Source organism: Pagrus pagrus (genome assembly GCF_965226575.1).
Source record: "Pagrus pagrus genome assembly, chromosome: 14".
NCBI classification, from domain to species: domain Eukaryota; kingdom Metazoa; phylum Chordata; class Actinopteri; order Spariformes; family Sparidae; genus Pagrus; species Pagrus pagrus.
Genome location: NC_140198.1, coordinates 1953990 through 2075885, shown reverse-complemented (window position 1 = coordinate 2075885; position 121896 = coordinate 1953990). Strand labels below are relative to the sequence as shown.

Sequence of the window (121896 nt, the reverse complement as noted above, 5' to 3'; positions counted from 1 at the left end):
AGATTTCTGCATTGAAAATGGCTTAAAAAAGACTGAATGTACGGTGCTTTTCATTTGGTTGCCTGACGCTATAACTTCGGGGAGAAAGTCAGATAGCGAGGAAGGAAGTCGGAGAACGAGACGAAACATAACTTGAAGAAAACTTTAAACCTCGTCTGTGAACCTGAAGTACCTTCTACTGGAGGAAACAATGTGAACGTTTGACACCTCTGCCAGGGTGTTTGAATTCAGGTCAACTCTAACTAAACTCAGCACTCACCAGAGACTCTGATTCTCTCTCATCTAGTTCCCCTCTGCCCTCTGTAACGATAACGTAACCGTATAATCCAAACTTTAACCCCAAAAGTTAAATAGTGATCTCTTAGCTCTCCTCACGTCGGTTAACGGCTCCGGATCAGCACAATCTGATGTGACTCCAGGTTTTTTCTCCTCCAGAAGTTCTGGATCTGCACCGACTCTCTCCTCCAGAGCTGACCATGACCCTCTGCTCCGCCCGCCAAACATCTCTCGTTTTGATGGAGTGAACAGGGAAATAAAGACTTTAAACTCAGAATCATCCAATATGAAGGTTTTTCCAAGAGAAACTGTGCTGGACAGCACGACACTGACAAAAACAAACAAATCTGATGACACAAAAATGAGACATGTTTCGTTTCATTGTCGCGTTTATTTGGTTTGAACAAATGACAATATTTGACTTCTTATAAAAACAGCCCTTTGAGAAACTCGTCAGTGTGTCTGTGTGCCGGTCAGATTAATAATGTTTCAACATGAAAAGTAAAGAATCAAATTAAATCAAATATCCTCACAAATATCTGCCACCACAAACACCTGAATCCCTCCTAGGACCTGCTAAGAGTGTGTGTGTGTGTGTGTGTGTGTGTGTGTGTGTGTGTGTGTGTGTGTGTGCGTGTGTCTGTGTCTGTGCGTGTGTGTGTGTGAGTGTGTTACATTGTCAGGGTCTTGGGGTTGACCACCCTGCCGATGAAGAGCAGAGCCCCCGACACTTCGTCTCGGACCAGGTAGAGGAAGGGGCGGTCCACCCTATAGGTCAGGTGGCTCTGGGTCGAGGTGGCGCCGGGGTATTGGTTCCCCTCGGGCGCCGTCTCCATGACGACCTTGTGATGGACTTTACTGAGCTTGGCGGGTACAGCCGAGATCTTCTCCAGGTCGTTGTTGGCGAGCCACTCGGAGAGACCTGCAGGGAGGAAAGGAAGATGGAGGACAGAAAAAAGGAGCAATAGTACAAGAAGAAGAAAGAGGAGGGCGATAGAGGAGATGGAGGAAGAAGAAAATAAATTACATCACTTCCTGTTTTAAAGAGGTATCAAAGTAAGCAAGTGTTGCATCAAATATACTCAAGTTTGCTGATGATACTTTATTTTATTTCAAAGATTGTTGAAAATGAATTGGCTATTTTAATTCTAAATATTTATTTAAATAAATGTTTTCTTATTTTCCTGCTTTTCAAATTTGAAGGTTTGTTGCTGAACACAAAACTGTTATCTGTTTGCTGGGACTCACCCAGGTCGCTGAGCAGAGGCTGCAGGTCCGTGGAGTAGCTGAACTTCAGTGCAGGCAGCGTCAGGGACACCTGGGCAGGAAGCAGCGTCATGGAGAGGTCCTGAACGAACTCGGCGGTCAGACTCTCCTCCAGCAGCGTCATGTTGGAGGTGACGTCATCCGGCAGGAAGATGAACATGCTGACGTCGTTCTGCATCTGGATCTGGGCGATCTGGAGGAGAAACGTTCATTCTTGGGAATGAAGTTTAACATTCTGAAGACATGTTTCAAAGAAACACTCACCATGCAGCTCAAATCTGAGTCAGCACCCATCTTCACAGGGTAGTTGTCCTGTTGCATCATGGGAACACGGACTGAAGCTCCACCATCCACTTGGAAGTTCTCCGTCGCTCCACTCTGACCGAAGCGAGTCACCCACTTCCCTGTTCAGACACAAAACTGAGTCGTTACTGACGTCATGACTTTTTATTCTAAATCAACATCAGTCGAAATGAGCTTTTAGTTTCTGATTCGCTTCGATGAGTTTCTACAAATTCTCACAAGGACGGAAATTCTGACGGCGTTGGAGATGTTTGGGTTTATTTTCTTTTTCAGAGATCCTTTATTGTTTTCTTTGAGAAGAGGTGTCGCTCACAGAGGAAAAACTAAACTGAACTATATAAACTGATAACATTGCCAAAGATCCTTTATTGATTTGTTTGTGAAGAGGGTTCACTCTGGACAGATTTGAGAGACTTAACTTTGTAACAAACTGAATTTCTCTTTTGTTGCTTATTGCTGAATCACTGAAGGCTTTTATTGTTGTTTTACTTTTGCTGAATATTATTTGAACTTGTCATAAAGCCTCCAGGATAGAGTTGAGCTGTTGTTAATATCTCCTTACTTTTTACAGAAGAGAAAACAGAAAACACATGATCTGTTGATCTTTACTAATCCAGCTGCCAGTGTGGAAAAAAATGTTTAAATCGAATCAAATTATGGAGAATTGATGTAATTGACTGTGGAATAAAAGTCCAGTTTTAATCTGAAAAGCGACATCAAACTGTCCAAAACAAACAGGCGGCACTGTGGGATTCAAACCAGCCACCAGCTTGTGAGCTTCCCTGTCAAACTGTTTTATCGCAAAGATTATAAGAAACCTGACATACCTTTAAAGTAGGCAGCGCTCACGGTGTTCACTCCAAAGTTTCGGGGGAAGGACGAAGTCAGGAAGCTCTGAACCTTCCCGCCCGTCTGCTGAGACACCCAGCTGTTGACTTCATTCATGTCTCTGGCGACTCCCTGCAGACCCTTAGGACGAACTCCATACTGCTGCTCCACAAGCGTGAGGAAGTCCTGCTTCAGACGAAGTCCTGAGAGAAATAATAATAATTATAACACGTTAGTGAAAAGAGACATGATTATACGTATGATTATACATGATTATATGAATCCCTGATGTCTATACCCTGTGGCTAAAACCCCTCCATGAACTCACGTCGGTCCAGGTAGATGCGTGCCGCGGTGCTCAGGCCTTTGCCGGGCGCCTTGACGGCGGTCAGCAGGTCCTTCAGGGTGTTGTGGAGCTGCGGGTCCTGCAGGGTGTGGTACCTCAGAGCCCTGAACAGCTGCCTCTGAGCTTGCTCAGACCCTCCTGAGGGATAATTTAAAAAATGTAAAGTGAGTTCACACATTTCAGATTCAGGCTTCTTCAGTGCTTATTTCCTTGTTCAATGTTTAAGATGTTTTCCCGGAGCTTAATTCTAACCTCCAGCATGTTTTTAAACTGTGCTGGATTTAGTTTGTTGTGTGTTTGTCACCCATGGAGAGCTGCGTCAGCGCCGCCGACACGCTGATGGGGGCCAGGAAGACGTTGGTCGTAGCGTCGCGGCTCGCCAGAGCGCGGAACAGGTTGTAGCCAAAGTCCGAGGTGGCGGCGCCCATCTTGGTCTGAGGGGTGGTGAAGAGCTCCACATGTTCCTCCTCTCCACCCGCCTCCTCGCCTCCTGTGTCCGTCTGGAACAGATCAAGACAGACATGAATCCAGGAAAATTGTGTTTCTTGTATTTTGTAAAAAACAGACTAAAACATTTTTGTTCTGAGGCTGCACATGAGATTTGTTGATGATGATGAGACTCATCTAAAGTTAAACCATACTCAAAACATCATGACATTTGAGCAGGTGATGTGGATACCTGAGCCTCACAGAAGCTCAGCACGACTCCAAACACCAGCAGGAAAGCTGTTTGCTTCATCCTGGAAGAGAAAAAACAAGAGAACAGAGTTTAATACATTTCTTACATGAGACAGACGATAGACGAAGCTTCAAGACCTCCTCCAGACTCAGAAATGTCTTCAGGAGAAACATCGGATCATTCTGATGTTTAGTGAGCAGATACCAAAAATATAATATGTTTAGGAATACAAACATGTTTTACCTTTTTTCATTTAACAAAATATGCTAAATTGCTCGATGCATCTGTTCTGTAAAAACCACTGTTGTCCACTTGTTTTGAACACACCCATCAGTTATAGAGTCGTGTTTGCGGCGCCTGATGAACGTAAAACCAATATTCGCTCTCTTTTTTCTCTGATTTTGGTCTCCACCACCTCCTGTGTTCACCAGCTCGTCTCTGTGTCTGTCTGACGGTAAACAAAGACCTTCAGCTCATTATAAAGCTCTGCAAAACGAGAGGCGCTGCAGATACGGCTGATAATGCTCTGGAGGTTCATCTCCATCAAAGACACATTGTTATTATAAAAATATACATTTCAAAGCTTCTAATGAAGTTTGTCTTAATCTAAAAATAAAACAGAAACTATCTGATCACAGGATGTTTGATATTTACTTCCAGTACTTTACAGTATTTGTTACGGCCACATTTTAGTCATTAGGGTCAATACCCAGGCCTGGTGGTACCAAATAATAAAATATATGATTAAATAAACCTGCTATAATTGCTCCTTAAGTGACAAAGACAACCTGAGCCCGATCTCAAATGTGTGACAGAAACAGGAGTCACAGTGCAAGAGAAACTTCAGAGGAACAAAAGAAGAGAAGTGGATCAAACCGCCGCTGACGGTGAAGAAAGACGTGAAATTATCCACAACAGTCGCGTCAAGAGAGAAAAGTCGTCCTCCGTTTAAAGACAATGACGATGTTTGGAGCCACATCGTCCACATTCATAACAGTGTTTTGTACAATTGCAGGGAAACGCCACATAATGATCGTCCTGTCTCCTGTCTCTGACTTTTTCATAATTACGCCGCAGTCAAAACTAAATCACTGCAGGATTACGCAACATTTCCAGGGTTCAGGTCGGGACTCCAGTCTGCGGTTCAGGGAACAAAAGAACTTATAGAAAGTTCGTTGATAAAAATCTCATGTTTAAAGTCTCTGCTGACTTTTTCTGAATTAAAACAGACCATGAACTTTAAAGTCCTGCAGGCCTGAACGTTACCAACGTTTCACTGACATGTTCATGTGACTTCAGGTGTGTTAACTTCATCAACATCATTTCTGGGACTCAACCAGCGACCAGTTTCCACTTGGGGTAAATACAGCAAGCATTTATTTCCTCCGCATTTTATTCAGTTCTGCAAAGAAAACTAAATTATTATTATTATTATTATTATTTAGATTATTATTTAAGATATATAATCAGACAGGATGAGAGAAGAGTGGAGACCTGAGCACGAGCCTCATCCTGCGTCAGAAACAAAGCTAAAAACACCAAAGAGCTAAAAGACCATTGGCCGAGCATCAGAGAGAAGGAAACTCTGAATGTGTCAAGAAAAATAAGCCTATGAAGTTTTTATGATCGCAAAAAACAGGAAAAAAAAATTCATCCAAATAACTTCCTGCAGTTGTTGTGTTCATTATTCATAACTGCAGTTTATCAGTTGTTCTGTGACGTTCTTGCATGAATATAATATCAAATATCTATAAAATAGAAAAGAAGGAGACAGACTGTAAACCAGTGTCTGAGGAGACTGAGCCGAGATTATACAACCAGTGGAAACCTCACAAACTGATGACGCTGTGAGGAGCCTGGAGACAGAGTAGTCCGGACTCAACGCACCAAACTTCACTGTACCGACTCACCAAAACAACAGTTCTCTTAAAAACTGGTTTTATGTAATTATGTGACGAAACTATCATCTCATAAACACCGAGCGGCTCCACAGGAGCTCTGCAGATGAGACGGTTTATACTTTCATGAAGACTTTGGAGCAGCTGCACACACACACACACACACACACACACACAATGTCTCTTTTGTTCCTCTGAACACATCTGGACCTGGTTGTCGTGGTTTCACAAAAAACAAAAGTCTGTCCTCCGAACCTCAGACCACACACACACACTCACGCACGCACGCACGCACACACACACACACACACACACACACACACACACACACACACACACACGCACGCACGCACGCACACACACACACACACACACACACACACTCACGCACACACACACACCATACATGATGGGAAATCCAGACGGTGTCAATAACTCAATAAGCTCTCAGTTACATTCGCAGCCGTCTGTGAAGATTCAGTCGAACCAAACTAACTTCGGTTTGTTCAGATCTCATAAAAATCACATCTTTTTATATCATTTCTAACATAAAGTGAGTTGTAGGAGTTTCGGGACCTTCAGGTGGATTTTTCCATCATGTCAGCAACTTTCAGACGGATCAGGACTTGTGGAGGATCATTAAAGATTCAGTTTGTATAATCTGAACTGTTTCCTCTGTGAGTCTGAACAGGTCTGATGGAGACCTGCAGAGTCCTGAACCGCTGACACAGCAGACACGCAGTCTGAATGTTTTCTCATTGGCTGATCATCAACTCTCTGATATCTCAGCAGGGATTTTTTTTTTTAAAGTTGAGGTCACGACCCTGAGATGATTCCAGTTAACTGGCACAGAAAGTCTTTCCAACCTGAAATAACCTGACGTGTCTTCATGAAGGACAAAGTTTGATATGTTTCATAACACATTTAATGTGTTCTTATGTTTGTTTCATGATTTCAAAAGCAATAAAAATGTAAAGATTAAAGTTTAATTCGAGTGAACCCGAGCTGACACCGAGGACGTTGAAATCAGAACGATTATATAACCTGATCGATGGAAAATCGACTGATATGATTGTGTTTCTTGGCACAGAGACGCTGCAGAAAGTTCACGTTCATGCTTCGAGTTAAAATCTTTAACAGTCTTTATGCCTCAGCATGAGTCTCTATTCATCTGTTACATCTCTTATAACCTTCAACTCACAGCTGACAGAACAGGTTGTTGCTCCACAATCATTAGATTCAGAACAGAATCAGCTAAAATGTCATTTTGTGACTCCTCAAACTGAAATAATCTGCAAAAGGCCTTAAACTTAAACTCTTTCCTGTCACTGTGGAGGCTCACAGCCCTCATCGCCTGTTTTATTTGGTTGTAAATGCTTTTAATCATCAGCTGCTGTGAATGTTTCTGTTCTTCAATTTTGTATTTATTCATTTTTATGTTTTATTGTGTCTGTTTTGTATCTCGACACTGTAAATAGAAACGTGCTCAAAGGTATTTCGAGGTTAAATAAATGAAAGTAAGCTGTGAGGAGCTGTGAGGGTTTTATTTTCTCAACGCCCAAAACTTTACACGAATCTGGATCTGAATTCTCTGCAGCTTCATCAAACAAGTATTTGAGCTTCATTTCAGTCTCTTTCTGTCTCAAACATCATGCAGCTGAATTAACTGTTCGTTAATTATCTTTTCACAAACCTGCTGCGGTCACATCACAACAACAAACGTCTACATTTGGTGCGTAAAAGCGCATGAAGGGCGTCCTCACCTCTCCTCTGTCCGGTCGGTCCACGTCGTTCAGTCTCCGTCCAGCTGCAGGATGAGACGCAGCGTCGCTGTGCTGAGCCTCTTGGATCAGCGAGGCGCGTCCCCGCGGCTGCCAGCAGAGCGCCGGGAGCGCGCGCCACAGACAGACAGAAGATGAACCAGGAGCCAAAGAGACTGGAGCGTGTTTGTCTTCACAGGATGGTGTCTGTTTACTTCCCCTGAGCGGCTCAACGCTGAACCAGAGGACATTTTACTGTATTTACTGACAACATGTGAAGTTCATGGCTCACTTAGGATCAAACAGTTCAGAATTTCGCTGGATTAAACATCTGGATCATATTAAGTCTCAGCCAGATGTTTTATTTTGCTCTCCGTCTCATTTTCCAGCCGTCAGGATTCAGACAGGTCGGATCGATTTAAAGCGTTTTTCAGAAACGTTTTCAGTTCTGGTGCAATATTAGTGAAGTGTGAAGTGTTTATTGTTGTTTTTTTAACAACCCATCCACACCAACATGACCATATTAATGTAGGCTCTGTGTGTTTAATACAGCCGAGCCTGTAAGTCCTTTGTTCCATGCATTCCTGATAATAAGATGAAATAAAAAAGGGAAAAGAGAGTTTGTCTTGTCGTGTCATTATAGGTTTCATAATAGAAGTTATATGTCTGTTGTGTTTCATATGACTGAGGCTACAATTACATGTTTTTATTCCTATTTCATAATATATCAGACTGATCCTCTGCTCATCACTGTGTCCAAGAACATTCATTTATTCGAAAAGATCTCGGCTCTTTAATTGTTCTATGGACGTTGTTTGGGCATTTTGTTGAAAGTAACTAAAAAGTAGTGTAATAAGTAATATATTACTCAACACCGACAGCGATATTATAACAATATATTACTTAAAAATGAAGGTAACTAGTGATATGTAATATATTGCATTTTGAAAGTAACTCGGCCAACACTGTCGGTTAATCATTAATAATATAGTAAATATGTTGGACATTCTTGCATTAGAAGACTGTTTGTAGACTTCAGTCAGATTTAAAAGAACAGATCAATTAAACACTGAGTTACGAAGTAACACAAAATAATGACTTCCTTTTAATTAATCATCTCTAGCTGTTCAACAACTGGAACAACACAATCCAAACCATGCTGAGGCTAAAATGTAATAATCTCAGCTTGTATCGAAGGTCTTTTTTAAATTGAATTTTTAAAATTACAAACTGCTTGCGTGTAAATTAAATACAATTTCTCATACCAGTAATCATATTTATCAAGACAACGACTATGAAGAACAGAAACCTGATGCATTGTTTCACTGGTTTATTTCAGTTGGAAAAAGCTCAAGTTTTGGGAAATGTTGGAATTTTTTTTCCTCCAAGTGAATTCAAACTAATCCAAAGTTAAAAAAAAAGCTCTTTCCCACATCACAAATACACTTTTTGTCAATGACTTTTAACATCGTAATGCACAATTTGTTGGAAAAAATATGATTTTATTTGTTAGTATGAAGCAGTCTCCTGTAAAAACTGTCTTTAAATGCATTGCCAAGCCTGATAAGTGTATTTGAAAGTCATTGAGCACTGTATTTTAACATTTTCATCACATAAGACACGTAAAAAGTTTGATTAAACGTAATCTATCTGCTAAACCTGTGAAGTGAGTTTACCGTGTACAAATAATCTGTTTTTAGTACTTCAAATTGATGATTCTTTCTTATAAAACTCAATAGTGATCACTGAAATCACAGTTTATTTGTATTTTTCCATGTTGAACTACATTGCCTTTTGAACAACACAACACAGTTCCTCCTCTGATGCACCTCTGAATCTACTTTTAATGAAAAAGTTTGACATTTTGGGAAATATGCTTATTCGCTTTCTTGCAGAGTTACTGACAAAGATAGATACCACTGTCATGTCTGCAAAACAGATTAAACAAACAAGACATATAGTGTAACTGGTGAGCTTTAAGAGGCGCTGGAAGGCAGAACCAAGCTAGCTGTTTCCCCCCTTTCCAGTCTTAATGCTAAGCTAACAAACTGCTGGATGTAGCTTCATATTTTCCTGACAGACATGAGAGTGGTATCCATGTTCTCATCTAACTCTTGGCAACAAAGCCAACATGGTATCTCCAAACATGTCAAACTATTCCTTTGAGAAGTACGATCCGAAGCAGCTTCAGAGTCGTCTGGAGCCGGTCTCGTCTCTGTTAGTTCTTCCCGTCGCTGCCCTCCAGTCCATTTACACTCTGCAGCTGCTCCCTCTCACCGGCAGGGATGCTACATGTCTGCACGCTGCTGCCCTCTGCTCCTGCCTCGCTGCACGACCTGTTGCTGTCTTCGCTATTCTCCATCACAGGCTGGTCACTCATGGTGCTGTTGCCATGGGGATCGTCATTGAGCATGCTGTCGTTGTCGGGGGCCGGGTTTGTGACGATGCCCATGAAGAGGGGAGCCAGAGAGGCGTCATCGACAAGGGCGAAAATAAAGGGAGAATTCACAGAGAAGAGGGAGATGGAGCGCATGGAGGTTATAACAGTGGTGGCGGACGCCTCCACGCCTTCTTCACTGAGTTCTACGGTGCTGGCGTGGCGGACGCCGGTAACCTTTAGAGGAAGGTCGGAAATCCCAGAAAGATCAGGACCTGAAAAGAGAGAGCCGAGGCCTGATAGAGAAAGAAAGGGCACAGTTACAGACTGAAGGGCTAGGTATGCAGCAATGTGTATGGCAAGAAGTCCACATGGACAGAACATGAACATGGACAACATCAAAATTCATTCTACAAGACGCTGGCAGCTGTGCAGACACAAGTGTCATTTACACTTAAGCACAAACAAGGAAGGAAAAGGAAAATTTTCCCTTTTTCTTTTGGAAAGGACAGCAGACAAAGGCAGTATTGATGCTTGTTAAATAACCATGTTTTCAAAGGTAAGCCTTTACAACGGTGGTGTCAATAGATGTCTCATCAGTGGTTGATCAGGTTAAAACACTGTCCTGTTTCCAAGTACCAGCATGTCCGGTGCATTGATGGTATTCATTTAATCACATTCAGGCTACTGAAAAATGACTTTTTGTGTTCTGTCCAGTTTGTTCTAGAGTCGTCAAATATGTGACAGTACACAACATGACCATTGAGTTGCTTTTAAGCTGTTTGGAAGTGACATCACCACCACATCTATGTTGTTTCTTGCAGACATCCGTTCTGTCTCAAGTCTTACCCATGTTGGTCAGCGCTTCCTCGAGCTCCTGGCGGTACTGTAGCTTCACCTTGGGTAAGTTGACCTGCATTGTTTTCTCCTGAGGTAGACGTCTGTAAAGGTCGGAGATGTTCAGTTTGCCAAGCACAGATGACACGTTTCCTCGGCCGGGCAAAGGCACGACAACTAAGAAGCTGGTGTTTCCTTTGAAGGCAAAACTGGCAACCTGGACGAAAGAGAATGATGCTCTTTGTATTTCATTCATTTCATGTGAAATAACTCCTAACAGATAGACAATAGACCTCAGTTACATATGTAACCCTCCTGTTACCTGTGCGTCGAGTTCTGGATCATGCAGAAAGCGGAGAGGATACTGGGCAGACTTCATCATGTCCACCGACACTGTGTTCTGGTTGTCCAGGTAGAACGCTCCCTTAGTCGTCCCTTGGGGGTCAAAGCGTGTCTGCCATTCACCTGGAAAACACAGACGGGAGCAAGAAGGAATCATGAGCAAGTCAAGAAAAAATCTTCTCTTTGACAAAATAAACTCATGAGCCACCTGGATGCGACTTCGCATTTTCAGAGTTAAAGGAGCACTCCATTATCAGCACAAGGTGAGGAGATATCAGCTCTCCAGTTTGTAATGTCCATGAGCTGGGTACTAAGGATCCACCCTGGTCTGAATAGTGTTTGGTCTCGTGATATTAGGGCGACATGTATACTGTTTGCTGATGATGTTGTCCTTTTGTCTGGGATAATGATCACATTTACAATGAGGCAGTACCAAATGGACAGTTTGATTATCGACAGGGAACTCTTGGTGTATTTCATAACTGTTTCTCTCTCCATGTTCTGTGTCTCCCTACAAAATGGCTGTCAAATAAAGGCAAAATGCCAAAAAGCAATCCTAGAAGAAGAAGATCAATATTCCCAGTCTCCCCCGAGAAATGGCAGATTGCTCCATCCAGCCGATGGGCAGCAACTCCCTCATGTGGATGACTTCAGGAATCTTGTTCTCGAGTGGTGATTTAAAGGGTTGTAAGACTCATAAAAAGCTTCAGTAAAAGGGTCTTTGGAGACTGACATTGACAGAAGGCATGCGTACATAGATCAAAGTAATCGCCATGAGGTTACTCTCCAGGTCAGCTGGCTGTGCTCTACAAGAGACAAACAGGAGGTCAGTGCTTCAAGAAGACCTTGTTATCAAGCAGCTGCTTTACAACTGGAGTGATGAAGTCGTTCAGGATGCTCCGATGATGCCTCCTTCTGGAGGCTCTAGATGGACAGAACAGATTTCATAGTCCAATTTGCCAGGGGGCACTTATAGACCCTCTTATTTGTATAAACAGATACCTGCATATAAATGCAGAATCTGTATGCAAGGGGGGATGATTGGATGAGGTCTGAGGTAAATTTTTCGAAAGCGTTCTGGTTTCTGTTTATGGTCTGTTTGTAGAATAGAATTGACAAATCATGTTTGTGTTGGCTTGGTTGCATGCAGGTAAACAGTCCATGTGGAGGGCAAAAGAGGTGGAATGCATTCGCAGAAATGCAATCTTGGTACCAATAAACTTTGTCTGACAGTGATTTAGCTTTATATCACCTCTTCTTTATCTATTTGGATTCAGATGCACATAAGTTTAGAGTAATCTTTCAACTCCAACTCCATTCTTGCATCTTAAGTTGCTCTTTTGACTGTAAACAGAGACCAGCACACAGGAGAGGAAGTCTTGGATGGAAAGCCGTTATCCAGACATCCGCAGGGTATACCAGATGTACAAAACATTGGCCAAGAAGAGTTTGGGGTTTTTTTGCGTCACTCTGCATGTAAGTGGCACAACTATCAGCAAAACAAGTAGCCCGATCTATTCTTCAATACAGAGATGAAGTCAGCTAATTGACTGAGGAGGTAAGACAGTTGAGATTTCATTCAAATGAACTGATCTATCATCACTTTTTTTTATTCTGGGCACTTATTGCTCATAATATTGATCATCTCCTCATAATGCAATGTTCTATTGGGAAACGTTGGGTCCTGACATTCAGATGGATGCCACTTGACATTCACCACCCATCCAAACACTGTTGCAGACAAGATACAGTGCCTTGTGTAAACGCCCTGATGCCCTCTGCAGCAGGACAATGTGCCCTATGACACTGCAAAATCTGCTCAGGAATGGCCTGAGGAATATGGCAAAGGGCTCATGTCTTTTGCCTGGGCACCAGATTCCCCAGATCCCAATCAAAATGAGCATCCTTTAGAGATGCTGAACGAGTCCGATTCATGGGGGCTCTACCATGAATTGGACTTGGCTGTGACCCGTTGAGGCTTGAACACAGGACCTTGGTCGCAGATCTTTTGAGTCCTGTAGCTTGCAAGTGGGGCCTCCTTGGATTTGCCTTGTTCTGGCGCATCCCATGGGAATATTCAGGCCAGATCAACACCTTGAGCTCTTTGTCATGTTCTCTAGGTCATTCCAGAGCAGTTGGGGTGTTTGAGGGCACATTGTCCTGCTGGTGAGGGCCACTGCTGTCAGGGAGTGCCTTTGGGATGTACTTAATCTGCATGATCTGGGTTTTGGTGGGTGTTGCAGGTCAAGTGGCATCCACATGAATGTCAGGACCAAAGACTTCTCAGCAGAACACTGTATCTTAATGATAAATGTGATTCACGTCTTCATTAGTCCCCTTAATGTTGTGGCTGATCGGTGTAAATCACAACACTGTGTGGCCTTGGGCGGAATGGTTCACCTTTGAAGTACACAGCGTTCATGAGCATGAGCACCACGTCATGTGGAATACTTTCCAGAAAGTTGGGGATGTGACCGTTGGTGGCATTCTCCACCCATTGGTTGACCTCTTCCACAGAGACCAGAGGGACGGGCTGTGATTGGTACCTGCAGAGGAAAAAAACCAGCAAAGTAATCTATGAGTTGCTATAGATTGTAGAAGTATACACATGCTACCATCGTGTTGTTTAAGTATCATTGCCATCAATGTTTGATAGATTCTAGTTCCATTGTCATGATTGTTGATGTTTTCTCCTCAAACCTCCAGCCTCAGTCATTTTTGGCCATTTCCACATATACTACAGTACCTGTCCAGTCTTTTCACACCATGCCTTTCCCCACATGTCCAGCAGATGCCACTAGAGACCATCACTTAACCACCTAATCCCCACCGCTGTTGCAAATTTACTAATTAGCTCCCACATACAGTATATATAGCCAACATTCATTGCTCCTCAATGGCCAGTTTGTCAGTGCTTACCAGTCTTGAATATACCTGCCTGTTTTGCCAACATTTTGAGTTATGCAAACTCTGCAAAGACTCAATCAATTATCTGAATGGATGTTGGTCTTTAATGACAGGAAACTGATTCAAACCAGTGTGCGTATATAATGGCCTGTGTGTAGTTGATACCTGGCCAGTGACTCCTCAACAAAAGACAACTTCACTTCAAATCCTGAGGGATAAAAGAAGAGAGAGAAAATGGAAAATATAGATTAGACGAGTGCTACACCAAACTTTTTAAAAACCATGACCAGTTTAACACTCATCACAACATACCTGGCCTCAGGTACATGCGAGTTGCCACCTCCAACGATGTGTTTCTGAAATGAGGTAGAAGTCCTCCCAGTATGTGATGGTAACACGGCAGACTGTGGGCATGAAGGCTTTTCCGTAGCAGCTTCTCCGTCTCATTATGAGCACCTTCAAGAAAAAAATGTAATCTGAACAAAACAGGGAAACCAACACAATACGAACAATCCCTTCAACATGTGGTAGCAACTAAACATCTGTAGCAATGCTAGCGTTTCCAGAACCAAAAAAATGATTGAGGGTAATGCATGAGGAAAGGTTGTGTATACGTCAGAATTTTTATTTTATCTTCTGCACAGCCATTTAGGACATCTTAGACTCAGTGTGTCAGGTTCAGCACTATATTCAAGTTAGCCTATTAAATTTGGTGACGCTGTACAAATTTTGTAATATTAAGAGACATTAGAGAGAAACTTTGCAATCTTTAAGCTTCATTTGAAGACAACTAAATAACGAATAGTAGGTTTGATGCCGATAACTGTTTCTTCATGTTGCTTGTTGTGTGTTGATACTGCAGCTCACCTAACATTAACATTTTTGTTATACGAAGCCCGTTTCCTCCTGGATCCTCACCGGTATGTGTGTGTGTTGCTGTTGTGTGTAATGTACTCTTCAGGAATTTGTTTGCTTTGCAACTGAGTGTAACTTTGATTAGCACCCAGCCGTAAGCTTGCTAACACCGACCATTACAAAGCTGTAAAGTTAAGGACCTAGGCAGTGAGGCTGAGACTAATACGTAAATATATTCCTTGTGTAACGTGCAGTGGTGATGATTTTGGTTCAGAATCGGTTCTTCATGGTAGAAGTGCAGCTAACTGGGAGTTAGCATCACTTTCAGAAAACCAGAAACATGGTAAGCTGTGTCTGTGAAGCATGAAAAACAAAATTAAACTGACTGACCTAAGGTAAGATGAGCAAGGGCAAAGGCCAGGCTGAGAGGTGATAGGACAACGTTTGGCTGCTGTGGACTAATAGGAAGATTTTCCAGGAGCTGTAAACCCAGTCGCTCTATGGCGCCCCCAATCCTCCTGCGTTCCTCAGGACTGAACGTTTGCTTTCCCCCACAGCTTTGAACCTCCTCTGTCTCCTCATCTTCATTGACAGGACCAGAGTCATGAGGGGTTCCTGGACTGGGCTCCTCCTGAAAACAAGAAGACAGACAGCGTTCACTTATAAAGAGAATGATTGCTGAGAAACAGCCAATAAATAATTTCCCTTTAGTCGTTAGCAAGGTAGTTTTTTAGAATAAGGTTCTTACTGTCAGTCCCAGACAGCAAAGACAAAGCAAGAAAAGAAGAAGACACAGCTTCATTTCAACCTGCCTGAAACAGAAAGAGACATCATCAAAATTGCTGTAGACGATTACCATAACACATAACATGCAGCGACCGTGCTCCTCCAAAATAGTGTTGGGAGGAACGCAGCGAGGCGAGCCCTCACATTAACATGGCTAAAGGCCTTTGCACCCAAGTGCGTTTGTTTTGTATGTATTAAATCCATCATTCGATTAAAAAAAACATTGTGCACAGAAACCTTGCACACTGAATCCCATGTGTTAATTATTCAATTTGCCGTGTAAATTCACAATATGAGAGAAGATAGTCATCAAACAGTGAAGATGATTTTGTGGTCCTGACTTCTTGAGAAAAGGAAAAGACAATAGCCTACTGGGTCCATCCAATCCTGAAAACAAGACAAACCAGGCAGGGGCAAGGGGCAATGGCAGGCTTATACCAACAGTCCACATCAAGTGAGTCAGACTAAATTCAGTCCAACAAAGGCTACATTTCTGCTCTTAGCATGTATGTTAGCATGGTAGCATGGTATGTTTGTAGTAATCTCAGTTCAACAGAAGTTCAAATAACCCTGACAGAAATGGTCTGTATATTGGTATTAAATCTTGTCTGCTGGTGTTGCTGGAGGAAAAATCTGGGGATTAGTTATTAGGGTTCATCCTCAAGGGACTAGGAATGTCTTTACCAAATTTCAGGACAATCAGTTCAATTATTGCCAAAATATTTCAGTCTGGACCAAAGTGTTTGAGCGACTTACTTCTTTAGAGCTGTACTTCTAACGGCAAAAGCTGCCAGGTTATTAAATTGTTGATAATGTTTTTCACTGTCATGTTATCTTTCAGCGCATCTGTCTATCTCCCTAGTAGGTTTAGAGTCAGTTGAGGTTTCAGATACGGCGGCTGTGTTTACCAGTGGACTAAAGGTTACTGTTTCAGAACCTTTTTTTGGCTGAGCTGCAATACACTGAATACACAACACTGAATACACTGAACTACATGAAATATATGAGTCTATAGTACCAACACTATACGTGATCATATACGCTCACATTCGCTCAAATACAGTCTGTATCTATAGATCTGTGGTGTCACATCTCCTGTGGGTGCATGTCAAAACCCTATTTATGCTTCATTAAGTTTGTAAGAGTATTTTAGCAGCACTGAAACTGAACAGCAAATGTATCTCCAGACGCATTATCAAAAAAGGTGAACTCAAAGACAGTCTGAACTCACCTGACCTGTGTGTGATGAGGAGGCAGACGAGGTAAAAGATGAGATGAATAAAATAAGAGTGAAGACAGATATGGTCAACCTTCTCCGGGCTGGACAGCGCAGTGGCTGGACTCAAACAGTGCTGCCCCCCTATTGGCGGGTTAATAATCAACCCGGGACGGATCATGACTATATCTTTGGTCACAACGAGATGCAAAAATATAGAGACAGAAAGTCAGATTGTTGTAAAATTCTTTGCAGTAATTAGATTTCTTCCAGTAATTTGAACATTTTGCTGTGAATCCATGAGCCATTATGATTATTATATTATTATGGCACACCTTTGAATTTGTTCATCACTTAACTAAACAGACCTAAACCAAAACAAACTAAACAACGATAAACTTAACTAAACTTAAATAAAAACAAGCCTAAACTTAACTAATCTAAAACAAACAAAAGTAAACAAACCCAACCAAATCTAAAGTTAACTAAACTAAAGAAAAAATAACCAAATTGAGCTAAAGAAATCTAAACTAAACTAAAAATCGAAACTAACCTAAACTATCATTAGCATTAGCACTGTTTTATCGGTGAATTAAAGTGCGTGTCAGTGTTTCAGATTGAAACTGTTGTTCACTGAGTCGTCCTTCAGCTTCGGGCCGTCATGGCGCTCTACACATACATTCAGCAGAAAGAGTGGGCGTGTATTTGTCTTCTTCTGACTGCCTGGTTCCAGCTCAACGCCCCCACAATGCAGCTGTGTGACAAACAGAGTTCACCTTGATCCTCATAGTCACTGAGGCTCTCTGTGAATTGTGTCACTGAGGTTTGTTTCAGAGTACGTCAACGTATTGTCCTCAACATAACTGAAGAATCTGTTTAACTTCATGTTTATTTTCGTGGATGATGTCCTCGTTTAAATGAACATAATGACACTCATCCTGACGTTTGGGATTTCTGTTTTTGAAATGCAACCGAGATTTTCCATGCAGGACAAACAAGACTGAAGTGAACTGAACACACTCAAACAGCTGAGACTTCAAGTTTAAGTTAAAGACCACTAGACTAAACAGTGATCAACTTATGGTTGGAAAGATTTTCACGCCGGATGATGATAGACTAAGTTTAGAAAAACAGGCGTTACTTCAGGTTTCAACATCTGGTGGACAGTTTAAAACCAGGAGAGAGAACAATATATCATAAATGTGCTATTAAAGGTCATGTTTTCAATACAACACTAGTTTCAGTGATGTTTGATATTAATGTTAAACTCAAAGTCAACTACTTAACACAGTATCTCCCTGAAAGAGGCCTCACACATAATACAAATGTGTCACACTGGTTTTGAGAACAGTACATGTTGCTAAAGTAAAAATTTAGACTGTGCTCAGTATTATATATATTATATTATATATTACAGTATATCCATACAAATGCAACACCAGTGATTTGCCACTAGATGTCACCATTTTGACTGTGTGAATACCTCCCAGAGCTGCTGCTTACGTCTGAAGGCCTTTACAAAAACACTGCACTTTCATTTGGGGGTTAAAGTGCCATGTGCCAGTGTTTCAGAGGGGGGTTGCATCTCAACTGTGTGTGGCTCTCACCCCCATCCTGATTAAGTGCTTTTAGAAACTGGTTCCCTACCAAAGTCGACATCCCAGCCAGCCTGCGCCCTCATCAGTATGCTTTCAGTACCAACGGATCCACAGAGGGTGCCATATCCACTGCCCTCCACTCAGTCTTCACACAGCTGGAGAATGAGAACAGCAACAACAGGATGCTGTTTGTTGACTTCAGCTCAGCATTCAACACAATCTCATGAAGCTGATTGGAAAACTAAACACTCTGGGCTTGAGTACAAAGCTCGGCAACTGGATATTGGACATGGGCCTCTCAAGCAGACCTAAACTAATCTAATCTAATCTAATCTAATCTAAAATAAAAAAATGAACTAAACTAATCAAACAAAACTCATCTAATCAAAACTCATCTAATCAAAACTAATCTAACAAAACTAAACTAATAAAACTAATCAAACTAAACTGAACAAATCTAATATGATCTAAACTAAACTAATTAAACTAAACTAGTCTAATCTAATCTAAAGGAAGGCTCTACAGCGGATGATTAAACCACCAGAACATCACTGGTACCATGTAGAGAGCATCGGTCACATCAGTGAAGTGAGACACAGATACTAAAGACAACACCCACCCAGCCACAGTCTGTTCACCTGCTGCCATCTGACAACAGATACAGAAGTATCTGCTGCTGGACCACCAGACGACACAGCAGCTTCACTCCTCAGGCTGAGAGACTCCTCAACTCATCCCCAACAATACACACTGTGAAACTGAGTTTTTTGTTTGTGGCTTTTTAAATCTTATGTAGCAAAAAGGGACTTAAACTCAGTTTTGTTTTACAACCTTTGTGTTATAACGGAAATTGGACTGATTTTTGACCTTTTATAATCAGTCGAGTGAAGTCGGACTAATAGAAATGAAGTGGTTACCAGCAGCAGTCAGCAAGAGAGTTCGCTTATCTAGCTCCACTATTCTATGTTACAGCTGAGGCTGCACTGACTTGAACTTGTCAAGTCCTTATAAATAAAGAAATTATAAATGAAATGCATGTCCACGTGTGTCCACTGGGCGACAGCAGAGGATAAACTCAAGTCTCACTTCATTCGACTGTAAGTGAAGTAGCAGCACATCTGTCTTTAAGGATATTTCAGGGTTTAAAGATTCAAACTACTCTGATCACTGCACGGTCAACTAAAGAAATAATTTACTTTCCTCTTAGAGTCAGAGAGGAGGACAGCTGAATTAAAGATGACGTGGTTTTTGGTATGAAAATAGACAAAAACAAACAGTATGTGAGTATTTCGAACTGATTTTAGTTTGTCTCTCCTGCTTTTTTCATTTCAGTTCATTGAAGCGTTACCTGCATGAAGTTTTGATAAAGAAAATCATGTTGCCGAATAAATTAAATAATACTGACAATGAAAAGGAAGAAATGAGAGAATATTAAACTTTGGATTGTTACAATGATTATCACTATGCACAATTATGAAGACCTCAAACTCAGTCCACTGTTATTGTGAGATTATTCCTTCATACAGTTCATACTGAGGGGTGTAAGTGACATGTTGGGAAAATAAGTTCAATAAACAGTTCATCAGCTAAAAGCTCTTAATGATGTGTTTCTTCACTGGCTGCATGTCGCCCATTAGCTTGCACCTCCCTTTCTCCTCTTTGCTTAACTCTTTACTCTGATGAAGGGACATATTTCTATTGTTTCGTGGAGTTTACTAATTTTCAGATTCTGAACGTTTATTTCCGAGGTAGCAGAGTAGTGTAGCGATGACGTATTTCTGTAGGCTAACTTAAGTTAGCCTCGCCCTGGTTCCCTCCACAAAAAGATTTTTTAATTGCATTTTGGTTTATCTGTGTCAAACACAAGTTGGATACTTACAGGTTTTGTTCATCAAGATAATTGATGGATGAACACCACTTTTGTGATTTTCAAAGCGTAAATCTAAATCTAAATATCTTCAGCCTATAGTAACCACACAGTTTATTTCAGACATTTAACAGAAAACCACTGTAAAAAAAACTTTGGGACGATGGAACTGGATTCACTGATTTCAGGGTTTTAGGACAGAGGACAACAACACTATTAGAGAGATATTTCAGATGAAAACTAAAAAGGACTCCGGTGTTTTCTTCTTATCACTTGAAAATGCGCCTTGTGCTGCTAGATGAAATAATCTGTGTTACTCACATTTACTTTTTGATTAACATTATTTTGTTGTTGTTGTTGTTGTTGTTCTTCTTCTTTTACTGACCTGGCAGAGCGTAGATGAATCACTCATACAGGTGTGTTATTGTCATTAGTTTTATAACCGAATGTTAAGTTTGATGAAGAGAACAGGACTTAAATGTCTTCAAACTGTGGGACTACAGTTGCAGTTTGTAATATTCATGATCATCATCTGACAGCAGACGTCTCCACTTCAGTTCAAACTGTGAACTTTAACTGATTTGTTGTTGAATTTGTGCAGGAAGATAAAAGGAGAGTTCAGTCTGACGTCTGTGCAGCAGGTCTGATTTCCTCCTCAGTGTTTACTCTGCTGAGAGCTGAGATAAAGTCTGCAGACACTGTGTGTGTGTGTGTGTGTGTGCGTGTGTGTGTGTGTGTGTGTGTGTCTGTGTGTGTGTAGCAACATCAAGTTAATATTTATTTTGTGGACTGTGAAATGCATCACAAAAGTGTCAGGGAGAGAGAGAGAGAGAGAGAGAGGCTCAGTCAGTGTGAGCAGCAGAGAGAGGGAAGAGTCTCGTCGACACAGTTGTTCTCTGACCGTCACTTAGTCTCACGCTTCTTCATCTTCTTCATCGTCTTCATCTTCATCCATGTCGGTTCTTCCTCTGTGGGTGAAAATGTTGCGGCAGGTCTGGAGGTTGAAGGGCATCATCGTCCTCGTCTGCAGTCCGTTCATCCTGCTGCCGCTCGCTGTCAGCACCACGGTGAGACCAGTTCACTGACCAGTTTAATTAACCATTCACTGACCAGTTTAATTAACCAGTTCACTGACCAGTTTAATTAACCAGTTTAAGTAACCAGTTTAAATAACCATTTCAATGAAAAGTTTAATTAACCAGTTTGATTAACCAGTTCACTGACCAGTTTAAGTAACTAGTTAACTGAGAAATGACCACCTCGACTTGCCTGCTTATTGAATTCTGACCAGTTCGACCAGTTTACTGAGCAGTTACCAGTCTGAACAACCAGCTTATTTAAGTGACCATTTAATTTTGAAGTTAACAGGTTTTTTTTTTCAAAAAGACCAGTTTACTAAATAATAACCAGTTACCAGTTAACTAAGCACTCAGCAGTCTAAAACCTCATGTTCACTCAACACTGACCAGTTTAAATTGTAGTTTACTGAATAACAGATGCATGTTGCCAGTTTAAAGAGCTGTAGCCAGAGTAAATAACCAGTTTACTGAGCAACAACCAGTTCAAGTTATCAGTTTAACCAGCACAGACCAATTTAAGTTACCAGTTAAAGAGCAAACCAGTTAAAATAACCACATCATCCAAGATGAACCAGTTTAAATACAAGTTAAAAAATGTAATTCAAGTACCAAACATTAAAGTTCTTATTATTCACAGTGACCTGTTTCAGAATAATGAATATTACTGGAATAAAATTATTGATGTTTCCATCACTTTAATGTTGCAGCTGGTAAAAGTGGAGTTAATGTTAATAACTTGATATAATGCTTTAATCACTATAACACATTATAATACTATTAGTTGGTTATATGAATTATGTTAATGTGCAGTAACCAGTTACTTGGAAAATGGAAATACTCAAGTGAAGAACAACGGCCTCAAAATTGTTCAACACTTATACAACACTTAGTTTCACTTGGCGAACTGGATATGATGCTAGATTAACCAGTTTACCGTTAACTGGTTCATTTAACTTTTAAAAATGAAGGAGTTCGGTGTTTTCGATCCTCTGGTTCGTGATCTCCCTCCAGCTGCTCGGACACTCAGCAGGCTGCGTTCACAACTGTCTGTCACTGATTGACAAACAGATCCCAGTCGGTGTAAAAGTTCACTGTCATAAGTTACTGACAGGAAAACATCACAACACCGAACACTTCACTTCCCGACACAGTGACGGAAGGAGTGTATAAATACTCTGTTACAGTCCTGCATTTAAAACTTAAGTTAAAGTATCTTAAACATCTACAGCAGCACAATGCATCATACACACGAGTGCAGCAGGAATATTAATCCAGAAACATCAGATATAATAAAAACACCAGTACTTTTACTGTCATACTAAAAAGTACATTTGCATCCTTTTTTCTTAAGTGAGGTTTTGAACGCAGGACTTTTACTTGCAGTAGAGTATTTTTATACTTTAGTAAAGGATCTGAATACTTCATCCATCACTGGGAAAAGATGCTGGTCTTGTGTTCCCGCCTCTCCACGACCTCTCTGTAGTATAAGAACTTAATACTTCCTGACATCATCATCCAGGTGCCAACTACGCTTCCTACAAAGTATTTTGTTGTATCTAAAGTTTTGTGTGGAGAACACGTGTGAAGCCGTGTGAGGGAACACAGAGAGGTCTGAATAACAACGAGGTGAAATGAGCCATGACACAGGTTTTTCTTTCTCTGAGGCTGCGGAGCTGATGACTCTGTCCAAACACACCGACTGTGTTTGTCTTAACTTTCATTCAAATAAAGACACACACACACCCACACACACACACACACACACATATACACACACACACACCTGCTGTGAGGTGTTGATTTCTGGGAAAAGTTACCTGAGCCTTTTAGAAACAGAAGCTGAAGCAGGAGATTGTCCTCTATTTGTTATTTCATAGCTATAAAGCAGTGGTGGGATGTAACTGAGTATATTTACTCAAGTGATGGACTTAAGCAGTGTTGTATTAAGTGCCCCAAACTCATACTCGAGTAAAAGTAAAGATATCATGTTAAAATATTAGTAAAAGTGAAAGTCAGCCGTATGAACAGTACTTGAGTAACTGATATTTAAAGTACTTAGGTTTCAAAAGAACAAGTAAAATCAAATACACATACATTTACATGTATCTAAGACTGTATACTATAGGTCGAGTGAGTATTGGATTGGAGTATTCAGCATTTTTCTGATTATTGGAATCCAAGTTTTTTATTGATTAATTTAAACTTTGGCTCTGATGCAACATGTAATGTGTAAAGTAACTAGTAACTTAAGTTGTCAAATAAATGTCGAGAAAGAAGTAAAATATTAGTTCCAAAAGTAAAAAGTAGCAGAAAATGGAAATAGTCAAGTAAAGTACGAGTACCTCAAAATTGTACTTGAGTTGTACTTAGAGTGTTTTCATTTCCTTGTACTTTCTACTTCTACTCCACTACATGGAGACACACACACAAGTTTCAGGTATTTTTACTCTCTTGTTCGTCAGTCGAGTTGATCCTGAGAACTCTTGATCGTCTCAGCTGGATTCTGGCGTCCAGCAGGTGGACGAACACAAACTGTCCGGTGAGCAGACGGGTTGTAAATCCTCGCGGACCGTCAGCGAGACTCCAGCTCAGCGTTCACAGCGCGAGTCTGAATCAACACGTCTTCGTCTTTCTACACAAACAATGTTTGATACGTTACACAACAAGACTGAATACAGATGAGACTGTGAGTCCTTCTGACTGCTGCATGTTGTTGTGGGTCTAACAATTAACCTGAAAAAGTGTGTGTGTGTGTGTGTGTGTGTGTGTGTGTGTGTGTGTGTGTGTGTAGGAGGCAGCCTGTGCTTATGTCATAGCCCTCATGGCGGTGTACTGGTGCACTGAGGTGTTGCCGCTGGCAGTGACGGCGCTGCTGCCGACCATCCTGTTCCCCGTCCTCGGCATCATGGAGTCCAAAGACGTAAGACTGGACACACACAAGATTTTAGAAACTAACACTGTCAGAGAAGCACTGACGTGTCAACATTACGTGTGATCTGTTTGTGTTGCTGTTCTCCAGGTGTGTATGCAGTACCTGAAGGACACCAACATGCTGTTTGTGGGGGGGCTGATGGTGGCCGTGGCAGTGGAGCACTGGAACCTCCACAAACGCATCGCGCTCCGAGTGCTGCTGCTGGTCGGGGTCCGACCCGCCCTGTGAGTCTCCTGCACTGCACTGAACCACGATGAATGTTGGAGTTACAACAGGGTTTAGGACACAAGTTTTTATTTTTGATGTTCTCCTCTTCCCGTGTCTCTCAGGTTGATGCTCGGCTTCATGGGAGTGACGGCCTTCCTGTCCATGTGGATCAGCAACACGGCCACCACTGCCATGATGGTCCCAATCGTCCAGGCCATCCTGGACCAGCTCAACTGCAACGCAGACCCTGAACCTTCCCCCAAGACCCAGAGAAGGAGTCTGGTTGTACACGAGGAACATGAGGAGAAAACCAGCAGCATCCTGCCAACAGCTCTTCCTCTGGAGAACGGTACGATCGATGCACTTCGCTTTACAGATTGAAGAATCTAACTTGTGAATCATTAAGTGACCAATGTTTTTTCTGTTATCTGACACTGATCCTCCGGATGTTTCCTCACAGGTCGGAGTGGTGTAACTTCGGCACAAGGAATCTCGGAGAAAACCAGCAACCAAGAAGACAAGATGTCCTCTGAGCAGAAAGCGTCAGAGGGTCAGATGGGCAGACAGGAAGTCATCAAACCTCCACCTCAGGACAAACCTCCATCAGACTGCACATACAGTGGGCCAGGTGAGTCCACAGAGGAGATTCACTGAACTAAAGTTTAAACACTTGAATCAGTCCTTTAAATGACTTGTGTCTGTGTCAGTGGTGGTGTCGGTGGAGAAGGTCTGCTGTCAGATGGAGTTGGAGGAGCTGAGCGACGAGGAGGAGGAGAGGAGGGAGATGAGTAAAGGTCTCCTGCTGTGTGTGTGTTACGCTGCCAGCATCGGAGGCATCGCTACTCTGACCGGAACCGGACCCAACCTGGTTCTGATCGGACAGATGAACCAGTAAGTGCTAATGTACAAACAGACGAAAACAAAAGTCTCACTTCTTATTGTGAAGTTAAAATCTATCGTCTTTTGTTACTTCCTGTCCGGCTCCTCCTCACAGACTCTTCCCTCAGAATGGTGATGTCATCAACTTTGCATCCTGGTTTGCGTTCGCCTTCCCCACCATGGTGCTGACGCTGACGCTCGCCTGGTTCTGGCTGCAGTTCCTCTACATCGGTTGCAAGTGAGTCGCTTCACCAGAACACATTTTCACGTTTTGTGAACTGTTGTTGTGTTTTCTGGAATGTTGTTGTGTTTTGACCCTCAGGGCCACCATAGTTATTATCGTTGGCAGTTATCACATTAAGACCACATTGTAACTTTCTATCTATACTTTAAGATGCAGATCATTAAAGGCGCATTTTGGTTTTGATTTGTCGCAGCCTGCGGAAGACGTGGGGTTGCGGGGCGGTTCAGTCGGAGAAGGAGCGAGCAGCGTACGAGGTGATCAGAGACGAGCATCGTCGTTTGGGACGGATGAGTTACGCGGAGATCAGCGTCCTGGCGCTCTTCGTCCTCATGGTGGTGCTGTGGTTCACACGAGACCCGCGCTTCATGGACGGCTGGGCGACTCACGTCTTCAACGCCAAGTCAGAGTGAGTACCAAAAAGTTACTATACAAGTTTATGTTGTTTTTGTGTCACATACAAGTTCCTGGAAGATGCAAAAATACTGAGGACTGTTAGATTCACAAAAACAGAATCTTTTCATTCAGATTTCAACCTGCTGTCAGCTGAGAGGACCTGACATGTTGAACTGTGTTTATATCTCCTCAGTCTGGCCTGTGGCTCTTTTTTAACAGAAAGGCTGCCTTGAATAAATCTGTCACATTTCTGTGTGTGTGTGTGTGTGTGTGTGTGTGTGTGTGTGTGTGTGTGTGTGCATTAATGTAAAGTGGAAAAAAGCCTCAGTTCAGAGGACTGAATGAACCCAAACTGCTGTAAACCGCAGACCTCGCCTCGGGGCAAAATCCCTGGACACACAGGAATCAGAGGCGAAGAACAAACAGAGGAAACGTGTCCTGAGTACAAACTGTAAACTTTGGTGTCACGCCAGCAGCTGAGGCTCTGACCTGTGGTACTGAGCTGCTCGCTGTCGCTGCATGATCTGCACACTTCATCAGGCTGCAGGTTACAGAGGCCGCCATTAATCTGATTATAGTGAAGTGAACAGAACCTGCCCCAAGTTCAGAGTCGGATCCTTTGAACGTTGTGGATGTGTGATGAGACTAGTTGATTGTTTTTTTCGTGAATGGCCGAATGGCGTACAGCTTGAATGGTGCTGCTGCAAGAAATTGTGGGACGGCATTATCTCCTTTCTTTTGGTAAAGGATGGTGCCATGTTTCCACTGCTACAGGAAATACGACATGAGACACCTTTCCTACAAGAAATCAAACCCTTCCTGTCATGGCTGACTCTGAGATGCATCCAGGTCACGTCACTCAGTTTAGGACCTTCTTAAGCAAAAGAAAAAGACTTTTCGATCACAGCCGGAGCTCTAACTCTGAGACCCCTCAGTCCTCACCTCCCCTGGCTCCACCCCCTCACCTGTCACCTGCTTTCTTATCCATACACACTCATTCATAAACTGCCAGCTGGGTCACATGACGAGCAGAGGACGACATCCATTGATCTGTTTGTCCTCACAGATGTTTTTGGCTGTGAACTGTGTTGTCTTTTTAAGTACGGGAAGAGAACACATCAGGACATCGGCAGTCTGGGATTTCAAAAACAAAAGTCCATTTCTCAGAAGAGGAAGAAAATCATTTATTTCATTAAACTTTCCTGAACTCCGTTCATGAACGTAATGTTTGCAGTTCAGTTGGAGTAAACACTTTGAGACATGCAGATAGAGACTGATGTTCAATCAAAATATTTAGTCAAAGAAACAGATTCACATAAAAATATTCGTAGTGTTTGTAAAATTCATTATAATTGAGTCCTGAGATCAAACATTAATGAGTCATGTTTCATAAACTTAATCCTTCTAACCTGTTGACAATGCTAACAGTTGTAAATAATGTTTACCATGTGAACCATCTCACTCTAGAGTGGTAGCATGCTAACATTAGCTAATTTTCAATAAAGAGACATTTACATTACAGCTGAGGCTGATGAGAATGTAATTAGTTCTGCAGATATTTGTTCATAAACCAAAGTGTTGTTCACATAAAATGATGGCCTGATTATGGTGCGGATCATTGAACATCTGAACAACATTTTATAACAATCCATCCTGGAACAAAATAGTGGGCCAGCAGACATTCACATCTCTAAAACTATGATGTTAGCATGGCTAACCACATTGATAATCAGAACATATTACTTCATATCAATTCTTACTTCAAGGAATTAATGAAACTGAAAACTCAAAGTCTCTGCTAGGCAGCAGAATGATCAGAAATCAACCAGTGACACAGCCTGTGAGGGATCATCATCAGAAGTGCATTTATCCAAAGCACTTTACCGGTGTTGCCTCTCACAGACAAACTGAACCAAGCGCTGAATGTAACGGAAAGCATCTTCTCATGTTGTCACTAAAGTTACTATCACTATCACACAGTCATTGTCTCTGCATGAGACCAACGAAAAATAGACTATGACACCTTCGAATCCAAAAGGACGCAGTAAACTCACAACTGACTGGGAACGCGTACTATTTTTTCCCAGATAATGCTACACCTGTGTTGAAATTGGCAGGAGGAGAGATTGTTAGCTATTAGCAGCTGGTGGGCAACAGAGTCTTGTACGGGTCATTACCACCTCTGATTGGCTGTGCTCTCCCTTGACTCACACTGTTCACTACACGCATAGTGTAGCGTGGTTATGCTGGAGTTTTCCCAGTAAACACACCATCCTCTTTGGCCTCTTTCCCGGTCTTCTGCTGCTCTTGTCGGGGTCAATCATCCTCCAGAGCAGCTCTTCAAAGTGTCTCTGGGCTCGTTAGGCTGAGCAGACAGGCTGGGTGTCCATGGGGCTACCCCGCCGATGGTCCACTAACTAACCCACAAACACTGACGCTGCGGCAGCCGAAGAGGTCGGTGTGTTTACCAGGGAAACTACAGCTCATGATCCACTCTGTCAGCTGCGTCACTGGTTGTTTGTTTTACAAAGCCACAAGAAAAACTGGAGCACAAACCAATGACACCAGACAACCTCTGAACCATGCAGGTTAGGAACTGGCACGTTAGCTAGCTAACTCTTTTCTTTTTCTTTTGTGGTGTGATTGAACAGTAAATTCATCATGGCCCACCGACCTCCCTCCCTCTCTCTGGTTGTCCAGTAGACTCTAGACTACTAGTGCCACGGAAATCTCTCTCAGATGTATTCAGTTTGTTTGATGGGAAGAAGGCACCTATCATTACCTACAATACTTGAGCCAATGTATTTACTTTCCTTCACTTAGCCCTAAGTTTTTTTTCTTTCTGTAATGACGACAACGTGTTGATGAGAATCAGTCTAATAAACTCTTTGTCTTTGATGTGGGGAAAAAAAAAAGAAATGAAAACTATTTTGTGCAGTCGAGAACATTTATGGACTGGAGACAGGAGTCACAGATCTGATGTTTGTCAGTTAGTTTAGTTTAGTGTGACACTTCTTTCTCCTCAACCTAAAAAATAAGGTTAAAGGCAGCAGGACACAAACTCGTGATCTCTTGGCCTGGTTTTAAAGGGAGTTGTGGGGAATCGATCACCTTGGACCTGCAGATTGTGCAAACAGATGATTTCAACATGTTTCCTGATTACACAGTGTGATAGAGAAGCTCAGACATGCAGATGGACATCTGATCGTACTCAGACTTAACCTGGTGTCACTCACAAATAAGGACATAAAACTGAATGGTGAGACAATATGGTGCGTGTGTGAAGTTGAGGATAATTATCAGCTGAATCTGCAGCTTCATTGTGAGTTTCAGCTCACTGTTTATCTGTCCAAACGCATCTTTACTGTTCTGGTCCCTGTACACTACCTACTGAGCTGACAGACACAGTCACAGACGAGCTGGTGAGAATGGTGGAGCTCCGTCCGTCACTGATATGGTGGCATATGTTGTTTTGGCAGTCAGTGGCAAACAACTTATTTTGTCTTTTAGGTATGAAACTGTGTTTGAAAGTTTCATTTGGACATCATCATTCTAACACGAACTGCAAAATATAATTGTTAAACTAATTATTAAATAGTTTTTCTTCAAAATGTGAAGAAATAGTGAAACTTTCACACGTGATATCATATCAGAAAGTGCACACAGTTTGTAATTTGAACTTTAAACTAATCATAAACTTTATACACTCTGAACACTGAAAATTCCTGTTTTTTCAACGAAAGCCCTCGAAAAGGTTGAAATAAAGCACACAAAACGCCCGAGCGGACTTTTGGTCGCACCGTGTGGAGATCTGCCAGGAGATCTGAATCAATAAAGACTTACTGATAAAGAGGATTTTGATTTTAAAAATCAATATATTAAACATAAAATCAATTTATTTCAATTTCTATTGATCCTGATTGCTTGAAAAAAATGTAAATTCTCTTTTTGTGTTTGCAGGTTCGTCACTGATGCGACCGTCTCTCTGTTTGTTGCCATTTTGTTGTTTGTTCTTCCCTCTGAGCCACCGTACTTCCTCTGCTTCTGGAGGAGGTGTGACACAGGTAACACACACACACACACACACACACACACACACACACAGCAGACAGACTACATTGATTTGTGTGTGTGTTTTTTTTATCCAATCAGAGTCCCAGGTGTCGCGAGGCCCCGCCCCTCCTCTGCTCACCTGGCAGGTTACACAGAAGAAGATGCCGTGGAACATCGTCCTGCTGCTGGGAGGAGGCTTCGCTCTGGCCAAAGGCAGTGAGGTGTGTGTGTGTGTGTGTGTGTGTGTGTGTGTGTGTGTGTGTGTGTGTGTGTGTGTGCGTGTGTTTCCTGTACTTGTATTTTTGTGCAGATCAGAGTTTTAGATCTTCAGAGGGTGACGTTGATGATGTTTTTGTAGAGTGAGGACAGTTTGGAAAGAACAAAGTTTACACAGTTGGGACGTTTTTGACAAAAGGAAACTTTCTTGGCAGGTTAGGATATCGTTTGAAAGAAAGAGCTTCAGGAAAGTGGGGGTATTTTTGAATGTGGCAACATGTTTGGAGTCGGGAATGTCGCAAATAGTTTGAATAACAGCTGACCTCTTGCAAATGTGGAAAGTCGTAGCATTATGAAATGCAGAATTTAATAGCAGAAAATCTCCTCCCATTAAAAATAAGGTCAACAACACCTGTAATTCTCGATCCATGTTAAATTGTTGGTGTCATCATTTCCAAAAGTCTCCATTTTAGTGGTTATAAAAGGCTTGGGTAGTGTGGATGTAAGGCGTAAACGTAGCAAAAGTTATGCATTTTAAAAAGGAAGCTTAGTGAAGCAGAAAATACATGCTGGTATTTGGTTTTCTTCGCACTAACATTACAGGATGTGCAGGAGTTAACTGACACTCTGCAACCAATCAGAATCAAGTATTCACCCAGACCAAATTCAATTCTTCAAAAAATAAATTAGACAACAATAGAGGTCTGTCCCTAATAAAGGCCTAATTTAAATAAATACTTTGTCCTGATGAGAACATTGAGAAGGTAAATAATAGTGATAATCAATACATCCCATAAAACAGACAAGAATCTTTTAGTATTTTATTTTGCCATTATTTGTTCTTTGGTGGTGATAAAACGCAGCAAAAGTCATTTGTTTTAAAACAAAAGTTCAGTGACACGGCAAACACATGCTGACATTTGTCAGGTTTTCTTTGTACTAACGTAACAGGATGTGCAGCGGTGGGAGGTAATGTAGTAGTAGTAGTGTTTTAGTTGGTTAGTTACTGTACTGAAGTAGATGTTTCAGGTATCTGTACTTTACTTGAGTATTTTATCTGAACTTTCTCCTCCTCACATTTTCAAAACAGGCTCGTTACTTCAGAAGCATTTAAGGGGAGTTATGGATTAGAAATGTTCTTCAGAGGGATACTTTTTATTTTGATACTCATTTCAGAGCCTGTACTTGATTACTTCGACTTGCGTATATAATGTGTGTACTTTTGACACCTCTGACGACGTCTGTTTGTTGTCAGGAGTCCGGTCTGTCCCGCTGGCTCGGCACTCAGATGACGCCGCTCCACTCCATCCCTCCCTGGGCCATCGCCGTCATCCTCTGCCTCCTCATCGCCACCTTTACCGAATGTGCCAGCAACGTCGCCACGGCAACGCTCTTCATGCCCGTCCTTGCCTCCATGGTATAAAAACACATACACACAAATACACACAGTTTCAATACGCTCAAGATACATGCAGTGAGTCCACACTGTGACAGTCGCTCATCATCGGAGTAGGAGAGGGCGGGGTCAGTTTTATTTTGTTAATCTTCTGCACTTCCTGTAGATGTTTGACTTTAAACAGTGACAGAGATAAAATGAATTACAATGAATGTTCTTGTGTGTGTCCTGACTCAGTCCCAGTCTATAAGCCTGAACCCTCTGTACGTGATGATCCCCTGCACCCTCAGCGCCTCCTTCGCCTTCATGCTGCCGGTGGCCACGCCCCCCAATGCCATTGTCTTCTCTTATGGTATCCTCAAAGTGTCCGACATGGTGAGTCCTGCTTCTGATAGGACAAGAATAAAAGACTCACCAGAACCATCCAAGGAAGCCACAATAACCTCCTCCTTCTCTTAAATTGTGCCCCCTGCAGGCTAAAGCAGGCGTGGTGATGAACATCATCGGGATCGGCTGCATCAGTCTGGCCATCAACAGTTGGGGTCGCGTCATGTTCGGCCTGGACTCTTTCCCTTCATGGGCCAACACCACTGCACCGGTGTAGGAACAACAACCTGCTGCCTCATCGTTACTTTCAGGCTTTATCACTCAAATCAACTCTGAGATTTTGGGTGAAATTTGTTTTTGTATTCTGCAGCTTGTGACTGCTGCTTCTGAGCCACCAGAAACATCGACTTGATGTTTGGACCTCCTCGCTGCTGACGTAGAGAGTGTTTCACAGTGTTTTTTGTCAGACTCAGGCTCCACTAAAGGATCTGTCAACCGCTGCAGTTAAAGGGCATACCCTTAACTCTCTGACTGAATGCTGTCTCGCGCTTTTCTGGTTTACAGTCTCCTCTAACTGGATCCCTCGTAGTGGCTTCACTGACTAGTGACGGGGGAAAGGCCATGCACACACTTAAAGAATCTATTTTATAAATGAGAGATTTATGAAATTGCCAAAGCTTAATAAATTATACTTTAATTTTGCAATGGTGCCATTTCATTGGCTTCTGATCCAGTATTTTTAGGGGTTGTTTTTTGTGACAACATAGGTTTCACTGGGTGGCCTGGCCCCAGACAGTTTCACAATAAAAATCATGGCGATGGCGTGCATTTATAGTTTTAATTAGGAATCCAAGACGAAACCTAGATAATTGAACCAATTTACTTTCTATATTTTCTCCTGTTCAGTGGTTATTGTAATATCATTTCATGTTTTTCACCTTATTGAAAAGCACATCTAAACAGCACAGCACAGTTCAGAGAGGTTATTTTGAAGCCACTGTGAGACACCGACCACTTGCCTCTGCAGGCTGTTGTGGGGTCTTTGATAATACATAGATGATTGCATTATCAGCATATATCTGACACCCGACCTCTTTACAGCTGTGTGGTAGCTCTTTGCTGTATAGGCAAAATAGCAGCGGTCCCTGAATGGAGCCAGTTTCGAAGGGGTGATATTGAACCTTTTATTTTAACACATTGCTCTCGATTCCCGATTATGAACAACTCAAAGGGCATTACATTGTTTATACTGTGGTCAACAGCCAAAGTAAAAATATTCAACCCTTAATTTATATTTTCGTAACTTGCATTTGCAGTTGGTGATCAAAATCTAAGGGTTTTTTTTTACAAGCCATAACACTGATTAATACCTCGAACAATCATTACAGTCCCATAAGGTTCTTACATATAATGGAAACGTGTTCGCTACTCCTGTTAAAATGACGGACCTTAGATACAACTTAGCAATAGGAGATAAACTTGCTGCTCATCTCATTGAACACTTCAGCTCAGCTGTTGCCAAAAAGCTAATGTTAGGCTAGCATGAGTCAAAGTCACTAACACCATGTACGGTTGACAAACAGTAAATAGCCAGATAGCTAACCAGCCGTCTCATTGTCCCCAAATCAATATCAACATTTTCGCTAACAAATGATGTCCGCGTGTGGCAGCAGCAGCCAGAAGTGGAGAGTTGAACAGCGAACGGGATGTGCGATGATCGGTTGTGTTCAGAAGGACGAGTAGACTACTTCTTGCAGCTTGTGTGTTACAGGCGCCATCCTGTGGTGCACTGAAGGACTACACTCAGTGATGTAAATAAGATATTTAGGTTTGATACAGACAATAATGCATTAATTTAGAATGATGAACAGATATTTTCAATGGAACTTGTCAGCATACCAGGAAATAACTGACACTCTGCAGCCAATCAGAATTGAGTATTCACCCAGAACATTGTATTAAATCAAGTTCAATGAGTGAAAACATAAATGAAATGGAAATAGAGGCCTCTCCCTAATACAGGCCTAATTTATATAAATACTTGGCTCTAATATCTGATCATTTCTGGTTAATTTCTCCTTTAAAATAAAACCTTCAACACAAAAACGTAGTTAAACATTGAAAAGGTAAATAATAATCATGGTCTGCGCGACTGATAAAACAGACGTGACTCTTTTAGTGTTTTATTTAATCATTATTTGTTCCTCTGCAGCGACTTTATTTACAGATCTGTAAATTATTTGCAAAACTGGCTCCCTGTGAATTGGAATTATTTTAAGTTGTTAGAAAGAACACTGTTTGTACATTTTATATCTATTTAAACATGTTTTTATTCAGTAGCATATAAGTGAGAGAATGTGTACTGTACATATGTAACCGTCAGAGTTTTGTACCATCTTGTTACTAACAGTTGTATTTGGTATTAATAAAAACTGATCTTTAAAGAAATGTGTGACAACAAATGTTTTATTGTATTATTAAAGCACTTACAGGCCTGCAGCTGCCACAGAGGTCTGATTTACTTCAGTCCTTCTTCTGAACACATTATGTATGGACTACTCTCAGGGTGGGAAGACCATTTCACCCAGCATAACAACAAGTGTTTCTGAACAGGATTACCAACTATACCTTTAAAGAAATATTTGAGGTGCTTCAAGAAATAATTTACGTGTGATGAGGTTATTCAAATATGTAACTGAGTACTCAAAGAACTTAAAAATACTTTGAAGGTGTTTCTTGCTGGAAGATTCCTCAACAACCTATAAACTCCTGCAGAAACCTCTGACCACCACAGTAAGCACCGGCATGCAGTTTTCTTCATCTCTGAGCTTTCTGGAGGAACCTTTTTAAAATCGAGCGAGTTCTCCAACACGGTTGAGGATTCCTAGAAGAACCCAGTTCCTAATAGGGTTCCTTATGATGTTTCTGGTGTTACCCAATGTGTCCTTCTACTCAAGAACGCTCCTGGAAGAGCTGATGTTTCTGTGATTAATATTTATGATTGCATTGATCTGTTGCGGTGCTGCAACTAAAATAAAATAATCTTAAATGTAAGTGATTTTTCTATATCTCACATTTATTCAGTTGATGATTCTCTGTAGAACTGTCTGAGTTCACAACCACCAGAGACAATTTCATAGTGCACTTAGTCATTTGTTGATATGATAATATTTATTAGTGCAGCTTTAAGGTAAGTTAAATCAGATTTGCTAAACATTTGAGGGTTGTCCGGTGCTGTTACCCACGGTGACACGAACTGTATTTGAGTTTTAAAACTGTTTTCAACTAAAAAAAAACATGAAGCCTCGAAGTTTTTAGATTTGTTAAACAACACAAACTTGATTTTCACTATCTGATAGCTGGAGTTACAGATTTCATATTACATACTGCCATTTCTTTATCTTTATTCCTAATGTAAAACAAAAATATAAAATGTCCAGTATAAAGTAGTCTGACAGCTACAGCTTAAACACACTGTGTTTCACAACACTGATGTACTTTTAGACTTTAATTAATCATATTATCTAGTTCAGGGGCTCCATTGATTGCTTTTAGTTGAGAATAAAGATCAGAACTCAACTGTAAATACATTTTGAATAAAAAGGAATTAAAATCCACCGGCTACAAGCTTCAGTAGTGTTGATAATACATGTATTTATTTATCTATCTAATCATATGATGCTACCAAGTTTTACATTAACAGTATTCACTTCTAAATATGAATCATATTTATAACAAAGTCTGGTGCAGACAGCATTTATTAATATATATATGAATATATTTGATATCATTTAAATATGATACATAAAGACCCCAAACATCAAAGCTTAGGGACACAGAGCAGCTTGTTGTAACATGTCTCCCTCTAGCGGGCAGGCAAGTAATGACAGCTACCGTAAACCGACGTAAATGGTCGGAAGGAGAGTTTGATTTACGGCAAATATGTTCCCTACTGTTGATGACAGTAGTGATTAAAGAAAGCAACACAAACCAACGCTCAGCAGTTTATGTGTTCGTGTTTCAGCTGAACAGTTAATATCGTCCTCTCGTCGTGTCTGTCTGCTGTCTTCTGTCCGCAGCCGGAGTCATGGAAACAGGTTTGTAGCCGCTAATGTAGCTACTTGGTTCGCTAATATTAGCTTGCTAGCATAAAACCTGTTTGGAGACAGCGTAACCTCATCAATAAATGAGTGTAATTTAAGCTTTACGTATTGTGAACGGTAAATATCTGTTTGGAAATGACTGAGGACATTTTGTGTGTAGGTGAGACTGTGACTTTTGAACGCGTTAGTATTTAATTGTCAGATATTTGAATAGAGTGTGGTGCGTCGAGGTTTTTGTTCATGTTACATACATTGTAACTGTTTATACACGTACAGGATTCAACGTATTAATGGAGACATTGTTACACTGGTGTTCACTTATTCTTATCGATATTGTAGCGATATTGAATAAGTATTTGTCAGTTGGCGTCGGTGCCTTTTAACTTGCACGGAGACAATGCTATTCCGAACTCCACTAAAAATTGTTCCAAATAAGCCTTATGTCCTGTCAAAAAAAGAAAAGAAAACAGGTTTATGTTTGAGGATGACAGACATTTTTCGAATAGCTGACACTGGTTGTGCAAATCGGCACACATTCAGTTGTCCAGTATATGTAAGTCATTGTCTAATCAACTTTTAATGTTGCGATTGACTGGTGAACAACGCCGCGTTAAATTGCTCCGTATTTGAATGGAGTCTGGTGTACGAGGCAGTGTTCTCTGATAGAAAGCTGGCTGTGTAGAGCTCATTCAGATCGAGTTATTACATGAAACCCTTCAGTTGTTCATATATACAGGATGCAACATGATAAAGTAGACATTCTTACTTATATTTTTTCTAAGTGGTTAAATCCACATTCTTCTTTTATTAAAGTGAAAAAGCAAATAAACAGAAAATTTAATGGAAATAATGACTAAAAAGTGCTGCAGAATTGTGTCTCTAAATCTGCATCTTCTAAAGTTTTGTCATCTCTTCACACAGAACCACATGTTGATCATCTTGTTGTTGAATATTTTTTAAGTATTTAACTGTGTCATGTGTTTTCTGGTCCAGAGGAGCAGGCCAGGAACCGTTTCCAGTCAGAGCTGGAGTTCATCCAGTGTCTGGCCAACCCAAACTACCTGAACTGTGAGTGACGGCTGTGAGGCACAATCTGTTGTGTATTAAATGAATACGTCGTGACCTCCTGTGTGCGTTTGTGTGTCCAGTTTTGGCTCAGAGAGGCGTCCTGAGGGAGCGACCCTTCATTAACTACCTGAAGTACCTGCTGTACTGGAAGGAGCCCGAGTACGCCAAGTTCCTCAAGTAAGACAACCCCGACACACACACACACACACACACACACACACACCGTCCTGCTGCCACAGATACTCACTAGAGCACCAAATGTGTATTAATCTGCACCAAACATCTCCCGTCTCCTCCTCCTCCTCTGCAGGTATCCTCACTGCCTCCACATGCTGGAGCTGCTGCAGTACGAACACTTCAGGAAGGAGCTGGTCAACGCTCAGTGCGCCAAGTTCATCGACGAGCAGCAGCTGCTGCACTGGCAGCACTACTCCAGGAAACGCACTCGGCTGCAGCAGGCGCTGGCCGAGCAGCAGCAGCCGCAACAGCAGCCGCCGCCGCACGGGAACGCCACCGCCAAGTGATGATGTCACTGGAGGTGGGAGGAGGACTGTACATAGGAGCGTGTGGGACAGTCGGTGTTGATTACAACTCGGCTGATTCTGGATTTTTGAGGTTGATGTTTGAGAGTTTGTAAAATGACTCGTCGGTCCTTTTTCTTTGGTTTGTTCTTTTCATAAACGCTTTCATTTTTTTAAGGACCAGGACTGACTGGGACATTTTACTGAGTAAAGATGAACTGTGGACTGTGATGAGCCTGTTTATCAGTCTGGCTCCAGTGTGTTGATCCGTACGCGGATAGCGATTGAGTTTTTTAAAGGAAGAATCTGTTTGTTTATGAACTCCAGTGGCACTCACTCATCAGACTGAACTGCCTTTCCTCAAACACAAAGGCATTGACGGGGGAACGTGTGTGATTATCTCCTGACTCCTAAACGTTAGCTACTGTTAGCAGAGCGGAGAGAGGCACTGAGACGAGGCGCTCGAGAACGTGTAAGACCACTTAATGACTCCCTGACATAAAGTCACATCTCTGGACTGTCTGGACTCTGACCCGAGTCCTTCACAAAGAAATCCACAGTCCAGCAGAATTCAACAACTTCAACAAGTCATCCACAGGCTTGTATAGACAACCGAGAGACGTCGCGTTACAGTCTGCTCTTATAGGGCCAATAAAAAAGTGATTAATACATGTAAATTACTACTAATTGTTACATAGAGCCCCTTTAACATTTTGTGACGTTAACTGAATTCAGTTCTTAAGGGAGTAGAAGTGGTAAAACAGCTATTTCCGAGGTCATTATCACACAGTAGCTGCAGACTGTAATATGAAGTTGTAAAGACAAGATTGAACATTTACAGTTGTAATTGATAAAAGCACAAAATGCAGTGAGAAAATATAATGTGACAGATTTGGAGTCGCTGGTTAAGAACAAATTAAACATCAACAGCAATTAGGTGATGAAGAACAGATTCATTGATTTACATTTCTTCTACTTTTTCTGTCTTTTTAATAAAATATTTGACATTTTGAAATAGATTTCCTTTGATTTCCATTAATGTTATGACAGATTTAATATTTGCACCAACTTGAACAGGAACTGCCTCAACATCTGCATCTTTGTGATTAGCGTCGACAGAAATTATTCTCGTAAGTATTTTATGATAAGAAAAAGTATTTACTATGTAGAATAATCTTTTTATAGTAGTGGTTGACATTTTCTCCGTCACAGTACATGGAGTATTAAAAAAAGACATTTATGTATTTGCTGATTAATTAACCAACTTGTGATACCACTTATTGATTCCTTGACATATTTGTCATGTATTCATTTCATTCTTTATTTGCATATTTATTTAATCTGGTCTGTGGTGTGGAAAAATGAAAAATCAGTGATATTCCTGGTAGTAGAAGTATTTAAAGTGCAGGCCAACAGAAGAGCTTTGACTTATGATTTCTGCTTTTATTTTACTAAATGTTGACGCGATAACGCTTTTATTCTGAAGGATCCCTGTCGGAAGTTATATTTAGCGGAAGGGAACTATTCTCTTCGTTACACCTCGTCGTTACGGAATAACTGTCACGGTGTTGTAACGTGATTCGTCCCTTCTCAGTAAGAGTCCTCAGATTCATTTAATATTTTAGCGATGTTTGGTTGATTTCCGCCGGCAACAGTCAGTCAGGACACCGGAGCAGATAAAGACTGACAGAGAGACGGTAACAGCTCTGACTAATTCAAGTGTTTCGTGTCTGTTTTGTGTCTTTTATTCTAACTTTAATCGTAAGCAGCGCTAACAGTTAGCTAGCTAGCATTACATTATAAAGTTTGTGGGCGTTCTCTGTGAGCATGCGCAGTTGACCTCAGGGCATAGTGATGATAAGTAAGTTTAATCAAACTGCAGTTAGCTTGTTAGCAGATTAATTAAACATCAGATATCAAGTTTTTGATTTGCAGAATCAATAGTTAAATGTCGGTTTGTCCTGAATCAGTCAGAGGAACCCAGTTTATCGTCTGTCTGTCTGAGCTCTTCTGAACTACAGTGTAAACTGGGGTTCAGCTAACAGCTAACAGCTAACGTTATTAGTAACTCAACATGTCCGTTACATGAGCAGCTTGTGTCTCCAGTCCGAGCGGGTCAGAGTCCACATCCTCCCCACACCGACTCAAACTGGTAGGTACACTCACAGGTGGAGTATATTTACTCGAGTACTGTACTGAGTAGTCTTCAATCTCGAGGTATTTGTATCAGTGTTGTACAAACTACCCAATCATCATCATCGAGTAAAAGTGAAAATATTACTTGGGTCAGAGTTAAAGTCTCCCACACGAATAAAACTTGAGTAAAGTATCAAAAGTAATTTTCTGACAATAATTGTACTTGAGTATGAAAAGTACATTTAAATGCACACAGTATTCATATATTTCTAGGCAGTGATGGAATGTAACTAAGTACATTTACTCAAGTACTTTGAATGTTGAGGTACTTAACGTTGGTATTTCCATTTTCTGCTTCTTTATGCTTCCACTTCACTACATTTTGGAGGCAAATACTTTACTTTTTACTCCACTACATGTATTTGATAACTTTAGTTACAAGTTACTTTTGCAATTTATTTGATCTGCAATCAGATTAAAAAAACATTGATTCAGATAATCTTACAAATGCTGTGTGATAATCAGTTGACCCACATACATGTGAATATGTATTATTTACTTTTACTCGTACTTTTGATACTTAAGTACATATAACATCAGATACTTTGACTCAAGTACTGTTCATGTGAGTGACTTTTACCAAAGAAATATTTTAACTCAATATCTTTACTTTTACTCAAGTATAAATCTTGGGTACTTTTTACAATGCTGGTAAAAAGTTACAGTTGAGTAAAAGTTACAATTCTACTTTGTAAAAAGTAAACGTTACCCACACAAATACTACTTCAAAATATCTGATGTTAGATGTTTTCACTATCATTTTTTTTGGACAAAAAGATTTGAAAAAAAGTGCATTTTAAAATAAATGATATATTTACATGTATGTTGATACTTCATACAATGAGTCGACCAATTATCAAATCAGATATTTGGCATTTTTCTGATTATTATTAATGCGACTGCAACAAAAAATAATACATTTAAAGTTTGCTACTTTGGCTCTTGTAACTAAAGTTGTTAAATAAATGTTGTGGAGTAAAAAGTTCAAATGTGACTCCAAAATGTATAATAAAGTTTAAAGTAGCAGAAAATTGAAAATACTCAAGTAAAGTACAAGTACCTAACAATTGTACTTAAATACAGTACTTACTAACATTCCATTCCATGACTGAGTATTTCTGTTCTTTGCTTCTTTATACTTGTACTCCTACATTTTAGAGAGAAATATTGTCTTTTTACTGCGTTACATGTATTTGACCACTTTAGTTGCTACTTATTATTTTTTACTGGTAAAGATTACATTTTTTTGTTTGTAGTCCTTTACAAAATATATATAAACGTTTGGTTGAGGTCCTTAATTCTCAGGTCCACGAGTTGTTGTCACCTGATTTCATTTAATAATTTTTTAAATGATCGTTGTTTCATTATTCATTACAAAAATGCAGCAGAATTAATAATGTAAGTATTTTATCAGTCACAGACAAAACATTCTGCAAAACGTGGACTTTTACCTTTAATACTCTGAGTAGATGAAGCTGATTAAACTTGTACTTGTCTGATTATTGAGAGGAACAAACAGTGACGCTGCTTCAGCCTCCAGTCATCTGTCTGTCCGTTGACAGTCGGAGTCCTGCAGCAGACTCGTCATCAGCCCTGTTGCTGCTGTAACTGATTGAAGGCCTCGGCTGTTCTCTCTCCGGCAGGATGTTGATGATGCTGCAGCGGGTGGCCGTGGTCGGCGCCGGGGCGGCTGGACTCTGTGTAGCCCGACACGTCCTGTCCCGTCTGAACACCTTCGCCCCCCCGGTGGTGTTCGAGCTCACCGACAACATCGGGGGCACCTGGTGTTACGACGAACGTGTCGGGACGCACGACAACGGACGGCTGATTCACAGCAGCATGTACAGAGACCTCCGGTATGTAACTGAGTACTTTTTCATGATATTTCTACTTCCACTCCACATCTCAGAGGGAAATGTACTTTTACTCCTCTACATTTATCTGACAACGTTTTTTACACACAGAACATGTGAAGAGTTTGAGTACTTTAATTACACTAACATACTTTTACTTGCGTAACATTTTCAACACAGGACTTTAAATTGTATCAGAGTATTTCTAAAGTGCAGTATTGGTACTTTTACTCCATTATAACATCCGAGTACTTTGTTACATTCTTCTACTCACTGCAGGACGACTGAAACTGCCTAAATCAAAAATAAATACTGTAAATAAATGGATCGATAAATCAGTAAATATGTCATTAAATGCAAAATGAATCATCAGATTAACCCTTGAACTTCCTGTGATGAAAGATGGAAACTACCAAAATAAATAAATGGTGCAATAGATAAATTATGTGCTATTAGATGCACTGAAGATGATATTGAATTAAATGTGGGAATTCACACCTTTAATTCATTTCTAACTTAATTGATTTGTTTACATATTTATTTATGTATTATCTTGAAAAATGCAAAAGGAAAACAAAACAGAAATAAATCAAGAAAAAATATGTAAATAAGTAAATTTAAAAATGAATAAAAGATTTTAAAGAAAATTGAGATATGAGGAAGTAGATAAACAGGGAAATAATACAAAGATGGATAAATACAGAAGCAAATTAAAACAGAAATATAGATTTATGTCATATTTTTTAGTTTTGTGTGCTTTTATTGTGGTAATTCATTTTGCTATTTATTTCTGTCTTTGTTTTGGATCTTGGCAGCTTCAGTCCTCACACAGACGAAGTTTAAGGCTCATTCTGATGAGTTCATTGTTTTATTCCAGTCAAGAACTTCTCACACAAACATTTCTGATCTCAAGTGGCACAAACAGTTCAAGTGGTTAAATATTCATCATTTTTTTAGTATTTAAGCAAAATTCACGAGCAGTCGAGGTCCGTCAGACGTTCTGCCTCCTCCTGAGTGGTTCTGATTCCCTCCTGACAGAACCAACCTGCCCAAAGAGGTGATGATGTTCCCTGATTTCCCCTTCGACCCCCAGCTGAACAGCTTCATGCCCCATCAGGAGGTCCAGAGGTACCTGGAGAGGTACTGCCAGAACCACAACATCCGGCCTCACATCAGGGTGAGTCGTCCTGCTGCTGGTCACATTCAGAGGGAATCAATCTGGTTTTTTTTCTAACTGTGAATTATCTTTTAAACAAAGATACCAAAAATGATCCGGTGCCATTTCCATGTTTTGAGTTTTCCTGCTTTATGTCGTATTGTGTGAAAATAAACTGAATTTCTTTGTTTTTTGGACTATTGGCTGAACAACACAGAACATTTGAAAACACCACTTTGCACTCAGGGAAATTGTGAAAAAAACATTTTCTGACTTTTTATTTTTTAAATTTTTTTTAGATCTTATCATAATAATAGTTTAAAAAAAGATCAGAAAATAAATCCGTAACAAAAATAAAGCCTCATTTCAGTTTCATTCCTCTCTTCATTTTCTCTGCGTCAGTTCAACACAATGGTGGACAATGTTAAGCCCGTCGTCGTGACAACAGAGGAGGGGGAGGAGCAGAGGACGACGTGGGAAGTGACATCATGTGATTCGTCGGGTTGTCAGAAAACGGAGACCTTCGACTCGGTCTTTGTCTGCTCGGGGTGAGAGCTGACCGTCAGTTTATTAATAATCATTTAACAAGTCCCTCCTGTGGCCACTAGGAGGCACTAAATGCTGCATTTTCCAGTTTAAATGTGTTTATTTGGATTTTCTGATGTTTGATTTTTGTTTGTTTTTAAGGCATTACTCCGACCCTCACATCCCTGACATACCAGGGATAGAGGACTTTAAAGGTATAGTCCACATTAACATACAGATGAAAATATTAAATAGACATACTGTAAGCTTAAAGGAGCAGTTCACCCACAGTCATCATCTCCTCCCTCCATGCTGATGAAAGTCAGGTGAAGTCTCGTAGTCCACAAAAAACATTTCTGAAGCTTCACAGTAAAACAGAGTTGCAGCGTTCTGCTAAACACCTGAAGCAGCTGGAGACTCGATTTAAAATGGAGAAACAACCAAAAACACATCAGATGTCTCCAAACAGCTCGTCTGCTGTGATCACAGTCTGCAGAAGAGACGCGATCACAAACTGATCTGAGGAGACGTACTGCACACCAACTTCGGACGGAGCACACATGATGTTTTCAGATCAAAGACAGCTTTGGAGCTGTTGGAAGGTGTTTCATGGAGCTAGGCTAACAGTTTCCCCCTGCTTCTAGTCTTTGTGCTAAGCTAGGCTAATACGGACTTGTGATGAAACTGAAGTCAGTCCTCTCTGTGTTTGTAGGAAAGGTGCTCCACAGTCATGCTTACAGACATGCGGAGCCGTTCTCGGGTCTGTCGGTGGTCGTTCTGGGAGCCAAAGCTTCAGGATTGGACATTTCCATTGAACTGGCCAAAGCTGGAGCTCAGGTAACAAACAGCACGCTGCAGCTCAAAGTCATTATGTTCACTTAAATAAAATCGAATGTTATTTCTTTACAGCTGCTTTTAAACACATGTTCAAAAGTGTGCTGAGAACAAATGTGGCCACAGTGTTGATCTCTCTCTCTCTCTCTCTCTCTCTCTCTCTCTCTCCAGGTGACTCTGAGTCACCGTCGTCCTCGCTTGACCTTCCCTCTCCCATCTGGGATTCAACAGTCCAGTCCGGTGGTGGCAGTCGAGCAGGACGGCAACCTTCGCTTCCAGGTTACTAAAGTCTGTCAGCACTGATCTGCTGTGGCTCTGAATCAGTTTGGTTTCTGTTGTGTTCACACTGAAGACGTGACTCTTCAGTTGGAGCTGCAGTGTGTTTGTTACCTGAGCACCAGGTAGTCTCCACAAAGGAAACTCATTCTGACACATCTGAGCGCTCTCTGTTCCAGGACGGCTCTGTGGGCGCGGCCGACGTCCTGATGTTCTGCACCGGGTACAACTTCACGTATCCGTTCCTGGACGCGGCTCAGCTCGGTCTGGAGATCCAGGACCATTTGGTGTCTCCGCTGTACCGCTTCCTGATGCCGCCAGCCTTCCCCTCGCTCTTCTTCATCGGCATCTGCAAGATCATCTGCCCCTTCCCCCACTTCAACTGCCAGGTGAGCTCAAGTGTCAACAGGTGGAGAGACGCTTTACAGGAAGAGAGATGAGCAGCCGAGGTTGTAGCCATTCTTAAATCATCTCTTCTCTGCAGGTCCAGTTCGCTCTGGCCGTGTTGGACGGCTCGGTCTCTTTACCGTCTGCGGCTCAGATGGAGGAAGAGGTCCGGAGAGAGCAGCAGGAGAAGATGGAGCAGGTCGTCCATCAGCGCCACCTGATGATCCTGGACCAGGATCAGTGGGAGTACTGCCACACGTTGGCTCGCACCGCCGGCTTCCCAACGCTGCCGCCGGTCGTCCGCAGCCTGTATGAGGAAGTGTGGCGACAGCGACGAGTTCACCCCGAAAACTACCGGAGGCTCAACTACAGGCTGATCAGCGACACCCAGTGGGAGCTGATCGATTGATGGAGAGGCAGCAGGTGTAGAAAATCACAGAAACGGCACAAGACACAACACGTTTTAAACCTTATAAACAGCTTCATCCGAGTCGCTGAGAAGGTCAGAGGTGCTGATTCACCACAACGCTCATTTTATAAGCTGTATGTGTATTTTTGCATCAGCTGCAGCACTCAAACAAACTCAAACAAAATTAAGCAAAGTCTTAATTTTTACGTGAGCACTCCGACAGATAAAGTCAACAACTGTCAGACGGTCACATTCGCCTCAGGATGAACTGTAAAACCTTGGTTATCCTCTGACTTTGCATTCAGCGCCATCATCAGGTCAGAAGTTTACTACACACTAATACAGATATTTACCCCGTCTGTTTTAATCAAACAATCCTGACCACACGACCTTCGTTTTACAAAATATCTCTGTACACACAAGAAGGCAAAAACGATTACAGTCGCTGAAACAGACCTGCCGGGCGAGCAGGTGGCGACTCGCATGGAGAAGCTGAAAGCAAAAGGAGATTCATTTGTGTGGACAGACAACGAGGTGGAGAAAGCAACAAAGGGCATGTGAGTATTACGCCAGGTTCAGACAGGACGCGGAAGCTCCCCGATCGGCTGCGAAGCGCCGAGGAGCGCAGTCATTTTCATTTCGGCGCCCATGTTAACCGATGGTGTCGTTCACATAGGCAGCGCCGCTGCGCTCTGCCCCGCAGCCGGCGCGCGCCGTGCAGCGATCGTTTCGGCGTCTGGTCTAATTTTGAGATGGTGAACGTGGGAAACTTAAACATCCGCATGTTGGCTTTTGTATTTCATCTTTAACTCTTCTGCTAGCTGCTGATATTAGCATTCAGTTCTAAGCACCATTGAGACCAAACACAGCTTCACACAGCTGCATGTGTTGTAGAGTCCTGTAGCTACAGAGCCTGAGTGTAGCTACCACGCTCCTCCACAAACACTCTGCTTCTGTGTCTGAAGTGCTAAAGTCTTACCTGCCAACATCAACAGCTGAGGACGGTGTTTCTGTTCTTGCTAATTTCATCCTTTCATCCAAATTCTGCATTCCCAAACGCCTGTTCTTGCACTTTGTAGGCTGAGGGGGAGGTTTTGTCTCCTGTCTCATTGTTTGTAGAGAGACTCATGAAATAAAAGGCTGCTTGACGCAGAGCTGGCCTTGCTGTCAAACTAGTGAGTCATATCAGCTGTGTTGCTTTGTCTTGTGTTTGCTTGATTTGATTGTAAGTAAAATAATCAGGTACAGCTGAAGTGAGAAATTACAATTCTTGCATAATTTTGACTTAATGAGCCTCAAATTAACATCGTACATTCTGAACTACCTCATTGATTTTAATAACATTTCTGTTTTGAATTATTTTGTTAATGTTATTCGTGAAATGTTAATTTCATGGTTGATTAATATTTTTTATATTATTTCTCATTAGGCTCCATGTACAGTACGTTCACCTTCTTGTTCAATTACTTCCAGGTCATGTGACCCATTGACTGAAAACCAGTGCGGACATGTCTTCCTGTACCGTTTGAATGAGACTGTTATTGGAGTAATTTTAAAAGATATTGCACAGAATCTTTACTCAGCTCAAATTTTAATAAATGAAACATAATAATTAGGAGACCAGAGATATATTCTGCAGAACAACAACATCCTCATTAGAACATGTTAGAAATACTAAAGGTTGACAGCTGAGTGGTATATGAATGAATTACCAGATCAGTGTGAGATACATTGTGTGTTTCAGTTCAGCAGTAACGTGATCGTTCAGCTGATTCATCGTTTCTGGGACGAGCGGATCCTCTCGTTAACCATGAACGAGGCCGGAGACACAGACAGCTGACGTCAACAACAGACTTTAATCCGGATATTGCGCCACAAAACGTCAAAATACACAAGTGAAAAATAAGAGGTCTGACAACAGACTGACCTGAGCTCCAAAACAACAACAACAACAACAACAACAACAAGATGACGTGAAGCAGGAACGTGCAGTGTTGCTCTGTGAAGGAGAAACATTCAGACAACATGGCCGCCATTCAGGGTTTAACATCTAAAGAGGAGTGCCGACTTTAACAACATGTTCCAGGAACGATTCAGTTCGTCTTCACCAACATGAGGAAAAATATCACAAAGTCAGCAGCCTGTTAATACTCAACAGAACAGACAGATTTGATGCAACAGGGTCAAAGGTCAACTTTCTGCTTTCTGGCTAACAGCAGGAGAAGGTGAATGTTCACTGAGTCTTTCAAATGTTTTTCATCCACCTTTCAGATGACATTAATTTAACGTGGACTGAGCCTTTAATTCATTTGTTTGCTACAGAGACTGTTGGAAATCAGGTGAAAATTATTCTTTGAAATTAATAATTTGTGTCTTCAAATATATGTAATAATTAAAGGTGAAGTGTGGAAAATATATTTTGATTAATTGATTATAAATACATTAATGGTCTAATCATTAGTCATCACTAGTCATTTATCCGCTGAAAAGACGTCAAACAGTTTCTGTATTCTGATTCTACAATTTATTTTATTTTTTTGTCATTTATCGTTGCAAACTGAACATCTTCAAGTTTTGGACTTTTGGTCGGAATAAACAAGATACTTGATCACATCACCTCCGACTCTTTCAACTAGTTTTTGACAGATATTTTTATATTAAAGATTACAAATATGACTAATAATCAACAGAATAATCGTTCATTTCTTCACAACACAACCATTGTCCTGAATCCCTTCTACAAACTGGTTGTACACAGTATGTACGTTAAATTAATTACCATTTTCTCCTCACAGGAAATGATAAAACACATGTAAGTTGTTTTCCAAGAGTCTTTTCATAACCATCTAAAGTTTATCTTATTTTGTGAGCAGCTCCTCCTTTTTCTTTGAGCCTCACAGGACGCTCTGCTTCTGCTTTGAATGATTGTACACTGAATTTTAAAATGTTACTTTTACTTTCAAAAAAAAAGTCTGACGAAAAAAATGTCAGGAAACTGATTATCGCAGAATTACCAAGTAAAGAAAACCAAAAAAATGTTTAACAACTTAAAATTGTTAGTTATTTTAAGTAAAGTCGTTCAGTCAGATTTCACAGTGTAGCTTGTTTTTGAAAGCGAAAACAACAAGTATATCTGCAGATCTCAGTCCAGAGGCTGAATAAAAGTCACTTAGATCTGCACTGAGTTTGGAGGACAAATGCTTTTTGTTATAACTCTAATTAAAACTCGTCCCCTCCATCAGACTCCACACATTTCTGATTCAGGACATGTTGCTCTTCCTGTTCTGAGGACAGTCGTATACCACCGGTTCCAAAAAGTTTGGACGCTGTGGAAAACATAAATAAAACAGAATTTATTTTCATTTTCTAATCCTGTCTGACATTTACTCAACTATATTTAATGTTTAATTCACCATCTTTTTGTAAATATTTTCTTATTCTACATGAGCTCAGAAGCACTTTTGCACTGCAGAAACACTGCATTTTGTTTTTATTTAGGTTTTACACAGCGTCTCAACATTTTCAGAATTGGAGTTGGAGTATAGTTGGTAGGTAATTAGTTAAAATTTTGCTCTAAATTTGGAGGAACAGCCAGAAAAAGTGAGCAGCTTCCTGTATAACTGCTGGATCATTTCCTGGTGCATCACACATCATTTCAAGTCTTTTTTAATAAGGAAACGGCTCTAAAACCTTCTAGAAGATGACCCGTGAAGACTTGGACTCGTTCTCCATGTGCACCTCCCTTTCAACCTTCTCGGCTGCCTCCTGGTCGTCCTCTCCAACACCGTCTTTTTTCAGGATCTTCAGTGGCCACCAGAGGGAGCCGCTCCGGCGGTCTCTGCGGACGATGGGCTCTGCCGGCCAGCAGCAGGGGGCGCCCTTATCCCCCGTCAGGAAGTAAAGGAGGGCGTTGAGCCAGGCGTTGCAGGAGGCCAGCGGCCGGGTGACCTTGTAGCAGATGGAGACAGTCTTCATGACGTTGCAGCCGCCGAGCTGCCCTCTCCGCAGGAGTAGGAAGAGCGTCCGCGTCACGTGGAAGGGCAGGAAGCAGAGCGCGAATAGCAGCGTGATGGTTACGATGGTTTTAATGGATTTCCGTCGCCGCCGTATGTAGTGCGAGTACTGCGATCCGGAGATGGAGACAGAGGTTCTCTCCCGATCTCTAACTCCTTCTGTAGTGCCGTCTCCCACCGGACCGTCCTCGCCGCCCTCTATCGAGCTAGGAGGGGACCGCAGAGTCTGAAATATCGTCCTGACCACCTGAGAGTAGCACCAGGCGATGATCATAAAGGGCACAAAGAAGCCCAGCAGGTGGAGGACGATGCCGTATGGGACATAGTCAGCAAACTCCTTATCGATGGCGTCGTCCCAGCAGTTCATGTACCCCTCCTGGTCGTCCAACTCAGATCCAGAACTGTTCCAGCCCTCCCTTGGCCCTCCAGGCTCAATGACCCCGCCGCCTCCTCTTCTGACGTATCCTGTCTGGGCAAACCTGAAGATGGGGCAGGTGAGGATGAAGACCACCACCCACACCAGTGCACAGGTCGCCTTCACCACCCGCTTACTCTCCAGAGTGATGGTCCTCATCGGGTGGCAGATCCCCAGGTACCTGAGGACAGACGACCAGGGGTGAGTTCAAATCCATCACGTTAATCTCCATCTTGTTTAAAACATTGTGCGTACACTCTGCTTTAATGATTAGAAAGGCTGCTCACAGTCATTTCAAATGTTTCCATGCGTGCAGTAATGTCACTGCAGCAAATATCATAGCACATTTAAGCAACAAAACTAAAGGCTGTGGTCATAAACTTCACAGGACAGAGGAAACTCAGAACTCAGGAAACAGAATTCAACTTTTAACTCCTGAAACAGCTCTGATGGAGCTCAGGATTTATCAGGAGGACAGCAGCTTTACTCCAAACCTAAACTGTGTGTGAGACCTTTCGATCTATGACCTTTTTATTTATGTAGCGTCATTCCATTCCTAACACTAGCTAGCTAACATTGTACTGGGTTATAGAAATCAACATATATGTTTTATTTTTTCCACTGGCTGGCAACATAGAAACCATGTGATACCAGCAGTGTTAAACAAAACAATCATTTTGGACCCAACAAACATCTTAAAATTACGGATTCACATGATACTTTTATTCTGCACCTTTCTACAAGCTCTGTAGATGTATAATTTAAAAAAGAAAAACATTGTGTCTACATAAAAATGTTTTTAATGTGACTTTTTAATGTTTTTAGATGAATGAAAAAGCTGATGGACGCAGCCTGGTGTTACACGTATCATTTGTTTGTTCTCAATCTTAACTTTCAGATGAATTACTGTTTTGTCACTAATGAGCTTCCATACCTGTTGTAGGTTTGCGTGACCGAGTGAGGAAACAGGTCAGCAACTTTGGGGTGTGTGAACCAGAACTCGTCTCACTCTCTGAAGTCGAACACATCAGCTAACTTGGCCCTTTTATTAACATTTCAAAAGCTTCTGGTTTGCTCAAAGGTCAGGAGAATCAGCTAGCTTCCTGCATTAGCTTCAGTAGTATGTGTCACTTTTATGTAAGCTAGTTAAAGTTCAAATAGCACGTTTTAAAAATTAACATTAGCAAGAAAATACACAAGCAGCAGAAACACTGAGGCGACCCCGGAGGTTCTGATTTAATCTGCAGAAAGACTTTTGGAAAGATTTGAAAATATTTAGCTGAAGAATTTGCTTTTGTGCTTTTTTTCAGTAGTAGATAGATTAAAGCATTTATTTTCATTTATCATGCCAGTCAGGTCGCAAAAGGTCAATTGACCAAAGTGAACAGATAATGGATAAATGAAGACAAAACAAAGCAGCATCTTATTGTTTTGAGACTAAAGTTTAAACACCAATTTAAAAGTCTCAAAAGTAAAAGCTGTGATTTCATCAGAATAATCAGCTGAGAGCACCTGTGTTAACTTCATCTCTGACTGGGCTGAGGGTTTCCTACCTGTGCACGGAGATGCAGGTGAGGAAGAAGATGGAGCAGTAGAGGTTGAAGTAGAAGAGGAAGCGGACGAGGCGGCACATGAAGTCCCCGAACACCCAGCGGTCCCTCAGCACGTAGCTCGCCACCAGGAAGGGCAGCGACAGTCCATACATCAGGTCGGTGGTGGCCAGGTTCACCATGTAGATCAGCGAGGTGTTCCAGCGCCGCCCGCCGCCGCTGATGCCGCTGCAGCAGCCGCCGTGGTGGCGGCAGGAGCGCAGCAGCACCACGGAGTTGAGGGTGAGGCTGAAGAGGAAGGTCAGCGAATAGCAGACGGGCAGGAAGACGTACTTGTAGGATTCATCGATGCTGCAGGACGACGGAGGAACAGTCGAGGTGCCGGAGGTATTGGGGTGGTTGCTCACCACCGCTGCTGCTGCTGCTGCCGCCAAACCGATGTCTGGGGTGATGTTGGAGGCTTGGCTCAGTCCCATGGTGAAGGCTATTTCTGGCAGAGCTGGACCGGTTCAGGTTCCTCTGGCGTCATCTTAGCTTCCAGACTCAAGTCTTCTCACTCACTGAGGTTTCCTTCATTTGTCCTTGATCCAATCTATCTATCTATCTGTCTATCTATCTATCTATCTATCTATCTATCTATCTAATCTCTGTTCAAGTCGACATGTCTCTGGCATGTAGAAGGAGTTTCTGTGACAGAGACGGGGAAGAAAAACATGTCATTAGTTCAGAAAAGCTCGTTCAGAATGTACCGCCGCTGTTCTGCTGATGAAGACTGCGTTTCGCTCAATTAGCCCCTCAATCATTAACAAAGCTTTCCGGAAACCTCTCTCAATTCACGCAGCATTTATGTACGGCGGGTTGGTGGTCTGGTTCAGGGTTCAGGGTTTAAAAGCAGTTACAGGTGTCAAGATCAACTGTTCAAACACCTGTTTGTAAGTATAAAGTGCATGGCACAGTTGTGTCACTGCCACAATCAGGAAGAAAACACGAACTATCACCTGCTGCTGAGACAAAACTGGGCAGGATGGTCAAGAGTCAGCCAAAAACCACCAAAAGGCAAGTCTACAATGAATTAAAAGCTGGAGGACAGGTGTCAGCGTCCACAGTCAAGTTGTTTTACATCAACATGAGCTGAGAAGCTGCCATGTTGGAAGAAGCTCTTGATCCAGACGCGGCACCTTAAAGCTGGACTGGACAAAGAAAAAACCTTCTGGAGGAAAACTCACATGAAGGTCACATGAAACAACAACTGAGCTGTTTGGCCACAATGAGCAGCAAAATGTTTGGAGGAGAGAAGGTGAACCGATTCTGTCAAGAGGAGCGGTTAAAGATTCAGCCAGAGGACGACCAGAAGCTTGTGGATGGAGATCAGAAGCAGCTAACTGAGGTGAAAATGGCCGAGAGACATTTAACCGATTATTAGACTCACTGAATGTTTATTTATGATCCGGCAGATTTGGTCTCATTTCCAGAAAACCTATAATAAATTCATTATTGAACCAAACTTCATGAATGTGTTTGTGTCATTCATCACAGAAACATGAGAGCTGTAGGAATCAACTGAAGACGATGTTCCTATTAGCATGCTAGCATTAGCATTCAGGTAAAAGCAGTGCTGTGCCTGAGTACAGCCTCACAGAGCTGCCTGCATGTTGGCTGTTGACTCTAAAGTCTTGTTTCATCATGAGCCTGCACAGATTTCTGTCTGATAAAGGGAAATAAAAAGACTGAAAGAAAGGAAGAAGTTTGTTTGTGCACACAGAAAGTTGATCCAGTTTACAGTGTGTTTCATATTATCCAGTTACAGAGCACAATAATAATGTGATGTTTGACTCCAGCTGTGTGCATTACATTTTAAAAGAAAATATCTTTTGGGACTTTAGTGTTTGATTCATTGTTTGGTCTTTACAAAAGTAAAGAAATGTATTTTACAGTTTGAAGTTGACATGTGTGAATGTCTTGTTGTCTGACCAGCACACAAAAAACTGAAATATATTCAGTTGAGTTTCATAGAAAATAAAGAAAAGAGACAAATGCTCACATTGAAGAAACTATGAACTAGATAACATAATGATTACCCGATTATCAAAATTGTTTCCAATTTTCTGTTGATTGAGTTTTCAGTTGTTTGATCAGACGTCACAGCTGGATTTGTGCCTTAGTGGTCGACCTAACTGGTAACATTGGAAATCGGTCCACGAAACACTTGAGCTGTAAAGACTCGACTAAATCTGAATCAAAACTGTCTGAACTAAGCGAAAATGCTGCTTTTGGCCCATCAGGTGTGAGTATTTCACATTCATAACATCAGCTTGATGTGGATCAGAGTCGAGTTTGGTCTTACCTCCAGTCGTCCTCCTCGTCCTGATCGTCCTCTCGGTGTCGTCGGTGGAGTTGTGGCTCAGAAGTGTCTGTTTCGGGGCCGAAGGGTCTCTCGAGGTTTCTCCTCTGACCTTCAGCTTCTCTGTAAATAATTGATCAGCGTTCATTCAGTCAGAACTGCAGGAATGAAACCCAATACAGGGACTGCAGATGAGGAGGAGGAGGCGCTCACAGTGCAGCTACGTGTTGTTCACATTTAATAGGACACATATGAAAATTAAAAATACACTACAAAGAGCTGAAGGCGTTAGTCTGAGATCTTTTGTGTTCAAATTTTATGTCTGCTAAATCATTCTCCACAAATATTCACCTTAAACTCTAAACTAAACCACTGACATTAATTTAGACAAAGTAATCATGGAGTCTTTACACATTTATAATACAAAAAATGAAACTAATTTTCAATGAGAAAAAAAAAATCAAAAGGTTTAACGTTCTAGAGCCTCCCGAGAGAATATCGCATTAAAACCATATAAAATACAAGTACAACTGTGTATCATGAAGCTTGAGATCACTGACTGTTAATCCTTTTGAATCACAAATAATCTTACATGCACAGATCTTTAATAATAACTGCTGCATGACATAAATCTGGTTAGTTGAGACGTAAAGCTAAATAATTCTGCTTCTCTAAAGGTAATAAGTCACTCACCTTTTCCTCCAGAGAGGCTGCTGAAGCTTTAACGTCTCACTCTCTCCTCCTCTGGTTATCTGAGGCTCAGGAACAGCAAAGTGAACACATCAGCTCCTCCTCTTCTTCCTCCGACCCCTCCGCTCAGTTCACTCCATCATCAACATCATCAACTCTGATTCAGACGGTAAATACTGCGTGAACACACAGTCAAAGAGCTGAATGACAAAGCACTGCGTGTGTGTTTGAACATGTGATAGTGTGAGTGTAAATCAAACACGGCAACACAATTGGCGGCCGAACAGCGTGCAGGTAGCAGAGGTATGAATAAATACAGAGAGGGTTAGAACATCAAATCACTCTGACATTTATTTAATATCATGACCTGCTGCAAAAAAACCCAAATATATTCCCTTCATGTGACTGTGCAACACAATTCATCCACCATTTTGTTGAAGAAATAAGAGTTTTGTTAGTTATGTTAGGAAAGCTGTTAGCTGTTAGCTGTCCTGTCCAAATCAACCTCCTGTCTGCACGTTTAACAACAAATCCTGACTACATTTTTCATCTTTCTATTGCTAGTTAAACTTGCTAACTTAGCTAGCAAGTGTTCAAACATTAGTTTTGAAGCCTAGCATGCATAAGAGGCTATCTGCCAAAAGTACACACCAATACTGCTCTACTACTCTATGTAGAGTCACAGGTCCCAAGAAACTAGCTTTAGCATTAGCTCAGCACTTTTATAAACTAAAGGGTGTTCAAATACCTGCAAATAAAACTCCTCTTTAACTGACCGTTACAACACAGTTCATCCAACTTAGGCATCAAAACCTACATTTATTTAAAATTTTTTGTAAATCAGCGTATCATCACTATGTTGGTTGTGTTAGCTGATAGCTGTTGTTACCACTACCCCATGTTATCGCTATCCCAGCATTAGCTCAGCATTTGTAAAAATGCTGTTTTAACACAACCAAGGCCTTTTAATATAAGTTAGTAAATAAGTTTTAATGGTTACATTGCAAAATAAAAACACTCTTATTATTGCATAATAGTTAATAACAAAAAAAACAATCGAATAGCACGCAGGGAGCAGAGGCATCAAATCACACTGACATTTATCATAAAGTCAAATACCTAAAAAAAAAAAAAAAAAAGGCCTTTTCGTCTGCAACAACACTTTTCAGCTTTACTTTCCTACAGGCAGAATATCCAGCTCCAGCTGATCTTCTGAAATTTCACCCTTTTTATAATATATTATGATTCAAATGTTTCTTTTCTCATTTTATTTTATTTAATTTTATTGGTGTGTGTCCTGCTGAACCGATGGTCGAACATAGTAGAGATAATAAAACCCTCTGATACAAATTCATTTTTGGCTAAGTGGGAAATGAATTTTAAATTATGGCCGAGATTTTACAATATCAGCACACACTGTGAGCTGCATCACTTTTAACCGTGCAAGATGGTCTTTGCATCAACTTGTTGTGTTGACTTGTCTGTATTTTATTTATTCTTGTGCATCTTAATGTGAAGACCTTTTAATTTCGTTGTATATTGTATGATGATAATAAACTTTCTAATCTAATATGTTCTTAATACCAACTGCTTTATACTCTGTAAGCAAGCTCAACTTGTGCTAAACATCTATGCTAGCTAACATCACGGATGTATTAAGAAAACTGCTTTTCAAGATGGCCGCATTGCTCATTTCAAGTCCTTTTCTGGACTTCTGCTGACGCTCAACACACACGAACGCGACCAATCTGTTCTTTAAAACACTTTAAACTTGCTGAAGTTCTGACTGTGACCAATGCACAGTAATCACCGCCATACAATTTTAGCAAAACTTAAAAAAACGGTGTGGGGAGGAAGGTAACAAAGTAGTTTTACTCAAATACTGTAATGAATATACTGAGAACATAAAACACAATAAAGTGGACGCAAAATAAAACTGTAGCAAGTCTTCAAAATATATTTTAGAATTAATGTTTACATTTACAAATACATTTGCAATTAATTTTATTTACATTTGCAAATACATCTCTAAATACTCAGAGTCACAATGAAATGAAAAACAATCTGCTCAGTTTGTTTTGGACCATAATAAGATCAAAATATTACTCTTACTATTCTTTAACTCTCCCTCACTGTGCTACGTCCTCCACAAACATGTTTCAAGACAAAACATGTTAAACTCTTCGTAAAATAACATTTCAGTGTGACTTTAAGTATATGAATAAAAAAGTAACAAACACATTTCCATTACAGTACATTCCCTTCCATGAATATGACATTCAGCTTCTTATCACAGGTCAATATGAAAGAATAAGGAATTAATCAGTATCAAAATATAATTTTATTTGTAAGGCACTGGAGGACGTCGCTAGTGGTGGTTTTAAAAAAGCCACATTTTAAATCATCTAAATCTCCAAAGCTAGTGTCAGAATCAAACTTCACATCCGTACAAACGTTCAGGAAGTTACAAAAACAGTGCGATGTTTAGGGGACGTCACGGAGGAGGATTAGAGCCACTGTGAAAAAAACTTTTTAAAAATAATTGAATTCTGAAAATTTAATTAAAGTCAGAATTCTGAGGAATAAAGTTAGAACTCAAAACTCTCTTTTTCTCAACGATCGCACTAATCCTCTTCCGTAAGACATAAACATCAAGTTAATAGAAGAAAAAATCAAACAAGTCAGCGATATTTCTGGTGCTTCATCACATATACTTGGCTATATATTCTGTGCATTATTCCGTTTGCATTTCTTAAGAGTAAACAATGATGTATCTCTGACGTACCTGAAGTGTTTCATCAGTTAAAGAGGGATGCCACCAAAATTCAAACAAAACTTCAAAAGTCTTTTGTTGTTTTTTCGGCATTCAACACAACAACGACACAACTTACCGACTGTACTTATAAACTTCTAAAACAGAAGGACGGTCGTGTTCCTGTAGCTAACACCAAACTATTTTTTAGAGGTTTTTTTCTGGCTGCAACTAATAATATTTTTCATCGTCAATTAATTGATTATTTTCTTGATTAATCGTTTAGTCGATAAAATGTCAGAAAATGGTTAAAAAAGTCGAACAGTGTTTCGTCCTCAGATGTTTTGTTTTGTCCGCAAAACAAAGATATTCAGTTTTTTGTCACAGACGAGGAAAGAAACCAGAAAATATTCACATTTAACAAACTGGAATCAGAGAATTTTTCTTAAAAAATTACTCAAACCAAAACATTCATTATTTAAACAGTTGGAGGTTAATTCAATTTAATTGTTGCAGCTCTGGATTTCTCTCTTTAATCTAAGGTTCAATAATACTGAATAACAACATGTTTATCTTTTATCTGCTACACATTTTGGTGGAATTCCCCTTTTGTTTGTTTTTCAGAAAAATAAAAATACCACAACAAAAACATCAATACATCAGTTATGTTGAGCTTGTCTTGCTACACATGCTGTATGAGTGTAATGTTCCCTTGTTATAATAACAAATAAGTAAGTAAACACAATAAAACTTAAATAAGATAAGTTAGAATCCCTCATTTGCATATAAATGTATAGATTTACACCAGCAGCCGCAGAAACCAGAACGTCTTCGATGTCTCTTACATTCTTGTCACTTCTGTCAGAAACATGTCGAGTTGGAGGAAATTAAAGTTAGAGTTCAACACAATATGGATTTTTCTATAAAATACAATAGTTCGAGCTCTTTTCCTCCAAATGTGAAACTGTCGGTCAAAGAGCTCGACTGGTTTAATTTCAGTTAACCTGCTGCTGTTCCTCCAACCTGAGGAAAATCACTCATCTTTACTATCAGCAGAGAAAAAACGTTTGTGTGTCCTGTTTTAAACTGTTTGAGCTCATTAAAAAAGAGCAACCACGAGGCACTGATGAAGACCTGTCCACATTGTTTTATAAAATTGTAGCTTATGAACGGTTTTTATTATTAATTCCACATCACTCCCGTTCCTGAAGTTTTCTCTCTTTGTTCATTTCTCGAGTGCATCTTAAAACCCCTGAAAACCTGATTTGAAATCCCAATTTTTGAATATTTATGACAAAATAAGCAATGATTTTAGTGAAAGCACGGCTCCAGGGTGCAACTGTCTGAAACTAAACAGTTTGATTTTTAAATAAGTTACAAAAAGGTGATGGCGATTTCTTTTTGCATTTGTTTTGATTTAATTTAAAAAAAACGTGTACAGAGCTAAAGCCCCGCCCCTTCCTGTTCCCCTCATGGAGCTTATTGATAAAACCTTTGTCTGGTAGTGATGAAGAGAGACAGATAATGTGTTAATCCTGCATGAATCACACATGATGTTTGTCATCAAACTAATGAAACATCAGACTGTGACGTCATTATAAAGACGACACAGCCGACAGCGTCGTTAGTGACGTCGTCTCCTGACTGAAACACTGCAGAGCTGCTCCTGTACATCAGCAGCTCACAGAACTGAACCAGAACCAGCTCTCCTTTCACAGAACTGCAGTTGTTAATATGAGCAGATTTATTCTGATGTTCATCTTGTTTTCGAGCTTTTCTGAGCCCAGTTGGCTCCATGTTGGTGTTGGTTCTGGTGCTGATGAGACGATGTAGTTCACCGAGCGCTTTAACACAAAACTACATGAGGTCCTAAATTATACGCTGATGCACGTTAATGAGTGCAGCTAGTGTGAAAAGTTATCTTGGAGCCTGTAAAGTTTCAAAAAATGTTCTTATCTGTTTTAATAACGTTTGACACAAACCGGTGTCAGTGTAGTTTTGTTAGATTTGATTGACAGCAGCTTTACAACAACCTGCACCTGTCGTCACATTCAGCTTCAAATGATGCTAAAAGTCTGACTGGTGTGTTGGTGCATGAGCCCACTGCTCATACTGAAACATTACTGGGAAACTGGTCTTCAGGACCTTTGAGATTTGAGATTCCCTCCCTCGACCCCGACATGGTCTTTAAAAACTAGACTGATTGTTCTGTGATATTTTGAGTGTCGTACATTCGGTCAGATGCTGATCATGCATTTATTTGGGTTTAGTGAAGATGTCAGAACCATCAACTCCTCTGCCTCTTGTCTTATCTCATCCAACCGAAGCTGATTGTAGACGTTTGGATTCAGAAACGATTCGACTGAAATCTTTGTTGATTTGAAACAGTGACTTCCTGTCAGTCCCAGGTTTCTTCTTGCACCGACTCCTTAACAAGTGTTTCCTTGGACACGTTTGTCATTTGTCGTCAATCTCAAAACAGGAATGTCAGTAGGAATCTGACCGTCGACTCGTGTCTCCCTCTTTGTTGTCCGCACTGCTGGTGATTTGTCAGTTTCCATTAATTAGCATGTCCGCTCACGTTCTGTTGAAGTCTCCTGGGCTGACGTGGACGAGCAGCCCATCCTGGTCCCAGAGTTGTGTGGTCCTGTTGTTAGGTCAGGTCCTGGACGTCCAGCAGCATGGCGTCCTGCTTCGTCCTCAGCTGGTCTCGTACCAACAGGTGGGCCACCAGCTCGGAGCTCAGAGCTGCAAGAACACCAACAAGACAGAGTCAGAGAGGAAATGATGTTTCACCACTGGTTACCTTCCTTTGTTGTCTTTGTTGGTCGCAAGTAATAAACACAAACAGCTGAAATGAAATATTTGGCTGTACTTCAGCAGAAACTGTTTCTTTAATGGCCAAAAAGTCTGAGGATGAAACATTTATGTTCTTCTTTTAGGACGACAAGTTAAAGTATTTTTTATCAACTTTCTTAACGTAAGAAATTATATTTACACACTGACTTATTTTCTGTTGACACATTGACGGACCTGGATTATCCCTCTGGGCTCCCATGGATCACTGCTCTCTTCTGCTTCAGCATTTCTTTATATCTGTTCTTCTGTGGAAGTTAAATCTTTTTACATTCTGATGGTTTTTATGTTTTTGGCCGTTCTCAAACTTCACAGCTGGATTAAACTGCAGGAGACGTTTGAGAAGTTCGTCCGGACATTTTGATGCTTCTGATTGGATTTCCTCAGAGAAATCTCAGAGACACCTTTAAGACTGCAGAGTGTGTGTGTGTGTGTGTGTGTGTGTGTGTGTGTGTGTGTGTGTGTGTGTGTACCGTGTATGTCCTGTTGAAGCGATGCTCTCAAGCTGCTGAGCTGCTGCTCTGAACACTCCTGCAGCTCCCAACGCTCCAGATGTTTCCGCTTGGAAACCCCGCTGCTGCTGGCCAGATGCTGCAACACACACACACACACACACACACACACACACACACACACACATTCTTTCTTTGTTGATAACCTTTCTTTCTTGTCTTTGTCCTTATGTCTTCTACACGTCTCGTAAAGTCATTCTTTCCGTCCTCTCACCTCCTTCTGTTCAGCCAGCAGCTTGTCTCTCAGCGTCCTCAGAGCCGTGGCCACTTCCTGTTTTAGCCCAGCGGCATGGCAACTGTTGCCACCCCTTCCCTTGGAAACCTGATGGTGATGTAAGGTCAGTGGTCAGATGACTGCACGGAAAATGATTTTGCTTGTCTTTTATGTGATAAAACTGGATGAAGGTGAATTAAAGTCTAAATGTTTGAAGACTTTCTGACCAATTCTGTCGAACACGCATGAAAATAGAAATGAACTCTGTATGTAGATACTTCATATTCAGTGATATCTGAGGACTTGTGAACTGATCCTGAAGACATTTCTCCAGACTACTTTAGAGATTAAAAATGTTCACACCATGATGATTTTCTTGAAACAAATGTAGTTGTGCACGTTCCTTAAAGAAGAGACAGAAGTGACCTTTTTGCTGCCTCCTTCCTCTTCGTCTTCACTGTCGCTGTTGTTGATGAAGCACAGCTGCAGGTTTCTGTGGTTGTGAAATCTGTTAACAGATAATAAACATCCTGAAGCTCCAGCAGGAGAGTACAGAGCGTCAGTGTTCAGTCAGTGTCACTGCAGCCCGTCATGTTTACATCATCTCGTTCTCTTGTGTTTATTCACATCAGAGCTTCATCCTCGTTTTCCTTCTTGACTTCAATGTGAAGAAGATTTTCCAAACGAAGCTTCAAAAGATTTAATATCAAACATTTTATGATTGAAAGATGAAACTCTGATCCTGAATATTTAAATCAATCAGCATGACTGTCCTCCAGCGTTAAAAGACCTCGGACAAGATTCATAAACACACGATGATCTACAGTTGAATCAGTCTGCAGACTGTGGCTCTGCGTTACCTCTGCGTCACTCGACACCTCCTGAAGTCTTCCTCCTCTTCCTCCCAGACGTCTCGCCACACTCCCCCCTGACTCTCCTCCACCCTCACCCCCGTCCCCCTCTGCAGGAAGACAGAGAGATGAACACAATATAATCTAAGCCAGATCATCCGACAACAAATTATCCGTTAAACTGGTTTATATCTCAAGGCTTCTGTAGAGAAACAAAGATGATACAAGACTGTTTTTTTCTGTATATGAAATGATGTCTTTCTTCACATTAAAGACAAAAAGTCTGAATAAAAGCACAGACAGTTCAGATCTGAGGCTGTTTACTGAAGCACAGAGGACATTTGTGTCGGGGAGTTTTCAGAGTAGAAGTTATCACTATGCCACCCAGAAATGTAGAAATATGCAGCAGAGATCCACACAGCATCTCTGTAATGTGAGGCCTGTCGAACCTCCCACTCTGCTCGCTGTAGCTCCTTCAGCAGGCCGGATTAAAAACTGTGTTTGGAGGATTTACAGTCACGACAGACACGTTCATATCTCTACAGGAATGTTATCGGACTGAGACAGAAACAATAACAGGCGGGACAAACAGAAGAGATAAGTCAGAACTGAAGGATGAAGACTGAAAATCTGTGCAGTAGAGGCCAAATATGTCCAAACACACTCGATCCTACATTTCCCATAATGCAACTGCATAGCATCCAACTGAAGTCATTAAACTCGTAAAGTATGAGTGGTGGTCTGCCTGTTTTTCTTCTGGAGGATTTTTTCTTTGTCTTTCTGTTTTCAGCAGGAACGAGCAGTGAACACAACACGAACGTATCATCACATTTAAAATGTCGACTCACGCTGAGTCGTGTTTGTGTCACCTGATGAATCACAGTCACATTTTCTCTCCAGCTGCTCCCGACTGAAATATCTGTAATATCACCGAGTTCACCAGCTCGTCTCTAACTGCGTCTGTCTGCTGCTCAGCAGGTGGTGAACACAGACACAAAAAGTTTCTTAATTTTTTTTCCATCTGTGAAAATGTGGATGAAAAAGGTTTGTTGGGAGAAAAAAATGAATGTGTGAAACTGAGCAGGAAAAAAGTTTAAAAATGTTTTTTTAATTTGTAAAATTCCACAAGATTTTTTTCAATGTTTGAAATGGGGGGGAAAAACATGTTTTTAGAAGAATTACAAAATTATTTATTTATTTATTTTCCCTCAGGAGTAAAAAAAAAAATCATGTGTGGAAGTGAAAAATATTGGACGGCGGAAAAAAAACGTATCGACTTCACACATCGAATTTTTCCGGTTAAGGAAAATTTTCTCGCATTGGAAAAAACATTTTCTCTTGAAAAAAAAAAAATCTTCCCCTGCTTGTGTTTTCACCCAGAAAAAAGTCAGTTGGTGTTGCGCATGGCAGAAAAAAAATTCCCCAGAATTTCCTTTCACACTTTTCCAAAAACAAAACAAAAAAAATTAAGGAACTTCAGTTCTCAAGTCATAAACACTGGAGAGAAAATAATTTAGAAAAAAGATGAAACAACAAAAATGTTTTCCTCACTCAGCTTCCGTAATGATGAGCTGCCATGGCAAAAAAATAAACATAATTGCTTAATTTTGGTGATTCCAAATCTGACCAAATAAAGACACAAATCCAAACAAACAACAAGGATAAATACACCAAAAAAAATTGTGTTCAACTTTAACCACTGCGTCTCATCAGACTGGCAGCACGTTTCTAATGACACAAACAACTTTTGAATCCAAACTCGACTTTCTGTGTTAAAAAAATTCAACCTCACAACTTCTGTCACGTTGAATCTGAGACGCCGAGTCATGAAAACCAGCAAACACTGAGCAGGAAACGTCTGAAAGATTTGTTTTCAATAAACAGTGTTGACACTCCTCAGGAACAGAGGACGCTAAGACTCATGGGAAATGTAGTCTTTTCAGAACTATTACCACCAACAGCTAACCTCGCTCAGATAACTGAACCCTGGAAACACTCTTGTCTTCATGGCTGACCTTTGACCTCTCCCTCCTCTCCTGCTCCTGTTTCTCCAACTCAGCTATCCGCTGGCTCAGGTCCTCCCAGTGCATGATGGGAAGGTCTGGGTAGTCCACAGAGGTCGCCGCAGCGGTGTGAAGAAGCTCCTCCTCCTCCTCCTCCTCCTCCTTCTCCTCGGCCGTCTCTTTCTCTCCCTCCATCCTCCTCTCTGCAAATAAACAACAAGACCAAATATTAAAATTATGAAACACTTCAAAGGAAACTTCAGTACAGGCCAAAAGACATAACACTAAAGTAATCAAATAAAAATTGTATTCATATGTTTCACCTTCTTCCTGTTTGTGGAAACATGAATGATATATTATTATTAACACGAGTAAGTAAACAATTATGAAGTGTTGAGGTTAAAATAGAAAAGTTGGTTATATTTACTGTGTGTTCAAACTAATGTTTACTCAATAAGCTTCATCTTGTGTCATTGTAATTACATTTTATCTTATAAATGAGTTTCTTCCAGCACGTTCCTTGTGTTCAGGAAGAAGTATTTTGGCTTTTTGATTAAATAAAAATGCAAAACCATTATGTAGAAATTAGAGCTGCAACTAACTATTAATATGATCATCATTTTCTCGATTAATTGATTAGTTGTTTGGTCAATAAAGTGTCTGAAATAGATGAAAATGTCGATCAAAATTTCCCAAAGCTCCCAAAGATTTTTAGTTTACTGTCACAGAGGAGGAAATAATATTCACATGTAGAATTTGACTTTTTTTTACTCAAATCGATTATCAAAAAAGTTTGTGATTGATTTAATAACACACGAAACCTTTAATCAAGTAGAAATACTCCTTAAAGTCCTGCATTAAAACAAATATCCAGTAAAAGTACAGACGTATATTCATCAGGACATTTTTACCAATAATGCAGCAAAGTAAAGGTCAGACTTTGCTCTGAACAATTATAGTGATCCACAAAATCCTTTAAATACTGAAGCCTGCATGAATCAACCTGTTATTAAACTCAGACTAGTCAGTTTTATTGACTATTATTAGACAGAACCGGTTATTAAATACTCTTAAAACTCCACGATACCAACCCAGGAGGGTTTTTTATAAAGGATTCATGTGGATTTAAAGCAGAAATTAAGGACATTTAGGCAATAAAGTAAGATTGTTTAAGTTTGTGGTTCTACTGAACTCTTAAATTAGAAAGAACATAGACTCTGATTTGTCTTTTAATGGGACATTAGTGAGGATTTGAACATGGAAAGTGTGTCATTATTATAACAGCACAGTGATCTATCTATCTATCTATCTGTCTATCTATCTATCAATCTATCTATCTATCTATCTATCTATCTATCTATCTATCTGTCTATCTGTCTGTTGAAATAGTTACAAACTTCTTTAAATCTGGACTAAATCATCTTAATCTCGGTGTAAACTCGGTTAAAGTCTCCGGTGTGTGGAGCTGTGGTGTCCCTGCTGCAGTGAGCCTGTCCTGCCCGCAGTTGTTTACCAGCAGCGGGGAGACCTCAGAGTTTTCTCCCACCTACCAGTCACATCCAGGCGGCCCCGGATCCCTCCGACATGTCGCCGTCCGTCACCCCGCGGGTCCCTTCAGCCCGCCGGCGTCGCTGTGTGACAGACCGCGGTGCGAAGCTGCGGACGTTTTACTGAAACATTAAGGTTTGAGAAAGTGGCCTGAAAGTAGTTTGACTCCGTGTGAAGGAGGAAGGCAGGACCGTCCCTTCCTCCTTCCTCCCCCCGCCTCCCCCCTTCCGCTCTTCCCACTTTAACCTCTTGTCTTCGGCGGAGCGACGGAGGTTTAACGGCGAAGACAGCGGACAGCACCGGGGCTCAGCAGCCCGCCGCCGGCGGACATTAGTACTTGTTGTATCGGCTAAGTTTAAGACCGTGTTGTGGCAGAAGTACTGATGTGACGGGTTAATGTAACGTCCTCTGTTGTGACATGAGTACTGATGTAACGGGTTAATGTAACGTCCTCTGTTGTGACAGAAGTACTGATGTAACGGGTTAATGTAACGTCCTCGGTTGTGACATGAGTACTGATGTAACGGGTTAATGTAACGTCCTCTGTTGTGACAGAAGTACTGATGTAACGGGTTAATGTAACGTCCTCTGTTGTGGCAGAAGTACTGATGTAACGGGTTAATGTAACGTCCTCGGTTGTGACATGAGTACTGATGTAACGGGTTAATGTAACGTCCTCTGTTCTGACAGATGTACTGATGTAATGGGTTAATGTAACGTCCTCTGTTGTGACAGATGTATTGCTTGTAACGGGTCAATGTAACGTCCTCGGTTGTGGCAGAAGTACTGATGTAACGGGTTAATGTAACGTCCTCGGTTGTGACATGAGTGCTGATGTAACGGGTTAATGTAACGTTCTCGGTTGTGACATGAGTACTGATGTAACGGGTTAATGTAACGTCCTCGGTTGTGACATGAGTACTGATGTAATGGGTTAATGCAACGTCCTCGGTTGTGACAGATGTATTGCTTGTAACGGGTTAATGTAACGTCCTCGGTTGTGACATGAGTACTGATGTAATGGGTTAATGTAACGTCCTCGGTTGTGGCAGATGTATTGCTTGTAACGGGTTAATGTAACGTCCTCGGTTGTGGCAGATGTATTGCTTGTAACGGGTTAATGTAACGTCCTCTGTTGTGACAGATGTGTTGCTTGTAACGGGTTAATGTAACGTCCTCGGTTGTGACAGATGTATTGCTTGTAACGGGTTAATGTAACGTCCTCGGTTGTGGCAGATGTATTGCTTGTAACGGGTTAATGTAACGTCCTCGGTTGTGGCAGATGTACTGATGTAACGGGTTAATGTAACGTCCTCTGTTGTGACAGATGTATTGCTTGTAACGGGTTAATGTAACGTCCTCGGTTGTGACAGAAGTACTGATGTAACGGGTTAATGTAACGTTCTCTGTTCTGACAGATGTACTGCTTGTAACGGGTTAATGTAACGTCCTCGGTTGTGACAGAAGTACTGATGTAACGGGTTAATGTAACGTTCTCTGTTCTGACAGATGTACTGCTTGTAACAGGTTAATGTAACGTCCTTGTGACAGATGTATTGCTTGTAACGGATTAATGTAACGTTTTCGGTTGTGACAGAAGTACTGCTTGTAACGTGTAATGTAACATCCTGTGTTGTGGCAGAAGTACTGATGTAACAGGTTAATGTAACGTCCTCCGTTGTGGCAGATGTACTGATGTAACGGGTTAATGTAACGTCCTCTGTTGTGACAGATGTATTGCTTGTAACAGGTTAATGTAGCGTCCTCGGTTGTGGCAGATGTACTGATGTAACGGGTTAATGTAACGTCCTCTGTTGTGACAGATGTATTGCTTGTAACGGGTTAATGTAACGTCCTCGGTTGTGACAGAAGTACTGATGTAACGGGTTAATGTAACGTCCTCTGTTGTGACATGAGTACTGATGTAACGGGTTAATGTAACGTCCTCTGTTGTGACAGAAGTACTGATGTAACGGGTTAATGTAACGTCCTCGGTTGTGACATGAGTACTGATGTAACGGGTTAATGTAACGTCCTCTGTCGTGGCAGAAGTACTGATGTAGCGGGTTAATGTAACGTCCTCGGTTGTGACATGAGTACTGATGTAACGGGTTAATGTAACGTCCTCTGTTCTGACAGATGTACTGATGTAATGGGTTAATGTAACGTCCTCTGTTGTGACAGATGTATTGCTTGTAACGGGTTAATGTAACGTCCTCGGTTGTGGCAGAAGTACTGATGTAACGGGTTAATGTAACGTCCTCGGTTGTGACATGAGTGCTGATGTAACGGGTTAATGTAACGTTCTCGGTTGTGACATGAGTACTGATGTAACGGGTTAATGTAACGTCCTCGGTTGTGACATGAGTACTGATGTAATGGGTTAATGCAACGTCCTCGGTTGTGACAGATGTATTGCTTGTAACGGGTTAATGTAACGTCCTCGGTTGTGACATGAGTACTGATGTAATGGGTTAATGTAACGTCCTCGGTTGTGGCAGATGTATTGCTTGTAACGGGTTAATGTAACGTCCTCGGTTGTGGCAGATGTATTGCTTGTAACGGGTTAATGTAACGTCCTCGGTTGTGGCAGATGTACTGATGTAACGGGTTAATGTAACGTCCTCTGTTGTGACAGATGTGTTGCTTGTAACGGGTTAATGTAACGTCCTCGGTTGTGACAGATGTATTGCTTGTAACGGGTTAATGTAACGTCCTCGGTTGTGGCAGATGTATTGCTTGTAACGGGTTAATGTAACGTCCTCGGTTGTGGCAGATGTACTGATGTAACGGGTTAATGTAACGTCCTCTGTTGTGACAGATGTATTGCTTGTAACGGGTTAATGTAACGTCCTCGGTTGTGACATGAGTACTGATGTAATGGGTTAATGTAACGTCCTCGGTTGTGGCAGATGTATTGCTTGTAACGGGTTAATGTAACGTCCTCGGTTGTGGCAGATGTATTGCTTGTAACGGGTTAATGTAACGTCCTCGGTTGTGGCAGATGTACTGATGTAACGGGTTAATGTAACGTCCTCTGTTGTGACAGATGTGTTGCTTGTAACGGGTTAATGTAACGTCCTCGGTTGTGACAGATGTATTGCTTGTAACGGGTTAATGTAACGTCCTCGGTTGTGGCAGATGTATTGCTTGTAACGGGTTAATGTAACGTCCTCGGTTGTGGCAGATGTACTGATGTAACGGGTTAATGTAACGTCCTCTGTTGTGACAGATGTATTGCTTGTAACGGGTTAATGTAACGTCCTCGGTTGTGACAGAAGTACTGATGTAACGGGTTAATGTAACGTTCTCTGTTCTGACAGATGTACTGCTTGTAACAGGTTAATGTAACGTCCTTGTGACAGATGTATTGCTTGTAACGGATTAATGTAACGTTTTCGGTTGTGACAGAAGTACTGCTTGTAACGTGTAATGTAACATCCTGTGTTGTGGCAGAAGTACTGATGTAACAGGTTAATGTAACGTCCTCCGTTGTGGCAGATGTACTGATGTAACGGGTTAATGTAACGTCCTCTGTTGTGACAGATGTATTGCTTGTAACAGGTTAATGTAACGTCCTCGGTTGTGGCAGATGTACTGATGTAACGGGTTAATGTAACGTCCTCTGTTGTGACAGATGTATTGCTTGTAACGGGTTAATGTAACGTCCTCGGTTGTGACAGAAGTACTGATGTAACGGGTTAATGTAACGTTCTCTGTTCTGACAGATGTACTGCTTGTAACAGGTTAATGTAACGTCCTTGTGACAGATGTATTGCTTGTAACGGATTAATGTAACGTTTTCGGTTGTGACAGAAGTACTGCTTGTAACGTGTAATGTAACATCCTCTGTTGTGGCAGAAGTACTGATGTAACAGGTTAATGTAACGTCCTCGGTTGTGGCAGAAGTACTGATGTAACAGGTTAATGTAACGTCCTCGGTTGTGGCAGAAGTACTGCTTGTAACGGGTTAATGTAACGTCCTTGTGACAGATGTACTGATGTAACGGGTTAATGTAACGTCCTTGTGACAGATGTACTGATGTAACTGGTTAATATAACGTCCTTTTGAAAGATGTACTGCTTGTAACGAGTTAATGTAACGTCCTCAGTTGTGACAGATGTACTGATGTAACGGGTTAATGTAACATGCTCGGTTATGACAGCCGGTGAGCTTCGTGACTGAAGGGACTAGATGTAAATCGATGAAAGATGAAGATGAAAGATGAAAAGATGAAAAATCTTTCCCGCCACAGAAAAATGAAAAATGTTCATCCAGAGAGCAAAGAGAAGAAGACCGGATCATAAAAGATTTGAAGTTACTCACGTGTGTGAAGTTACATGTTCAGTTATAGTGTCTGACTGGTTAAAAGTATTTAAAAGCAATGAACGAAGGTAACAAAGTACAAAGTACTTGTAGGCCTACTTAACTTGAGTATTGCCATTTGCTGCTACTTTATATTTCCACTTTACTACATTTTAGGGAGAAATATTGTTCTTTTTACTCCACTACATTTATTTGATAACTAGTTACTAGTTACTTTTCAGATTACATGCTGCATTCTGCAATTAATTTATTTTAAGGGCAATTGGATAAAACAACAAACATTTACTTATATCATATCAACTACTGTAAGACTTCTATGCAAGTACTATTCACATGGGTGAAAACTTTTACCAAAGTAATATTTTAATATGATAACTTTACTTTTACTCAAGTATGACTTTTGAGTACATAATACAACACTATGTATGTACTGTATGCAGTGATGGAATGTAACTAAGTACATTAACTCAAGTACTGCCTTTAAGTAAAACTTTGAGATACTTACTTTACTTGAGTATTGTCATTTTCTGCTACTTTATATAAAGTTAAATTAATTTATTTTATCTGCAATCAGATAAAAAAAATGTATTGCCAGACAATTACTTTTGATACTTAAGTATATTTAATAACAGATACATAAAGACTTTAAGACATATCTTTACTTTTACTCAAGTATGATCTTAGAGTACTTTTTGTAACAATGCCTAAAAGTAATACTTCAAAAGTAAATTTCTGGCAATAAATTAAAATATAAAAATGTAAAAATGTATAGGTATGCATATTTTTAGCCTACATACAGGTTAGTGTGTACTATTGATCTACAGGTTATTGGAATCGTGTGTTCTTTGCTTTTATTTATCTGACTGACGATAAAATATATTAATTTAAAAATGTGCTACTTTGGCTTTGATACAGTCTGCAAAGTAACTAGTAACTAAAGTTAACACAGAAATGTAGTGGAGTAAAACGTGCAATATTTTTGTACTTCCAAGGTGGAGTGGAGTGGAAGTATAAAGTAGTAAACAATGGAAATACTCAAGTAAAGTACAAATACCTGTAAGTTGTAAGGAATTATAGTACTTGAGTAAATGTATTTCATTACATTTCACGTAGCAGTAGTGCGAATTATAACAGTGGGCCTGTTATTACCTGTATATCATACCTCGGTCATACCTGTAATAATACCTGCAGTGATGGTGGACAACAGTCGGCTTAGTGTAGCTTTTTATTTATTTTTATTTATTGACAGTGTTAAAGGAACATTGAATACAGGTAAACAAACAAACAAACAAACATCTCTAACATGATCACAAGAACAAAACAAAGAACAAGAAGAGTCTTACGACCACTGTCACATCAGCACAAAGTAAACTGTCATTAACAACCTGTAACTGTAGTTATAACAAAAAATAATTAATAAAATGTTTGTACAGTTTTTAGTTTTTAGTTATCATAACTGCATTATGATTGTAAGTCACAGTCGGTGGAAGAAGATCCTTAACGTCAGTAGAATTAATAATAACTAACTTGAACTGTTTCATACACTGCTGGCTGATTTAGTTTATAATTTGTAATATTTTGATGGTTTTGTGTGTAAAATCTTAATATTCACAGTAACTAAAGCCGTCAGATAAATTTAGTAAATGGAGCAAAAGTTCAGTATTTGATTCGTGTGGGGTAAATGGAAATACTATAATACTGTACTTGAGTAAATGTACTTAGTTAAGTTCCACCAGTGGTCACAGCGTGTTCCTCTTTGTCTCTTTGTTCACAGAAGATGGTAACAAACATGCAGAAAAGCCTCTGTGAAGATAAACATTGTTGTTACGGTTCATATCTCAGCGTTGGTTCTCGTCTTCAGTCTGCTCTCTTGTTTCTGACTCGTGTGTCTCAGAGGCAGTGAAGGGGTTAACGGCCGAGCCTCCCGGTGTCCTGTTTCACCATTTTTTAGAGATGACGACTCAAAGCAGATGGAGGATTTTGGGGATTCTGGGAGAACAGCAGACAGTTTTAGTGTCACAACAACAAAGGAAACACTAAAACCCTCCAATAATATTCTTTTATTCACTCTGTCAGGAGATTATAACGACCTGAAGTTCACTCTGCTTCAGTTTTATACAATATTATTCCTGTTGTGAGTTCTAATGTCTGTGATTTATAGTTTTATTTATAGTTAACATTTTACTTTATCTGCTCAGGTACCAGTTTATTACTGCAATACATACAGTTTAATTTTTTATGTTAATGATATTGTTCTTTATGGTGAGTTTATTTAGTTTTTTTATTCTTATTTAATTGAAACAAAAGTTTAAGAAATCATTTCTTAGTTTTATTTTTTTCAGTGGTGTCCACGTTGTTTACAGTCAATAAACTGACAGAAAAATTAATTGATTTTGTTCAAGCAAAAAATACAAAATATTTAGTGTTTCCTTCTCCAGTGGGAGGATTCTCTACTCCTCTCAGTTTTATTTTACTTTAAACTGAATTTCTGTTGGTCACTTCTTTTTTTTTTGTGACCATTTTATGACCATTTATATGAAATTTATGAATTGATATGATCAATTAATCGATTATCGATTTAATCTTTAGCTGCAGACCTCATTTAAATCCAGGGAATACGCATATCCATGTACTTACAAAAACTTAATATTTTTATTTTGGCTTAATAAACTTAGCACTTTAGCACACTATTTAATATCTATTTCATATAATTTTTTTTTTTTTTTTTTTTACTGTGATAGGTTTCTAAGAAGGTTCTTGTACAATGACACGAATCAAATATTTAAAATTTGGATTAATCAAATATTTAAGCCATTCACTTGTATTTATGCTGCACTTTTTAAGTGTTTTACAGTAAAATAAGGATAAAATTTTGACAAGACGTAACAAATTCTGAGTAAGAATCAAGAAACACGTGAGTTCATCCACATAAATACTTTAAGTCCAACAGAACCGTAAACTCAACGTTATTAAGTGTAAAACAATCATAAACTCAACGTTATTAAGTGTGAAGTGAACCAGCCTCACTCTCTCTCCGCTGCCCTGCTCTGTGCTGCACTCCCCTGTGTGGCCGGGCGGCGGCGCTGTTTTCACAGTTGGTGAACTACCTCTATTTGGTGAAGGACTATGTTGTAAAAAATCTTTCTAACTGTTCCTTTCCTCTCGCTCTGGGACTCTTCTGGAGATCCGCTCGGTGTTCCGGGGGACCGTGTGACCGACTCTCCCCGAGGACTGCGTGGCCAGCCCGGGTCGACTGTTTCGGACAGCTGTTAGCGGTTTTCTGATCTCTGACTGGAGGTTTTACTGCCAACCAAGTTAGCTCAACAGCTAATCCTAAAAGTCACGTCACCTGTGCGGACTCGAATTAAAAGTTCGTCCGCTGGTTCGGGCCGCCGGGTGAGTCCGGAGGCTGCGCGCGTTCAAAACTTTGTCTCGAGTGTTTTTGCGCGGGGTTCGTGTTTTATCTCGCTTTCACGCAGCCATTATATTTGCGTTGAGACAGCAGCAAGTGAAGCGTAGCTGTGGGTTTTAAATGACGGTCTGACCCGCAGTCACGCACGAATACGCTGTTTTTCTGCGGGACATGCGGTAGAGAGGACACAGCTTCGTTGTTCAGTCCGCTGACTTGGCGGCTCTGGGTTTGCTGCTCGTGAGGCCTGCGGGTCAGGCTTCCACCGGGCTCGAGTAGAGCCCGACGCCGCCATCGAAAGGTCGGAGGCCGGCAGTTGGCGCTGCCACCGCCGGGCCTGTGGACCAAGGTATGGAACGGATGGAAGTGGACCAGTGCGCAGGCGCAGCTGGCGGGGCAGGAGGCGGGGCACTCCGTAGATCGAATAGCGCCCCCATGATCACCAGTGTCAGGTCAGTGGTACTACACCCAAAGGGACAACTGCGAATCCATTAAAGAAACATTCCCTTTATATTTGCTCACAGTGAGCCAATCACATGTCTCAAGTATTACTTAAGATATTTTGTTAATGTGCCACTCCTTAATTCGGCATACTTTGAACAAACAAGCAGTTCTTTGTAAATTGATTTTAAAATCCAAATCCCATATTTATTTATTTTTAATTTCAGGAGGAATTTCTTTGGTGAAAAAAAAGTGTTTCACTCTATTTGACCCATAAGAAAAAAATCTTCACCTGAAATATTTTTTCTCAACAGATTTTTTTTTTCTTAGACAAAACATTGTTCAGAAAATATTTTGGTGTCACAGGAACATTTTCACTAGGGAAAAAAAGTTTTTCAGTCAGTTTCACACATTAAAAAAACATTTCTTCCAAGTTTCTTTTCCATAAACTTCAGGAGAAAACATTTTCCGGATCATTTTTTTTATAATATCAGGAGAAGTTTTTCACCAGTTTCGGGACAAAAATGTCTCCTGAAATAAAAACAAACAAACTCCTGTTTTTTTTCGGGTATGTACAGTTTTATTCCGATCTTCTTTGTTTTTGTCAGAGAAAAAAAATCTGTTGGAAAAAAAATTTTCTTTTCCAGAAAAATCAGTCTTTCTGGTTCTTCTTTAACTAAACTGTTCCCTACAAAGACAATATTACACTTAAAGCCACATGTTCATTTGACTGTGAAACTTGTGTTTACTACAGAGACTGAGAACAGCTGAAAAGTTGACATGATTAATATATTTTTAACTATATTTTCTATAAATCTGTTGTTAATGTCTCTCAGTGATGGGATGACGGTCTTCAGTCCCGTGTCCTCAGCTCGATATAGACGCAGCAGTGTGTCCATCAACCCCAGCTGCCCTTCACAGGTCAGTGTGATTCACAATGATGATTTATTTTTTTTATTTTGTCTGTTTCAGTTTCTCATCCATCGTTTCTTTTTCTTCTTTAGCTCGTTCCTCTCTCACCTTTCTCCCTGACCGGAGACAGACACGACCAGAAGAGGCAGGTGAGGACAGAAAGAGTTCAGACTTCTTCCTCCTCCGCAACATTTCTCTTCTTCTTCGTTCGTCTCTTTTCACTGTGGGAACAAATCACTTGAAAATGAACCAGGAAGTGTTCACGAGTGAGTCCAGATGAGAGGACTTAGACTAATCTAGATGATAGATAGGGTTGAAGTTTTTTCACTTGGTTTTACACATGAATTTTAGTTTATTTTAGTTTATTTTTATTTTTTTTTGTCACTCTATTTTACATTAAATTTACTTTTCCTGTTTTACACATGAATATTTTCATTTGAATTATTTTATTATTATTATTATTATTTTTATTATTTTCCTCCTGGAAAAAAAGAAAACAAAACTTTGTGTCACTCGGTTTTTTACATGAAAACAAAAACCCTTAGAAATTTTCCCTGAGAATATTTGTTTTCCACATGTCTTCCCAGATGGAGAAAATAATTAAGGAACTAAGAAAGATTATCCTGGTAAAACTTGTATTTCCACCACCTCTCAAGTCATAAAGTTCACTCGCCCCTCAGAGCTTCTGTAGGATTCAGACTGATCTACATGAGACTCTGAACACTAAATTCAGACCAGCTTCAGTCTAGAAGGTTTTAACGTTAGTCAAATCGACTTGACACAGACTCTGTTCTGAGTGATGTTTGTTCCCTTTATTACAAAGTGTTTCATTTGACAGTGAAGACAGGAAGTAGATGATTCAACATGATTCAACAGCTGTTTGTGTTGAATACAGGAGGAGAATATGGAGATGACGCTCAGAGGGAGTCTGCAGAGGCTAAGGTATAGAACAAACACTCTTCAGCAGTTTGATGTTAAAAAAAGAAACAAAAGGCTAATTAAACCTTCCTCTCTCTTACCCAGTTCTTCCAGTTTGATCCCAGTTCCTCCAGTCAGTCAGTGGCACAGTGACCACGCATCAGTGGTGAGCATCTCCACTCTGCTTCTTTACTACCTGACTCTTATTTTGATGGATTTTGGAGGTGGTTCCTGTCAGTTAAGACGCTTTTCTGTCCAGGTTAATTTCTAGAAAGCTAAAGCTCATGGGTAATGTAGTATTTAGTGCAATCCTATCCACCAATCAGAGGTTTAGACACAAAAGGCGGGAAAGGAAGATGAACCATTTTTGACTTCTTTGACTTTAGACTTTAGACTGAATCCTACGGAAGCCCTGAGGGACAAGTGAAGAATGATCTGAGGTGTTTTCTCTTCTGTGTTTATGACTGAGAACAAACGCAGGGAAAAAAATGTCCAGTAAATAAAACAGTTTTCCATGTGTATACCGTCTAAATAAATAAAAAAGTCAGGAGAACAAAAAGAAAAAAGAATAATTGAAAAAACAATTCAGGAGGGGAAAAAAAGAGAGACTATTTTTTTTAAGGAGAATTATGAAAAAGAAACCTTTTCTCAAAAAAACAACTTTTTTTTCAGTTTCACGTTTTTTCCCCTCATATGTTTTCACAGATAAAAGAAATTCTGAAACTCAAAACGTTTTTTTCATCAAGTCAAGTCAAGACTTATCGAGTCATAAACACAGGAGAGAAAGCAATTTAGATTAGACTTAGAAAATGGATCACCAGAAAAAAAGATTTCCTCACTTGCCCTTCAGGGCTTCCAGAGAATCCAGATCAGAGGATTTAGACTGAAATCAAATCAGGCGCATAAGCTTAAATCCAGAATAGAGAGTTCAGTTTGATCTAGATCAGATTCATAAAGACACTGAGGGTTCAGACTGACTGTGTTTTCAGTGTTTCACTTTTTTCTTCTTCAGTGGTTCCAGTCACAGGACAGCGGTGTCACGCCCAACTCCTCACCAAGTCCCACCAGGAGGTTCAGGTAAATAAGCAAACAAAAAACCCTTCTTGAGGTTGTTTTCCACTTTTAGTTGAAGCTTTTGAACTTACCTATCTGTTTATTGTCCACAGACCAGCCGTCAGTGCCACTGTGAGATGGCCTGCATTAACTCCCCTCAAGAGAAAAGGTAATAAAATATATAATATAAACTCATTTTCAGAAACAAGCTTTCAACACAACACTGACATACCATGTTGATATGTTTAATTGTTGGCCAACAGTTACCATTTCACTCCCACAACAGCTGTTGAGCAACATTATCATTTAATTGGACATGTTGGTTGTCCACCTGATGGCTTTTTCATCATATTCACTCACCTTTTAGCTCTGCTCCCCAGCAGCCTCAGAAACAGGCATCAAGTCAGAGAAAGTCAAAGCCAAATGAAACGCAGCATTACATTTAAATAAAAATATGGATTTCTCTGGTTAGAACATTGTTGGAAACATTTGGAATAATTTAAGTACACAACTCCAAAACACACAACACAGGTCCAGTTGTTTTGAGACATTTGAATGCAGAAATGTAACATGTTGTACTTGTTTTTAATGATGAAGAAAACACCAACACTTGATTGTAAAACTTAAATAAGCACTGCTGACTGTCCCCTCGCTGCCCTCTGAAGCCTGTTGCATGCTTCTTGCCTCTTGAAATCTGAAACATGGCGGGTAGTAGCACGGCCGGTCCGGCCAGATCACATTCTTTTCTGACTTCTTCCAAAACGCACAGTTATTAGATAATTAACATATTTGTTAAAACCAGAAGAGCAAAGAAGCAAGTAGAAAACGTTTGGCTGCGTTCAGTCACAGTAAAAGCTTTTAATAATAACCGTCACGTTCAGCCTTTCCTTCGTTCTTCTTGTGTGCCTGCTGTAGATGGTCCACAGCGCCACCTACAGTGCTTTCAGTGTTTCTCTATAAACATTTGTGAATTGTTTTTCTCTCAGGAGGGGTGGAGTCTGACGGACCCCCAAAGAAGCTTTTTGTTGCTGGGGTGACAGATCCCACCAACCGCAGCAACTACACGGTCAGGTGGGGATCACCTTTAATGCACTAATTGTTTTTTTGTTTTTTTTTACAATTGATTTTAACTTTTATCTCAGAATTCTGATAAAAAAGTCAGAATTCAGATTTTGACTTTAGGAAAATTCTAAATTGTTCCTCAGAATTCTGAGGGTTTTTTTCAAAAAGTCAAAATCAGAAATATGAATTCAGACTTTTTTATCAGAATTCTAAATTCTGGCTTCTCTCAGTCTTTTCTCAGAATTCTGACTTTTTTTCCTCAGAATTATGAATTCTGACTTTTTTCCAGTGAATTCTGGGAAACAATTTAGAATCTTACAATTAAAATTCTAAGAATTTTTTTGACTTTTTTCTCAGTGTTGTGACTTTTGTTCAGAGTTCTGATTTTGACTTTTTTTTTATTCTGAGAAAAAAAATCAGAATTCTGAATGAAGACTTTGTGAAGTCAGAATTCAGATTTCTGACTTAAATCTCAGAATTCTCTGAAAAAAAGTCAGAATTCAAAATTTTGACTTTTTTTCCTCAGTATTTTGATTCTTTTTTTCAGAATTCTGATTTAAATCTCTGAATTCTGTGGAAAAAAGTCTGAATTCAGAATTCTGATTTAAATCTCAGAATTCAGAGAAAAAAAGTCAGAACTGTATTTTATTTTACAGTGGCCTCAATCCTCGTCTGTAAATAAAAATATCAAAATATAAATGTAAAATGCTGAATAAATCGTATTTATCTCTCCCATTGTTTCTCCCCTCAGTGTCTCTCAGTCGGTGGCGGACTCTCCCCCTGCAGGTGGCGTCAGTCCTCAGTCCAGCCCTCTCTCCCTCTCTCCTCCCCCCGCCTTCACCCCCTTCACCTCCCACCAGCACCCCGGACACTAAAACCCACCTCCGCCCTCCTCCTCACCCAGAAGCATGACCCTGTCACTGTGGGTGCAGACCGACCACCAGCAGCTCCAGAGACATTAAAAAAAAACCTGGAGGAACATCGACCCCCCATCGGACCTCGTTTCTGTTCCAATCACCTGCCAGCATCACTGTAAGTCCCGCCTCCTCCTGCGAGCACATTGGATGGACAGAAGAATCCCAGGAAAGAAATGATGATTTCAAGGCTGCGACATCAGAACCTGAAGTTCTTCTGCCTGGTTTCCTGTTTTCCGTCATGTTTCAATACCCTGGAGTTTATTTATTTTTTTGCAGCGAGTTTCTTAGCCCGCTGTTTCTATTGGCTGGTTGGATATCTAACCAACTGAACTTTTTACAGTTCCATCACTCTTCAGTTAATCCCTCAGAGATCTTACCATGGTGGACTGTGCTCGGGCAGAAGGACTAATACTTGCTGTGTCACATTCTTGGCCCCCTTCGGAAGTTTTATGTTCATCTGATGACTGAACCCTGATCCTTCCCCTCAAATGAAATGGTTTACAGAGGATTCATCATCAGCATCATCGCGAGATCACAAAGAAGTTTTGTGAAACCGAGGACATGAGGCTGGAATAAAACATCTGTGGGCAAAAACGAAAAAGTGTTTTACTGTGGGTAGCTCCTCCAGAATCTCAACATGTCCTGCAGACCTGAACCTCAAACAAGATAAGTGGCCGATTCAGATTCATTCAAGAGAGGAGTAAAACGCAATTTTTATGTAAGTTGTACGGATAAAAGCATAAAGCACACAAACATGTGCAGCCTGAAGACAGTCTCGTTCCTTGGCTGCATTTCTCTGAGAACATGGAATGGGTTCTGTCAAACTGGTTCTGCAGATGTCGAAGGAGTCTGATCCCAAAATGGGCTAAAGCTCATTTTGGGGCTTCTTGGATGGACAACATCTCGGGGCTGCTCATTGGAGGACGCAGCTCCGGTCCAATCAGTCGTTGCTGTTAATGAAGTTCCAGATCTTGATCTCTGATTAAGGTTCTGAAGAAGTTCTAGTAAGGTCTTGAGTTGTAATCAAGACAACAAAATGTTCCCAGACTGTTGATCAGAATCTCTGAAGGAGTCGAGGCATTTCAGGAACATTTGGTTCCACCTTCAGTGATCCAGACGACACTCAAGTAATTTTTGACTGACTGATCTCTCGGTCACTAGATTTATTTAGATCCAGTCTTGAAGTCGAGTGTTGGATCTGTAGAGAAACATCTGGACTCTGCCAGCACTTCAAACAGTGAACCAGGGCTACGCACTTCTTGTGCCTCATATCATTTCTATTAAACTTAACAGAATATATATTTAGAATCTGCTGAAGATGAATTTTTCATCTTTAGTCGACAAAGCAAATTATTCTTTGTCCAAACTCTAAAACCATATGAAGGGGTTAAAGCTTTTTGTAAGGCCAAAACTGGTAGTTGAGTATTTTTTGTCAGTGTTTTTGAGCCCAAACCAGCGAAACCTGACAAACATAAGTTCAGCCACTGAACAAAAGTTTCAGTCATTGAAGCAGAAGATTTTTGTGTTTTAACGAAAGGTTTTAGTCGTCTGTCACGACTGAGTGACTGAAGCCTTCAGGTTTCACCAGAAGAAACTTGACAGTCAGCAGGTTGTTAAACCGATGGTTTCACTGTTGGAGGTTTTTGAGAGACTGGTTTTACAAACTGGCTCCCAGTCAGCAGCAGAGTGTTTGTTAATAGTGTATCTATATGTGAATATTGGCAGTCTGAGCAGCTGATAAGTGCTCAGTTTTCTTCAGGCTGCAGTGTTTGATTGTACATATTGAATCTGCAGGAAGCGACCGCACTCTTTCCTCCTAAAGGTGCATTTATACTTCAACTTTAATTTCCCAGTTAATTTTCTTTCTGACCGACTTCATTCTTCTCTACTTGAATCAGCCTCATTGTTGTTAGTGAAGGTCGTCTGATTGGTTAAAGACAATTTGATTGTCAAAGAAATCCCCAGGAAACACGAGTCCTCCTGCTTTATTGCCTGTTTTTCACACAGCCAGTCAGTAGTCACCCTTATTTCTTCTTTTCATCCTGACATATCTATTATACGTGTTTTGAAAAGGTTTTGAGAGAGTAAGTCAGTCCGTCAAACCTTCTACAGTTTGTTTTACCTGATTTAAAACATTAGATTTTTTAAAGACCTCGGTTTTTGTGTCCTGGATTCTTTATCTTTTTTGCACTTAAAATAATGCCCTTAACTTAAAATAACATTTAAAAAATAAATAGAAATCATCAAATAAAGTCAATGGTAATCCAGGGCTGGGCAATAATAAAAAAAAAAATTAATTTCTCGTTCTGCCGCGCACAAGAAACTATCTGGTGAGAAACAGCACAGCAGAGTCCCTAAAGATCGAAGTCATCCAAGCTGAGGTCGTCAAAAGTATGAAAGACTGTAGCAGCCAAAGGTGCTAAAAAGATCTATAATCAGATTATACTGGAAGAGGATTAGGACAACTCGGAAAAAATTAGGTTCCAACTTTTTTTCCCCTCAGAATTAAAGTCAAAGGAAAAAAAGTCAGAATTTTGAGGGAAAAAATGTGGACATTTTCTAGTCAACATTTTGAGAAAAAAGTCAAAATTTTAGTAAGAATTTTGAAAAATAATTGTGAATAAGAACTTTTTTATTTTTATTTTTTATTTTACAGTGGCCCTAATCCTCTTCCGTAGTTTTTAACCCAGTCCTGACAGATATTCACATTATTACAGATTCAGGGACTTTTCCTGTCGTGTTCCATCAGAATTTAAATTCCAGTTACCGTGACAACCTTAATCCCTTGCACAGACATCATCTTAATAAACAATTCACAATGTGGATTTATGACAATTATATTAACGTGCGATTTTCTATCTTTTATCTTTGTCTGGATTTATTGTAAAGAATCAACACGACTGCACAAAACCGACTTCAGTGAGTCGGGATGCTCGCAGCCGTCTCGTCAGAGGTCAGAGGTCAGAGGTGGTGTTGGTATGAGGGTCAGAAATGAGCTGCAGTTCTGCTTCCAACTTTTGCACTTGCACAGTATTGTACAGTTTTGTATTCTCACTCATCATTGTGCCTAAACATGTCGTCATATTCAGGTTCAGGTTGTTTCTCATCCCGTGTCGATTTTGACATCAGATCTGACAGTTTGGTTCCCACATCGACAGGATTTTTTTTTTATTTTTTTTTTGACGACCTGGTCTTTTCTATTCACCTGACCTGCCACCTGTGAGATGTTTGTACATAGAGTCTCTATAAGCTGTTTTTATATAAGTGTCTTTACGCGCCCCCCCCCAAAAAAAAAAGTCTATGAATGTGCGAGTGTTGGTCGCTGCTCACTCAGCTGCTCCAACACCGCCGAGTTCATAGCAATGTTTCCAAACCTTTTAGTGACAGAGTTGTCGTATGTTCCATTGTCATGACTTTGCACAGTTCTAGTTAGACCATTTAAATCTTTCTTCTGTTACATGATCAGTAACATATCTTCATGAAAGAAATGCTGTTAAGTTTTGCTGCTTTTTCTGTTTTTCCTGCTTTATTTCTTGACTTGTTACCGTCTCTGTGAGTCTATCCTGTTACCATGAAATACTTTTGTCCAAAATAATTACAGATTTCAATTTTACGGATAAATACAAAGAAATAAGAAATTAAATTATAAACCTGACCAGATGTTTTGCTAAATGTTTTGGACACAACTTGATTGTTTTCACGTGTTTTTGTACAGTAATACACTGTTAACATCCAGTTACAGGTTAAAGGTTTAACCCCAACCGGCAAAACATCTATAAAGAGATTCAACACCACGTTTTTTCAAGACATCCTAGATCTTTTAAAACATCTGAGAACAAAATCTGTCTCTGAATTAAGAAAGATCAGGAGTTTGAACTGCCGAGAAGCAGGATAGACTTTTCTCAGAGGTGACAACACGCTGCCAAACTCCTCCAGCTGTACAGACACAAACTGTAGCTTTAAGACAATTTCTGTTTGTCGTTTTTTAACTTTGCACACTCGCCTCCCACACAGCTGGTCAGAATGAAACAGAAGCCGTTTTTATGTAGCTGGATCTAAATGTGACGAGGACTCAGTTTGCACTCTGGTGCTCGTTTGGATTTCTGCTTCAAAGAAGTTTTAAAGCCAAAAATTCCTCATCAAAATGCAAAAGTTTAGTAAGAAAGCTCTTACAGATGAGACGAACAGTATTCATTCATGTGTTTTTGTCTCACTCTTCTCAACCTGATGTCCTTACTGGATTTCCCTCTCTTGGTTTTCTTTCCTTTAAATGTTTAAAGTGTCTCGAGGCTCAAATCATTTTAAGTCCAATTATTTGTTAATGTACATTTCCAGTGTGATTTTCCTTGTGTACCCGCTCACTCTCAGCCATGTGTTCGATTTTACTTTAAAAAATGTGAACAGTAAGCATTTAAAATTCAAGTGTTTGGATGTTGCTGTGCTCTGATTAGTCCGGGAAAAACTATGTAAAACTTGTTACATAGAGGTAAAGTTCAGGTGGTACCAATCATTTCTGAATATCAGATACATTTCAACACATCAGCCTGGGTTTTACAGACGAAACAATTTAGGGATTATTTTAAAATAATTATTAGTTGCAGCTCTAAAAAAGATAAAATTGGACAATATATGAAATATATATCTGTATCCATCAGGCTCTTGTAACAACAGGTTTAAAAAATATGAAAATCCTGCAATCACACTGGAAATGTATGTTCTTTAATTGACTTTGGCCCTCGTGACGCTTTCTTTACCCTTAAAATATAATTTTCAGGAATCAGCGCCCCGTTTTATTTTTATTTGGATTTAAGATTTTACACGTTCAAGTTTTCTGTTCCAGTCGTTCTTTGTTGTAAACTTTACCTTTTCTCCACGTGATGCCAGTTATACTTCAGTCGTTGAAAAGGTGATTGAGTCGACCCTGAGGAGAGTGCAGCCGCTCCGCTCGCTCTCTCTTTGTGTTTTTCAGACAGAAGTGTGAGCATGTAGCGAGTAACCAGACAACGTTTCTCAGTATTAAGGCGACATTTCACTCTGGCAAAATACGATGATTTCTCAGCACGAATACGCAAACACCGAAACTGACCCTCACGATCTAAACTCAAAGACAGTTTGTGGCTGTTACCAGCTTTCAACCGCAGATTACAGTCAGAATCAATGAGTGGAGTTCACTTAGTCTTCATGGAGTCGTGATCTAACAGGTGGATGTAGAAAGGGGACGATGCCGATCCTCCATCCTGAAGTTTAGATTATTTTGACAAACTATTTATTTCCAAGGTCAAATAATAAACTTGCGCCCTTAAAAACATTTGATTTGTTGTTTTATCCCAATCAAAAGGAGGGATCTCATAACCTCCATGTGAAAATTTGCTCTTTTGCAAAAGTAACGGTTCAATTTGACATTTGAAAAAAAAAAGAAAACATGATCAAAATGTTTAAAATGAGAGAACTGTGTTTTTGTGTTTGACATTTTTCCCAAACATGGAAAACGATTGTTACTATGAAATCTTGAATCTTAGATGTTTGTAGATTATGATAAAAAAAAATAGTCAAATACAGAATTAATGTCGGAATGAATTCTGCGTTTAAAAACGGTCGAAAACTCAAATATTTTCTCTTTCCCGTGGCCCCAATCGTATTCCGTAGTTGGTTTCTGTGATTTGAAACACAATTGTAAAATTTATATTGAAATGCCTCTAAAAAGTCGTCTAAAAATGTTTTTTTTAAAAGTTCTAGCTGATTCCCTGTTTCCAAGTCTTTATGCTAAGCTAAGCTAACCAGCTGTGAGATTGGTATCTGTCGTCTCATTTAAGAAAGCAAATAAAGAATTTTCTCAGAACATCAAACTTTTTATGTTTTTAAGTTTTGCGTTGGCTTCCCTTCTGTCAGGTTGTGAAAGTTTGAATATTTAAGCACTTTATAAGTTTTGTGACGCAAAAAACAAAAAGGTTTTTATGCGTTTCCCTAAAAAGCAGAACAGACATCATGTGACATTAAAACTCTGTTATCGAACTAAATTCGGTCCTTTGCCCTCAGCCGGATGTTCTTCTGTTAAGAAAACAGTTAAAGTGCTGGAAAATGTCGACAATGTGTCAGAGTGAGATTCGACTTTAAAAAAGGGCTGCTAGAGTTTTAGTGGAGATGATAAAAGGGAACTAAAAGCACATCTATTAAAACATTCACACAAGTATTTTCAAACTGTAAATAGTTTTTCTCTCTTTTCTTTTGGACAAATTCTCTTCATAAACAAATGAGATGATGTATTTTTATGCAACTGTAAAATAAAAGTCTATATTCAAGTGTTCATTCCCTCCTGATGATCTCATGGCTGTAAAAATGACGCAGAATGACTTTTTAGTTTTTAGTGGAGACAATTCATCTACAAACTATAAATATATATTATATTGTATATGAAAACTACCAATAAAACAAAGTCTGTATCATATCAGATCGTGTGTTTTTTTCTCTTCTGATCAGAAAAATCAATTAGTTTTGTTACGAATGGTTCTTGTGGTTTTGTGTAATTTTTTTTATTTGTTTTTATTTATTACTTTGTCTTTAATTTTTTTTTCTTGAGCAGTTTTCAGTTTGCCAGGATAATCAATGTTCCTTGTTTTTTTGTTTTTTTTACATCTTTGAAAATATATGAAAACAAAAATGTTTATCAGGAAGAATAAAAAATGTGTAAATCTGAAAAAAGAAATTGAGGGGGGGGGGGGGGGGGGGATTAGTAAAATTTTTGAGAAGTTACAATATTTTAGTCAGAATTTTAAAAATTCAAAATAAAACAAAAAGTAAAATAGTCAGGATCTAACTATTTTTCCCCCTCAGAATTCTGACTTTAATCTCAGAAAGAGAAAAAAAAGTAAGGTTTCTGAGAAAAAATTTCAAATGTTTGAGCAAAAAGGTCAGAGAATTGTTATCAGAATTTTTAGGTGAAAAAAGTCGGAATTTTCGTCAGAATTTTAGGGAAAATAGTCTAAATTTTTTGGAAAAAGGTCAATTTTTGTCAGAATTTTAGAGGAAAAAGGTCAGAATTTTCATTAGAATTTTTAGCAGAAAAGTAAAAATTTTGTCAGAATTTTAGGAAAAAAAGGTCAAAATTTTAGTCAGAATTTTGAGGAGAAAAAAAAAATCCAAATTTTGAGGAAAAAGGTCAAATAGTCAGGTTCTAACTATTTTCCCCCTCAGAATTCTAACTTTAATCTCAGAAAGAGAAAAAAAAGTCTCATTTTTTAGAAAAGTCAAAATTTGAGTCTGAATCTTCTGGAGAAAATTTTGACTTTTTTCCCTAAAATTCTGACTAAAATTTAGATTTTTTTCCCTCAAAATTCTGACTAAAATTTTGACCTTTTTCCGCCCTCAAAATTCTGATCTAAGTTTTGACTTAAAATTCCTCAAAATTCTGACAAAAAGTTTGACTTTTTTCTAAAAATTTCGGACAAAAATTGACTTTTTTTTCTCTTTCTGAGATTAAAGTCAGAGTTCTGAGGGGGAAAATAGTAAGAACCTGACTAATTGACTTTCTACTTTATACTAAAGATTCTTATGAAAATTCTGACTTTTTCCCCAAAATTCTGGCAATTTTTTTTATTTTTTTCCCTCAAAATTCTGGGAAAAAAATCTGCCTTTTTTTTCCTCAAAATTTTGACTTTTTTTCCCCCCTCAAAAGTCAGACTTTTTTTTCTCTTTCTGTGATTTAAGTCAGAATTCTGAGGGGGAAAATAGTCAGAACCTGACTAATTGACTTATTTCCTTTGAATTTTGATTTTTTTTTTCTTACTAAAAATTCTAACAAAAATCCTTGCTTTTGACTTTTTTCCTCAAAAATTTGACTTTTTTTTTCTCTATTTGAGATAAAAAAAAAACTGAATTCTGAGGGGTAAAATAGTTAGAACCTGACAAATTGACTTTTTCCATTTCATTTTAGATCTTTCTTTTTTCTTTACTAAAAATTCTAAAAAAAATTCTGACTGAAGTATTTTTATTTTTTATTTTTACTAAAAATTATAACGAAAATTTTGACTTTTTTGTCATTTGGATTCTTTCTCAAAATTTTGACTAAAATTCTGACCTTTTTCCTCAAAATTTTGACTTTTTCCCCCAAAAGTCAGACTTTTTTTTTTCTCCTTCTGAGATTAAAGTCAGAATTCTGAGGGGGAAAATAGCTAGAACCTGACTAGTTGACTTTTTTCCTTTGAATTTTGATTTATTTTTTTACTAAAAATTCTAATGAAAATTCTGGCTTTTCTCCCTAAAATTCTGACTAAAATTTTGACTTTTTCTCAAAATTTTGACTTTTTTCCCCTCAAAAATCTGACTTGTTTTTCTCTTTCTGAGATTGAAATCAGAATTCAGAGGGGGGAAATAGTTAGAACCTGACAAATTGACTTTTTTCATTTCATTTTAGATCTTTCTTTTTTTTTCTTTTTTTTTTTCTTTTTTACTAAAAATTCTAACAAAAAAATCTGACTTTTTTCCTCAAAATTTTGACTTTTTTCCCCTCAAAAGTCAGACTTTTTTTTCTCTTTCTGTGATTAAAGTCAGAATTATGAGGGGGAAAATAGTCAGAACCTGAATAATTGTCTTTTTTCCTTTGAGTTTAGATTTTTTTTTCCCTACTAAAGATTCTTATGAAAATTCTGACTTTTTCCCCAAAATTCTGGCAATTTTATTAATTTTTTTCCCTCAAAATTCTGGAAAAAAATCTGACTTTTTGTCCTCAAAATTTTGACTTTTTCCCCCCCCTCAAAAGTCAGACTTTTTTTTCTCTTTCTGTGATTTAAGTCAGAATTCTGAGGGGGAAAATAGTCAGAACCTGACTAATTGACTTATTTCCTTTGAATTTTGATTTTTTTTTTTTTTTTTTTACTAAACATTCTAACTAAAATCCTTGCTTTTGACTTTTTTCCTCAAAAATCGGACTTTTTTTTTTCTCTATCTGAGATAAAAAACTGAATTCTGAGGGGGTAAAATAGTTAGAACCTGACAAATTGACTTTTTCCATTTCATTTTAGATCTTTCTTTTTTCTTTACTAAAAATTATTGAAAAAAATTCTGACTTAAGTATTTTATTTTTTATTTTTATCAAAAATTATAACGAAAATTTTTGACTTTTTTGTCATTTGGATTCTTTCTCAAAATTTTGACTAAAATTCTGACCTTTTTCCTCAAAATTTTGACTTTTTCCCCCAAAAGTCAGACTTTTTTTTTTCTCCTTCTGAGATTAAAGTCAGAATTCTGAGGGGGAAAATAGTTAGAACCTGACTAGTTGACTTTTTTCCTTTAAATTTTGATTTATATTTTTACTAAAAATTCTAATGAAAATTCTGGCTTTTCTCCCTAAAATTCTGACTAAAATTTTGACTTTTTCTCAAAACTTTGACTTTTTTCCCCTCAAAAATCTGACTTGTTTTCTCTTTCTGAGATTGAAATCAGAATTCAGAGGGGGGAAATAGTTAGAACCTGACAAATTGACTTTTTTCATTTCATTTTAGATCTTTCTTTTTTTTTTTTTTCTTTTTTTTTACTAAAAATTCTAACAAAAAAATCTGACTTTTTTCCTCAAAATTTTGACTTTTTTCCCCTCAAAAGTCAGACTTTTTTTTCTCTTTCTGTGATTAAAGTCAGAATTCTGAGGGGGAAAATAGTCAGAACCTGAATAATTGTCTTTTTTCCTTTGAGTTTAGATTTTTTTTTTCTACTAAAGATTCTTATGAAAATTCTGACTTTTTCCCCAAAATTCTGGCAATTTTTTTTATTTTTTCCCCTCAAAATTCTGGAAAAAAATCTGACTTTTTGTCCTCAAAATTTTGACTTTTTTTCCCCCCTCAAAAGTAAGACTTTTTTTTCTCTTTCTGTGATTTAAGTCAGAATTCTGAGGGGGGAAATAGTCATAACCTGAGTAATGGACTTATTTCCTTTGAATTTTGATTTTTTTTTTTTCACTAAAAATTCTAACTAAAATCCTTGCTTTTGACTTTTTTCCTCAAAAATCAGACTTTTTTTTTCTCTATCTGAGATAAAAAACTGAATTCTGAGGGAGTAAAATAGTTAGAACCTGACAAATTGACTTTTTCCATTTCATTTTAGATCTTTCTTTTTTCTTTACTAAAAATTATTGAAAAAAATTCTGACTTAAGTATTTTATTTTATTTTTTACTAAAAATTATAACGAAAATTTTGACTTTTTTGTCATTTGGATTCTTTCTCAAAATTTTGACTAAAATTCTGACCTTTTTCCTCAAAATTTTGACTTTTTCCCCCAAAAGTCAGACTTTTTTTTTTTCTCCTTCTGAGATTAAAGTCAGAATTCTGAGGGGGAAAATAGTTAGAACCTGACTAGTTGACTTTTTTCCTTTGAATTTTGATTTATTTTTTTACTAAAAATTCTAATGAAAATTCTGGCTTTTCCCCAAAAATTCTGACAAAAAAATTGACTTTTTTTCCTCACAATTTTGACTTTTTTTTTCTTAAAAATCTGACTTTTTTTTTTCTCTTTCTGAGATTGAAATCAGAATTCTGAGGGGAAAATAGCTAGAACCTGACTAATCAACTTTTTCCTTAGAATTTTTAGTAAAAGAAAAAAAAACTAAAATCAAACGTAAATTTTGACTTTTTTGCCTAAAATTCTGACTCAAATTTAGATTCTTTCTCAAAATTTTGACTAAAATTCAGATTTTTTCCTCAAAATTTTGACTTTTTTCCCCAAAAGTCAGACTTTTTTTTTCTCCTTCTGAGATTAAAGTCAGAATTCTGAGGGGGAAAATAGTTAGAACCTGATCAATTGTCTTTTTTCCTTTGATTTTAGATTTATTTTTTTGACTAAAGATTCTTATGAAAATTCTGATTTTTTTCCCAAAAAATCTGACCAAAAAAATGGACTTTTTTTCCTCAAAATTTTGACTGTTTTTTCTCAAAAATCTGACTTTTTTTTTTTCTCTCTCTTTTTGAGATTGAAATCAGAATTCTGAGGGGAAAATAGCTAGAACCTGACTAATCAACTTTTTCCTTTGATTTTAGTGTGGGGGTTTTTACTAAAAATTATAACGAAAATTTTGATATATTTTTTTTTGGCCTAAAATTCTGACTAAATTTTTTTACTCTTTTCTCAAAATTTTGACTAAAATTCTGACTTTTTCTCAAAATTTTGACTTTTTTTCCCCTCAAAAATCTGACTTGTTTTTCTCTTTCTGAGATTGAAATCAGAATTCAGAGGGGGGAAATCAGAATTCAGAGGGGGGAAATAGTTAGAACCTGACAAATTGAGTTTTTTCATTTCATTTTAGATCTTTCTTTTTTTTCTTTTTTTTTTTTTTTTTTACTAAAAATTCTAACAAAAAAATCTGACTTTTTTCCTCAAAATTTTGACTTTTTTCCCCTCAAAAGTCAGACTTTTTTTTTCTCTTTCTGTGATTAAAATCAAAATTCTGAGGGGGAAAATAGTCAGAACCTGAATAATTGTCTTTTTTCCTTTGAGTTTAGATTTTTTTTTTGGACTAAAGATTCTTATGAAAATTCTGACTTTTTCCCAAAAATTCTGACAAAAAAATTGACTTTTTTCCTCACAATTTTGACTTTTTTTCCCTCAAAAATCGGACTTTTTTTTTTCTCTTTCTGAGATTGAAATCAGAATTCTGAGGGGAAAATAGCTAGAACCTGACTAATCAACTTTTTCCTTTGATTTTAGTTTTTTTTGTCTTTTACTAAAAGTTCTAACGCAAATTTTGACTTTTTTGCCTAAAATTCTGACTAAAATTTTGATTCTTTTCTCAAAATTTTGACTAAAATTCAGATTTTTTTCCTCAAAATTTTGACTTTTTTCCCCAAAAGTCAGACTTTTTTTTTTTCTCCTTCTGAGATTAGAGTCAGAATTCTGAGGGGAAAATAGTTAGAACCTGATTAATTGTCTTTTTTCCTTTGATTTTAGATTTTTTTTTCGGACTAAAGATTCTTATGAAAATTCTGACTTTTTTCCCAAAAAATCTGACAAAAAAAAAAATTTTGACTGTTTTTTTCTCAAAAATCTGACTTTTTCTCTCTCTCTCTTTTTGAGATTAAAATCAGAATTCTGAGGGGAAAATAGCTAGAACCTGACTAATCAACTTTTTCCTTTGATTTTAGTGGGGGGTTTTTTACTAAAAATTATAACGAAAATTTTGATTTTTATTTTTTTTTGGCCTAAAATTCTGACTAAATTTTTTTATTCTTTTCTCAAAATTTTGACTAAAATTCTGACTTTTTTCCTCAAAATTTTGACTTTTTTCCCCAAAAGTCAGACTTTTTTTTTTTTCTCCTTCTGAGAATAAAGATAGAATTCTGAGGGGGAAAATAGTTAGAACCTGACTAATTAAAATTCTGACTAAAATTTAGACTTTTTCTTAAAATTTTGACTTTTTTTTTCTCAAAAGTCTGACTTTTTTTTTTTTCTCTTTCTGATATTGAAATCAGAATTCTGAGGGGGAAAATAGTTAGAACCTGACAAATTGACTTTTTTCATTTCATTTTAGATCTTTCTTTTTTTTCACTAAAAATTCTAACAAAAAATCTGACTTTTTTCCTCAAAAATCAGAATTTTTTTTTCTATCTGAGATAAAAAAAAAACTGAATTCTGAGGGGGTAAAATAGTTGGAACCTGACAAATTGACTTTTTTCTTCTTTCTTTTTTTTTACTAAAAATTCTGACTTTTGTCCTCAAAATTTTGAATTTATTTCCTCAAAAGTCAGACTTTATTTTTCTCTTTCTGAGATTAAAGTCACAATTCTGAGGGGGAAAATAGTTAGAACCCGACTAATTGACTTTTTTCCTTTGATTTTAGATGTTTTTTTGGGGGGGGGGGGACTAAAGATTCTTATGAAAATTTTGACTTTTCCCCCTTAAAATTTTGACTTTTTTTTTTCTCAAAAATCTGACTTCTTTTTTTTCTCTTTCTGAGATTGAAATCAGAATTCTGAGGGGAAAATGGCTAGAACCTGACTAATCAACTTTTTCCTTTGATTTGTTTTTTTTTTCTTTTACTAAAAATTCTAACGAAAATTTTGACTTTTTTGCCTAAAATTCTGACTAAAATTTTGATTCTTTTCTCAAAATTTTGACTAAAATTCTGAAATTTTTCCTCAAAAATCTGACTTTTTTTCTCTTTCTGAGATCGAAATCAGAGTTCTGAGGGGGAAAATAATTAGAACCTGACTTATTAATTGACTTTTTCGTTTGCTTTTAGATGGGTTTTTTTTCCTCAAAATTCTGACAAAAATAGACTTTTTTTCTCTTTCTGAGATTAAAGTCAGATTTTTGAGGAAAAAAGCCCTACATTTTAGTCAGAATTTTGAGGTCTGAAATGGCAGTTAGCATTCAATATTAAAGTGTTTGGATGTTGCTGCGCTCTGATTAGTCATTAGACATATGAAATATATATCTGTATCCATCAGGCTCTTGTAACAACAGGTTTTAAAAATATGAAAATCCTGCAATCACACTGGAATTATATGTTCTTTAATTGACTTTGGCCCTCGTGACACTTTCTTTACCCTCAAAATATCATTTTCAGGAATCAGCGCTGTTTTATTTTTTGTGAAAATTTGCTCTTTTGCAAAAGTAACGGTTCAATTCGACGTTTGAAAAAAAAAAAAGAAAACATGATCAAAATGTTTAAAATGAGGGAACTGTGTTTTTGTTTTCCCAAACATGGAAAAAGATTGTTACTATGAAATCTTGAATGTTAAATTTTTCCAGATTATGATTAAACAAAGAGTCACTAATGTCAGAATAAATGTCGGAGAAAAAGAAAGTCCGATTTCTGAGTTTAAAGTCGAAAACTTTTTTTTTTCCCCGTGGCCCTAATCGTCTTCTGTAGTTGATTTCTGAGTCTTAAAAACACAATTGTAAAAAAATTTTGCGAAAAACATGAAAACTAAAAAAAAATTCTCACGGGGGGAAAAAAAACTGAAATTAATACATTTCTCCAGGGGAAAAAAAATTATAAATACAATTTCACACATGAAAAAAACTAAACATTCCTTCGTCACATTTTCACAGATTTACTTTGGATCACCACCAGAAAGAAGAAAAATCTTCCGTACCCGCCAGATGAATCAATAGTGACAATAATTTGTAGCTGCAGTGTGATTATGTTCATGATTATTTGGTCTTGAAAATATCATAAAACATCTTGTTTCGTAACGTAAAGACATTCAGTGAATGAATCAATGATTTTCCATCGACATTGAGGTGAGTAGATAATGACTGAATTTTCAGTTTTGGGTGAACTGTTCCTTTAATAGCAGAACCTCCACAGTGCACCTGACAAGACGAACGTGGACGCCTTCAAGCTCGACCGCCGATTATAATCATCAGATCGCTCGAACCGACAGCGGATTGAAACTCCATCAAACATCCTCCAACACAAAGAAATAAAGACGAACACACGGATCTGAGTTTAGTTTTTTTTACTAACATAATCAAAACGGTGTTTGTACATCATTCAGCCACTGATTGAGAAAATGTTCAAGTCAAAAACCTGATTTCTAACTCACAGCGGCAGCTACCATCATGATCACCAACCATCAGTCAACTGACAGAAGAAGTCTGCTGGTTTCTACGACATTTTATCTTTGACAAAACTAAACGTTCAGACTCGAACCAAAAACTGCTGCTGCCACAATTGTGGATTCATCCGCCGCTGAAAATAGTCCCAACGAATGCATTTTTCTCTCCTGTTTGAGTAACGATTTAATAAAAACTGCAGCGAGCAGCTGTTGAACCTTTTTTTAAAAATGAAACTATATATTTGTGAGGTGATTTTAAAGATTTACATCTTCAGGAGGAACCAATGAGCTCAGAGATGAGAGCCACAGACAGGAAGTCGGGACTCGCATGTTGTTGGTTTGAGTCTTTTCATGAGATTTGTTGACTAAAATAAAACTGTAGAACAACACCAGACTTACACTTTAACGTCGAGGTCGGTCTCTGGGAGAATATTTGATCAACTGTCCCCTCAAGTTAGTCACCTTTTCGTTCAGTGAGCTGATTTTAGACATTTTACAGGATAACTGACTGTTTTGTGCCTCTCGTGTGTTTGTCACATTCAAGTCATCGCACTAAATGACAACATTTCCACAAAGTGTAAACCCAGTGTTTTCTACACTGTGTTGTTTAAATCCAAATGTTTTCCTATCAGCTGATATCTGACAGATCTGATATCAGCTGACTGAAACCTCACTGAGATCTACTTTTTTACTTTTTCCTGATCCAAACAAAGATGGTGGCCAAAAACGACACTCGCTGGATTTCTACAACATGAACCAACATTTTAATGAATGTAGTTTTATTGTTGTTTTATTGGTTAAAGTTGGTGTTTCTTCTGATAATTTTTTGTCCTAAAATAAATATAATGTAGCCGGTGTAACAAACACTGTGTCACTCTGGTGTTTTTGTTGTATATTGTTTCCTGCTCGGTCTGTAAAAGTTCACTGACGGTTCAAAGAGTCGTTCAGGATTCAGAACAGCAGGAAGTTTTTTTTATGAAAACAGAAGCTGTGACTCAAATGTTCAGGTGGTGACACGTGTTTACAGAGAGGCTTCATATCGATGCACGATAATTAAAACGAGGGATAAATCATTAGTTTAAAGATGAAATAAGTACTTTGAGCACAAATGACTAATTTAAGTGAACAGTTGATCGGCTCTTCCTCCTCCTGACACGCTGTTTCTTCATATTAAAGCGTCTGTACATCTTTAAAGCAGATTATTCTGCATGATCAACACAGGACGTAAAAAAGTGACTCATGTTTCTTTTCTGAGACTTTTTGACTGATTTCTAAAAACTGTTCAGAGCTCAGAAACTAAAATCTGATGAAAACATGATTCTGCTAAACAAAAAGCAACAAACTAAATCCTGACCTGAAGCTCATCAGTTTCTTTAAAAAGAAAATTTAACTGTTTTGAATTCGGTGCCTTCGACTCGTATCTGAACTGGAACACACGGATGCAGAGACTCGTGTGTGATTATGAACAGATGAGCTTCAGGTGACAGGACGGTAACAGAGGCTTTGTAAAAAGTAGATGTTTGAGAGGCGGCTCGACGCGAAGCCGCAGGATGTTCTGGAGGTCAAAGGTCAGCGGGACAGGAGGGGGAGGTCACTGGAGTTCATGATGAGGCTGGAGTCCAGGTTCAGGCTCTCTGAGGAAACAGGAAGAGACGAGCACGATTAAGACGATGTTCGTCTTTACGCTCACACTGTGACGGAGACTGAGAGCAGGAGGAGGCTCAGCCCTCTCATGTGCAGTAAAGGAGAGTGTGCAGAGTTAAGGAAAACTAAAGAGATCCGCAACCATAAATCAATTAATAGCCTAAAACTACTCTGATGATCGATTTGACAAATTTAAATAAAAACAAGGTTAAAAGTGATTCCAGCTTCTTCAACGTGCAATGAGCTGAGGATCCACAAAGACATCAGAGGACGTCGTCGTGGGTTTTCGGAAACTCCTTCTGACATTTTATAAACCAGACAACTAAACAATTAATAGAAAATAAAAAATCGTTGTTATCTGCAGCACTCGTCCTTCAGTAAACCTCAGAGACACTGACCTTGGTCGAAGTTGAGTTTCTTGTTGGACGAGCCGTCGCCGAGTCCTTCGATGTCCACCAGGTCGCTGTTCACGTCCGAGTCGTTCAGAGCGCTGAGCGTCACGTCTGCAGGGGGAAGAGGAAGAGGAAGAGGAGGAAGTGTGTCATCATCACGTATAAATCTGATTTGGCAGAAGTCACTTCCTGTCGTCTCTCACCTGCCGTCTTCTGTTTCTTGATGGGCGGGGCCAGCGAGGGACTGTTCTGCATGCCTGTTGCCACAACGACCTGTGAAGTCGGCACGGCGATCATGGCGGGAGCAGCGGGAGTCTGCGCTGGTGTCATGGCGATGGCGGTTTTCTTGACGGTCTTCTTCGGGGACTCAGAGGAAATGGGGACTCTGCTGTCCTCGTACAACTTCCTCTTCACGGTGCTCTTTATCTGAGCTCTGCAGGAGGACAACATGAAGACACCTGAACAACATGAAGACACCTGAACAACAACATGAGGACACCTGGACAACACGAGGACACCTGATCTACAGGTGAGTCAGCAGTCCGTCCTGCAGTCAGCTGATTGTGGTGAGAGCAGAGAACAAACCTGGCAACCTCGCGACACTGAGGTACTGTGAGGGTTTGAGTATTTTGTCCAGTAGTCCTTCTTCCCTTTCTTGCGCAGTTAGATGTTCAGATTGAAATCTCATGTGTTCAGTAAATACAGCAGCAGCTAGTTAGCGAGATAGCATTTAGCTTAGCTTAGCATAAAGACTGGAAACAGCTAGCCTGGCTCTGACCAACAGAGACAAAAGTCCACCGACCAGCAGCTCTGACGCTCACTGATGAACACAACAATTCAACATGTTAAGAGGATTTTTTGGTCTGTTCTTCCTGGAGTCACCGCTGGTTGCCTGGCAACTGTTCCCAGCCAATAAATAGCCTGGCACAAAACCTCTCTATCTATACTCATTTTTACACTTCAGTACTAATTAAACATTAAATATAAAGTTTGAATCAGGACCGGACCACAGATCTACAGGTTCTGAAATGGGGACAAATATTCTTCACATTAACATTAAATCTCTGAATTTCTCCTCAAAGTTATTTTCATTTTCTAGGGACAGATTTGGGCAGAAACCTCATTCAAAACACCTTAAACACATGTTGAATGGTAGACGAACTGCTCCTTTATGACTTACACGGTGCGCTCTTTGATCACAGTGCTGATGTTGTTGAGGTCGTCTCCAAATCGACGCACCGCCAAACGCAGCATTTCGATCTCTGTCTCCGTCCATTTGGCTCTGAGGACGAAGACACAGAGAGGACGTCTGCTTCCGTTTCTGTTTCACTGCTCAGCTCATTAATTACTGAATAAATGTGTCGGTGTTGTGTCATCACTGAAGACAGAATTACTGTGCAACAAGAATATTTCTTCAGCTTCATCGTCACATTAACACGTCATCACACTGTGATCACAATCTGAACTACTACACACAGCAAACACTCGGTGTCCTGATTATTAGGTACACCTGCTCAAACTAATGCAGTCCAGGTCTGTCTGCTCACAACACCAGTAATCTACAGCAGGGACTGTGTGTGACGAGCTCAGGTCAGGATGAGATCACATTTAACTGATAATCTCATAAAATGGCAGATAAACATAACTTTACCTAAATAGGGATGCTGATAAAGTGTCAAGCTTTAAGATACCTTATATAAGAATGATTTCAATGCAGACACATATACAATTAATAAATAAACTAGACGAAAAAATATGTGTGTGTGTGTGTGTGTGTGTGTGTGTGTGTGTCTCACCCTGCAGGGCTGGAGTCCGACACCGGGTGCAGCTGCATGGTCAGCTCTCCCAGTTTGGTGAAAGCAGCTCCTGCTGCTGAGAAAATCTCTCCCACCTGCAGTGAAGAGGACGAAGCGCTGGTTTGTTTCATAAGAGCAACAGCAGCGGTTACATGACGGCACTCAACAGACAGATGTGACTTTATTATTTATTGTATCTGTGCTGAAATAATCTGATGGGATAATAATAATAATAATAATAATAATAATAACAACACACTTTATTTATGAGCACCTTCAAGTCACCCGAGGACACTTTACACAGCACATAAAAACAAAATCAATATAATAAATACAAGAGCAGCAAACTACATAGAAAATGATAGAATACACATCAGACCACAGCTAGCTAGTACAACTAATCAATAAAGTTTGGATTTCTGTTTCATATTAAATGTTTGGTGCTTTAACTATATGCCGAATCCACCACTACATATGGTTTATTAACGAGAAAAAAGTTGAAGCACTTTTTATTAAGTCTATATTTGAGTTAAAGGCAAACACTTAAAATCATCAGATTTTTGAACGGAGTTTTGTGTACAGATGTATGACCGGCTCTCCAACAGTTAAGATTTACTTAGAGCTAAGTCTATATATCGAGGTAATGACCAGGTAAGAACTCACCTTCGCTGAGGCAGACGTCATTTTAGCACAAGAGTCGAAGCTCTTTTCTTTAAACTTGTTCTTCACTCAAAACAGACACACGAAAACACACAGCTAGCTGCTAGCTAAAGTTAGCTCCTGTAACGTTAGCTAGCTCGCTATTGTTAGCGGGCTTCCATAGAGAACTCGATACGATTCGTACAAACGGAGCTTCGGAGGGTCCGCGTGCGTTTAAACACCGTGAAACACTTCGGGATTATTTATATTCAACATATTCAGAAGAAAAACATAAATATCGTGCAACAAAGGTGACGGGAGAAAGGAAGCGCTGCGCGAGTTTGGAGGTTGAACGCCATTGGTCAGTCTCGCAGGAAAAGGCGGGGCTAGCGCGTTGGACGCTGTCATTGGTCGCTGCGCTGCGTGTCACGACAATTGTCGACTGTCGCCGAGTGTAACCGAGTGACGCGGATCAGCTGACCGTGAGACGCGTTCGTCCTTCGATGGATCATTTCTCAGTTTAGTGAATCAAAGATAAAAACCTTCTTCTGATCGATCGATTAGTTCGAACACAGACATGCCGTCGCTGCTGTTCTGCGGGCCGAAGATGGCCGCGTGCGGGATCGTGATCAGTATCTGGGGCGTCATCATGCTGGTAAGACAGACGGAGCTCCGGCCGGGGGGCGACTATTTCCTGGAATTATACTGGTTAGCTAGCGACCGTTCATGACATCGACTTGCTCTTTGAAAACAAACCTCAGAGCTCCTTAAAGCTCGTCTCTGTGACTTCATGTATGTGTTGCAGCTCGTGAGACGTTGAAAATGACGAAAACAAACCGTCTGTCTCAAAGTAATCCCGTCTCCGGTACATAGACGGAGCCCGAGTAGGCCAAGCTAAATGTATGTTCGATAACAATACTGCACTAGTAATCAATACATGACTACTTCGATCAGTTGGCTTGAATTAAGAAATCTGTGCCTGTGTAATTAACGTGATGGAGCCGACTACAGTCTGGTGTTTCAGTCTGACAGATGGTTAAACCCTGAGGTCTGACCATGACTGTTGTATTAACAGGAGTGTGTTTGTAGTGAAAGTCAGACAGCTGTCACTGAAACACGCACGCTCTGTTGTTATCGATCAGCAGGATTGCATCCTGATCAGCTGATGACAGAACATTAAAGCATATAAAGTTGTTTTCTGTCCATGTTTGACTGATCATGTGACTGATGCTGCCTCGTGATGTCTCAGAGCAGGAAGTCAGTTTTTCCACAGAAGGATGTTGGTCAGAACAAATGAACCTCAGATCATTATATATAAAGTGTTTTCTTTACATTTGAGATGCAACTAATGATTAGTTTCATTATGAATTCATATATTTATTATTTTTCATATTAGTTGTGTTGGAGGCTGAAACCCAAAGACCTTCACTTCACTGTATTAATCCCAAACACACGCTGCAGTTCAACAGCAGCCACGTTATCTCAAATACAAACTCAATAAACCAGAAAAACTACAAATAAAAGGCTAAACTATAAGTAAAGTAGAATAAAGGCAAAAACATAGACATGAAAATGACTTCAGCAGTTTGTCTGATGATGTTTTTAATGTTTTTTTTTAAGTAATCTTGTAAAGTGTCATGAAAAGCACTAAATAAATATTATTATTGATTGTTAAAATTGTTGCAGATTAATCTTAATGATTTCATTTCTAATTAGGAACTCGTTTCACTCGGTGCGTCATGAGACCATCTTGGATGAAATGTGAATTATTTGTTCATCAGGCTGCATTTTCACGTGTTGAACTCGTCCACACATCCATCAGGTGTTTGATCCTGAAAGAAAACTGATAATAAAGTTCTACTGACCATTGAAATCAACACGGAGATGAAGAAGTTCTGAAATATTGATCATGTTTGGACCCTGTGTTTACCTGTAGAGAGGTCAGAGGATGTTATTCTGACTATTATATTGACCTTGACCTATTGACCTGGAGCCTGGTGTTGATCCGCTCTGCTGTCTTTTCTTCCAGGCGATGTTGGGAATCTTCTTCAGCGCGAAGTCGGCTGTCCTGATCGAGGACGTCCCGTTCACTGAGGAGGACATCCGTGGCGAGTGAGTCGACATGAAATGCTAACGCTAATATGAGGAAGTTAAAAAATTCCAATGTATTTATATATCAGCCGACATACACGCATGTTTTGGCAGTGATTCCTCAGATGTTGCTATCAAACACTTGTTACAAAGAAACAAACAGAGGCAGGATATCTGACAGCAGTAAACTTCACTGGGAATTTAATTCATTATAAAATATCCAAAGCATTTTTTTCCCATGAGCTGCAGCGTTTAGATTCAGATTCACTTTGTTGTCGTTTCCCTGAGTTTTTACATACACAGAATGAAACAAAATACTGTTTCCGTCAGCTCCAATATGTGTCAGTGCTTTCAGCTGTAAAAAATATCTGTATAAAAGTTTAATCGATTCACACCGCAGCTATACGGAAAATCCACATGCAATTTTTCCGCATGAGGACGAATCTGCTGACATCGAAGTCGGTCAGAATATTTTCTTCTCCCACATTAATGTTGGTCAGCGATGTGCGAACATTAATAAAATCAGTTTTAAACAATTTCAGAAGAAAACCTGTGTTCTGTGTGAAAAGGCTTCTGGTCGATTAATTGCTCATCATTTTTTTCTGAAACAGAGATTTAACTCTTTTCTGTCTGAATACGTTTGTAGTATTGAACGGATGTTTGAAGACTGTTTCTTTTTTCTGTTATTTTATAGACAAAACGATTCATAGAGAAAATAATTATCATATTAGTAATCGCTTGTTGCAGCCCGACCACACGAGACATAATTCAGCTCGTCTACAGTCCTTCAGTAAACGTATTAAAGGAATCTTCATCATATTTTTTGTGTCTGACTTCAGCTGAAGGTTTTCAGACGTACAGTTTCAGTAACTCGTCTCTTTTCTCTCCTGCAGTCAAAATCCTCCCGGGAACATCTACGGTCTCTACAACCAGGTCGGCATCAACTGCTTCATCGCCGCGGGCATCTACGTGGCGGTGGGCGCCGTGTCGCTCTGCCAGGTCCGCCTCAACAAACGCCAGGAGTACATGGTGACATAATCAGCCGGGATCTGACCTCTGACCCCCCGAGGACCTGACGTCAGCAGCTGGAGGTCGTTTTCTGTCCATAAAGTTTACGTTTCTTTTCAAGCCGACCGATCAGCAGCTGAAGTCACCGGAGAGTCGTTTGAACCTCAGATTGGGGCGATGTGATGGTGGTCAGGCGGCACCTGAATTATTTATTTTAAAGATGAAATCCTCAATGTGTTTGTCGTCTGCTGTGATGTGTGTTGTTGTTGTTGTTGTTGAATGAAACGTTGCATCATTCCTTTCTCATGAAAACGACCAAACGTTGATTCACTTTGGCTTCAAAACTCCTGAAACGTCACAATTATTTCATCACTGAATTAGATTTAAATTAACGGGGAAAATAAGAGATAAAAGTAAATGTTAGATTTTCTGTCAGCTGACTGAACATCTTGTCGACGCCTCGACGCTGTAAACTGAGTCAGTGTTTATTTTGTACCTGTTGAAACGAACGCGTCAGGGTGTCGACTCCAGTGAAACAACCTTCAGAAGAAATAAAAATATTAAAGTGCGTTCAGGCTGTTTGTTATTAATGCGACTGTGGATCAAACTGAAAGATGTTTAATGTTACAAAAATTATGGTGGATGATCCTTTGCAATAAAGTGTGTGTGAATGTAACTAAGAGATAATTGTCTTTATTTTTAGAGTTGTAGAAATTGTTCTTTATTTGAATGAAGATTGGTGCGAAGTCTCCTGTTAATTACATTTAAGTGAATAAGTCGGGACAGGAACTTAAACTGGTTTTTGATTTAATGGCTCAATATTTAACTTCAGGTGTAAAAGTTAACCAACAATAAACCTGTTTATAATAAACACTGAATGTTTCACCAGGAAGCAGTTATGATGAGGTTAAAGTTCAGTCTGGAGTCTGATGCAGAATCATGTCTCTATATAAAGTCACACTATCTCCAAAGGTATCAAGTAAATATAGTGGAGCAGTACAAGTATAACGTAGAAGAAAATGCAAGTACAAATAATTCAAAATTGTACTGAAGTTAATTATTACTTTCCACCACCGAATATAAAGTTCAAACCAGCCGCTCATAAGAAGTTTTGTTGTTAATAAACTTTGTTTAAAACCTCATTGAAAACAAAGAATTGCTCAACTTTCAGTCTTTAGTTGTTTCGGCCACAACTTGTTTGATTTGCTGCCGTCAAAGTCAGAATAAGCAGATATTTACAAAAAATCAATGAGTATATAAAAATATGAAATATGTTAACTGTTTTCATTTGAATAGAATAAAAGAAGAACACAGCGTCACAGGCCGTCACTGTATCAGACTTTTGAGTTGTCAATGCTTGTCTTGTTGTAGTATTGTGTGTTGGATGTTGTACGCACAGAGTGACAATCAATTTCCCTTCAGAGGGATTAATAAAGTAAACCAACCAACCAACAACCACTACACGACTATCAAGGCCAAACAAATTCATGGTAACGATACAATCAGAAAAAAAGACAAGCAATCAAATCTATCTGTAACTTTATTAACTGTGTTTTGTCTCTTTTAAAAAAACAGTGTACAAAAACAATTACACTCAATCATAAGTGAAAAGACAACTGGATTAATTCATTAACTAAGGCCGAGCATCTTCACTGGATTATTTGTACTATATAATCATATGTGTATTATTAACATAATGTCATTATTTCATTTTTTATATCATGGTCATACCTATATTTCTCTGTGCATTAACAACACTCAAATACTGCAACTCTTCTGGAGAATTAAAACATGTTCAACACATATTGTGTTTATTATTGATTTTCTTACTCTTGATTATGAGATATATTCCAGGACAATCAGTCAGCTGTATATGTCTGTTTACTGTGGCAGTTTTTATACTCATATCCATATTATATTTGTACACTTATTTACATTTGTATGTTTCCTGTGCTGCACCGATTAGGAGCACTGATCCTGGTACTGACCCTGGACGCTGTTGTGTTATTCTGTACAATGATAATAAAAGCTTTCTGTTCCATCCTCCAGCTCCTCTCCTCTAAAAGTCAAACTTACAGCAGTTATAAATGAGGTTTAAATAATTTTACACAGCTGTAAATGACCTCTGTTGTTGCTCTGCGGCAGTTTGTTCACTTGTGTTGTGTTGTTTGCTCAGCCCGGATTCTGGGCGGGAGGGAGCGGGCCGAACCATTGCTCACTGGAGGGGTGGCCTGTGAGCTTGGAAACTGGATGTAATGACGATTAGGAATCAAAGTTGGAAAAAATCAAATAAACGGTGATTAAAAACTGTCTCATCTCATCTTCATATATATTTCTAAATGTATTGTAGATACCAGAGCTGCAGGCGGTCGGTGACACAGGATTTAAGTTGGTATGTTCCGTGTTTCCTGTTCCCGCCACTGACAGACCGGTAGCTTTCACAGGTCTCGGATACAAACAACCTGTTGATGAAGTGAGTATGAATTATTAATAAAGACTATTATTAAGTATTAATTTAAGACTCGTTTCTTTTGAAAAGTGAATCCACTGTGAGATAAAAACCTTTATAACTTTAATGACAACACAAATATTTGTGCTGAACATTGAACACTGAGGAGGATTAGTTTGTTCTGTTTGTTTTAATGGTGGCTGACGCTAGTTCCCTGTTAGCTCCCCGTTAGCTGTTAGCTGGACTAAGATCATATTAAAGGTTGATGGAGCAGACGGTTCATCGTTGGTTTCATCTTAACTCGTCTTTACTTGTTAATGTTCGACAGTCACAGGTCTGGTGGTCGTTGCTGGTGCTGACTTGTTTGTTGACTTAAAGCTACAGGGCAAAGATTTAAAAAGTAACGAGGACATAATAAAGGACAAAAAAACCTTTAACTGCAATTTTAACTTGTTAAACATTTACTCAAGTACTGTACTTCAGTACACATGTAAGGTAAGAACAACAGCACAACATGTGTGCGCAGTGAATACAGCAGACTGTTAGCTGAGCTCTGTGAAATCAATGAAGACGACAGCGATAATGTGCCAACATCAGAAAAAACAGCAGGAACGGTCTCTCATATTTCTGTTCTCTCATGTTTCTGCGTGACAGAGATGTCGGATACTTCAGAGAAAAAGTGGAAAACAACTCTGACTAAAATCCTGGCAGAGCTGGACAACAAGCAGTACAGAGAGACGATGGAATATTTGGAGAAAATCCCCAGAAGTCAGAAGAAAAGCAGATCTGAAGCAAGGATGGCACAAAAAATCATTGAGCACTACGGATATGAGGGATCAATTTCTGAAATACATGATATCATGGAGACGATACCAAGGAGGGATCCGAAAATGCAAGATCTGTTGAGCCCCTTTGTTGAGGAACTGAGGAACAAAAAAGAAAAAGGGAGAAAAGGTGAGTTCATATAAGTTTTGAAATATTGGACGTTTTTAATGTTTCATTGAATCACAGATGGAGGATGTAGAAATACTCTAATGTCAAGATGTAAACCAATATCTAAACAATATAAATATAAATATTGAACAATAAATGATGAAGTATTCACCCCCTTCAGGCTTTATTTAGCAGAGACACCTCTGGCTGCAGGTAACAGCTGTGAAGCTACTAAACTGTTCACACTGTCAGGGTGAAGTGTGGACACTGAGTGGACAGCAGGTGTCTCAGGAACTTAACTTACATTTAGTGTCAAATCTATTTACAGGAAAGAAGAGAAAATCTGATCCAGTGAAGAAGGAAGAAAATCCTCCAGCAGGTAGGTTAACAGACATCACTTAAACAAGAATTTCACTGCTGGCTCTTGCATAAAACTGGTCTGTCTCTGCAGCAGAAAGACACAAATGTGTTTGAAATTGGTGCTTCATGGCCAGAGAGGACAGAGATAAAGGGCTGTGGTATTCTCTTCTGCTCCAAAGATAGAAAACCAGAGTTCAATGCACCGGACCAAAAAACACACCGCTGACGGATGGCATACTATGAGTTTGGTGCTCGTATCAAACATTGAAGCTAAAATGTCCACAGAAACAGTCAGTTAATATTTGATCAGGCCCACATCTTTCTCTACTGAATCTAATCAGAACACCAAAGTTTGTTTCTGAAAACATTTGGGCAGAAGTAGGCAGTTGCAGTAACACAATCTTGGTTTATAGTTTTTCTGCACGACCTAGTTTAGACAGTTTGATTTAGACAGTCAGAGTTTGGTGAGCCAACCTGGCAGCTCTCTCTCGATCCGACGGTACTCTTTGAGTCCGTCGATCTGTGGTTGATACAACGGCCCGAAAATCCCCCAGATGATGTAAAACATGTCACTGGGAGGATTTGAGGAGATGAGAACTTTAGCATTGTTCAGTTGCATATACTACCAACACTGTAGTGAATCTAAGCTGGTTGAAAATCTATTTCATCTAAATCTAAATTTATTTTAGTGTCATTTCTACTGAAACTACTTTTGGTGTAGTATCCACTCTGTGTTTGTGTTTACATTAACTGTTTATGTTTTACTTTCAGGGAAGAAGAGGAAATGTGATCCAGCGGAGAAGAAAAAAACGCCTGCAGAAGGTACGAAGGTGTCACCAGCTGTCAGATCTGGTCCCACGTCTCTTTACACTCCTGGGTAGTTGGTGTGATTTCTTAGATATTTAACAATGGAAAACTCAGATTAATGTCAACCAGGGTCTCATTTTTGTAGCTTTATCCATAATTTCTACAAGTTATAATAAAAAGTTAATATCTGAGATCTGAGATCACGAGCAGTCAGACGACCAGCCAAGTTGTTAACAAACCAGTTTTTTGAATCAGCATGTGAGGCTTTAGTGTATTAAAGTTGATTTTAGCTCAGCTTTAATACGCTACAGCCTCACACTGTCAGAAACACTGACTGATGTGTGTTTCTCCTTCACAGATCAAGAGAAGAGCAGCCAACCTGTCAAGGTAGGACTTTTGAAACAAACCTGTTAGTTTATTGCTGAATTAATCCTCTTGCATGCATTTTCACACGCATATAAAAGATATGATAAACAAATATTTCAAACACATGATGCCTCTGACTGTAGCTGAAAAGGAGGAATGATTGGTGGTTTGAAGGTTTGTTTCTTCATTATTGAGAACTGAGCATCAATGAAACGTTTGTTTTCCAGGAGGCGAACACGAATCCTTGGGTAAGTGGTTTTCTTTGAATTTCCTTTCACTGGTCACAACTTTAATGTTTGTATTGATTGATTGATTGTATTTGTTTCTTTGAGATGTTTTTCTCTTGTTTGTGTGCAGAAGAAATCCATCCGTGATCTGAAATCCAGCAGTGCACTTCTTTACACGGACGTCATTGTTGGGAAAGTTGTTCAGAAGTCCGGTGTGCGCAGTTATCAAACCAAAGAAAATGTAAAAAAGTTTTTTTTTTATGTGGCAGTCGCCGATGAGACGGCCAGCAATAAGTTGATGGTGTATGGAAAACCGTTGTATAAACAAATCGTGGAAGAGAAGACCTACTTGTTCAGACAGTTAACGAAAGATGAGAATGGTTTTGTCAAGTTTCACTCGCAGAGTAAATTCTCACAGACGAAATCTGTTCAAGTTCCAGTCGAGCTCGAGAAGGAAGCTCGGGAGCTGATTTATCCTAAGAGTCCAGATTACTCCATTGCTGATGCCAAAGTATCTGCTGACAGCCGTGTGACTGTTAAAGGAACCATTACAGAGGTGAGTCAAAACTGGAGAGCTCAACATCCTCTGTTTTAGCTGATTTTAGCCTCCAGCAGCTCCTGAGGGAAACATCTGCCTCTTAACGCTCCTCTATGTTCACCAGCTCGTCTCGTTCTGTCTGTCTACAGACCAACACCTCAGAAGATACTTTTTTATTTGAAGTGAAAACTAAGACAAAGTTGTTGATTAAACACGATACCTGGTCTGAAAGTGCAGCACTAATGGAGCCACATCTTTACCAAATGAATTGTTCTTTAATCTGTGAAAAACTTGGTGGTCTTTTTTTTCCCGTTGTTGTTTTAATCACGTGCTGTTGGTTTGTTCAGATTGATCCTATCGAACCAGCGACAGGGAAGAACAAACAGAAGCAGACGCAGCGTTTCCAGATAAGAGATGACTCCGATTCCATCAGCATCTGCATGTGGGGTGAAGACACCCAGCAGTGCAAAGGATTATCAGTTGGTGATGTCATCCGGGCTACCAACATGAGGATCAACCGGTACTATGGCAGTATCTCACTGAACTCGACTGGATACACCAAAATTCAGAAGGTAGCTGCAGTGATCTGCTGCTCTCTGCAGTCACAAGTCAGCTGTTTGTTGTTTATGTGGGAGGAATGAGGCACATCTACATGTAGCGCTGGAAAAATACGAGCATGCTGCAAGTACTACCACTCTTAATTGACACATCGCTGTCCTCAGGCTGGGATTCTCATCAAACATGTGAAATTTGGGGTCGGATTAGAATAAACACTGTGTATTTGAGTTGCAACAACGTCCTGTTTCATAGTGAAAAGTCATAATTCACCACACAGCCAACACAAAAGGTTAATAAGGACGGTGGTTGGGCACCAACAATGTCACTGATGCTCTTTGATACGACCTCACTGCAAAGTTTCTGAGCTGGCAACTGTTAAATCTCTTGAATGACTTTAAAGGTATTCTTAAGCATCTCCTGAACCATGACTGTTCATCTTTACACAGGTTCAAAGTGCTGGCAGCCAGAGTGTGAGAATTAAGATTGAAGGAATCAAAAAAGCCACAAAGACGGAGACTCACCTGGACGCAGCCTTCGGAGACCAGAGGCACAGCTGTGTTGTGGCTTCTCGACTTCTGGCAGAGGCTTTGGGCTTCAAACTGGACGGTGATATAATAGAGACGCTCCTTGAAATGATTCCTGTCTCAGCAGACGCAGTAATACAAGGAGGTAGAATTAAAAAACTTACAGCCGCTTCAGTGGTATAATTAATGATGCTTTTTAAGATTCACCCCGTCTTCATAAACATAATATTGTGTAACTGTTTGTGTTTCAGTACAAAGTATTGTGACACATTTTCTCTTCTTGTTTTCTGTCGTGTTAAACATACGGGTGCAACATTTACATTAATGTTCTGAAAATCTCAGTGCAGATTTATGTAAAGTGCTTTTATATGTAAACTATGGAAGCGTTTTCAAATCAGCAACTTATTTTATACTCATACTTTTTAATATGTTTACTTTTTTAAGAATCGATCCGTCATCATGACAAATTGTTGTTTATTGTTCTGTTTGTCTTTCTGCTACTTTATCGATCTTGTCGTGTGTCTGAAAACAATTTTAACTAAAGTGAAGGCATCGGCTCCATAAAGACGAGCTACAAGTGAAGGTTGTTGTTTAGTCTCCTGGAAAATAACACATAAGAGAAAACCTCACATGATATCATGATTAAGTGTATTATTATTATAATGGCTAAATGCCATCAGTGTACATTTACAGAAGCTTCTGCTTAAAGCAACCAGTACCAACAACACATTTGTTCAATTTAACATTCAAAAATAAAAAGCATTTAAAACTGTAACATCTGTGTTATGAACTTTTGTAGATCTTTGTCGCCCCCTAGTGTTAACTGTTTTTATAAATAAGGTTATTCTTCAATTCAACAGGCTTTATTGGCGCGACTGTGTGTTACAATATTGCCAAATTTTTTCTCTGTTTTATTTTAAAGTGTGCTTCCTTCAGTTCAAAGTTCTGCATTGTGTCCTGATGTATCTGATATTATCCATATTATTACCTTTTACCTGTATGTATGATTTACAGGTTGAACCTGATGCATTGATTCCCTCATGTAGTTCTTCACAGGAGACTCTGATGTTTGGTATTTTAGTGGCACAGAGAATAATTGTACAGGAAAGGCGGCCACCACTGCTCTTTGTATTTCTAGATGGGATCGGGAAGTAGTCTGAGGGATCCATCTCGAGAGGCTCCGAGGAAAGAGGAATGAGTTTTATGATAAATTTGAGATACTTTAATTCTCTCGTTTCTTGAACGCTTAAAGGAGCTCTCTGTAGTTTTGTTGAAGTGATTTTAACGAGAAGAGAGAGATCTTCACGGACTGATTTTGCGGGGTGGCGGGGTCCACCACATATAAACAAACATATAAGTTCTATAAGTTCTGGGACCTTATTTTCCGCTGAGAACAGTTTGTTTATTCACTTATGATATAATAAATATATGTGAGTTACCTCATTAATATTGTAAATATTAAAATTCTCAGTTTGATTTCTTCTCCACAACTACACAACAACTGCACATTTAAGTCAATGTGACACTCAGGTGTGTCGTTCACACTTTATCTGAGCTAAAACATTATTGTCTTAGATCTTTTTTGGGGGGGGACTACTGTCATGTTGATTTTGAAGGGTGTGTTTGTGTGTATGTAGTAGTCATTTTTTATATCTGTATGATGAGCATTAAATATAATTTTAATAAAATGACATTCCCTTTTGTCCATCTGTGTTCATGAGAGCGGGTCGTTCTCTTCACTGTGACTGGTCTGTATGAAATGAAGTGAAAGAAAAGAGACAAGCTACAACATTAACATGCTGCTGCCTGCGTGCATGTGACTGAGAAGGAGAGATTTGATTTGATTTGACAATAGGCCATTCTGTATAAAAATACTTTTTCATATTTCAAATATATTTTATTGCCAATACTTCTACACTTTACTTAACCTCCATTTTTAATATAGTACTTTTAACAGTGTATTTTTACAGTATGGTATAGAAGACAATCTGCTGTAGTAACGACTTCACAGTAACTGAAAGTTATTCGGTGACTTCACACTAATGGAAACTGAAAGCTGGATATAATTAGTTTAAAAGACTGTGGTTGATTCTCGTGTTGACTTGTAGTGAGGCGGAACCATGAGGCGGACCCATTGTTGACTGGAGGGGTGACGTGTGAACTTTGAAACTGGATGTTAAGAGGATTATCAATTGAAGGTAGAAAAAATAAATGTTTGATGATGAGAAATCTGTCCACATATTTTTCAAAAATAAATTCAAGATAAAGACAGCTGCAATCATGTTGTGAGTTATTTCAAGTTGGAGTCCGTTACCTGTATTCAACCCCGGAAGACAACTAAATCTTCCCGCCATAAAAAAACGCTCCTGCCAGTAAGAGAGAGAGTGACGATTAGTGAAGACTTTACTTCTGTAGTAATCTGGTTAACCCACACTGCTTCGTCACCCGATCAGATTTCTGTATTTAATTTGTGTTGGAGATGTCATCTAAGACTTTAGAGTCAAAGTGGAAAACAGCCCTGACCTCCATCCTGGAGGAACTGACCGAGTCAGACTTCAAGAAGATGCTGTTCAATCTGGACAAAATCCCCCAGGGTGTGAAGAGTGGTAAGGTGAGAGAGGAGATCCCTCAGATCATCATCCAGTACTTCGGGACTGAGCAGTCCATCACTGTGATAGAAAAACAAATGAAGCAGATACCGAGGATGGACGCTGCAGTCCAGGACCTGCTGCGGCCCTTTGTGGACAAACTGAAGAAACAACAGCAGAAAAAAAAGGGTGAGTTTGTATCATCAGGTTCAGAGTTTGGATGTTCTCGCAGACTATGGTTTTATTTAGACTCGACATCTGTCAGACATTTAATTCCTGTGTTTAACTTTTTGAAACATCTTTTTTCAGAGGCGGTGAGCAGAGCTAGAGTTGGAGCTGGAGCTCTGCCAGCTCTTCGAGCTCCTCCAGCTCCAGCTCCAGCTGCTTCAGGATCAGTGGACACACAGCAAAAACCTGCAGCTGGTGAGTCAAAACACACTGAACCACTTCAGAAATCAAATACTCTGACAGGACAGTGAACACATCATGAGTGTGTCTGTTCTTTATTACTGTGACAGAGTATTAAGGACACACAGGAAAGGTCGTCATTATGAGAATAAAGTAGTTTTTACAGCAGTAATACCTGCAGTCTGTTCTGTAACCTGCAAGACTAACAAATGAACAACATGAATCATCAGCTGAAATCTTTTAAATTAAACATGCGACACACAGAAACAGTTTCACCTGAAGACCATCAACACACTGATGTTAGTTTCTTCTCTTTAAGATCAACAGAAGAGCTGCAAACCTGAAAAGGTGAGTGAAAGAAACCAGATGAGATTAAAAAACACTTCTTTTCTCTGTTATTGTTTTAATTAGAATCATTGTTTCTTTACCTTCTCCTTTTGTATCCAGAAGGAAACCATCAGTAATCTGAGAGGCAGCAGTGAACTCAGCTTTAAAGTCAACAGTCAGGTTTAATCACACCTGAGGTCGTATAACCTGAAATGCAGAACTCATCAGGACACGACACCTGACGAGAGAATTAAAACACTTTCTCTCGAGTTTCTGTGAATAACAGTACTTTGTCAGAATTAGGAGTAGATGGTTTCATCCGTGTCATTTTTCCCAAACCACATAGCTACATTACAAAAATGTGATTGGCTCCAAGAAGAACAGCGACAAGACGAGACACCAGAAGAGATGTGTCAGATGTAGAGTTTTTATCGGTCTGTTAACAGCTAAAGTAGTTTGATTACTCTGTACGTGTCCAGTTGTCTATCAACAAACCAGTATCGATTATCAAACTGTTTTCATCTTGTGTCTCTGGTTTGTTCAGACTGATCCTGTTGAACCTGTGAAGCCCAAACAGAAGAAGACAGAGAAGCAAGATTTGTCCCTGAAACCAGCTGGATCCACCAAAACCTCCAAGGTCACAGCAGGACGCCTCTGTTCTCCTGATGTTAACATCTGTCAGATTTCCTCTCCAGTCAGCTGTGGTTGTTTATTATCGTTAACATCAGTCTTAATCAGAAGGTTTGAGGACTGAACACACTTCCCTGAGGTGTCCCATTTTTCACAGCAGGGTCTCCGTCAGTACTTTAAAAGTAAAACCCTCCACTGACGACCTGCGTTGTTTAAAGGTCATCATCAATGAACACGATATATCTCATTATTTTTAAATGTTGCGTCTCTGGTTTGTTCAGGCTGATCCTGTTGAACCTGTGAAGCCCAAACAGAAGAAGAAGCAAGAGTCAAACGGATCCACCAAAACCTCCGAGGTAGGAAGACTACTACTGGAACTTGGTTGTTTATTATCGTTAACATCAGTCTTAACTGAGAAAAGTACAGGACTGAGCACACTTTCCTGAGGGGTCCCATTGTCTACAACAGGATCTTTTTAATACTTTCAAAGGACAACCCTCTTTGATCTGTCACCAATTAATGTAAAAAAAGACAGAATAATTCAGTAAAAGGAATGAAAAATAATTAGCTTTAAAGCATTTACAAAAAACAAATAAAACGTACGTCAAAGTCCACCTAGTAGAATCAAATAAAAACAAAACAATCAAATATTTAAAAATATTTAAATTAGACAACTTACCATCTTTTTCTGGAGTTTTCAGGCACATCTCAGGTTCTTTACACCACATGAAGACAAATGTTATCGCCAAGATTTCCATCAACTCACTCAGTGAAGCGTCAAAGGGAGAGACCTGTTCTTCTACACCGATGAGTGTTGTTCTGATACCGACATTCAAAACGCCTTCGATGCTGCCAAAATACTGAAATCCGGTCAAGTCGAGAATACAAATCTAAGCACTGATCTGATACCACATCGTTTACAGTATTTATTAGAAATGAGCGTCTGCTACTTCCCGGCAGCGTCCTGTACACCTGAATACAACTTAAGATTTTTTTTAACTGCACAAGTAGCCAATATTCATAAACAGCAAGTGACTCGTGTAACTAAAAGCTCCACTTTGTAAGAAAAGTCGAATTATGAGTCTCTTTCCAACTCGTCGAATACTGACCCTGTGGGTTAGTGAGCGATCTGACCTACAGTCAGTCAGTATTTGACAAGTTGGGAATGAGAGTCAAAAATCCACTTTCGTACAAACTGGACCTTGAAGCACATCCATACAGGGCTCATAGTATACAGCTCTTAAAATATAATAATGTGTATTTTCTGTATTTTATCAGCTGATACACAAAGTTCAGCTCTGAATCGGTCTTGGGAGAGAAACAATGGCAGCAGTACATCTCTTATTAAACTTTTGGATCAGTTAACAGTTAATTGACCACACAGAGCTAAAACTAAACCAGCATCCCTTATAGAAGTTCTGTCTTCATCAAGGTTTTAACGACCAGTTTTGTTGAAACTCTTTATATAATTCAACAGAACCACAAACCATCTGTAGTCTGTGGTTCTGTTGAATTATATTTTATTTAACTTTTTCAAGTTTTGGAAATATTCTTCGTAGTAGTGTTTTCATCTTGTGTGTCTGGTTTGTTCAGGCTGATCCTGTTGAACCTGTGAAGCCCAAACAGAAGAAGACAGAGAAGCAAGATTTGTCCCTGAAACCAGCTGGATCCACCAAAACCTCCAAGGTCACAGCAGGACGCCTCTGTTCTCCTGATGTTAACATCTGTCAGATTTCCTCTCCAGTCAGCTGTGGTTGTTTATTATCGTTAACATCAGTCTTAATCAGAAGGTTTGAGGACTGAACACACTTCCCTGAGGTGTCCCATTTTTCACAGCAGGGTCTCCGTCAGTACTTTAAAAGTAAAACCCTCCACTGACGACCTGCGTTGTTTAAAGGTCATCATCAATGAACACGATATATCTCATTATTTTTAAATGTTGCGTCTCTGGTTTGTTCAGGCTGATCCTGTTGAACCTGTGAAGCCCAAACAGAAGAAGAAGCAAGAGTCAAACGGATCCACCAAAACCTCCGAGGTAGGAAGACTACTACTGGAACTTGGTTGTTTATTATCGTTAACATCAGTCTTAACTGAGAAAAGTACAGGACTGAGCACACTTTCCTGAGGGGTCCCATTGTCTACAACAGGATCTTTTTAATACTTTCAAAGGACAACCCTCTTTGATCTGTCACCAATTAATGTAAAAAAAGAAAGAATAATTCAGTAAAAGGAATGAAAAATAATTAGCTTTAAAGCATTTACAAAAAACAAATAAAACGTACGTCAAAGTCCACCTAGTAGAATCAAATAAAAACAAAACAATCAAATATTTAAAAATATTTAAATTAGACAACTTACCATCTTTTTCTGGAGTTTTCAGGCACATCTCAGGTTCTTTACACCACATGAAGACAAATGTTATCGCCAAGATTTCCATCAACTCACTCAGTGAAGCGTCAAAGGGAGAGACCTGTTCTTCTACACCGATGAGTGTTGTTCTGATACCGACATTCAAAACGCCTTCGATGCTGCCAAAATACTGAAATCCGGTCAAGTCGAGAATACAAATCTAAGCACTGATCTGATACCACATCGTTTACAGTATTTATTAGAAATGAGCGTCTGCTACTTCCCGTCAGCGTCCTGTACACCTGAATACAACTTAAGATTTTTTTTAACTGCACAAGTAGCCAATATTCATAAACAGCAAGTGACTCGTGTAACTAAAAGCTCCACTTTGTAAGAAAAGTCGAATTATGAGTCTCTTTCCAACTCGTCGAATACTGACCCTGTGGGTTGGTGAGCGATCTGACCTACAGTCAGTCAGTATTTGACAAGTTGGGAATGAGAGTCAAAAATCCACTTTCGTACAAACTGGACCTTGAAGCACATCCATACAGGGCTCATAGTATACAGCTCTTAAAATATAATAATGTGTATTTTCTGTATTTTATCAGCTGATACACAAAGTTCAGCTCTGAATCGGTCTTGGGAGAGAAACAATGGCAGCAGTACATCTCTTATTAAACTTTTGGATCAGTTAACAGTTAATTGACCACACAGAGCTAAAACTAAACCAGCATCCCTTATAGAAGTTCTGTCTTCATCAAGGTTTTAACGACCAGTTTTGTTGAAACTCTTTATATAATTCAACAGAACCACAAACCATCTGTAGTCTGTGGTTCTGTTGAATTATATTTTATTTAACTTTTTCAAGTTTTGGAAATATTCTTCGTAGTAGTGTTTTCATCTTGTGTGTCTGGTTTGTTCAGGCTGATCCTGTTGAACCTGTGAAGCCCAAACAGAAGAAGACAGAGAAGCAAGATTTGTCCCTGAAACCAGCTGGATCCACCAAAACCTCCAAGGTCACAGCAGGACGCCTCTGTTCTCCTGATGTTAACATCGGTCAGATTTCCTCTCCAGTCAGCTGTGGTTGTTTATTATCGTTAACATCAGTCTTAATCAGAAGGTTTGAGGACTGAACACACTTCCCTGAGGTGTCCCATTTTTCACAGCAGGGTCTCCGTCAGTACTTTAAAAGTAAAACCCTCCACTGACGACCTGCGTTGTTTAAAGGTCATCATCAATGAACACGAGATATCTCATTATTTTTAAAAGTTGCGTCTCTGGTTTGTTCAGGCTGATCCTGTTGAACCTGTGAAGCCCAAACAGAAGAAGCAAGAGTCAAACGGATCCACCAAAACCTCCGAGGTAGGAAGACTACTACTGGAACTTGGTTGTTTATTATCGTTAATATCAGTCTTAACTGAGAAAAGTACAGGACTGAGCACACTTTCCTGAGGGGTCCCATTTTCTACAACAGGATCTTTTTAATACTTTCAAAGGACAACCCTCTTTGATCTGTCACCAATTAATGTAAAAAAAAGAAAGAATAATTCCGTAATAGGAATGAAAAATAACTAGCTTTAAAGCATTTACAAAAAACAAATAAAACGTACGCCAAAGTCCACTTAGTAGAATCAAACAAAAACAATCAAATATCTAAAAAATATTTAAATTAGACAACTTACCATCTTTTTCTGGAGTTTTCAGGCACATCTCAGGTTCTTTACACCACATGAAGATAAATGTTATCAACAAGTTTTTCCATCAACTCACTCAGTGAAGCGACAAAGGGAGAGACCTGTTCTTCTACACCGATGAGTGTTGTTCTGATACCGATATTCAAAACGCCTTCGATGCTGCCGAAATACTGAAATCAGGTCAAGTCGAGAACACAAATCTAAGCACTGATCTGATACCACATCGTTTACAGTATTTATTAGAAATGAGCGTCTGCTACTTCCCGGCAGCGTCCTGTACACCTGAATACAACTTAAGATTTTTTTTAACTGCACAAGTAGCCAATATTCATAAACAGCAAGTGACTCGTGTAACTAAAAGCTCCACTTTGTAAGAAAAGTCGAATTATGAGTCTCTTTCCAACTCGTCGAATACTGACCCTGTGGGTTGGTGAGCGATCTGACCTACAGTCAGTCAGTATTTGACAAGTTGGGAATGAGAGTCAAAAATCCACTTTCGTACAAACTGGACCTTGAAGCACATCCATACAGGGCTCATAGTATACAGCTCTTAAAATATAATAATGTGTATTTTCTGTATTTTATCAGCTGATATACAAAGTTCAGCTCTGAATCGGTCTCGGGAGAGAAACAATGGCAGCAGTACATCTCTTATTAAACTTTTGGATCAGTTAACAGTTTATTGACCACACAGAGCTAAAACTAAACCAGCATCCCTGATAGAAGTTCTGTCTTCATCAAGGTTTTAACGACCAGTTTTGTTGAAACTCTTTATATAATTCAACAGAACCACAAACCATCTGTAGTCTGTGGTTCTGTTGAATTATATTTTATTTAACTTTTTCAAGTTTTGGAAATATTCTTCGTAGTAGTGTTTTCATCTTGTGTGTCTGGTTTGTTCAGGCTGATCCTGTTGAACCTGTGAAGCCCAAACAGAAGAAGACAGAGAAGCAAGATTTGTCCCTGAAACCAGCTGGATCCACCAAAACCTCCAAGGTCACAGCAGGACGCCTCTGTTCTCCTGATGTTAACATCTGTCAGATTTCCTCTCCAGTCAGCTGTGGTTGTTTATTATCGTTAACATCAGTCTTAATCAGAAGGTTTGAGGACTGAACACACTTCCCTGAGGTGTCCCATTTTTCACAGCAGGGTCTCCGTCAGTACTTTAAAAGTAAAACCCTCCACTGACGACCTGCGTTGTTTAAAGGTCATCATCAATGAACACGATATATCTCATTATTTTTAAATGTTGCGTCTCTGGTTTGTTCAGGCTGATCCTGTTGAACCTGTGAAGCCCAAACAGAAGAAGAAGCAAGAGTCAAACGGATCCACCAAAACCTCCGAGGTAGGAAGACTACTACTGGAACTTGGTTGTTTATTATCGTCAATATCAGTCTTAACTGAGAAAAGTACAGGACTGAGCACACTTTCCTGAGGGGTCCCATTTTCTACAACAGGATCTTTTTAATACTTTCAAAGGACAACCCTCTTTGATCTGTCACCAATTAATGTAAAAAAAAGAAAGAATAATTCCGTAATAGGAATGAAAAATAACTAGCTTTAAAGCATTTACAAAAAACAAATAAAACGTACGCCAAAGTCCACTTAGTAGAATCAAATAAAAACAATCAAATATCTAAAAAATATTTAAATTAGACAACTTACCATCTTTTTCTGGAGTTTTCAGGCACATCTCAGGTTCTTTACACCACATGAAGATAAATGTTATCAACAAGTTTTTCCATCAACTCACTCAGTGACGCGACAAAGGGAGAGACCTGTTCTTCTACACCGATGAGTGTTGTTCTGATACCGATATTCAAAACGCCTTCGATGCTGCCGAAATACTGAAATCAGGTCAAGTCGAGAATACAAATCTAAGCACTGATCTGATACCACATCGTTTACAGTATTTATTAGAAATGAGCGTCTGCTACTTCCCGGCAGCGTCCTGTACACCTGAATACAACTTAAGATTTTTTTTAACTGCACAAGTAGCCAATATTCATAAACAGCAAGTGACTCGTGTAACTAAAAGCTCCACTTTGTAAGAAAAGTCGAATTATGAGTCTCTTTCCAACTCGTCGAATACTGACCCTGTGGGTTGGTGAGCGATCTGACCTACAGTCAGTCAGTATTTGACAAGTTGGGAATGAGAGTCAAAAATCCACTTTCGTACAAACTGGACCTTGAAGCACATCCATACAGGGCTCATAGTATACAGCTCTTAAAATATAATAATGTGTATTTTTTGTATTTTATCAGCTGATACACAAAGTTCAGCTCTGAATCGGTCTCGGGAGAGAAACAATGGCAGCAGTACATCTCTAATTAAACTTTTGGATCAGTTAACAGTTTATTGACCACACAGAGCTAAAACTAAACCAGCATCCGCGATAGAAGTTCTGTCTTCATCAAGGTTTTAACGATCAGTTTTGTTGAAACTCTTTATATAATTCAACAGAACCACAAACCGTCTGTAGTCTGTGGTTCTGTTGAATTATATTTTATTTAACTTTTTCAAGTTTTGGAAATATTCTTCATAGTAGTGTTTTCATCTTGTGTCTCTGGTTTGTTCAGGCTGATCCTGTTGAACCTGTGAAGCCCAAACAGAAGAAGACCCAGAAGCAAGATTTGTCCCTGAAACCAGCTGGATCCACCAAAACCTCCAAGGTCTTGGCAGGACGCCTCTGTTCTCCTGATGTTAACATCTGTCGGATTTCCTTTTCCAGTCAGCTGTGGTTGTTTATTATTGTTAACATCAGTCTTAATCAGAAGGTTTGAGGACTGAACACACTTCCCTGAGGTGTCCCATTTTTCACAGCAGGGTCTCCGTCAGTACTTTAAAAGTAAAACCCTCCACTGATGACCTGCGTTGTTTAAAGGTCATCATCAATGAACACGATATATCTCATTATTTTTAAATGTTGTGTCTCTGGTTTGTGCAGGCTGATCCTGTTGAACCTGTGAAGCCCAAACAGAAGAAGACAGAGAAGCAAGATTTGTCCCTGAAATCAGCTGGATCCACCAAAACCTCCAAGGTCACAGCAGAACACCTCTGTTCTCCTGATGTTAACATCTGTCGGATTTCCTCTCCAGTCAGCTTTGTTTGTTTATTATCGGTAACATCAGTCTTTTTTTTTTTATATACTTTATTTTTTTCCGTTTCATAACACAAACAAGAGGACATATACATACATTCATTCACATTGAATGATACACTTAAATACTCGCCACAGGATGATAAACTTTCGTTCACAGCTGTGTTATTTCAGCTGTCACACTCTGCATCGGCTAAATATGTAACACATTTAGCCCAGTAATCTTTCCCCTTTTCCTTCTGTAATCTCAAAATGAAAGTTATACGTTCCATACTGTGTACGTCATTTCTTATATTTTTCCATTGGTTCAGGGAGGGAGGTTCTCCAAGAAGCCAGCATCTAGTTATTGTTTTTTTACTTGCTGCCATGCGGATTTTTAATTAATATCTGTCCCTGTTATGCAGATCCTTTGATATATTCCCCAAATAAAATGAAAGACAAGTAAAATCAATATCAAATCCCAGAAACCTCCTTGTTGTAGCTTGTCCTTGAGTCCAGAAAGGTTGTAAGGCGGGGCAGGAGTATGGTCTGTTGTCAACACTGTCTCCAACATTGGGTCTGATGACCAGTTTGTTTTGATTTTATTTTTGGGGTTATGAAACCTCACAAAATTCTTCCAACAAAAGTTTCTCCAACTCTGTGAATTTGTAGTCGATGTCTGGGTGTGTATTATGGAAGACCATTCCTCTGGGGAGATTACAATATCCAACTCTCTTTCCCATTTTTGTTTTATATAATCTGTTGAGTGGTTCTTAAAGGTATAGTTAGTAATGTCGGAGAGCTAGCAAGATTTGAAAGTGGCACCTCGTCTAAGCTCCATCCCCTTCTCCACCTCTCGTCAGTGCTCCGTCCAAAGCCCCGCCCCCACAAACTTGGCAGGACGAGACATGAAGGCATCTGATTGGTTCCTTCAACTCGGACTGAGAGGAAGGGATTGGTCAGAGTTTTTACAGGCCTGCAGCTGCCACAGAGGTCTGATTTATTTCAGTCCTTTTTCTGAACACATTATGTTTGGACTACTCTCAGGGTGGAAAAACCATTTCACCCAGTATAACAAAAAGTGTTTCTGAACAGGATTACCAACTATACCTTTAATAAGAAGTATTTACAGATGTAAAACGTAAAAACAAGAGGCGTATCTCATGCAGCCAGTGTAGTTACATAATCCCACATTGATTTTGAGTCAATTGATCACATGACCTGGGAGCTATTGAGCTAAAATGCTAATACCTGGAAGCTATTGAGCTAAAATGCTAATATTTGCATATAAAAATTCATAAAAAATATGAACAGATGTAAAATGTAAAAGCAAGAGGTGTATCTCATGCAGCCAGTGTAGTTACATGATCCCACATTGATTTTGAGTTAATTGATCACATGACCTGGGAGCTATTGAGCTAAAATGCTAATACCTGTAAAATGCTAATACCGCTGTAGCCTCTTCTCCGTGTGTTTACTGTAAAGTCTGTAATACAGGTGCACTTGAATGTCTGTCCAATATCCAACTTAAAACCAACTTCACTGAAGTAAAAAAAACAACAAACTGCTCTGCTCATCTCCCGCTGTTTCCCTCCAGCAGCTGTTAGCCGGTTAATCAATGAAATACTTGAATACAGATTCCCCATAATATGTCGGGTGGACTCTTGAGTTGTATGCTCTCATGAACATTTGTGTAACCCCCATAATTTTCTTCCATACTCTGTTCCTTCACCTCATTTTGATAATAATGCTGGGTTTGCATGTGTCTATACAAATCTTGTCTTCCTAAACCATACTTTTCAGACATAGACTGGAAGTCCATTAATTTCCCATCCTTTACTAATGAAGAGTATGATGCGATTCCATACCTTATCCACTGTCTATATTTTAAATCCAGGGATGCTGGGTTAAAATCTGGATCATATGCTGGCCACCTCAATATTTTTATTTCTTTTTGGATCTGAAATTTCTTCACAAAGTCTAGCCACACATTCAATGAAAATCAAACCCATTGATTCTGGAAATCAGGAAAGTCCTGAATAACAGAAAGGCAGCCCAGCAAAGATTGTACAGGTCTACTTGATATTAATAATTAAATGTTTTTCCAGTTGGCTTCATATTCAGGGTTACACCAAAGAATCAAAGGTCTTAATTGTGCTGCTACGTAAAAATCCCTCAAACAGAGTAGGGCTCGTTGTAGGTGTATAGTCTTGGACAAATGACCATTAATCTTAATTCTAGCTGTCGGTAATGTATATAATGTTTTAATACACTGTATACATTTTTTACAGAAACCAAATTTTTCCATTACCTGACAGAGATACTCCCACCCCACCGAGTCGAACGCTTTGTCAGCATCTAGACTCACCTGGATGGCACTCGTCCTTTCATGGTTTGTTTGTTCTATTATATGAAGACACCTCCTTATATTATCCGGGGTCGTCTGTTACTTATAAAGCCGGTTTGGTCTTCATTTATTATTAATGGTAACAACTTCTCCATCCTTTTAGCCAATATGGATGCGTATAATTTGTAATCTTGATTTAGCACGCTAATTGGCCTGTATCCACTGCATTTCTTTCTGTCTTTGCCTTCTTTTGGGATTATAGATATGATGGCTTCCCTCCAAGACGGAGGCAGAACCCCTTCTTTTAGGATATAGTTAAAACACTCACAGAGTAGGGGAGTTATTTGTTCTCTCATTGACTTGTACCACTCGCCAGGAAACCCATCAGTACCTGGTGATTTACCCACTTCCAGACCAGAGATTGCTTTATCAGCTTCCTCAATAGTTATCTCTTTTGTGGGATCATGGTTGTGTAGTTTTCCAATAGAAGGAAGATCTAGCTGATTTAAAACCTGTTCTACAGTATGTGCCTCTGCTCTGTCTGTCTGGGTGTTCAAGGACTCAATGTCTCAAACGCTTTTTGAATGCCATCCAGTGTACAGGTTGTCTTATTAGAATTGGGATCTCTTATTTCATGAATAGTATTTTCAGCTTGTCGTTTGCGTAGTCTCCAAGTTAACAGTTTTGTTGCTTTTGAACCTGTCTCATAATATTTTTGCCTCATGAACCGAAGCTTTTTCTCTAACTCTTCACTGTAAATTTTATCTATTTCCTGCTTAATTGGTCTCATCTGTTGCAGTAGGAGGTGAGTTTTCTGCTTACTATGCAACTGCTCTAATTCTAGAAGTTTATTTTGCAAGTCAATCCGTCTTTGGGCTTTTGTCTTCTTTATAAAGGCAGTAGTTGATATAATCTTACCTCTGAGGACAGCTTTTGCAGCGTCCCATAATGTCACTGCATTCACCTGCCCATTATCATTGTTCTCCAAGTGTGTTTGTAATTCTTCCTTAGCTATCATCTTTGCCCTTTTAATAGGGCTAGTAAGTCCATTTACATTGAGTGGGACAACTTGAAATTCTCTATCACCCATAATCTGCAATTATGAAGCATCTCAATTCCTGTGGCAATACCCTCTTAGACCTCAAAACATAATAACAATGTAACAATGTAACAGTGTAAGTATGGATTCAAACGGATCCACCAAAACCTCCAAGGTAGCTGCAGCTCGTCTCTGTTCTACTGAAGCTGAAATTTGTTTTAAGTTAAAAAAACGTATCGTACTAATCAACCAACAGAGTTAACCAAAACATGTAATACCTGTTAAATAAAAACATTATGAGTCTATATTCCATAATAAATCTGTTAGAGACATTAACGGTGATAAATCTCTGCTTAGTTTTTAAAGCAAGAAAATGTAACTTCCTGGAGAAAGACAGTCGACCCAAAGTGTTGAGCTGTTAATATTTCGAGGTTTGCACGTCTCAGACTGTTATCAGGGCTGAGATGGACTCTAAACATCTGATTTATCTGAGTTTTGTTCTGTACCTGTCAGCTGGTCTCAAACCTTCACCATGGATCTCAATCTGTCTCCCTGCAGGCTCAGAGTGCTGCTGTCCAG

General features: G+C 39.4%; 13 protein-coding genes across 31 annotated transcripts in view; 7 read left to right on the top strand and 6 right to left on the bottom strand.

Annotated features, from left to right (window-relative positions):
* Window positions 1–647: 647 nt before the first annotated feature.
* Window positions 648–7437, bottom strand: serpinf1 (serpin peptidase inhibitor, clade F (alpha-2 antiplasmin, pigment epithelium derived factor), member 1). Its single transcript, XM_084374068.1, has 8 exons — window positions 7360–7437; window positions 3699–3759; window positions 3324–3519; window positions 3002–3157; window positions 2673–2876; window positions 1807–1946; window positions 1525–1735; window positions 648–1198 (listed from the first exon to the last, which is right to left on the bottom strand). Exons 2-8 carry the CDS (start codon window positions 3756–3758, stop codon window positions 948–950), a joined length of 1218 nt encoding a protein of 405 aa, XP_084230194.1. The 5' UTR covers window position 3759; window positions 7360–7437; the 3' UTR covers window positions 648–947.
* A 1362-nt stretch (window positions 7438–8799) lies between these two features.
* LOC311269944 (alpha-2-antiplasmin-like) lies at window positions 8800–15481 on the bottom strand. Its single transcript, XM_084374508.1, has 8 exons — window positions 15423–15481; window positions 15065–15305; window positions 14132–14275; window positions 13985–14027; window positions 13313–13458; window positions 10893–11035; window positions 10583–10787; window positions 8800–10029 (listed from the first exon to the last, which is right to left on the bottom strand). The coding sequence occupies exons 1-8, from the start codon at window positions 15474–15476 to the stop codon at window positions 9575–9577; spliced, it is 1431 nt and encodes a 476-aa protein (XP_084230634.1). The 5' UTR covers window positions 15477–15481; the 3' UTR covers window positions 8800–9574.
* Window positions 15482–21043: 5562 nt separating this feature from the next.
* slc13a5a (solute carrier family 13 member 5a) lies at window positions 21044–34309 on the top strand. The gene is made up of 13 exons (XM_084372932.1): window positions 21044–21208; window positions 24012–24140; window positions 24240–24376; window positions 24482–24708; window positions 24820–24987; window positions 25067–25250; window positions 25354–25476; window positions 25676–25888; window positions 29836–29939; window positions 30028–30149; window positions 31400–31561; window positions 31778–31915; window positions 32016–34309. Exons 1-13 carry the CDS (start codon window positions 21095–21097, stop codon window positions 32142–32144), a joined length of 1950 nt encoding a protein of 649 aa, XP_084229058.1. The 5' UTR covers window positions 21044–21094; the 3' UTR covers window positions 32145–34309.
* A 1457-nt stretch (window positions 34310–35766) lies between these two features.
* med31 (mediator complex subunit 31) lies at window positions 35767–38578 on the top strand. 2 transcript variants are annotated; one of them, XM_084373120.1, is made up of 4 exons: window positions 35767–35964; window positions 36964–37038; window positions 37119–37215; window positions 37349–38578. In XM_084373120.1, the coding sequence occupies exons 1-4, from the start codon at window positions 35955–35957 to the stop codon at window positions 37560–37562; spliced, it is 396 nt and encodes a 131-aa protein (XP_084229246.1). In that variant the 5' UTR covers window positions 35767–35954; the 3' UTR covers window positions 37563–38578. The 2 variants fall into 2 exon arrangements, with proteins under 2 accessions (XP_084229246.1, XP_084229245.1); XM_084373119.1 differs by lacking the exon at window positions 35767–35964 and adding an exon at window positions 35983–36130.
* Window positions 38579–39017: 439 nt separating this feature from the next.
* Window positions 39018–47811, top strand: LOC311269114 (uncharacterized protein). 5 transcript variants are annotated; one of them, XM_084373116.1, is made up of 10 exons: window positions 39018–39256; window positions 39653–39711; window positions 41399–41611; window positions 42647–42785; window positions 43167–43312; window positions 43452–43504; window positions 44002–44126; window positions 44295–44402; window positions 44579–44788; window positions 44884–47811. In XM_084373116.1, exons 3-10 carry the CDS (start codon window positions 41400–41402, stop codon window positions 45193–45195), a joined length of 1305 nt encoding a protein of 434 aa, XP_084229242.1. In that variant the 5' UTR covers window positions 39018–39256; window positions 39653–39711; window position 41399; the 3' UTR covers window positions 45196–47811. The 5 variants fall into 5 exon arrangements, 3 of the variants coding, with proteins under 3 accessions (XP_084229242.1, XP_084229244.1, XP_084229243.1); XR_014624041.1 differs by lacking the exon at window positions 39018–39256 and having other exon boundaries at window positions 39289–39711; window positions 44884–45752; window positions 46945–47811; XR_014624042.1 differs by lacking the exon at window positions 39018–39256 and having other exon boundaries at window positions 39289–39711; window positions 44884–45752; window positions 46940–47811.
* Window positions 47812–47935: 124 nt separating this feature from the next.
* LOC311269112 (P2Y purinoceptor 3) lies at window positions 47936–53598 on the bottom strand. The gene is made up of 3 exons (XM_084373114.1): window positions 53518–53598; window positions 51177–51860; window positions 47936–49804 (listed from the first exon to the last, which is right to left on the bottom strand). Exons 2-3 carry the CDS (start codon window positions 51647–51649, stop codon window positions 48889–48891), a joined length of 1389 nt encoding a protein of 462 aa, XP_084229240.1. The 5' UTR covers window positions 51650–51860; window positions 53518–53598; the 3' UTR covers window positions 47936–48888.
* Window positions 53599–56145: 2547 nt separating this feature from the next.
* LOC311269010 (uncharacterized protein) lies at window positions 56146–61924 on the bottom strand (the record flags this gene model as incomplete). The annotated part of the gene is made up of 6 exons (XM_084372992.1): window positions 56146–59704; window positions 60286–60403; window positions 60539–60646; window positions 60965–61046; window positions 61399–61499; window positions 61904–61924. The coding sequence occupies 6 exons, from the start codon at window positions 61922–61924 to the stop codon at window positions 59610–59612; spliced, it is 525 nt and encodes a 174-aa protein (XP_084229118.1). The 3' UTR covers window positions 56146–59609.
* Window positions 61925–72301: 10377 nt separating this feature from the next.
* LOC311268924 (P2R1A-PPP2R2A-interacting phosphatase regulator 1) lies at window positions 72302–84424 on the top strand. 2 transcript variants are annotated; one of them, XM_084372887.1, is made up of 9 exons: window positions 72306–73128; window positions 73954–74038; window positions 74122–74178; window positions 74925–74971; window positions 75053–75113; window positions 75960–76024; window positions 76114–76169; window positions 76987–77071; window positions 77814–84424. In XM_084372887.1, the coding sequence occupies exons 1-9, from the start codon at window positions 73028–73030 to the stop codon at window positions 77935–77937; spliced, it is 681 nt and encodes a 226-aa protein (XP_084229013.1). In that variant the 5' UTR covers window positions 72306–73027; the 3' UTR covers window positions 77938–84424. The 2 variants fall into 2 exon arrangements, with proteins under 2 accessions (XP_084229014.1, XP_084229013.1); XM_084372888.1 differs by lacking the exons at window positions 74925–74971; window positions 75053–75113 and having other exon boundaries at window positions 72302–73128.
* A 7985-nt stretch (window positions 84425–92409) lies between these two features.
* On the bottom strand, window positions 92410–97334 carry LOC311269626 (BPTF-associated chromatin complex component 1-like). Its single transcript, XM_084373879.1, has 6 exons — window positions 97019–97334; window positions 96356–96450; window positions 95740–95841; window positions 94763–94992; window positions 94566–94670; window positions 92410–94157 (listed from the first exon to the last, which is right to left on the bottom strand). Exons 1-6 carry the CDS (start codon window positions 97037–97039, stop codon window positions 94093–94095), a joined length of 618 nt encoding a protein of 205 aa, XP_084230005.1. The 5' UTR covers window positions 97040–97334; the 3' UTR covers window positions 92410–94092.
* A 119-nt stretch (window positions 97335–97453) lies between these two features.
* Window positions 97454–100769, top strand: rnasekb (ribonuclease, RNase K b). The gene is made up of 3 exons (XM_084373880.1): window positions 97454–97649; window positions 99024–99106; window positions 99979–100769. The coding sequence occupies exons 1-3, from the start codon at window positions 97572–97574 to the stop codon at window positions 100121–100123; spliced, it is 306 nt and encodes a 101-aa protein (XP_084230006.1). The 5' UTR covers window positions 97454–97571; the 3' UTR covers window positions 100124–100769.
* Window positions 100575–121896, bottom strand: part of nup98 (nucleoporin 98 and 96 precursor) — a 159687-nt gene continuing 138365 nt past the window's right edge. For 2 of the 13 annotated variants that reach the window (XR_014624113.1, XR_014624123.1), the window contains exons 35-38: window positions 121824–121896; window positions 109170–109524; window positions 106853–106970; window positions 100575–102555 (exon numbers count right to left, since the gene is read on the bottom strand). The exon at window positions 121824–121896 is cut by the window's right edge. The gene's annotated coding sequence lies outside the window, so the exon portion shown is untranslated. Of the gene's footprint in view, window positions 102556–106852; window positions 106971–109169; window positions 109525–117651; window positions 117816–121823 lie in introns of those variants that run through there. The other 11 variants (XR_014624124.1, XR_014624125.1, XR_014624114.1 and 8 more) reach the window with 10 other exon arrangements.
* Window positions 102518–107044, top strand: LOC311269624 (uncharacterized protein). The gene is made up of 9 exons (XM_084373877.1): window positions 102518–102566; window positions 103197–103496; window positions 103804–103854; window positions 104607–104657; window positions 105001–105029; window positions 105236–105256; window positions 105366–105791; window positions 106121–106345; window positions 106778–107044. The coding sequence occupies exons 2-9, from the start codon at window positions 103199–103201 to the stop codon at window positions 107036–107038; spliced, it is 1362 nt and encodes a 453-aa protein (XP_084230003.1). The 5' UTR covers window positions 102518–102566; window positions 103197–103198; the 3' UTR covers window positions 107039–107044.
* Window positions 111066–121896, top strand: part of LOC311269625 (uncharacterized protein) — a gene marked incomplete at its 5' end in the record, with an annotated part of 12604 nt that continues 1773 nt past the window's right edge. The window contains 10 exons of the mRNA XM_084373878.1: window positions 111066–111164; window positions 112402–112494; window positions 112769–112843; window positions 114081–114173; window positions 114448–114519; window positions 115755–115847; window positions 116122–116196; window positions 117432–117524; window positions 117800–117892; window positions 121876–121896. The exon at window positions 121876–121896 is cut by the window's right edge and continues 1773 nt beyond it. Of these exons, the coding sequence (XP_084230004.1) occupies window positions 111066–111164; window positions 112402–112494; window positions 112769–112843; window positions 114081–114173; window positions 114448–114519; window positions 115755–115847; window positions 116122–116196; window positions 117432–117524; window positions 117800–117892; window positions 121876–121896 (807 nt within the window). The remainder of the gene's footprint in view (window positions 111165–112401; window positions 112495–112768; window positions 112844–114080; window positions 114174–114447; window positions 114520–115754; window positions 115848–116121; window positions 116197–117431; window positions 117525–117799; window positions 117893–121875) is intronic.

Bases quoted from the DNA above. Each gene is read 5' to 3' on its own strand.
- serpinf1 (XM_084374068.1), bottom strand. From the start codon at position 3,758: ATGAAGCAAACAGCTTTCCTGCTGGTGTTTGGAGTCGTGCTGAGCTTC. The intron at 3,158-3,323 runs GTGACAAACACA...ATTATCCCTCAG, and splicing joins GCTGACGCAGCTCTCCATGG to GAGGGTCTGAGCAAGCTCAG. The intron at 1,947-2,672 runs GTATGTCAGGTT...GTGTCTGAACAG, and splicing joins GAGCGCTGCCTACTTTAAAG to GGAAGTGGGTGACTCGCTTC.
- LOC311269944 (XM_084374508.1), bottom strand. From the start codon at position 15,476: ATGAAGCTGTGTCTTCTTCTTTTCTTGCTTTGTCTTTGCTGTCTGGGA. The intron at 13,459-13,984 runs GTATCAACTACA...TTTCCTCTGCAG, and splicing joins GTTGAGGAGTCACTGGCCAG to GTACCAATCACAGCCCGTCC. The intron at 10,788-10,892 runs GTAACAGGAGGG...TCTTTCGTCCAG, and splicing joins ATCCAGAACTCGACGCACAG to GTTGCCAGTTTTGCCTTCAA.
- slc13a5a (XM_084372932.1), top strand. From the start codon at position 21,095: ATGTCGGTTCTTCCTCTGTGGGTGAAAATGTTGCGGCAGGTCTGGAGG. The intron at 24,377-24,481 runs GTGAGTCTCCTG...CGTGTCTCTCAG, and splicing joins GTCGGGGTCCGACCCGCCCT to GTTGATGCTCGGCTTCATGG. The intron at 24,709-24,819 runs GTACGATCGATG...GTTTCCTCACAG, and splicing joins AGCTCTTCCTCTGGAGAACG to GTCGGAGTGGTGTAACTTCG.
- med31 (XM_084373119.1), top strand. From the start codon at position 36,106: ATGACTGAGGACATTTTGTGTGTAG. The intron at 37,039-37,118 runs GTGAGTGACGGC...TTGTGTGTCCAG, and splicing joins CAACCCAAACTACCTGAACT to TTTTGGCTCAGAGAGGCGTC. The intron at 37,216-37,348 runs GTAAGACAACCC...CCTCCTCTGCAG, and splicing joins GAGTACGCCAAGTTCCTCAA to GTATCCTCACTGCCTCCACA.
- LOC311269114 (XM_084373116.1), top strand. From the start codon at position 41,400: ATGTTGATGATGCTGCAGCGGGTGGCCGTGGTCGGCGCCGGGGCGGCT. The intron at 44,127-44,294 runs GTAACAAACAGC...CTCTCTCTCCAG, and splicing joins TGGCCAAAGCTGGAGCTCAG to GTGACTCTGAGTCACCGTCG. The intron at 44,403-44,578 runs GTTACTAAAGTC...TCTCTGTTCCAG, and splicing joins ACGGCAACCTTCGCTTCCAG to GACGGCTCTGTGGGCGCGGC.
- LOC311269112 (XM_084373114.1), bottom strand. From the start codon at position 51,649: ATGGGACTGAGCCAAGCCTCCAACATCACCCCAGACATCGGTTTGGCG. The intron at 49,805-51,176 runs GTAGGAAACCCT...GTCTGTCCTCAG, and splicing joins ACCTGCATCTCCGTGCACAG to GTACCTGGGGATCTGCCACC.
- LOC311268924 (XM_084372887.1), top strand. From the start codon at position 73,028: ATGGAACGGATGGAAGTGGACCAGTGCGCAGGCGCAGCTGGCGGGGCA. The intron at 74,179-74,924 runs GTGAGGACAGAA...TGTTGAATACAG, and splicing joins GACACGACCAGAAGAGGCAG to GAGGAGAATATGGAGATGAC. The intron at 74,972-75,052 runs GTATAGAACAAA...TCTCTTACCCAG, and splicing joins GGGAGTCTGCAGAGGCTAAG to TTCTTCCAGTTTGATCCCAG.
- LOC311269626 (XM_084373879.1), bottom strand. From the start codon at position 97,039: ATGACGTCTGCCTCAGCGAAG. The intron at 95,842-96,355 runs GTGAGACACACA...CTTCGTCCTCAG, and splicing joins TCGGACTCCAGCCCTGCAGG to AGCCAAATGGACGGAGACAG. The intron at 94,158-94,565 runs GTCAGTGTCTCT...CTGTTTCCTCAG, and splicing joins GAAACTCAACTTCGACCAAG to AGAGCCTGAACCTGGACTCC.
- rnasekb (XM_084373880.1), top strand. From the start codon at position 97,572: ATGCCGTCGCTGCTGTTCTGCGGGCCGAAGATGGCCGCGTGCGGGATC. The intron at 97,650-99,023 runs GTAAGACAGACG...CTTTTCTTCCAG, and splicing joins TCTGGGGCGTCATCATGCTG to GCGATGTTGGGAATCTTCTT. The intron at 99,107-99,978 runs GTGAGTCGACAT...TCTCTCCTGCAG, and splicing joins GAGGAGGACATCCGTGGCGA to TCAAAATCCTCCCGGGAACA.
- LOC311269624 (XM_084373877.1), top strand. From the start codon at position 103,199: ATGTCGGATACTTCAGAGAAAAAGTGGAAAACAACTCTGACTAAAATC. The intron at 104,658-105,000 runs GTACGAAGGTGT...TCTCCTTCACAG, and splicing joins GAAAAAAACGCCTGCAGAAG to ATCAAGAGAAGAGCAGCCAA. The intron at 105,792-106,120 runs GTGAGTCAAAAC...TGGTTTGTTCAG, and splicing joins TTAAAGGAACCATTACAGAG to ATTGATCCTATCGAACCAGC.